At 45.2% G+C, this 141,722-nt stretch overlaps 3 protein-coding genes across 13 annotated transcripts; all 3 read left to right on the forward strand.

Annotated features, from left to right (window-relative positions):
• The first annotated feature begins 11,459 nt into the window (after window positions 1–11,459).
• On the forward strand, window positions 11,460–76,740 carry BLM (BLM RecQ like helicase). 3 transcript variants are annotated; one of them, XM_006192599.3, is made up of 22 exons: window positions 11,460–11,551; window positions 24,689–24,790; window positions 25,705–26,405; window positions 27,922–28,084; window positions 30,955–31,076; window positions 34,498–34,630; window positions 34,933–35,636; window positions 37,396–37,587; window positions 38,900–39,018; window positions 39,903–40,016; window positions 42,427–42,525; window positions 42,730–42,878; window positions 49,906–50,012; window positions 51,598–51,758; window positions 57,166–57,361; window positions 58,557–58,747; window positions 62,785–62,932; window positions 67,117–67,316; window positions 68,076–68,268; window positions 70,837–70,959; window positions 72,900–73,098; window positions 76,408–76,740. In XM_006192599.3, exons 2-22 carry the CDS (start codon window positions 24,693–24,695, stop codon window positions 76,583–76,585), a joined length of 4,290 nt encoding a protein of 1,429 aa, XP_006192661.2. In that variant the 5' UTR covers window positions 11,460–11,551; window positions 24,689–24,692; the 3' UTR covers window positions 76,586–76,740. The 3 variants fall into 3 exon arrangements, with proteins under 3 accessions (XP_006192661.2, XP_014421456.2, XP_032324788.1); XM_014565970.2 differs by lacking the exon at window positions 72,900–73,098; XM_032468897.1 differs by lacking the exon at window positions 37,396–37,587.
• A 19,359-nt stretch (window positions 76,741–96,099) lies between these two features.
• Window positions 96,100–126,452, forward strand: FURIN (furin, paired basic amino acid cleaving enzyme). 7 transcript variants are annotated; one of them, XM_032469292.1, is made up of 18 exons: window positions 96,100–96,214; window positions 107,016–107,056; window positions 118,617–118,954; window positions 119,060–119,158; window positions 119,330–119,428; window positions 119,542–119,637; window positions 119,958–120,086; window positions 120,197–120,273; window positions 120,586–120,674; window positions 121,190–121,362; window positions 121,808–122,020; window positions 122,471–122,571; window positions 122,693–122,796; window positions 122,886–123,003; window positions 123,115–123,294; window positions 123,695–123,819; window positions 123,920–124,030; window positions 124,268–126,452. In XM_032469292.1, exons 3-18 carry the CDS (start codon window positions 118,781–118,783, stop codon window positions 124,858–124,860), a joined length of 2,481 nt encoding a protein of 826 aa, XP_032325183.1. In that variant the 5' UTR covers window positions 96,100–96,214; window positions 107,016–107,056; window positions 118,617–118,780; the 3' UTR covers window positions 124,861–126,452. The 7 variants fall into 7 exon arrangements, with proteins under 7 accessions (XP_032325183.1, XP_032325182.1, XP_032325184.1 ...); XM_032469291.1 differs by lacking the exons at window positions 96,100–96,214; window positions 107,016–107,056 and adding an exon at window positions 111,712–111,833; XM_032469293.1 differs by lacking the exons at window positions 96,100–96,214; window positions 107,016–107,056 and adding an exon at window positions 112,165–112,263.
• A 673-nt stretch (window positions 126,453–127,125) lies between these two features.
• Window positions 127,126–137,419, forward strand: FES (FES proto-oncogene, tyrosine kinase). Of its 3 annotated transcripts, none has more exons than XM_032469297.1 (19): window positions 127,126–127,579; window positions 128,092–128,313; window positions 128,513–128,686; window positions 130,116–130,212; window positions 130,346–130,529; window positions 131,918–132,055; window positions 132,128–132,247; window positions 132,385–132,507; window positions 132,642–132,828; window positions 132,955–133,038; window positions 133,506–133,715; window positions 134,082–134,204; window positions 134,610–134,663; window positions 135,229–135,347; window positions 135,654–135,748; window positions 135,846–135,969; window positions 136,234–136,391; window positions 136,511–136,633; window positions 137,056–137,419. In XM_032469297.1, the coding sequence occupies exons 2-19, from the start codon at window positions 128,101–128,103 to the stop codon at window positions 137,196–137,198; spliced, it is 2,469 nt and encodes an 822-aa protein (XP_032325188.1). In that variant the 5' UTR covers window positions 127,126–127,579; window positions 128,092–128,100; the 3' UTR covers window positions 137,199–137,419. The 3 variants fall into 3 exon arrangements, with proteins under 3 accessions (XP_032325188.1, XP_032325189.1, XP_032325187.1); XM_032469296.1 differs by having other exon boundaries at window positions 127,127–127,610; XM_032469298.1 differs by lacking the exon at window positions 131,918–132,055 and having other exon boundaries at window positions 127,126–127,610.
• Window positions 137,420–141,722: the final 4,303 nt, after the last annotated feature.

The raw sequence follows: 141,722 nt of genomic DNA on the forward strand, positions 1-141,722 counted from the left end.
CCCCCACCCTTGGATCTACTGTTGATGCATGCCATTGACCAAACCCAACCTCCTGATTCACAAACAGGAATAGAGAGTGAATATGGAGAGCCAAACGGAAAACAATCTAGTGTATGACTTCAATTTGGCTTAAAAAAATTAAGAGTATTTTATTTAACAAGACTTCCTGAGGTGGGGAAGCTCCATGGTTGGTATATTCAGGGATGTCATGGAGGACCCAAAATCCTTCCATCTTTCTCCTCTGCCCTTCGCAGACTAGATTATGTCCCAGTCACAAGAAGGCAGCTGCACATTATTTACAGTCACCAAGATATAAAAGTAACCTAGGTGTCCAACAACAGATGAACGGATAAAGAAGATGTGGCATATATACACAATGGAATACTACTCAGGCATAAAAAAGAACAAAATGTTGCCATTTGCAGCAACATGGATGGACTTGGAGGGCATTATGCTAAGTGAAATGAGTCATACAGAGAAAGACAAATACTATATGATATCATTTATATGTGGAATCTAAACATATAATAAACTAGTGAATATGACAAAAAAAGAAGCAGACTCACAGATATAGAGAACAAACTAGTGGTTATAGTGGGAAGAGGAAAGTGGGGAAGGGCAATATAGGGGTAAGGGAGTAAGAGGTACAAACTACTAGGTATAAAATAACCTACAAGGACATATTGTACAACACAGGAAATATAGCCAATATTTTATAATAACTATAAATGGAGTATAAACTTTAAAAATTGTGAATCACTATATTGCGTACCTGTAACTTACATAATATTGTAGAGAAACTATACTTCAATTTAAAGAAAAGGTGGCTGCAGCTCCATGTGCCACACTCAGGCCCCAAAATGATCAGCACAAGAGAATGACTCTGGGTGGGGGCATCTATTTTGGGGAATAAGGAAACTTTTCTCAGAAGTCTCCCCAGAAGATTTCTCCCTATGTTCCATTGGCAGAATCGTATCTATATTGGACCAATCCTCATCTAGGGGAATGGTACCCAATTAAAGAAGATTTGCCCCTAAACCAGGAATAGTGTCAGTTTCCAGGGGACAAGTGATGTATTTAGATGTCTGCACAAAATCAAGATTCTGTTAACAAAAAAGAGGAAAGAAAGGTTGTGTGAAGGCAAACAGAGGTGAGTGCAAAAATGTTAAAACAGATATGAGTATATTGGAATTGGAAGTGAAGATGCTGGGTTTACTTGGAGACAATGTGAAAGGGTAATATGACCAGCCAAGATAAGTAAAATTTAATACTAACATACTTGGACAGTAGACAAGGAGTTGTATTGGCTTTTAGAAGGAGTGCTATACCTGAAGTGGAGTAGCCCCCTCTCCATTTAGAGGACAGTCAAGACAGAAATAGAAGAAGGCTCCAACAAGATAGAAGTCCTAGCTGTAGAACATGGGCTGGAGGCACACCTGGTGTTACCAATTGCAAAGAAAATTATAATAGGCAATAGGGAGTTGTCTCCATCAGTCTTTGTACAACAAAGGTAAACACTGCTTGTTAACGGCAGAAAAGAGTGAAGTGCTTACTAGTAGAATCAAGAATACCTAATGCCAGGGCTGATAGGACTTGTTTAAGGGGAAAAAAGGCTTTTAGTTTTTAAGCTAGGTAATCATTTAACATTATTAGCTTGAATTAGATGCAATTGAGGTTTTATATTTGAAATATAATGTAATATTTACTGTCAGCAAAAGCCAGACATGTCCAAGAAGGTATGCATTTGTGAAACTGCGGTGAGCCCAGGTCCCTTGAGGATGGCTACTTCCCTAGAAGAATATGAGTGTCTCTTTTTTACTGATTTGTTATGTCCAACTAATGAACTTGGGTCAGGCATAATTGTAATTTATTTTAGAGGTTTTGTGGCCCTTGAGGGCACAAGAAAAAAAGGAAGATTAAAAAATCTCATTTGGGGCCTTTTAGTGAGGAGGAGGCCAACAGAAGAATGTTAACATATTGGATGAGAATCGTTTCCAGGAAATGTTATGTTATTTAAATCACTTTTAAGAACTAGTACAGAAGTTTGGGGCTGAAACTGCAGATCAAACATGCACATCTAGATTCATTCCTTCTAAAACTCCCACTAAAACCATAGTAAAGTGATTAAAAAAAAAACTACAATACATCTACAAAGATGAGGGAAACAGAAAAGATAGCAGCAACAAAATTTTGGAAGCTAGACAGCAGAAGAGGAGTGGTGACTTTTAGCAGATCCTAGGAGAGACATACCTGGGCCAGGAGTAGGCAAAGGTGAAAACCAATTCAGTTTATACCACAGAATCCTAAAAAGGCATAGCCACTGACAGAACCAGGTATCTCTGGAACTGGGAGTAAAAAGAGTATGTAAAATAACAAGGATTGGGCAAAAGCAATTTCAAAGCGGTTAGATCCCTAGATCCCCTTACCCACTGCATACCTTCAGGCTTGGTTTCCCATTACTTCACTCATTATGACCATAGTTTCTTTTAATTCTCTGAACACATTTTCTTTGAGATTTTTGAACATGTTGATAATAATTTCCTTAATGTCTTTGCTAAATTCAGCATCTGGACCATCTTGAGGTAGTTTCTACTGACTCTTTGTTATTGTTTTTACTATGGGTCACATTTTTCTGGGGTTGGGTTTTTTTTTTTTTTTTTTTTTTGGTATATGTAGGAATTTTAGGTTGATTACTGGGCAGTACGGAGGATACATTGCAGAGGCTCTAGATTCTGTTATCTGCTTGACTTCTAGCATCTCTTTTATTCTCAACTCTGTAGCAGCCTCTCTCTGGGAAGCCTCTGGTGGTGTTCCCCTACACATGTGCACCCCAGCCCTTAGCCAAGGAACTGTGGGGACCTCCCACATAGATTCCTGCCTCCCACACATGCAGCAACATCCTCTCCAGTGCCATGACCTATAGATCTCAGCTGCTTCAGCAGCTCTGAGCTCTGATCTCTGCCTCTTCAACATAGCAAGGCATATCTACTCTGCTGGGACTCCAGTTTGCTGTGCTATGGTTGGAAAACTGCTCTCCAGCAGAGAGCCAAAACAATTCATAGGTACATCTCATGAGTTCCTTTTCTCTCAAGGATCATTGTCATGCCTTGCCTGTTATCCAGTGCCTAAGAATTGTTGCTCATATCTTCTGTCCAATTTTATGATTGTTAATGGCAGAAAGGCTAATCTGGTACCAAGGATTACATCATAGCTGGAACTCTTACCTAATATACTTTCATTTCTTTCTGTTATCCCTGCACCACCCCCATCCATTTAAGCCAGTTCTGTGCTTATTGGCTCAGGGGAGAGATGAAGTGGTTATGAAAGCAGAAGACAATAGTCCAAAAACAATGGTTCCAAACCCCCAAGCCTATTAAGAAGGTAAGGTTCTAAGGAAACCAGATTTTTTTAAAAACCCTTAAGCAGGGGGAAAGAGGATGAGGAATTGACTTGTAATAGCGCTGATGAAGTAGGTTCAAGAAAGAAAGGGCTGGGGCCCTTTTCCCTGGGCAGCATCCCAGGGAATATGATCCTAGAGATGGCACTACTGTCTAGGGTGTCTAGGCGAGCCATGTCACAGGCACCCTTTCCAAGATTTCTGTGCCCTTGTTTTGCACTGAAGCAGCAGAAAGATTCCCATGGCCCCCAACCTGGGAATGGAAGTTGAGGAGAGTCCACTGACCTGAAGAAGGCATATGCACAGGAGCAAGGTACTTCTGTGTGACTGATGAGGAAAGATGACAAGGACCAACCCCCCTCCATCCCACACCTTGGCACAGTGTGAGCCCCTAGAAGTTAGACACCACCCAGCAGAAAGGAAAGAACCCTCACATTCCTGACACTAATTTGCTGTACTTTAGCAGACAGGGAGCTCAAAACTTAAATTGTTATTTAAAAATAAAGAAAAAACTATTTGTGGCAAACCTGAGTTAGTAAACTGAGACTCCTGCCATATAGTAAAGGGTACCATTATAATGACTTGACAGAGATATTTACATCCATGATCTCATTTAAGCTCATCTCATGAAAGTCTATTACCTCATCTTCCCTCTGATGATTCTTCTGACATGCAGGTGTACCTGCCTGAAAAAAAATTGATAATAAAAATGCACATTTATTCTGTGCCAGACATTATTATGCTAAGGGCCTTACGTTACTTAATCCTCAAACTAAAGCCATGAGACGTGTAACTGTTTACCTCCATCTTACAAATGTTGAAATTGGAATTCAGAGTCGTACAATGAGTGTGGTTTTTAGATTCAAACCCAGTAGAAGCTTTACTTTATGTTACTTGCAATCCGTGAGGGAAAACTAGATCCAGGAGTCTAATAGGAGCATCTGCAATATGATGTACAAAGTGAGTTTACTTACAATTTAAATAAACAAATTCCCTTGCATCTGCTTCAACAAACATTCTAAGATGAAATGAATCATCTTCTTGGCTAAATATTGGGTTTTAGGGAGACATTAAACAAGAACTTTCCAGTTAACGTTGTTCTTTCTATTCCTTTACTACGCTGTAGTTTAGTTTGGATATTTTCTGTTGGCCTGTCTTCAAGTTTACTAATCTCTTGCCTCTGCTGTGTCTAGTCTGCTGCTCAGCCCATCTGAATTCTTTACTTCAGATATTATATCTGTTAATCCTAGAATGTTTATTTGGCTTTTATATATTCTAATTTTCTGCTGAAATTCCAAACTCTGTCACCATTCTGTTCATTGTTCCTACTATTTTCTTTACATATTAAAATGTTTATTTTAAAGTCCTTGACATCAGATCAGATATGTATCTGCTTCTATTGTTTCACTTTTTTCCCTTGATTATCAGTCACATTGTCCTATTGCTGCTATTTTAAATTATCACAAATTGAGAGGTCTAAGACAACAATGATTTATTATCTTACAGTTCAAGAAGTCAGAAGTCCACAATCTGTCTCAGTGGGCTAAAGTCAAGGTGTCAGCAGGGCTGGTTCCTTCTGTAGGCTGTAGGGAAGAATCTTTTTCCTTACCTTTTGCAGCTTCTCAAGGCTACTGCCCTCTTTGGCTTGTGATCCCTTCTTTGCATAACTCCAACCTCTCATTTCCATCCTTATACTACTGACTCTGACCTTCCTGCCCCACCTCTCATAAGGACACTTGTCATTTTATTGGGCCCACCTGGCTAAGCCAGGCTAAGCTCTCCATCTCAGGATCCTTAATCACATCTGCAAAGTCCCTACATTCACAAGTTCCAGGAATTAGGACAGACACATCTTTGGGAGGTCATGGTTCAGTCTACCACACCTTCTTTTCCTATGACTTGTAATTTTTTATCATATGCCAAGTACTGTGTACAAAAGAATCACAGATGCGAATCATATTTTCCCCTGGAGGGTTTACCTATCTGCTGTTAGACAAGGAATCTTAAAGGGATGATGCCTCAGTCTAATCAGGAACTGAGCTGAGTTGGGATGAGTTGCAGCTTCAGTTAAACTCAGTCCATCTGTTTTTAGTTATCTTGAGAGGGAGACCTACTTTGTGTTTGTTGCAGACCTTTGTCCCCAGCAAGACTCCATCTGCCAGACACCAAGAGACTGCAGATTTTACGCTGCCTTTGCAGTCCAGGCCCCTGCCCAGCCCTACCCTGACTCCTGGTCACCACCCCACGCAGTCCACCCCAGCACTCAGCAAACACCTCTTGGAAAAATGAGCCTCACATCTACATTCTAGTGTATAGTGATAGCCGGAGTGGCCTCAATGGGTCAGTATAACCAAGCCCAATTTTCTGCCTCTGCCCAGGCTTCACAAATGACCCAGGGAAAAATGACCAACAATCTCAGCTCACCTGGAATGAGTCTCTTCTTCCTCTGCTTCCAGTGCTCTCTGATGTCTTTTAAAATATGATTTTTGTAATATATCCTTTTCTCCCTCTATTGTTGCAGCAGGAATGAAGACCTACTGATTACTACTACATCCTACCCAGAAGCAGAAGTTCTTTATGGGTAACACTGAATATTCTGGGAAGGACTTTGTAGTTACCACTGGATATCTCAGACAGCTTCCTGCATCTTCCTAGCAAACATAACAAAAGACAGACTATGCATAACTTTAAATTTAATTAAGATCTTTCTCCATCTACCTGGTCTCTTGACTGTGTTCTGTTTACTTTGCTCCTGAGTGGTTAGGAGTGTAAATATACTTATCTTACTAGCACATACTTAGAAAATTCCGTGTATTTGGTATAATAGGATTTGTTCTTCCTAAGACTTATACAATACCACTGCAACCTCTAGTTTTTTTGTATTTTTAAAATTATGTAACTAATACTATGAATAGGTCACAATCTCAAATGTACAAATGTCAAAAGGTACAAAAAGATATATAGAGAAGTCATTTCTGTGACTCCTTCTCCTATCCACCCTGTTTCTGTTCCCCAACAGCTATTCATGATTATTAGTTTCTTTCTTATCAGAAATGCTTGAACTGCCAACTAAAAATTGGCACTTGCCATCTACCTCTGCTCGGATTAGGCCACGAGCTGCTGCAGCCGCTGACCTCCAGCACATCCTGAAAGGCATTCAGGGCAGAGATCAGGAATGAGGCCCTCTGTGCTCTGGGAAAACTGGCAGAACAGGCCTTCAGATAGTTAGATATTTTCAGAAGATTTTATGAGCCCAAATTCTTGCATCTCCTCATATCTAGAAACGCACTAAATTCATTAACGGTGACATCTGCTATTTGAGACTAGCAGCAAGCCTCTGTGGCAAAATGTCTGCTTGACTGCACGTACCCCCTTCACTAAAATCATATATAATACTGAGTTCCCCCTGCCTCTTTGGAACAGTTTCTCAGAGCTTTCTGAGATGCCATCTCGCAGGCCGTAGTCCTCATTTTGCCCCAAATAAAACTTAACCCACAATTCTCACGTTGTGTGATTTTATTTAAGTCGACAAAACACAGATACAAGCAGATACATGTAAACACAATTTTCCCTTCCTTTTCTACACAAACACTGGTATACTATTGCCTACTATTTTGCACTCTGCAATTTTTTTTTCAAGCATGAAATGGAATTTTTCTGCTCTTGTAACTGGAAAGTCCACTGCTGATAGCACCACAGGATCCAGGGCCTCAGATAATCATATCAGCACTGGGCTTCTTTTCCAGCCTTGCCTGCACTCTCCTCTGTGGTGGCTTCACTCCCAGGCTAGCACCCACCCTCTTCCTCATGGTGCTCCCCTCCCAGTCCCAGCTTCAGGATGGATGACATCCTGACAGTTTGGCAGCCCCACCCTCCAGGGAGGGCATGACCCCCACTTTCCCAGTAAATCCTAGCTGAAGCCTTGGGGAGAGCTTTCATTGGTCTAGCTGAACCAATCACCGAGGCCAAGCTGGGGAGATACGCTGATTGGCCAGGCCAAAGTCACATGACCACCTCTGGAGCCCAAGGCTTGAGAAGTCAGTTCCACATTGGCATGAGTCACATGGACTGGGAGTTGGAAAAGGATGGCCTTCCAAAGGGATAGCAAGGTGCTGTGAGCTGAAGATCCTCCACGGGTGAAAACAGCAGATGTCTACTGCCAAAGGTAGTTTTTTTGGCTCTTTCATGCCTGGAAGCTGCGATTTTATGCCTAACACGTGTGTAACTGAGGCCACACATAGCCCCAGCATTGGTTGCTTGGAAAATCCTCTAAGGTGGAGGAGGGCTGCTCTGTGTTTCCTTAGATTCTATTTGATGTCTGCTAACCACAGGGCCAAACTAAAGCCAAAGTTGTTTGCATTGCTCCTGCGAACCTGCTTTTGTGTGCAGGGAAAGTCGTATTATAAATCCTCCAACCAATCCCAGGTTATTCCTACAATCACCTCCTTTATCTAATCCCACATACCATGTCAATACATCCTGTGCCCTAAATCAACTCGGGGCCACGTACCAGACATCTAGGGACAGCCCCAAATCCTGCTGGAATTATTCAAACCAGGAGTTTATCAGGTAAACACTCAACAGGAAAAAGTGGAAAGGGTCAGGGACAGATGAAAGACAGGGGAAAAGGTGGTAGGGCATGGGAGGGAGGTGTTTCCATCAACTAAAGATACAGTTGTTAACTGTTCTAAAAGATTTAATTGAAGAGGGGGAAAAAGTGGGGTGTGGCGAAAAGGGTTCAGATGAGGCTCCTGTCTAGAAGCACTGAGCCTCTCCCCCTCTCTTTCCTCTTACAGCCAGACACAGAAACTAAAACCCACTGGCGTCAGGCACCACATACAGTCTTTGCAAACAAGATCTTCAGTGCATTCACTGTTCTCCAGGAGCACACGTATGGCATTATATTGATGACATCCTCCTCCAAAGAGACATTTAACATACTGTTTTTGGACATATAAGTCCAACATTTTTAAGTCCTTTTTGGATCTGGTGGCAATATATTTCTCACTTAGAAAATTTACTTCCAAATTAAAATCAGCAGGTACTCTCACTTGTGCCCTCAGAAACTCCTTCACTGTAGAGTCTTTGGCAACTTCTTCTTATGTCTCCTAGTGTCTCTAGATCATTTTGATGGCCATAAGTTGCCCAAGAGCTTGTGATGCAAAAAACGATCTCTCTTAGCCTTCTGCTGTACACTACTAAAACAACAAATTATGGGCTACATACTGGGCCCTCCTGGAAACAGAGGCTCTCACAGACCCTGAGACTGTGATCCTCCGTACACAGATACCCATTATGCTTTGGGTCATGGAAACTGCATACCACAAGCTCAGCACAGCTACAGAGTCTTCCCTAAGACAGGATGGAACCAAACCTGGACCTTCTGGCATATTCCACCTTTACAGGGGTGGCTTCCCCTGTCTTCAGTCCCTTGCCAGATGCCATGGTGCTGAAGCAAGTCACGCCTCTCTGAGACTCCTTGGCTCCCTGAGAAGTCCCTTGGGATTAACTGAATGAACAGCAATGCGAATTCCTAGAGGATGCAAATGGCATTGCTAACTATCATTTGTGATGGAGCTCCATGGAATGTTGCTGCTTTCCATCCCTTAACCAGGATGTTCCTCATAAAAGACAGGACCCAAAGGTCAACACACTTGGCCAAACTTTAGGCAGTCACCTGAACACTGGATGCTCTGGCCAACAAATGATCCTACCTTTGCATTTATTATAAACTATTTGGCTATTACCTAAAAACCGTCCCCTCCAACTTAACTTATAGATACCCAAAACATATTAACTACTTAAAAATTTTTTAATTTTTATATCTTTGGGGGGGTAATTTTGCTTACTTATTTATTATTTATTTATTTTTTAATGGAGGTGCTGGGGATCAAACCCAGGACCTCATGCATGCTAGGCACGTGCTCTACCACTGAGTTATACTCTCTTCTCTGATACTCAAAACATAAATCAAAGTCACATGTCTTTACATGTACTAAGGCCTCAAAACAAGGCTTTATCAGGACTCTCTTTATTTCCCTTGGGGTTACAGACATTACTGGTTGTAACCAAAACATACATTTCACTTTTCAAAATTCATAATGCTGAGCTCTTAGAAAAGCATTCATTAGAACTTCATGTCCCTAATAGGACCTAAATAGCCAGTTTAACTGAGAGACCTAATGGTCTAACTCAAAACAACTCCTTTTCAGATTCCAGCCCAGGAAATAAACCTTTAAACGAGTCTCTATGTTTCCCATGGCCTTAACCTGTCTTTACACATTTCCAGTCCTGTCTCTATCCCATAAGGGCTGGAGGCCGGATCGAGGATCATACTCTGTTGGGACCCATGAACCATAGATGTCCCATGGGCCAGGCAACTGCTCACCTGGTTGTGGACCCAACTGAACCTAAATTTCCACCATAAACAAAGCTAAAAATAAGTGCAGCTCTACATGCTCTACATCATTCTGTTGATTATTGGTTGGGGTGCTTTCACAGGTTTACAATCCAGGGACCCAACTCCAAGTAAGCCATTGTTTCAACCAAGTGTGGCAAATGCTAAGACATGCATTAACCTTTGAGTGGTTACCCACTTAAAAAGGATATCCTAAGTCATATATTCAATATGGCATTGCCCTGACCCAGGAGCTCACCACTGGAGATATCATCACCCCAACCCAAGACCTCACCATTACAAATGATTTGTCCTCCTGTGCCAGAGATGACTTCACCTGGACACTGAAACCTCCACCCCAGCAATGCTCACAGACTGCCTCTCCTAAGGCACAAATTGGACACAGGACAATTCTGCTTTCCTTCCTTTGATATTAGATAATCTATTATGTTTCTGAGCTTGCTGTCTGCTCAGTCTGTGACCCTTGCCCTCTGCCAAAACGTACATCCCTAAACTCCCATGCCTAAAGGGAAATCTGGTAGAGGTTATTACTATCTATGCCACTTTAAAATTATTGCGGATTATTACTTTCCCAAGAAGGCACTTGCTTCATGTCAGTTAACCCCCTCACCACTTCGGGAAAGGACCATTCACTCCCTGGTGCTGTCTTCTACTGTGCTTTGTGTCTCCAACTATGACCTCTCCTTCCCGGGGTTACACAAAATACCACTAACATGGTATTGACCCTGGGTTGATTTATGGCAGGGGAAATATGAAACAACATAACTGCCTGACCCAAGAAATACAGCAAGAGATTATTGTCACTCATACTTTTTTTAAAAATTGAAGTATAGTCGATTTACAATGTTGTGTTAATTTCTGACATACAGCATAGTGATTCATTTACTCTGCTTTTACTTTTCCTATAGAGAGTAATTTAACAACGACATATCTTGTTTGCACCATTCGCTTTGGTTTTGTAATGTATAAAAAACGGCAGAGTTCACACACAAAATAGGACAGAAACAGATCTTCAGTTTTTCTTAAAACAGAAATAAATGAAGGAAGGAAGAAAAGAAACTAAGATCTGGCATCACAGGGCCCACAGTCCCGTGCGGGAACAGTCAGCTGGAACCTCAGCATGGGATTTCATTCGGGTACTGCACATGTTCCCGGAGGCATCGGAGTTTGCGACACCTTTCCCTGTCAATGACAACTTCCAGTTGCTCACTTAGAGGAGTATGGGTGGGATAGAGCCCAGCGTCACTAAGTGGGTAGAGAGGAGGGACCGCCAAAGCTTCAGCGACAGATGGTCAGAACCAAAGAGACTGGGACGTAGAGCGCTGGCCTGGCCTGTGGGAACTTGCAAATCTAGGCTCCCCTTTAACTCCGGAGTTTTTAATCCTGCCACAGTCCGGCTCCAGACGCCTGTTTTATTTACAGCCTTTACCCCCACTATGCAACACACCAAAAACAAAGAACTCCCGCCAGCGCCGGAAGCCCGGGGGTGGTCATCGTAGTCACCTGACCTCACTTTTCGGGTTCTGATTGGGCTTTGAGAATACGTGCCCATCTCGCAGCCCATGGGGCGGGGATAGGTGCCACGGCGCGACGGTATTGGTCGGCTTCTGCAGGACGCAGCCAATCAGAATCTGCCGACTTCCGGCGCGAAGTGAGTTGGCGCGCCGCGCGGGAGCTGCGGCGGCGGCGCGGGGAGTTTGGATCTTGGTTCCGCCCGCTGCGAGCCTGTGGGAGAGGTAAGTGCTGGTGCACACTGACTTATTGGCGGTCAGCCTGGCACAGCCGCTCTCCTGGCCCCCCGGCCTGGGGCCAGAGAGGAAGGCCTCGCCGGTTCCTCGCGTTCCCCGTCCGGGTTCAGCTAGGTCCGCTGAGTCCTCTTGTCTGACGAGAGCAGCCAGGGAGGAGAGCAGAGACGCACATGGGTTCTCAGATGGGGAAACAGAACCCCGGGGGCCGGGGGTGAGCTTTGCCAGGTTGTCCCAGGGTGTCCGTGGCAGAGCTGGCCTAGCACCCATTATATTTTTGTTCATGTACTCCAGTGCCTACCCTGGTGTCATGACAGAGCAGTCACTGCCCAGATCTCTGGCACTATCCGCATTTCCCTCACAAGGGAAAACGAGAACTCTGTACTTTCACTGTGGTCTTCCAGTCATGAGCCGGACTTCAGTATTTTGAGTGTCTACTGTGTGCCGAATGCCTTTATCTTACAAGCGTAGCTTCATAATACCCCAGGAAAGGGAAGTGGTTAAGGACTCAGACTGCATCAGGTTGCCTGGGTTGTAAACCTGGCTCTTTCACGTACTAGCTCTGTGACTTTCCACCCATTACTTAAAGTACCCCAGCTTCCTTCTGTCATATGAGGGGAATGACCTAGTCTACGTTCTGGAGTTTTTCTTAGGATTGATCGACTCAATATATGCTTTAATGCTTCAAAGAGTATTTGGTACATAGTAAGGGTTCTGTTATCACCACCCAGAGAAGTAGATAAAATTGTCCTCATTTTAGACATGGAGACTGAAGCACAAAAAAGTTGTCTCTGATGAAAGGGCTTTTGGCAATTAAGTGCTAGAGACAGGATTTAACTGAGAACTGCCTGACTCCAAAACAACTTGCACCACATCGGGATTTCTCCCATATCCCTCACCTGCCCTTAGATTACTCAGAACTTTGGACACCAAATGGCCTGAAATGAAGCAGGTACCTGAAAGCTCCTGGCGCCACCAATGTAGATAAATAGCACTCGTATGTCCCTGTCAAGATTAAAGGGCAGTAATGAGAGAGACTGGATAAGAGATCAAAAATTGAAGAAGTGGGGAGGCAGAGTGTTCTGTGTGAGGAATAATAAATAGAATTAAATTGAACCAACATTTTGTTAGCCAGGGTGCCACTGTCAGTAGCTTATAGTCTACTAGGAGAAAATGAAATTTCTCGATCTTGAGTCCTTTTCAGTGTCAGTCCCCATGATAACCACCTGATACATATTATTTCTAATCCTCCAAGTAACCCCAAGAGGTAGCTATTGCCTTCATTTTTCTGATGAGGAAACCCAGAGTTAAAAATTGAGCAAAACCACAGTGTTAGATGTGGAGTAAAAGAACAGTATGCAGGGAAATTATACACACCCACTTTAGGGTAGTCACTGTTACGACTATGAGGAGGGAGGGAAGAAAAGGAGATAAGGGGAGGGAGTAGGATTTTAAATATGTCTGAAATGTTTTATGCCTTTAAAAGAGAAGTAGGATAGAGTTTAACTTCTTACATTTGGTTGGCGGGTGCATAAGTATCATTCTGTTTTCTGTACTTTTCTGTATGTTTGAAATATTTAAAATTAAAAGAAATATATGCTGTAAAATGAAATGTAAACATTTATGTATTAAATATAGTAATAGTAATTAAACATATTTGTTTTAATATGTAATACATTGTTTTTTATTGAAGTATAGGTTTACAATGTTGTGTTAGTTTCAGGTATACAGCATAGTGATTCAGTATTTTTGCAGATTATATGCCATTAAAAGTTGCTACAAGATAATGGCTATTAATTTTCTTTATTCTACAATATATCTTTGTAGCCTATCTATTTTATACATAATAGTTTGTATCTGTTAATCCCATTCATCTAATTTGTCCCTCCCCCATTCCCCCTCCTCTTTGGTAATCACTAGTTTGTTTTCTATGTCTGAGTCTGTTTCTGTTTTGCATATACATTTGTCTGTATTATTTTTTAGATTCTACATTTAAGTGATACCATATAGTATTTGTCTTTCTCTATCTGATTTATTTCACCAAAAATAATATTCTCTACGTCCATAATGTTGCTGCAAGTGGCAGAATTTCACTCTTTTTTATGACTGAAGTAATATTCCTTTGCATATATGTACCATATCTTTTTAATGCATTCGTCTGTTGGTGGGCACTTGGGTTGCTTCCATGTCATGGCTATTGTAAATAGTGCTGTTATGAATATTGGGATGCATGTACCTCTTTGAATTAATGTTTCTGTTTTTTTGGAGTATATACCCTGGAGTGGAATTGCTGAATCATGTGTCAGTTCTGTTTTAGTTTTTGAGGAACCTCTGTGTTGTTTTCCATAGTGGCTTCACCATTTCCACCAACGGTGTACAAGGGTTCCCTTTTCTCCACTTCCTCTCCAGCATTTGTTTTTTTGTAGAGTTTTTGATGACAGCCGTTTTGACAGATGTGAGTTGATATCTCATTATTGTTTTGATTTGCATTTCTCTAATAACTAGCGATGTTGAGCATCTTTTCATGTGCCTGTTAGCCATCTGTATGTCTTCTTTGGAAAAATGTCTATACGGGTCTTCTGCCCAGTTTTTGATTGGGTTTTTTTTTTGTTTTTCCAGCACCACTTGTTGAAGAGACTCTTTTCTCCATTGTATATTCTTGCCTTCTCTGTTATAGATTAATTGCCCAGAGGTGGGTGGGTTTATTTCTGGGCTCTATTCTGTTCCATGGATCTATGTGTCTGTTTTAGTGCCACTACCATGCTGTTTTGATTACTGTAGGTTTGTAGTATTGTCTGAAGCCTGGGAGAGTAGCAACACCTCCAGCTTTGTTCTTCTTTCTCAAGGTTGCTTTGGCAATTTGGGATCTTTTTTTGATTCCATATGAATTTTAGAATTATTTGTCCAAGTTCTGTGTGAAAAATGTCTTGAGTGTTTTGATAGGGACTATATTAAATCTATAGACTGCTATCTACAGTATTATATATATATATATATTATATATATTACATATTACATAATATATACATATATATATTACATATATATATATTCCTTTTAAGGGAAGAAAGGCTAGAACAAAGAGGTCCAAGGTAATTGCAGAATGTTTGGGGGAGCTAAATGCTAAAAGCCCCATGGGTCTCTATTGCCTGTAGCATGATACATGAGGCGTTTGAGCAGCCTCCTCTACCACCTGCTATTCTACCTCAGTCTTTGCACAAATAGTGCATAGATTACCCTTCACAATCTCTACCCTGTCTGGAAGGTTACAGTTGCCCTTCAAAATCCAATTCAGTGTTCTTTGGAAAGCTTCTCTGTGATTTTCCTGAGTTTTTCCTTGATCTGGGAAGCCATAAGACTTTTAAGAAAATACTTTATTGTAGGATTTAACTCCATTTCATTGTAATTATTTATTGACATATCTATTTTCTGCTAGCCTAGAAGCTCATTGAGGGGAGTAATTATGTCTTGCTCATCTCTGTCCTCCAGGGCCTTGCATGATCCGTAGCACAGGGTGAAAAATACAAGTTGAAATCAGCTAGTGGAAGTTCTTGGAGTTATGACATATGGACTTCATTCTCTAGAATGGCAAGGAACAATTGAGTTTACTTTGTCTAAAATTTCCTGTATCTTAATGAACATTCTCAACATCAAGAAAAATATTACAGTCATAATTCTACCTTTTAATCACTTCAGCTACTTTCATTTTTTCATGAGTCCTTTCCAAATTTTAGCTATGCAGATTTTTTAGATAGCTGTAGCCCTAATGTACTCATAATTTAGTGGATTTTTTTTTCAATTTTCAGTTATTCCATATAACTGCTCAGTCTTAATGGTTGTCATTTATCTTCTAAATTATCACAATATTCCACTGTCCTTCTTTGTTAAATAGGTGTGAAATGTTGCTTCAAGCTATTTTTTTATTAGATATTTTTCTTTGTTTTCACTTTATTCTCCTGTATAAAAGCTTTTACTACTAAAACTAAGTAAGCGAATAATAGAATGACTATTGCCTAAGAAAATGGTTTTTTCCTTATGATTTAAAAAAAATTTTTTTATTTAAGTGTAGTTGATTTACAATGTTAGTTTTTCAGGTGTGCAGCAAAGCGATTCAATAATACATATACATACTTTTTTTTTCCACATTCTTTTTCTTATTTATTTATTTATTTTTTGGTTGTTGTTGGGGGGGAGGTAATTAGGTTTATTTATTTATGTATTTATTTTTAGAATAGGTACTGGGAATTGAACCCAGGACCTCATGCATGCTAAGCATGTGCTCTACCACTTGAGCTATACCCTCCCCCTTTCACATTCTTTTTCATTAAATGTTATTACAAAAAACTGGATGTAGTTCCCTGTGCTGTTCAGTAAGTCCTTGTTGTTTATCTATTTTACATAAAGTAATGTGTATTTGTTAATCCCCAACTCTTAGTTTATCCCTCCCCCATTCTTTCCGCTTTGGTAACCATAGTTTGTTTTCTATGTCTGTGAATCTACTTTTGGTTTGTAAATAAGATTTGTATCTTTTGTTTTTAGATTCCACATGTAAGTGATATCGTTTGGTATTTGTCTTTCTCTGTGTGACTTGCTTCACTTAATATGATAATGTCTAGGTCCATCCATGTTGTTGCATATGGCATTATTTCATTCTTTTTTATAGCTGAGTAATATTCCATTGTATATATCTATACCACGTCTTTATCCAGTTGTCTGTCAATGGACATGCTATTAATTATTAGAAAAGTTGAACATTTTTCCATAAGATTGTTTCATGTGTTTATATTTTAATGAACTGTTTGTACTCCCTGATTATCTGTTCATAGGAACCTGATGTTCTTTATATATTATTAATATTAATCCTTTATTTGTTACCTGTTGCTAATTTTTCTTTTTAAAAAATTATATAAATGTAAGGAAAATTATAAAATTATAATTACACATGTCATCCAAATCAAGAAATATGACATTACTAGTACTCCAGAAGTATGCTTCCCTCATCATCTCCTCCCTACACCAGAGATGATGATTCTCCTGTTTTTTGTGATAATTATCTTATCCTCATAATGTACCCCATGTATGTATCTATAAGTAATATTGCTCAGTTTTGCCTAGTTTTGAACTCTATAAATGGGATGATGGTTTATGTATTCTACTTTGTCTTTCTTGTTTAGTTTAACATTGTGTTTATGAGATTCTTCCATATATTGTAGATATAGGTTTTTCAAATTTTAAAATAAATTTATAACTTTTAATAAAAATGTACTTTATTGCTGTAGAATATTCTATTGTATGATTGTGCCACAGTTTATTCATCTTGCTTTTGATGACATTTGGGTTGGTTTCAGCTTTGGGCTATTAATGCTGCTGTGAATGTCCATGTATACATGTCCTGGTGTTTATGTTCATAAGTTCATATGTAACTAAAACTATTGGGTCAAAGAGTATGTGTACATTTTGCTTTCTGACATAATGCCAAATTATCTTCAAAAGTGGTTGCACTCTTATCAGTGTATTAGTCTTATATTGCTCCCCACATCATTTCTTTTCTTTCTTTTTTTTTTCTGTTTTGTTTTGTCTTTTGTTTTTTCCTTAATGGAGGTGCTGAGAATTGAACCCAGGACCTTGTGCATGCTATGCATGAGCTCTACTGCTGAACTATACCCTTTCCCCTCCACATCCTTTCTAATATTTGATACTATGTTTTTAATTTTTACCTATCTGGTAGATATGTGTATTTTCTTATGGTTTTAATTCCCTAGATTATTAGAGAAGTTGAGCACCTTGTGTTTATGGACTATTTCTTCTTTCTTAAAGTGCCTCTTCAAGTTTTCTGTCTTTTCTATGGAGTTGTCTTTTTCTAAATATTTTGTAGGAGTTATTTTTACATTCCACATAGTAGTTACTTATTTGTTAGTTATATATATATATTGCAAATATCCTCTGCTTTGTGGCTTTAAAAATGGACTTAATATATATTTTTAGTCAATTATTTTTAAACATCTTTTATTGTAAAATATTATGTGTTATTTCATAGAGAAAAGTGCAGAAAACATCTATATATGCTGTGCAGGAGTGAGTTAACATAGTAGGCCTGAAGCTTATCTTCAGAAAGACCTGCATGTAAGATTAGCCTTTGGCTGGTGACTGGAAACTTGGCTTTTGAAACCTTTCTTAAGCTGATACAGTTGTTTTGCCCACCTGGGGCACTAACACTTGCTTTCATTCTGGGAGCCTGAGATTTTGGTGTTAAAGGGTTCCTGTGTGACCTGTCCCTGATAAAAACCCTAGGCTCTGCATCTGTAGAGGGTTTCCTGGGGCAGAAACACTGCGCACATGTAGCTGCACTTTCCTTGAGGGAGAATGTGCTCTCGTGGGAGACAGAGAGCATAGGAAGCCAGCACGTGGACTCCTGCAGACTGGTGTGTCTTTTCCCCTTGCTCATCTGGCAGTGTGTGTTCCTGTAATAAAGCTTAGCCATCAGTAGGACCATATGCCGAGTCCTTAAAGTCCTTCTCTGAGAGAATGGTTTCCAGGGACCCTGGAAACAGCAGATTAATGACATTTATCAAGTCAAACACCCCAGTACCCATGTTCCAGGTAAAAAATAAAAAATTGCTAACACCCTCAGAAGCCTCCTGTATGCCCTGTCTCATTCTCTACCCCAAAAGTAACTATTATCCTGACTTTTGTGCTAATTAGTACCTTTCTTTTCTCTCTATTTAGGCATCTCAGAAGTTTTAGCACTGTCTTAAGCTAGTTGACTCAGAAAAGATTTTTAATTAAAATGTAGTTCAGCTTTACAGTTTTTTAAATTTTTGTTAGTAGCTTTTTGTATCTTGTTTGAGAAATCTCTTGGAGATTATGAAGTTATTCTTTTATATTGTTTTCCAAAAACTTTATTGTTTTGCTCTTTACGTTTAGATCTGCAATACTTTGAAAGTAATTTATATCTGCAGAGTGAAGTAGGGTTTAAATTTAATTTCTTCCCAGGTAGCTCTCCAGTGTCCCAGCACCACTGACTGAAAAGACTCCTTCTCTAGCACCCTGCAGTGCCACTCTCGTCATAAATTAGGTGTCTGTATATGGGCTTGCTTGTGGGTTCTTTATTCTCTTCCACTGGTCCATTTGTCTATCCTTGCATCAGTCTCTCACTGTTTTTAGAGTAAGTCCTTATATGCCTGCCAACAAGTCTTCTCATCTTGTAGTTCTTTAGGAGTTATCTTGGCTATTTTTGAAATTTTGCATCTCCATATAAATTTTACACTTAGCTATTAAGTTCCGTCCTCCAGGGGGAAATAAATTGAATGTTGACTGGAATTGCATGAAGTTATATAGATCAGTTTGGGGGAAATTAGCATCTTGACAGTGTTGTCATCCAGTCAAGATATGGTTCAAATATTTGTTTACTCCTTAATTTCTCTTAATAATTATGATTTTCTGAATAGAATCATGGACAAAGTTTGTTACATTTAGTTTTGGATATTTAAATTTTTATGCCATTGTGAATGGTATGTTTTCTGAAATTTTATTTTCTGTTTATCAGTGGTATAAAAATAAAATTAATTCTTATATATTGACCTCATATCCAGCAGTCTTCCTAAACTCACTGTATTAGTTTTCTGTGACTACTGTAACAAATTACCACAGATTCAGTGGCTTAAAACAACACAGATTTCTTATCTTACAGTTCTGCAGCTCTAAAGTTGAACAGGGCAAAAATCAGGGTGTTGACAAGCCTAAGTTTTTTGTGGAAGCTCTGGAGAAGAATCTGCTTCCTTGCCCTTTTGAGCTTCTGAAGATTCTTTTAGTTGTTCAAAGTACACAGTTGTGTCATTTGTGGATATTGCCGGTCTTGCTTCTTTCTAGTTCTCATACCTTTTATTTACTGCTCTGGCTTAAACTTCCAGTGCACATCATACAGAAGTGATGAGAGTGGGCATGCTTGTACTGTTACTGTTCTAGAAGGAAAAACTTTCTAAATTTCACCTAACTGGAAGTTTGTTTATTTTTTAATTATATATCCCCTCTGTAGGGCTAGGGAGGTTCCCTTTTATCTCTTGTTTGATAAGAGTTTTTATCATGAATGGATTTCATTGTGAATGGATGTTTGATTCTATCATTTCCTTATTCTGCAGCTCTTGAGGAAATCATAGGACTTTTCTTCTTTAATAATTTGGTAAGCTATGTTAATTGATTTTTTTTTTAAGGTTTAACCAACGATATATTCCTGAGAAGATACAACTTGGTCATAGTATATTTTATACATGGCTGGATTTGGTTTGCTAACATATTGTTTGGGACTTTTTACAGCTACATTTATGTGTAAACATTGGCCTGTAATTTTTGACTGTTGAACTGCATTTGTAGAATTCTGTACCAAAAGTATGCTAACCTCATAAAGTGAGTTGGGAGGTTGGGTCTTTCTGTACTTTGGAATCGTTCATAAAGTTGGAATTTTAACTAAATTTTTAATTTAAAAATTGGAATATTTTACTGTCATAAATGCTCAGAAGAATTCACCAGCTCTATGGTCTTAAAGCTTATTCTTTATAGGTAGATTTTTAACCACAGATATTTCTTTAAAATGCCAGAAGGCTCTTAGGCTTTCTGTTTCTTTTTCAAGTGAGTTTTGATAAGTAGATTTTTAAAGAAATTTGTCCAATTCATCTAAATTTTAAATTTTATTATTATTTTAAAATTTTTTATTGCACAAAATTGTTCATAATGACCTATTACTATATTTTAATGTCTATATATTATGTAGTTGAGTTTCTTCTTTTAGCTCTGATACTGATTTATTTGTGCCTTTTCTCTTGTTTTTGATGTCTTTTCACAGAACAAATTTGGTTACTGATCCTCCATAATATACGTTTATCATTTTAGCTTTTGTCTTTATAATTCTTTCTATTCTCATTGTGCTTATTTTGTTTTCATTTTCAGGCTTCAAGAGATACATACTTTATGCTCATACTTTCAGCCTTTTCTAATAATCAAGGCTTACATGTCCTGTTATTTCTTTAGTTGCTATCACAAGTTTTTTATATGTAGACTTTCATTATTCAGTTCGAAAGTGCCTGCTATATTCTAATGCCCACTATATTATCTTATCTATAGTTTTTTTATATTTCTTTATTTCCAAACAAGAGGATTTTCTAGATACCTCTTTTTCTCTCTTTTTTTTTAACTTTGAAAAATTTAAAACCTGTGGAAAAGTTGCAGGATTAGTCAAGCAGTAATGTATCTTCTCAGTTGTACACTTTACATTCATAAAAATAGCTCATATTAAACCTTAAAAATAAAACAGCCAGTTATTTTACTAGCAAAATGAGCTTATTCAAGAATCACAGAGGAATTGCAGTTTGGGACCTACAAACTATGGCAAACTATAGGTAAGTCTGGAGAACAAAGGAGAGCAACCTTACTTTATATGGAAAAAGAGGAAGTTGAGGGGGGGCTACTCTGAACCAAAACCTTTGGAGGAAGGTTCAATCCCCAGTATCTCCATTAAAAAAATAAGAAGAACCCTAATTACCACCCCCAAAAAAGTTTTGAAAAATCAAAGTGAAATAAAGACATTTTCAGATAATCAAAAACCAACAGTTTGCTACCAGCAGACTTTCATTAGATGACATTCTAAAGGAAGTACTTAAAGGAAGTAAAAAAGTGTAAGCCTGGATGGAAGTTCTCAAATGGTAGCTAGACTGAAGGACAAAGAAAGTGGTAAATATTTGGTTAAATCAATGGAAACCTAAACTGTGCAAAACAACAATAATGACGTCCTGTGGGGTTAAAGAATTTAGTTAAAAATATCCAACAGTAACAACCCCTAAGTGAAGGGGAAGGTAAAGAGTGAATGTGTTCCAAGGCCTCTGTATTGCCTGTGAGGGTATAAGGAACTGACTAGCTTTAGACCTTGAGAGAATAAATATGCATGTTTTGCTTTCTAGGGTGACTACTAAAGAACAAAAATAGAGTATGTAACTTAAAATCTAGAAAGGGAAAATTATTTTTTGAAAGCTTCACCTAAAAGAAAGCTATGTAAAAGGAGAGAAAAGAAAAATATAAAGGAAAAATACGACAAGGCAGTAGGTTTAAATACAAAAAAATTGCTAATTATAATAAATGTAAACAGACTAATTAATTGCCTTGGTTAAAAAATTACAAATCTGAATTTTTTAAATATCTTACTACATTTATTAGAGACACATCTAAAACACTAGGTGTATAGAAAGGTTGAGAGTAAGAAGGGTTGAATAACACAAACTTGACAATGCAAAATGTACACATTCTTTTCACATCTCATTTGCTGGATATATTTTTTGTATTCCAGCCCTGGATTGTTATCATTCTTTCATACGTGCTTTTCACTGATTGATTTATTCTTTCTATATATGGGTATGATTTTCTAGTTTATTTTGTTTCATTCAATAAACTTTTTTGCATTGTTGAATCAGCTTTTTATTTATTTATATTATTCTACAATGGCATGATAACTTCCTTCACGTACGTGAGAGAAATTTTTAATCATTTTCCAAATTATACTTGTGGTTTTTGTGATGAGTCTAATTTGGAGGTTTTCTGGGCTCTCATTGCTTTGTTTCTCCTCTTTAGTATTGTGAAACTTCTCACTAGTCTCAATTTATTTATTTTCGATTATTTTCTTCTAATTTTATTTCACTGATCTTTGCTGTTGATGAACAACTTTTTGTGTGTCAGCCAATTTTGTTGATATTTTTTGCTTCTTAGAACTCACCAACTTCTTAAAAAGCATTCTCACTGAAGGATATTGAGTAGGAAAATTGTGTACTTGCTACCATGCTTCAGAATGTGATCCTGACTAGAGGATGCCACTCTGCGAAGAGTAACCAAAAAGCAATGTAGCTTACAAATAGGGAAGGGTGCCCCAGGGTTAAGGTTGACTGTGTGCTAACTATGAATCCATAATGTATCACTACAGCGATGCAATATTTAATCAAATGTTATATACTATTGAGATGGCTAAATATGCATGTCAAATCATGCTATGAAATAATGTTGGAAATCTCTATTAGAATATCATGGCTAGTTTTGATCCAACAATAAATAAGATATGAAAAAGTTATAGAAGGATGGGAACAGTAAAAACTTAGAAGGAATGTGGGGAAAGGTTAAGTAATGGTGCCATGGACAATTTTGTTCTGCTTTGTGTCTTTTTAAGGCTGCAGGGCTGTGTTCCACTGCCTCCATGTCAGCTATCTAATCAGTTTAGGTCGAAATTCTGAGAGGGCAGTAGTGTGACTTCACTCTATCATTTATTCTGTGAAAAACTTCCATATTGGGCAGGACCTTGGAGAGAGCATACTTCAATGAAAGGCTAATGCTTTTAAACTGGATACAAAGTAGGGAGGTGCCTTTGGATGTGCAGGGACTGTGGTCTTAAAATAGTCTACTGGAAAAAAAATCAGGAGTCCTTGAGGAAATGACTGATTCTAAGTCTGGGGCAAAAAATGTGCAAAATAGTCTGGGATGCGTTTTCATTCCAGATTCTAATGAAACTCTCAAAGACTACTAGGTTTATGTCAAAAGGACTGAAGAGTCAACCTGAAAAGGCTCCCACTGGCCAAACTAAGAATCGATATGGATGATAACTGTATTGGATTGAAACATACCTAATGTTTAATCTGTAAGTTTATAATGATACTGAAAAAAAATTGATCACCATTAGAGGTTGTTAGAGAGTGAACTCATTATTTTGAAAACTAATTATTAAAAGGAAAGAATCCAGCATTTATCCTGTCTTTCCTGTGTCAACTGTTCTACTGGGCAACAAAATACTAGATCAGAGAACGTTTCTCTTGATGGAAATATTGCAGCTAATGAGTGAAGAAGGAATGACAGAATTAAAATATCACTGTTTTGGGAAGTCGACTTTCAGGATGGTGAAGTGAGGACCTTGGGATGTGTGTATAGATGAAACAACATTGGATGAGTTGATAATTGTTGACTCTGGGTAATGAACATGTAAGAGTTCATTATACCTTTCTGTCTTCTTTCTTATATTTAGTTTGGTAATAACTTTATTAAGATATAATTCACATACCAATGTGAATTATTCAGTGTTTATTAATTCATTAGCTGTTTTACCTAAAGCATCTTAAAGAAGAAGAGGCAGAAATTATTCCTTCTTCTGGAGAAGGTGGGACAAAATCTGCATTGTAATCATCTTCATCAAACTCAGCACATGATTTCTCAATTGAATGTAATTCTTCCAAGTTTTTCTTTTTTTTCACTATTATCTAAAGTAAACCAGTTGTTAAGCATAGATTATTTTAATAATTAGTGAGTGGAATACGATTTTTGTAAAACTTCCTATTTCCATGAATATCATTTGGAAACGTTAACCTTCCTCCTAAGATGTGTGGCATAAAATAAAAGATCGCTGGTAAAAATAGAATGGGAAAGAGGGTTATAACTCTCAGCTCAAATGAGAATTGTTTACTATCCATATATTCCTGCTATCACAGCTTCCTTTGGCCCCAGTAATTTTAAGAGTGGCTTTCTACTATCCCAGGCAGTAGCTCAGCAGTATCACAATTTGTTACACAAGGGGTATAAATATGCTTGGTGAAAGTATTCTTTCAGGTTGAAACTAGGTAATTATGAAGCACAGTACCTTGCTGGTAAACCGTTGCTCTTATTGTTGGTGCTCTTCCTTCTTTTCCCAATTCTCCCCTTGGGCAGAGAATTCACTTACTCCTTTGTTCTTTGGGTTTTCCATATGCTTTGATCATTTTTCTCCCACCTTACTCATCATTCAGCTTCTGTTTATTCTTCAAGCCTAAGCCAGATCCCATTTTTCTGCAAGCCTTTTCCTAATCAGCCCTTCCCTAATGTCTTTTGTGCTTATTTTAGCATTGGGGGAAAACCAGGTCATTTTGCTATTGAAGTGAGCCTTCAGTTAGTTAAACATCATGTGTTTCAAATGTCACCAGTTGTAAATGTCAAAACAGTTTTTTGACTCCCCCCCCAACCAAAAGAAAGCCTCATTACTCTGGGCACAGTTGGAACAGTGCTCCACCCCCAATAAATACTGTGATTAATGCAAAGCGCGTAACTCCACTGATTTTTTTTTCCTTCACTTTCTAGGATCATGGCTGCTGTTCCTCAGAATAATCTACTGGAGCAACTGGAACGTCATTCAGCCAGAAAACTTAACAATAAATTAAGTCTTTCAAAACCTAAATCTTCGTAAGTATCTTGGTTGGTTTGCTGTCATACAGGCACTAACACAAATGAAATATCTTCTTTTTCAATCCCTTTGATAGTACAGATGAGAAAATGAAGCTCAGAGAGTCAATGATTTTCCCACTTTGCAAATTAATAGTAGAGCATGCTTTAGCAATACCAGTTAGTGAATTGTTCAACACCTTTGCTTGGTTCATGGCCTGTGATATTTGCTCAGTAATTATTCATTGAATGAATGAATAATGCATCTTCTTATAAATTAGGGCAAATAGATATTTTTGATATTTTAATATAATTTTGTATCCTTTTCAGAAACAATTTTTAAGGATACTAGAGCTCTCCAGTTCTGTCCTTTCCTCCAAGCTATACTCCAAACTCCTAATGACACCTAATAATTATAGCCTTTCTTATGCCCTTACCAGGTTCTAAACACTGTTCTGTGTGCTTGACTTTAAAGTCACCATTGATCATCATGTCTCTAAGTCCAGCAGACTCCCAAGACTCTTGCCTCTCTCACTTGTCTCATGTTTCAGCATGGCTAGCAGTTTTTAACTCTTTTCCCCATAAAACTTTTATCAGAGTAGCAATAAGTAGCCACGTTTGGGTGTCTTCTCTTTTTCGCTTATGCAGTCCGCTCCCTCTGGAGAGGCTATGAATTAAGGATCACCAGCCTGAGAAACAAAGTAGTGGGAATGGCCTGAATACTCTCAAGGCTGAATAATTAGCTTTGGAATAGGAAGGATCAGAGAATACAAAGCATAATTTATCTTACACATTTTAAAATCAGAGAGGGATTTGTGGTGCAATGAAGGTAAGTTGTTATATAAATTAGTGCAAAATAATAGAGTTTTGTTTTGTATAGGTGCTGGGTTTGTTAAAATTTATCCATCTAATTCAGCTTTTCAATTATTTTTCAGAGGTTTCACTTTTAAAAAGAAAGTACCTTCAGCCAACGATGTATCTGGAACTAGTGTGTCGGTAGCAAAAACACCTGTGCTGAGTGATAAAGATGTTAATGTTACTGAGGCCTTTTCCTTCAATGAACCTTCACCCTACACCACAAGTCAGCAGACAAGGATCTATGACTTTAAAAATACTTCAGCAGAACAGCAAACTAAGAGAGTTGGTTCAAAACTATTATTACCAGATTTGTCACCGGTTCCGCAGGAAGTTTTATGTGCTACGCAGAACACACTGGTTATAAAGGAATCCTGTGATTCTACTTTCAAGAAATTAGAATTTAGTTCTTCATCAGATTCTTTTACTGCCTTCAATGACTGGGATGATATGGATGACTTTGATACTTCTAGAAATTCAAAAGCATTTGTTACACCACGCAAAAACCACTTCGTAAGAGTAAGCACTGCTCAGAAATCAAAAAAGTCTAAGAGGAACTTTTTAAAGGCACAGCTTGATAAAACAGATACAGTCAAGATTGATTTGATTCCTTCCTCCTCTGAGAGCAAGCAGGTATATTTGACTAAGAAACAGAAGGATGACTCAGAATGGTTAAGGAGTGATGTGATTTGCATTGATGATGGCCCCGATTCTGAAGAGCTTATAAATGAAGATCCTCAGGAAAATCACTCTTTAAAAACTCATTTGGGAGAGGAAAGAGGTAAAAATTATTTCATTGTATTTCAATGTGTTGACAGTATTAGTTTTTTCAGAGCTAGGCATTGGCAACCATAGCAAATATGATTTAGCTTTTGTCCTTAAGATATATAGAGGTGATTATTGAACCATCTCTTGGCCGTGTTCTTGAGGCAGGGCACACTAGTGTGAAATGAAAGATTTTATTCTACTAATGTAATTTTTATATTAACACCAAAGATAGCTCTGTGATTTTACATATGAAGAAATATGTAGAGAATATAATGCTTAGTAAAGTTAAGTCAGACAGAGAAGGACAAATACTATATAATATCACTTATATGTGAATCTAAAAAATAATAAAAATGAATCTATATACAAAACAAACAAGACTTTCAGACATAGAAAACAAACTTATGGTACCCAAAGGGGAGAGGCGGGCAAGGAGGGATAAATTAGGAGTATGGGTTTAACAGATACAAAATACTGTACGTAAAATAGGTAAACAACAAGGATTTGCTGTATAGCATAGGGAATTATACCCGATATCTTATAATATCCTATAATGAAGTATAATCTGCAAAAAAACTGAATCTCTATGCTGTACCCCTTAAACTAACACAATATTGTAAATCAACGGTACTTCAATTAAAAAAAATAAGATTCATAAAAATTAAAATGGCTCTGTAATGGTCTACTGCCTGGTTAGTAGTAGAATTGGGGTGTGAAACTAGAATTCTTTTATGGCTTGCACCACCTAATATTGATGTATAATGTGATCTAATCATATTATTAAAGTATTATAAATTACATTTAAATTGTTTTCTGTTTAGATCTCATAGTTATTAGATGTGTAGAGCTGAGTAGTTGAGATTAGCCATATGTGGAGGTGCCCACCTTATGAAATAGTTGTAAATATGAGACTAAAATTTTTAAACACCAGAATCCCATTAAGGTTACTGTAGGGTGAGAGAGGACTGAAAGGTGATTGATAATAAGTTAAAAAATAAGTCTAATCAAATGGGTTGCTATTTATGAGGAGAAAATTTGGTAAGAGGTAAACTAGAGAGCAACAATTTGAAATTGCATTTTCTCACATATTTGAGAGAGAGAGAGAGACACTGAATCTGGGAGACTTTAATAACTAGGAAGCCTTTGCAGTAAAGTAGAGATACTCTTATCTGTATAAACAACAATGTTTGTACAATTATCAGGCTTAACACTTGTACTTTACCCTTATTTATATATGCGTGAAAAATAGAGAAACGAAAGAGCTGATACTAAGCGTGGGTTTCATAATTTAACTGGAGACAGTCATGAAAATCCTCAAGCAAATCGTCAGCCTCAATCCAGCTTTCATTGGACTTAATCCAGTTGACTCAATCGTCATTGAAGAAACAAGCCAACATTAACGTGTGAAAGGAAGGAGCTCATATCATAAAGAGTGGTGTTAGTGTTGGTGACTTCTGAGTGCTCACACCCTGTTCTTTCTGTCTCATTAATTATTAAAATAACCTATGTTTATCAACTGTTTACTTTAGGTGATTGTGAAAAGGAGAAAAACTCAAAAGAATCGGAATTACATTCAGTTGAGAAATCTTCATGTATTGAGCTTGATGAAGATGATTATGACATAGAGTTTGTTCCACCTTCTCCGGAAGAAGGAATGACTTCTACCTCTTCATCCTCTTTAAAGTGCTCTAGGTAAAATAGTTAATAAATTAATAAACATTATCATTTGTTTCTGGGATAGCTGAAATAATTTAACTTAGTTATGTAGTATCATCTCAAAATTAATTTCTTCTAAATGAAAGCATCCAAAAATCCCTATTTATATACATTTTACTTAATTGTTGACATTCTGAAGCTGTAAAGTTCCGTTATGATTAATTACATGGGACTTCTAAACAGTTTTATGTAGTTGATTTTGACATGTGGCATGTCGTCCTAAAAATATATTTCCAAACTCTTGGACCTGAAATGACCCAAAACTAACACTTTATTTGCAAAGTGACTTATAGTAAGTCATGTGTCCTTTTTTTTTTTTTGTCTCCTTTTTTTTTAATCCAAATAGAATCGACCATTGTATTTGTCATTCACTGAATTTTAGTAAATTAGTGACATGATAGTGGTTAGTTGGTAGTATTTTAAGAAAAATAGAGAGTCCACATGGTTCATTAATAGCTTAAAATATATAGTTAGTCATTGTTACCTCCATCCTCACCCCAATCTAAATCACAGTCCTATTGAGTAGTGGGGTGTATACTGTGCTGTTAACCAGTATTTTGTTCGGAAACAAATCCCTCTGACTTGAAGGAAGGAAGGAAGGCAGGAAGACAGGAAGGGAAGTGTTTGCCTGCATAACCTAGTTTCTCTGGGTTTTTGTTTTAACAGGTGGGTTGACATGTTTAAAGAGGTAGAAAAGGTTGAAGTGTTATTGCTGTTTGACAACAAAACTGAAAAACTATAAGAGCTCCTCTTTCCCACCTTCCAGTAGGATTTCAGACAGAATTGTAGAAAGTGAAAAACAAAGCGGGAGTTCATAGAGTGTTCATCAGCATTCTCGTTTAACAGGTGAAGAGGTTGAGGCCCAGGGAGGAGCAGGGCATTGCCCAGGATGATACAGTTGATGGCAAGTAGGCTAAGATTACAGTGTAGTGTTATTTCCTTGGCCCTGTCCTTCCTTGTTGACTGCCTGGCTTTTTTCTTTGTTTATTAAAATGTGTGTGCATTGCACAGATAACACTATAACCACTCTAACGGGATACTTACTGGTAGTCTCAACAGTTCCAACAAACCAAACATTTTCTTTATCCATGTTAAGTTTTTTTTTTTAATTGAAGTCCAGTTGATTGACAGTACTGTGTTAGTTTCAGGTGTACAACATAGTGATTCAGTTTTTTTTTTTAATACACCATTATATGTTGTTACAAGATACTGAGTATAATTCCCTTTGCTCTACAGTAAATCCTTGTTGTTTACCTATTTTATGTATCATAGTTTGTATTTGTATCCCTTACTCCTAATTTGTCCCTCCCATCTCCCCTAGCCACATTAAGTTTTGTTCTTTCTCTACATGTGTGTGTGACTTTTGCATTGCCATAATCAACATGCAGATATAATTTTTTAATCTACTTTTCTCTCAACATTATTTTTAAAACATTTTCCATATTGCTATATGGTCATTATTTTTATTCTTTTAATGGCTTTATTTATTCTTATAATTTATTGAGTAGTCATACTGTGATTTACTTTGCCTAGATTTCAGCAATTGGAAAATGGTTATTTCCAAGGTTGTTCCCAAGGTAAATTCTCTCTATATTTTCCATTGCAACCTCTTATACATACTTGTATATATTACAAAACTGAAATAGAATTTTCACAGATGATACTTTACATGCACTGCACACTTAAATTTTCTGTTATCTTTTATTTCATTTAAAAGTGCTGGTTGTGAATTCTGAGTTAATTTCAGAGGTGTTGTGGTCACATAATATATAACAGAAAAGAGAGCATGTTTTCGTATCTCCTGTATTCCTAAACCTCTTTAGCTGGCCCTCAGAATCCTCAATCTTTAGACCCCAAATACCTTCACAGCTTTATCTCTAGTTATGCTTTTACAGTAACCCTAAGCTCCGATAGCCTAATGGGATAAACTGACAATCTGGAAAACATTGCTAAAAATATAAGGCCCTTTCTTTAATTATAATGTATTATATCATTTTTAAGAATAATATAAAACATAGTTATTCATCACCCTTTGATTTAGGTAGAAGATTGCATTCCAAAGTCTTGCTGTAGAAAAGTACAGTTGATTCCTGGCTATCAAGTAAACAGAATTATCTTTTTTATCTCTCCTTTATAGTCTGTCACTTTTCCCATATCCCTTGTTCAAGGTTTCCTCAAATCCTGCCTTCTTGGCAAAGCCTTAGCAAGTTCCAGAAAGTAGTATCTTTCTTTGGATTGCCACAGTACCCTCTCTGTAACATTCATTTATTACTAATTTATTCTGTTACTTTTAAAGTATTTTTTGTATCCAGTCAGACTGACCATGTTTATATGCGTTAATTTTTTTTGTATAATCTGTATGAGTTAATTTTATATACAGATACACATATATACATGTTGGCATAATAAGAAAAGTCTGGATAAATGCTTTGGAATCCCCAGAAGAGGTGTTAATAACCACATGCTGAAGAAATCAGGAAACATTTGGGCTGGGCCTATAAGAACAGATGTGACGAGATGGAATGGTGGGTTTTCCAGATAGAAGAACAGAGGCAGAATTCCTAAAGTAGGCAGGGCTCATGTGAAGAATGTGTGTGATACAGTGTGATTGGAGTGTGGGGTCCCTGAAGGGGCATAACTGGAGATCAAATTGAAAGGGTCTTTTGTAGCCAGAAGGTGGAAAACTCTGAGAACAAGCCAAAGAGGTTTTAGAATAGAGAAGATACAACATGTTTCTCTTTTCTATTGTATATTGTCTGACCAGCTGTGGAAAATATTAGAGGAAAAAGTATGCATTTGGTCTAGTCTTTACTATGATCGGTTTTATATTTTTTTTTAATTTGTAGTGTATTAAAGGACCTTGACACCTCTGACAGAAAGGATGGTCTTACCCAATCAGAGGACTTGTCATCACCTGAGAAAGTGACTACGCAGCGGCCTGATCAGGAAACCGGCACAGACTGTGACGGTACAAAAGGGTTTTAGACATAACATGTATTGTAACTACTTACTTTTGAAAACAAAGTAGGATTATATTTTTAACTTGTGACTGTATAGTATTAGATGGTGAATTTATAGTTCCTTTTGCTCTAGTAACCAGCATTTGCTGAAACAGTCTCAGAAACTCATAAATTCGTGTTCCCACAAGATGACTTTCTAAACACATAGCATTTTCGAAATTGATAATGAATTATTTCTCATACTGAACCAAAATTTCTCTTTCCTGTAACTTTAATCCTTGTGAGATAAGTCTAAAGCACCTAAGACCACGTAATATTAGATCTTTCACCTCTTCTTCATAGGTGCTGGTTTCTAGACCTTTCATCCTCCTGGTTCTCCTTGTATGTACTCTGGGTTTGGTGCTTGATATCCATTTAGAGTTTAATACATTTTGTTTGTTTGATTTGTTTCTAATTCATTTTTAAATTTTCTATTAAATATCTAGTATAAATAATCCAGTAGCATTACAAGACTTTGAAAAACAGCTGTCTCCCTTCCCACTCCTGATTTCTGTTTCCCAGAGGCCTTTTCAGTCGAGAGATTTGTGTCCTTCTATTCTGAAATTTGTTCTGGTATTATTCCGTTTTATTTTCTTCTTTTTGTTTTTTCTTTTCTCTTTCACTCTTCCTGGAACGTCTGTCATTTGGCTCTTAGACCTCCATTAATTATCTTTCTATTTTCCGTCTCTTTTCTGCTTTCTGGGAGATTTCCTCAATTTTATCATTAATTTTTTTGTATATAAATTTTTACTGAGGTATAGTCAGTTTACAATATTGTGTCAATTTCTGGTGTACAGCATAATGCTTTGGTCATACATGAACATACATATATTGATTTTCATATTCTTCGCCATAAGTTATTACAAGATATTGGATATATTCCGTGGAATTTTTTTGTATCAGATTAATTTCCAAAGCTCTTTTTTATTCTCTGAATATTTCTGTAATGTTTACTATTCTTGTTTGATGAGTGCTGTACTTACGGTGTGTGTGTAGTGGTCTCTCTGTGCTTGTTTCCTCTGAATTTCTTTTTGTTTTTTGGTCTCTAAATTTATTGTTAGAGGTGTTCCTGAAATACCTGATGTCATAGGCACTCTTCTAAGTGCCTTATAATATTTACTAATGTAATTCTCTTTGATCCTTTAAGGTAGTTTCTGTTATCCTATTTTACAGATAAGGAAACTGAGATACAGGAGAGTTAAATAATACACGTGGTCATAGAGTTAGACTGCAGCAGAGCTAGGATTTGAACCCAGCAGTCCTGGGGCTCTTGAGTTTGCATTGATAATGACTGCACTGTACTGTTTATACATCATTAAGTTTCACTAGTAAATGGTTGGCTAGAACAAGGGGAAGAACAAAGTCCTACAGAATGTCATTAGTGGCCTCCCTCTCAGGTGACATCAAACCATTCATCACCACGTCTTGTTCAACTTGTTACAAATCTGCCTTCAAACCACATTTCTCTCCCTTGTCCACGGGGATGCAAAAGACTCAGTCATACGACTCCAGAAGTTCAAGATCTGAGGCAACAAGAGGAAACTGATGGGACATTGGCTCTAGAGTGATACAGATCTGACATACAAGCCTGCCTCCTCCCACTCCTGGCTGTGTGACTATAGCAAATTAGTTAAGCTTCTCTGGACCTCAGTTTCTTCTGTTAAATGAGGAGAATGCTATCTACCTTGCCCAGTAGTTGGCAGTACCCAGTGCACTGTAGGTCTTCAGTAAATGGTAGCTATTGTTATCTGCCAGTCCTTTCAAAGAAGGAAGCACATTAAGATGGCTGGTTTATTTTTATGAACTCTTGCTAACTCTATAATTGTTTCCTCTCCTTCTTAGAGCTCACAAAGCAGGCATTTGATAACATGTTCTAGAATTTTGCCTTGAATTAGCATTAAGCTCACCAGCCTGTAGCTTTTGGCAGTCCCTTTAGAAGTTTTGAAAATTAGAACAATGTTTGCCTGTCTTCACTCTTCCATCAGCTCTCCTGTTCACTAGATGCCTCACGTATCAGCGAGCTTTTCTTTGCAGGTTTCCTTTGTACTCTGAGGTGTAATCTGTCTAGACAAGGAGACTCGAGCTCCTTCCCAATAGCTGTATCTCTCTCCGGGTCTGCCTTGGTTTTCATTTCCTTTGGACCGTTGTTTATCCTCCTCTTTCCAATCTGATGCCCATTCTTCTTGCAGAGAAAACAGATGTCAGTAGGAGTTCAGCAGGTTCACCTTTTTTACCATTTCATACTTTGTGACCCTGTTTGCATCAGTCACTCATAAAAGTCCTCACCTCCCGGGTCATTCTCACACAGACATCTGTGTTATGTCCCCACCACTACCACAGTCTGTCCTCTCCTCTTCTCCTTCCTGCTGCCCTCAGCTGACTGCCCTCAGCCAGCAGTTTCCCAGTAGCCCTACTCTCTTCTCTTACTGTCTCCTGAGAACATTGCTGCCTTGGCAGCCCACTTGAACTGCTGATTTCTCCTGCATACCGTCGGCCTCGGGGTAGGGAGGCATCTTCCTTGCTTCCCATTACTACCCTGACCCATATTTTTCTTTTTTCTAAAACCTCCCCTCCTTTGACGTTCTATGTTTTAATTATATAGCTGTAATTTTTAAAGGATGAGTGGGCTACCTGGATTCAAATGCCCAGACACTGTTACTGGGAATTTCTCTCTCACACCTGCCTTCTCTCTCCGCTCATCCATCCCATCTCCTTCTCAGTCCCGCATTTCCTTCCATCTCTGTTTTCTGCTTTCCCTTGTGTTGATCTTATTTTCAAGCTGTGCTGTCCTGTGTGGTAGCAGAGATGGCCACCAGCAATCTGTCCAGCTTGTTGAAGGGAGAGTCCTCTTTTCCAGTCGTTCAAAAAACTCTCAGACCTAATTCTCATTGAGCTGCCTTATATCAGATGCTGACTGGGGGTGTGGGGATGGGGCTGGGGCTGAGAGTGGTCTCTAAAAAAAAAGTCTTAAGTGCTGTGCTGTTACCATTGAAAAGAAACATGGATGGCTGACAGACCAGAACAAAAGGAGGGTTCCTGCCTGTCCAACCTTTTACAATATACTTTGTGTGGGCATGGTGAGATTTACAGCCGAAGTTAGTAAAAATCATAGTAAATTGATAAACGTCAGTATCTTACAATGACCTTGGTTACCCTATGAGAAAGAATAAGAATTAACATGAAATTAAATGATAACGTAGTTATGAGTGCTCATGATATAGAATAGAGAGAATCTGATTTCAAATTTTTTCATAGGCAGATAATGGGAGAATATATGGTTGTTTGTAATCTTGTTTTTAAACTACTTCAAGTTTTACATGCATGGCTTTCAATATTTTAAGTCTTTTCTTATTGTCAAGGAAAAATATTAACAACGTAATTGCCTTATAGCTAGACAGATAAGTTTACAGCAGCAGCTTATTCGTGTGATGGACCACATCTGTAAATTAGTTGATACTATTCCTGATGACGAGCTGAAAGCTTTGGATTGTGGGAACGAACTGCTCCAGCAGCGGGACGTAAGGTATCTTGATTTTTCTCCCTGTGGAATATATCTGGTTGCATTTCCACCACCACTCTAAGTCGCAAACCTATTGGGCAATGTTTCCAGGTGTTCTGGCTGGAAATTGAATGGGATCATTATCACCATGTCTTAAATTTATTTCCTTTTTCAAACGGTTCCTTTAGCATTTGTATTCAGATTTTTGAGATTGGAAATGAGGATAGATTTTGCCACAATTTGGCATGAAAACTAAAGATAAATGTATGTGGCCTACCATAGCAGACTACTCATATTTGATTTGGTGTTCTGTGCTCTCTCTCCAGAAGGAAACTCCTAGCTGAAGCAGATTTTAATATAAGTGATGCCAGTATTTTTGGCTCAGAGTGGAGATGCAGGCCTGAGTCACTTGGTAACCCCGTGGAGGACCAGGCATCTGTTTCCTCACCTTATGCATTTCTGAAGGGTGATTCTTGTCCTACAGGGAATTCTGTTAAGGCGTTAACTTTACCACACCTTCCCTCAAATTCCATTTCTGCTGGGGAATGTTTGCAGACTACTACCCCGGGAAAGACAGGATTCTCAGCCACCACCAAGAATCTCTTTGAAAGACCGTTATTCAATTCCCATTTACAGAAGTCCTTTGTAAGTAGCAACTGGGCTGAAACACCAAGGATAGAAAAAAGAAATGAAAGTTCTTATTTCCCAGGAAATGTTCTCACAAGCACTGCTGTGAAAGATCAGAATAAACACACTACCTCAATAAATGACTTGGAAAGAGAAATCCAGGCTTCCTGTGATATTGATAATTTTGACATAGATGACTTTGATGATGATGATGATGACTGGGAAAATATGATGCATAATTTAGCAGCCAGCAAATCTTCCACAGCTGCCTATCAACCTATTAAGGAAGGTCGGCCAGTTAAATCAGTATCAGAAAGAATTTCTTCAGCCAAGACAAACTGTCTTCCAGTGGCATCTGCTGCTCAAAATAAAAACCTCTCAGAGTCAATTCAGAGTTACACTGGTAAGTTTAAAATAAATTGAATGCTTATATTTTATTTGAAAACAAAACTGCCCAAAATAGGAATTGTGTAAGGAAAACCATAGCAAATCATCATTGCCTGAAAACGACATTGTTTCTATGCAAATTTCTGCTGATAATATGAATTACAAATCACATTTTCAAAAGCAAGTTGCTCTTTTGTCTCTGTAGCAGCTGTAGTTTTATAAAATGTGTAATTATAACCTATTGTAGTAAAGCTTTAAAGTCATTCCAAATGTGCTTTGCCTTTAAATTAACATTTTTTAGTTCCTAAAACAATAAAGCTCATGAGGGCTAGGTTTTTTAAATGATTGGAGGTGGGGGGGTAAAAGCAAAGCTGAATTTATATGTTTAAAACGTAATTGTGTGTATTTTCAGAATTCTGGATTGATGAGAACTGATCAGTTTATAAAAGGAGAGAAACGTGTTTAATGTCTAAAAATATTAAAATTTAGGGCAGCCTAGGAGAGGTATGAAGTCAGAATTTTTTTAAATCAGTCAAATTATTCCTTTTGCTCTAGAATCATTTTAATTCATTCAACAAGTACTTGTTGGGTGCCCACTCTGTGCCATGTTCTGTGCACAGATCCCGGGAATAGGTGAACTCCTACCCTCTTGGAACTCACAGTTCAGTAAGAGAAGGTTTTGGCAGAGTGAAGTTAGCTGTTGTAAAGGCTGCCGAGAAAAGCCGAAATTAATTTGAAAGCCTTACATCAACCCTATAAAGTTATCACAAATTGTTTTCTTAACTGAAACAAGTTTATACGTATAAGGTTTTGTAAAGTACAGCTCTCCCTATTTTTGCCACTGATGGCTTAATTCCACGGAGATTGTTCTTACAGTTGCACTGTTGACCTTTAAAATAACCATTAATGGATATATTTTTGTACCATGTTTGAATGTGTCATGCTTGGTGTTCACAATTAGCTTTGAGGCAGTTGAGTGTTGGGGTTGGAGTGGCTGCCGGCGCTGGCGTGAGCACCTCTTGTTCCCTGCGCTGAGCCAGAGCTGTGACCACGAGGGTGCGGGACGGGGGCGGAAGTGAGAGACATTATTGAAGAAGGATCAGAGGAAGCTGGGATGCCTGTGAGGTTTCAGACTCGGTGACTGGGAAGACCCTGACACCATTGACAGAAATAAGGGAGTCAGGAGGCAGAGGCAGATTTGAAGAAAAGCCGAGGAGGGTTATTTTAAGGCTTGTTGAGCTTAAAAGTGTTGGGAAGTCATTCAGGTAGAAATGTCTTGCAGGCACTTGAAAGTGCAGGCAGGACTGGAACTTAGGAGGGTGTCAGTTCTTATCTTAAGAGATCTAGGCAGTTCTTTGCACATCAGTGATATTTAAGATCATAGGATCAGAAAAATTCCAAAAAAGAATGTCTGAAGAGCCCAATCCCAAGTGTCTGAAAGATTCCCAAATTTAAGGGACAGGTGGAGGAAGTGGAACCAGGAAAGGGACTTTAAAGTGAGTAGAAAACCACGTTTGTCTTAAAGATCAGGAGAGAAAAGGGGGAGAATAAATAGTAGTAGTAGGTGCTGCAAAAAAAAAAAATCAAGGAAAAACTTGAATCTGAGCCTCAGGAAAAGGGTGGTGGCTTTTGACACTTGGTGGCGAGGAAACCCTGGTAAACAGTTAAAGAAGGGAAATGAACACCAGTGATTTTGCAGGGCAAAGGGTAAAAAAGCTAAAACTGACTTATTACAATAATGCCCTGATTTCTCTTAACATTGATTATTTTCTTAGACAAGTTGGAGCAAAATTTAGCATCCAGAAATCTGAAACACAAGCAATTCCAGAGTCTTAATTTTCCTCATACAAAAGAAATGATGAAGATTTTTCATAAAAAATTTGGCCTACATAATTTTAGAACTAATCAGCTAGAGGCGATCAATGCTGCACTGCTTGGTGAAGACTGTTTTATCTTAATGCCCACTGGTATGTATTTTTAGACATGAATTGGCAGGAATCCATTGGCAGATGTTAAATGAAAGCCCTTTAATAGAAATAAAAAGAACACCTACACAGTATTTCTATCATTTAGGGACCTCTAAACCTCCCGTGCCATAGTTTAGAACATGTATTACCTCGTATCCTCTGTTCCAGTTGTTGACATGATAACATTTATAGCCCTTTTAAGATTTTCAACTCAAAGCTCATTGTGCTGAATTGATCTAGGATTTTCCTTTGGGAATTTTTCTTTTTTCTAGTCTAAATTAACCTGGAACAGGAACCAAAAAATGACTGTCAGAGACCACAACCATTTCTGGCAGTTTACTTGGCACAACCTAGTGTTGCATGGTGGTTAAGATCATCAGCTCTGGAGTGATGGCCTGGACTGAAAGTACAGCTCTGACACTTATTAACAGGATGGCATTGAGCAAGACTTCATTCCCTGAACCCCAGGCTCCTGTGTGTTCGGTGGGGATAATGATGAAGTGCCCACTTCACGAGTGTCGTGAGGATTCAGTGAAAGGCGTTGAGCGTAGTTCTTTCTTGGCCCCAGTTGTGGAAGAGCTCCAGGACTTTCCATTGTGTATTAAAGCTTATAGCAGCTGCTCAATGATTTGTAGTCATCCAAGTAAGAGTATTAAGTAAGTCGTGAGGATAAGAAGCATGGGGAGTTTGGAGTTTCACTACTTAACGTGTTGTCTTCCCTCTGCCTTTTATTTACCTTGTTGTGACCTTTAGCAGTTAGTTATTGCCATCATCATTAAATAATGTTGACTGGGCATCTGAATTTTTCCAGACTGATTTTAAATTTTAGCCAGTGTTGGTCTGTTTAATTGGCAGCACTACCTATTTCATTAACCTGTTGTTCAGTCTGTGTCTTCTGTTTCGACTCCCATTTAATACTCCAAAACTAAAGCTGGAAGGGACCCTGGCCTGATCTAGTCCAGTGGTTTCAGGGCTTTCTGTGATCCTTTACGGTTTCGAGGCACCATTTTTCAGGGTCCTTCTCAAGTAGACTTTTAAAGTAATTCTGTTGCATTTAAGTTTCCTGCCCTGATTCTTGCTTTTGCTATCGTATGTACCTATGTAAGATGTCCTAAAAGATAATTTTTACATATTTAAATTGCCTAAATATTTTGGCTCAAATATGGCACATTTTGGCACCATGGGAAATATCACTCAGTGTCCTATTTGTTAATTACTTTAAGTATTATATGTGATTTACATTGTAACTCTTGCCTCCATCCTCTCAAGACAGAACCTGACAGATTTTTTTTTTTTCTGTCATTTCTTTTAGGAGGTGGGAAAAGTTTGTGTTACCAGCTCCCTGCCTGCGTTTCTCCTGGGGTCACTATTGTCATTTCTCCCTTGAGATCACTTATAGTAGATCAAGTCCAAAAGCTGACTTCCTTGGATGTAAGTTAAAATGAAACACTACCAATTATTTTTTTTTAAATACTAAAAAAAAAAATATATTTCAGTACTCTGGGTAAACTTTTTCATTAAATAGTTCATGAATTATAAGAATAAAGCACTGAAGTTATGTTGTATTTTTAAGTACAAGTCTGAAAATTCTGATGTAGATAACCTTTTGGAGTTCAATCTAATTTCATTGTAGATGAATATATTTTAGTAAGAACTTTTAACCTATATTTTGTGGATGTAAATTTTTTTTCTAATATAAAAGGATTTCTTTTTTTTTTTTAACTACTATCAGATTGGCTTAGTTCTCACTCCCTTAATATTTAAAAATGCATACACATGTGCACGCCCACACACGTGTTCTTTTCCTCCTGACTAAATGCACTCTACTAAATCCTGCATATTGTGATCAAACAGAGCTGTTTTCTGGGTTATGAGCCCCCGTCCCTCAATAAGACCACTGGTTTGATCTTTCTCCCAAAGGACATCTTAGTACAGTGAAGGTAGCTCTTCAATCATTCATGACGTTATGGTCCTTTCAGTGTCTTTATGCATTAAAACCCTGAAAAGACATTTATCTGAAAAAAAAAATATAGCCATACATTAGGACTGTTTGCTGAATTCATATTTATCTTAGTTACAAGTATGACAAGCTAAGGAAGTAAAGAAAAGAGAAAAAAGAAAAGAAAGTAAACGATGGGAAGAGTATTTTGACATATTAAATGAAACATGTACTGATTATTATTTTATGTTGAGATTCTCTTTCCTTTGACAGATTTGACATTTGACTTATAAAATATTTATAAAACCTAAGGGTAAATGTAAACGAGTCAGATTATATGTGTAAAATTTTAATTGTTTATTGCTCTTACACTTAGATTCCAGCTACATATCTGACAGGTGATAAGACCGACTCAGAAGCAACAAGTATTTACCTTCAATTATCAAAAAAAGACCCAATTATAAAACTTCTATATGTTACTCCAGAGAAGGTTTGTATTTATATAATTATTTTAAAATATGATTTTAAAGCTGTTTTTTAAAAAAAAAACAAACAAAAAAACCGAGTTCTCCCTACTGAGTAGGGGAAAACCCAGTCTTTCCCTTCTGTGTTTCTCTCCTTTACTATTCACATAGAATGTTTCACTCTAGTCCACAAATGTGTGGAGGTTTTTCCTTATATCACATGATTCTCTGTGACAACAGCTGGGTATCTTACAATTTAATTCAGTTCTGACACTGTCTACCCAGAGACAGTGTCAGATCCCACAGGCTAAGAGCTCAGTCCCATGCAGTTGTTACCACTCTGCTCCAGGTGCCAGTCCACAGGTTACCCACAGCTTCTGTCCAGCTTGGCTGCAAATCGGAGATTCCCATGACCTCATCCCCCTTGAAATCAGTTACTTACTACAGCAGCTCACAGAACTCAGAGAGACACTTAAAGGATATGATAAAGGACCCAGATGAACAGCCAGATGAAGAATCGCACAGGCTAGTTCTGGGAGGGTCCTGAGCACAGGAGCTTCTGTCCCTGTGGAGTTGAGGTGGGTCACCTTCCTGATATGGATATGTTTGACAACCTGGAAGCTCTCCAAACCCCATTCTTTTGGGATTTTGTGGAGGCTTCCTCACATAGGCATGAACAATTACTAATTCCGTTTCTAGACCGTCTGCCCTGACTGGAGGATGGAGGTAGGACTGAAAATTCCAAGCTTCTAATCATAGCTTGGTCTTTCTGGTGACCAACCCCAACCCAGGAGCCCACTCAGAGTTGCCTCTGTAGAAAAAAGATGCTCCTAGTACTCTTATCACTTAAGAATTTATGAGGGTTTCAGGAGCCCTGTGCTAGGAACTGGGAAACTAGTATATTTTTTCTATTATCTCATAAAAGCCCTCTAGAATACATATGTTTTTAAATTTTTGACATAATTTCTGATGTACAAGTATAGTGCAAGAATTCTGTATAACTTTCACCTGGAAACCCCAAATGATAACATAGTACTGTAATTGCTGTATCATTCTTTCTCTCTGTTTTTCCATTAAACATTTGAGAGTAAGTTGCAGACATGATACCCTTTTAACCCTAAATACTTCCCTGTACATTTCCTAAAAACAAGGAATTCTCTTCATAACCTCAGTACAGTTCATCAAAATTAGAACATGTTCATTGATACAATACTATTACTTAATCTGTAAACCTTTTTCCAATTTCACTAGTTGTCCCAATGATATCCTATGTAGCAAAAGAAAATCCTAGATTATGCACTGCATTCAGTTGTTGTCTCTTTAAACAGTTTCTCTCTGTCTTTCATGATTGTGACAGTTTTGAAGAGTGAAAGCCAATTGTTTTGAGGACTGTCCCTCAATTTGAGTTTATGTTTCCTCTTGATAAGATTTATGTTACTCATTTTGTTGAAAATATCAACGAATGTGGTAATACGATCTCAGTGTGTCCTGTCAGGAGGCATCTGATGTCCTTTCATCCCGTTACTGGTGGTGGTAGTTAACTTTGATCGCTTGGCTAAGGTGATGTCTGCCAGATTTCTCCACTGAAATTACTTTTTAAAAAAATTATTAATTACAAAAATAAATGTAATTTTTTTTTGGTAATTGTAGGTATCCTGTTGTGGAATACTCTGAGACTATGTAAATATCCTCTTATACTCATCAGACTTTTACCCAAGAGTTTTATCATCCATTGATGATTTCCCATCAATTACTATAATAATGGATGCCAAGTGATGATTTTTCTTTTCTTTTTTTTTTTTTTTTTTTTTTTTTTGGCATTCTGCTGTAAGGATGAGCTTTCCTTTTCACCCACATATTTATTTATATCAATATGAAATAATGGATTCTTAATGTATTCAGTAGGTTATAATTACCATTATGTATTTTGATGTTCTAATTATACTAGATTTGGTTAGTGGGAAAGCTCCACCAAATTGGCTTCTGTGTCTCTTTGACATGTCTTTTAAGACAAGGATGCCAGATATGGTCATTGCTACTGGAATGTCATTGCTTCCAAGCCCAGTTATGGGCAGAGCTACGAAATAGAAATAAAATGTATATATATATTTCCCCCAAACAACATGCGAGCGTGTAACACACATCTGTAACCCTGTTACCAATATAAACGTGTGGTGGCCCCAGATACATTGAGGCAGAAAAAATGTTTTAGACCCACTGACCTAATACATAACCATTTGCTAAAAGTGGGTGAAGATTCTGAAATGTCTCATTTGCTATTTTCTATTCTTCTAATTCTCTTCTTTGATTGAAATCAGAAGCAGTTTTATGTGGGGGTTTTAATACAGCTTAAGTTGTAATGGAATTTAAAGGCAGCCAAATCCTTAAGGTGATATGTTTAAATGTTTTAAAATGTCTAATGCATTTCTGGTCTAGGTCTGTGCAAGTAACAGACTGATCTCTACTCTGGAGAATCTGTATGAGAGGAAACTCTTGGCCCGTTTTGTTATTGATGAAGCACATTGTGTCAGTCAGGTAAATACTGTTTTCTGTATCCTGAAATGCCTAAATATATACTACCAACCGTGTATACATTTTCAGAACTGAAGAGGAAAACATATTGAGTGAATTATTCTGCTATTTCACTGAAGAATAAGGTGGTTCTTAATATAATGAGTAGTGTTTGCTTTTTATAAGTAAGATCCAAATAGTCTGAAAAGCATTTTTTTTTCCAACTAGTGGGGACATGATTTTCGTCAAGATTACAAAAGAATGAGCATGCTTCGCCAGAAGTTTCCCTCTGTTCCAGTGATGGCTCTTACTGCCACAGCTAATCCCAGGGTACAGAAGGACATCCTCACTCAGCTGAAGATTCTTAGACCTCAGGTGTAAGTTGTTGAAAGTTATTAATTTTAAAACCCTGGGGCAGTGGTTCCTGGATGGCTGCACAGTAGAATCATCTATGGAACTTTAAAAATCCCAATGCCCAGATTGCATCCAGTGCCAGTTAGATCAGAATTTGAGGGCTGGGAGGCAATATGTTTTTTAAAATCCCCGAATGGTTCTAATGTGCAGCAAAATGGTGGGACCCAGAGCCCTAGGGCTTTTTCTTCGCTTACTGAAATTAAAACTCTATCCTAGTACCTATTTTGAAAGTAGGGATAAAGTGCGTGGCGAACCTGTTAAACCCTGGGATAGTCTCAGTGATAAATTGACTTTTTATTTATCTAATTTTGGTTCCCATATATCCTAGAGTATACATGATAAAGTGAACAGATGACCCTGCTCTGTCATTTTTCTCTGATGTCCCAATTATATCTACAATGTTGAAAACAGTCCAGAAACTATGTATAACAGCTTTTTTTTACTTGATTTCATCTCAACAGCAAAGTGCTTCTTGTTGCCACCAGATCTATAATTATTCAGTAACAAAAAAACCACTATAAAAAATATCCTCACATTTATAGGTTGTACTGAATTATTTTGTGTCTCTACATGACTTTGTAGAGACAGGTACATTCTCTGACAGGTTCATCCACTTAGCAAATATTTACTTAACAGCTGTTGTCTACCAAAGTTAAAATATTTTTTCCTTCTAATTTATTAGTACTTTGAGATTGAGGAATGTCTGAAGGAATAATGACTAATGTATTTGGGAGAATTTTTAAAGCTTTGTTCATTTAGAAATAAAGAGGGTAAGGTGGCTCTGTAAATATTGTAGTCAGTAAAAACAACAAAAGCATCTTGGGGGGTTATGAGAAGAACCACGAAACCATGAAAGTGCCACGTGAAGGGTGTGAGGGGGTTACGAGGTGGAGCTGCAAAGACCTTTGCAGGTTAAACTGGCATTCTCAAGCCCAAGAATTTGGGAGTCCTCAGAATTTTGTGCATGTAAACACAAAATTTGGAATACAGGATTTTAATTTAATCTCACTTGCAGAGGAGTGTTTGTATAAAATTTGGGGGTGGGGATACTTTGCTTCCATAAATGACATACATTACATTGTATTTAAGGTGTCTTAATTATAGTTTAGGTTCTAGTGAAGAACTCACATGCTAGAAATTTGCTTCTACAAGTATTGTATTGATCTCTAAAAGTTTTTTTTTTAATTAGGCAATGTTTTTAGCTTTTTTCCATTAACTTATGCCAGATGCAATCTACTGTTCTTTTAGACCAGTAATATTAATTGCCAAATGCCCATAGTTAAATGATACAAATTTAGTTCACCTTTTGAATAACTTTTTGTAAGTAGAGAATTAGTTACTTTGCTCTGAGTGAACATTGCACATACATGTTTAGAGGCAGATACTTTTAATGTTGTTTCTTAGTAATGTGAGGGGGAGATCTGCCTGGAAAGTAATAGACTGTACCTTTCCGAAGTCTAGCATGTGGTGCCCTGTGCATACTTAGCACTCAGAATGAATAAGTGAAACTTATGGAGGAATTTTGATATATGTGGGTAAAATATGAAAATTTGGGCAGATCTGTTGACTTCTTAATAAATTTGGTACTTCTATTTTTGGGAGAATTTAAATCCCTGAGTGGAAGTAAAAGATTTTAACAAACACTCTTCTGTTATATTTTTTCCTGATCTTTTCTTCCAGTAGGCCCCTCATTCAAATAAAATTTCCCAGCCGCTGCTGTGTCCTGACCCTGGTGAAGGCAGGTACCCCGAGGGTTGAGGCCATGGCCTTCATGCTACTCTCCAGTTGCCAGTCAGTGATAATATTCTCCCCCTTTGGGAAATAGGAAGATGGAAATAAATAAAATGAATTGATTTTATTTATTCTTTTTCATAGGGCCTTAAAATACGAACTGAGAAAATGAAGAGGCAGACATTTAGGCAACAATAATACTATAATATAACAACAGTAGCTGACACTTAACATGTTTAACCTATACAGTGTGCCAAACACTACTCTTGGCGTTTTATGTGTAATAACTCATTTATCCACGCAAAAGTCTCACGTGGTCAACTCTCCTATATCCTGCACTTCATGGAGGCGCAGAGAAATTAAATAACTTGAACAAGACCATACACCCAGCAAGTGTTGGAGTGAGGGCTTAAACCTGAACAATCTAGTTTTAGAACCCTTTAAATACAATACAAAATTGCAGAATGAAGTAAGTGGTGATTAGAGATGTAAATTATGACTGCAGAATCTCAGGATTAACTGTAACCCAAAGTAACAACTAACTTGATGAGGAGGGGTCAGATAGGGTTTTATAAAGGAAGGAGGCTTCATAAGAAGAATGTTCTTTTTAAAATTTTAAACAGCTGTCTTGAGATATAATTTGCATACCTTTAAATTCACCTATTTAAAATATATAATTCTGTGGGGGTTTTTTTTTCTCATTTATTTGCAGGGCTGTGCAACCCCACCACTATCTAATTTTAGAACATGTCTCCCTTAAAAGAAACTATATCCATTAGCAGTCAATTCCCACTGTTCCTATCTCCCCAGCCCTAGGCAGTCACTAATCTACTTTATGTCTCAGGAGATTTTTGCCTATTCTGGACATTTCATATAAATAGAATCATACAATATGTGACCTTTTGTGACTGGCCTCTTCCACTTAACGTAACATTTTCAAGGTTCATCCATGTTGTAGCGCACATTGGTACTTCATCTTTTTTTATTGTGTGGATATTCTATGTTTTATTTGTCCATTTGTCATGTATTATTTGTCATGGATATTTGAGTTGTTTCCATTTTGGGCTATTATTACTAATGCTTCTATGAGCATTTGTGTACAAGTTGTCTTGTGGATGTGTGGACGTATGTTTTTATTTCTCTTGGTCATATAGTTAGTGGAATTGTTAAGTCATTGGTAACTCTTTGTTTAACCTTTTGAAGAACTGCCAGACTGTTTTCCAAAGGAGCTGCACCATTTCACTTTACCTGCAATAATACGGGTATAAGGGTTACAATTTCTTCACATCCACACTAACAGTTGTTACTGTATCTTTTTTATTATATCTATCCTAGTGGGTATGAAGAGCTAGATGAATGGCATTTTAACCAGTGAAGAAAAAATTCAGGGCTGAAGTTTCTGGCATGAAATTATACAGGTCAGACCCAAGGAATGGTGGATAACCCATTGGATAAGTAGAGAAGTATAAAGAGATGACCCTAAAAGGTGACTTGAGGCCAGATCTGGAGGGTCTTGCAAATCTTGATGGTAAAGGGTTTGGACTTCCTTTTGTGGGCATTCTGACCTGGGAAGTGGCTTTATCTGAACTATGCAGAATGATAACCCTGACAGTGGAACAGAAGATGGAGCGGAGGAATAAGAGATTAAAGACAGGGTGGCCCTTTAGGAACCCTGTTGCAGCCATGTAAGAGAGAGGATGATGGTAGCAACAGCAGAAGAGAGAGGAGGGGACAGAGTCAAGTGAGAAAGCAGAGTTGAAACAGCAAGACTGGACAATTGATGGGAACAGGAAGTTGGTGTAGTGGAGGTTTCTACTACTTTCCGGCACAAGTGACATCCCTTTGACCATAACTGGAAATGCAGGAGGGGAGAAGGTTAGGGGAAGGGAGGTGGGGGAATGGATAATGAATTTGATTTTAGATGTGTGGTGTTCGGGATGTTTAAGGGATAAATAGAGATGGCCAAGACAACAGTCTTCATACTTTCTTAGTGACATATACCTCTTAAGAGAATTTTGGAAAATTGTACCACTTTTCTGTTTTTAACCTGACACCTAAAATTTTTTAAAGTAAGTTTAAATAAAGAGAATGTGGTTTATTGTAAATAACATTTTTAAAAAGAATTGTTACTTAGCTCTTTTTAATGTATCCAATAGAATAAAAATATAACAGCAATTCTGCAGTCCTTTTTTTTTTTAAGGTTTTTTGCGGGGGGCTGGGGAGGTGTAATTAGGTTTATTTATTTTTTTAGTGGAGGCACTGGGGATTGAACCCAGGACCTTGTGCATGCTAAGCATGCGCTCTACCACTTGAGCTATACCCTCCCTATAATAGCAATTCTGGACCTACTATCACCCACTTACGAAAGACATTAAAATTTTCTAACGTTTAACAGATATTTTTAAATTTCCCTTTTTCTCTTTGAACGCATATTTCTCTTTCAGTTTGCCCACAGATCTTTATCTTAAGGGTGATATATTTTTATGTATGAAGTTTTGTTGCTTACTCTATTTCTTTTTATCTTATCTATTTACCTATTTCTGTTTATTTACTCCATTTACTTCAAGAAAAATATGTATATAAATTTAAAACTGTTTTCTTAATTTCCTATACCAACATTTCTTCCTAACTGAATTATTATGCTCATTAGTAGTACATGACTTACTGGAATAGCTTAAATATATTTTTAAAGATAGTTTTTAAACATAAATTTTGATTGGTAATATGTAGCTTAATGAGATAGAACTTTTTTCCAATTAGCTTATATATTTCTGAGTAAATCAAGTCAGTTCATATTTCTTATTTTTATAGGTGTATTTTATAGCATTGAGAATTGTTGCTCTCATAAACACATAGATGGAAACAGAAAGCATTTTATTGTAGTATTAACACTCAATTATTTGAATTCCTTCTGACGTATATGCCAAGATTACATAATGATTTGTCATCAAGAATTATTTTTAATGATCAGTCAGCTGGCATCTCAATTAGGTCCTCCAGATTTTGTGGATAGCAAAGAATTGGAAACCATCTGACTGGCAAAATAAGTCAGATCATTAGTTACTTCACTTTACTTTTTCTGGGAAATGTATCCTAAAAAATGCTTTTCTAAAATTTTTCTAATGACTATTAAATACTCTTGTTATTACTTAAATGAATCTTGTATCCAGTATATTTGGAAGAGTTGGGGAAATAAAAATACTATTAGTTTCAATACACCTTTCCTAATATATTTTGGTGTATTTTTGTTTGGGGGTGGAGGGGGCAGTAATTAGATTTATTTATTTATTTATTTAATAGAGGTACTGGGGATTGAAGCCAGGACCTCATGCATGCTAGGCATGCACTCTTCCACTGAGCTATATCCTCACCCTTTGACCTATTTTTTTATTATGTGATATACTTTTAAATTATAGTTTTGTCCAAAGTTGTGGCTGCCAATTAGCTCTTTCGAACAATGAGACATGACTACCTTATAACCTAATTGGCAAAGCCAGTTTTCATGGCCAAACCAATCAGCCAAACTTGACTTATTTTCTTGCATATTAAAACAGATATTCTGACTTTGTTTTTCAATTCACATAAACCATTTAGTGCACATGCCCATGACAGTTCCTCAGTTCCAAAAGCAACAAAAGCTGAGTACAAATTGATTCCATTTCCTGAAACGTCACTTAAAATGACATGAGTTTGACACCCAGGACCTAATATTTACTATTTTAATGGCAACATCTGTCCTCCCTTAGTGAAGATACATAGGAATCCAAAGCTTTTTTTAAAAAGAAAATCTTTGTTGAGATATAATTGACACACCATAAAATTTGCCCACTTAAAATAGGATACAATTTAGTGCTTTTTTTTTGGTATTTTCACAGCGTTGTGCAGCCATCCCCCGAATCTAAGTTTAGAACATTTTCATCACCCCGAAAGGAAACCTGATGCTCCTTAGCAGTCACTCCCCATTCTCTCCTACTCGTTTGTGTCCATCTTCTTTCACTTAGCATAATGTTTTCAGGAGTCATCTGTGTTGCAGTGACATGGCTACTTCATTCCTTCGTATGGCTTGAATAATCTTCCGTTGACTGGGCATTCCACATTTTACTTATCCATTCCATCAGTTGATGTGAACTCTCTCTACTGGATTTAGATACTAAGGCAGAAAGCCAGTGATTTTACTCCCCATCTTTCCTCCCTCTGATCTCCACCTCTGAATATAGGCAACCTCCTTACCACAGGTTATTGTACTTTATAGTCTCTGTTTCATTCCATCCACCCAGGCACCGACATGTCTTTATGTCCTAACCTTAACTCCTTAAAGAGAGATGGTGTTCTCCCTCCTTCCTCTGGAGATGTTGGAACCTGGGGCAGTCGGAGGTTGTCCGCATGGCCGAGGACCCTGTAACAATTCCCTCACCTTTCTTTAGTTTTTAAAAGCTTTGATGAAGCAATTTTGGTAGAATAGTAATGGCAGAAGCCGGAATGGAAGTGATAAGAGTTGAAACTGGATGTATGGTTAGTTGGTTGGGGGCATTTGGAGGGAAAGAATAAGGTGGGCTGCCAGCTGCAGGGGAATGTAGGGTCAAGGGCAGCTTTTGTGGGTTTTAGGATTGGAGGGTCCTAGAACACAGGTGGAGCAAACAGGAAGAATTCACGGAAGAGACTGAGACGCAAGAAAGGAGATGGTGGAGACGAAGAGCTCACTAAAGTGTGAGGAAGTGGGAGACCTGGAGCAAGAGGCCAGAGAAAGAGTAGCACTTCTGTCTAGAGTCAGCCACGATTGCTTTGGGGCACAGGGCCAAAGTACGGTGACCCAGGATCTGTAGGCTGGCGCTTCTGTGGCCCTGCACCCAGCTCTCCACGTTCACAAAATTTGGGAACATTAGTGGCTTAAAGTTGTGTGTATTTTCTCTGTGATTTTCTTAATCTTTTAAATAATATTTTAGCCATCTGTGTTTTTAAATCTACCTCATCTTGGAGACTAGGCTCCTGTCTTTTCTACATGTTTTTCTCCTCTGCAATCCTTCCGATTCTTTGTATCTAGTCCCATAGACATTCCCTCCTTATCACCATTCTTTTCGTTTTAATCCTTAACCTAACTTCCATTTGTTTTTTGTTATGTAAGCTGCCGGTGGCTGTGTTCAGTGTAAGACAACTTGATGATTAAGTTTGCATTGTGAAAATTCAGCATTTAATTTTCAAAGGTGGCTAACACTATGTTTTCTCAAAATAACAAAATTTTCTGTCTGGGACTTCTTTTAGGTTTAGCATGAGCTTCAACAGACATAATCTAAAATACTATGTGTTACCCAAAAAGCCTAAAAAGGTGGCATTTGATTGCTTAGAATGGATCAGAAAGCATCACCCACGTAAGTACAGCCATGTGATGAAGTATGTCTAGAAGTAATAAATAAATATCTTTTTAGTACCACAATTGACTATAAAATTGCGTATTAAACATTTCTCATGATAGCACTAACTTGCTATTTATAGAGCAGCATATTGCAACTCTCTCAATTCTGGAAATTATAAATCTCATTTGGTTTGATAATCATAAACCCTAACAAAAAATACATTAAATACTCCCTCCTATACACCTATATTATAATTCCTGGTTCCAGTGTCTTTCCTCTGGCTTCTATTGGTGTATGAATTAAACAGCTCTTTGTTTTAGTGCCTTCTCCGAAGTGTGTCTGCCTTTGAGTTATATTAACTAGAATAAGATTTTGAAATACCTGGTGGTTTTCCATGTAACTTCTTTTCTACTTTTCCATGGAGAATTTTTTTGTTAAACATCTTTCAATTTTTAAAAATTACTGTACATATTTATTTGAATAAATCAAATAATACAGAAACAGACCAAGAAAAAGTCAGTATTTTCCTTTTCCAGTCCCCCTCTTCTACGCAGCTAATATAATAGTTTTGTATGTGTATGTATATCTTTGGCTCTGCCACAGAGAAATGATTTGTTCTTTGTTTTTTGTTGTTTTGTTGTTGTTGTTGTTGTTGTTTGGGGGGCATAGTTGGGTTTATTTATTTTTGATGGAGGTACTGGGTACTGAACCCAGGACCTTTGCATGCTAAGCATGGGCTCTACCACTGAGCTACACCCTCCCTGCTGATTTTTTCTTTACCTTTTATTTTCTGATTTTAGGAATAACATACATACAAACAGCAATAAATATAATGTAGTAAAGAAAATTTAGAAAGCAACAACAAAAAAAGAAAGAAGCAAAAGACAAACCTCACTTCAAGACAAATTACTGTTATCATTTTGGTTTATTTCCTTCCAATAATGTTTATATGCATTTTTCTTTCCATTAGGGTACTATATATACACTGTTTCTACCCTTAACCTGTATTATGTCTTGAACATTTTCTTAGGTCTTTTTTTAAAACCTAGAAAACACTTAATAGTTGCAGTATGTTTTATTTCATAATTTCCTTTCTTAATTATTGTCCTTGGTTGGCCATTAAAATTTTTCTAATTTTTAAAATTATAAATAAAACTTCTTACATAAGTCCTTGGACCATTTTATTTCTTAGATTTGTTTCCTAGAAGGAAACTGAGTCAAAAGATGGGAGCATCTCTAAGGCTCTTGATACATATTGTCATGTGCTTTCTGCAAAGTTTGTGTAAGAGTGCCTTCCGATTTTATAGCCAGTGTGATATAGAGCCCAGGGTTCCTCCAGGCGAATGACATCTAAGGAGTCATTTGGAGGGACAGGATTAAAGGTCAAATCTTGTCATTTCCAGTGCACGGGATTTCGTGCATGAATTATTCTACCTATGTGATTCTTCTCTGCTATAAGAAAACTATGGAGGTCTATTTATGATTCAGATAATATTTCTAAGAACATAATGTAAATTGTGTTGTTAGTTATGTTAAAAGTCCTCATTTCTCAAAAATAAAAAAGTCCTCATTTCTCAATACTGTTTTGGTTTCTTGGCAGATGACTCAGGGATAATTTACTGCCTCTCCAGGCGAGAATGTGACACAATGGCTGACACATTACAGAAAGATGGGCTCGCCGCTCTGGCATATCATGCTGGCCTCAGTGACTCTGCCCGAGATGAGGTGCAGCACAAGTGGATTAATCAGGATGGCTGCCAGGTAACATTGTTTAAAATAAACAAGTAAAGGAAACAATCTTTTATAGTCTATAAGCCACCTTGCACGTGTAGGATGAAAACTGTTTTTACTTCTTCAAGGTAGTAAATATCAAAATAAGACAAATTTAAAAACAGATCTTTTTGAGACTTATAAAGCTGCTTTTTCTTTCTTAAATCAAAAAAAAAATTTATTGAGACATAATTCACGTATCATAAAATTTACCCTTCCAAAGTTTACGAGTCAGTGGTTTTTAGTATATTCACAAGGATTATGCAACCATCACCGCTGTCTAATTCCAGAACATTTCATCATCCCAGAAAGAAACCCCATATCCATCAGCAGTCACTCCCTACTCCACCAGCCCTCTAATCCTTGACAACCACTAATCTACTATTACTCATCTATCTCTATAGAATTTCCTATTCTGCAGTTTTTGTAAATAAAATCATACAGTATGTGTTCTTATGTGACTGACCCCTCTTACTTAGCATAATATTTTCAACATTCATCTACATTGTAGCATGTATCAATACTTCATCTCTTTTTATGGCTGGATAATATTCCATTGTATGGATGTACTACTGTTTGTTATCCATTCATCAGTTGGTAGACATTTGGGTTGTATCCACTTTCTGACTATTGTGAATAATGTGTGAACATCTCTGTACAGGTTTTCGTGTGAACATATGTTTTCAGTTCTCATGGGTTGATACCTAGGAGTGGAGTTGCTTAGTCATGTGGAACCTCTATGTTTAACTTTTTGAGGAACTGCCAAATTGTTTTCCAAAGCAGGTATGAAATTTTACATTCCTGCCAACAAGGTATGAGGTTCCAGTGTCTCTACCTCCTCTCCAACACTCATTATTATCTTTTTTACTATATCCATCCTAGTGGATGTAAAGTGGTAGGTATCTCATTGTGATTTTGGTTTACATTCCCTAGTAACTAATGGTGTCGAGCATCTGTTTCTGAGATGACAAATTTGTCACCCAAGTGGATCAGGAAGGAAGCTGAAAACACTTTAGTCATCCCATGCTGTGGCAAATACCAGCCCTGGATAGATCTCTCTACATACAAGGATGAATTTGAGAAGAATGTCTATTAATGTTTTTGTAGCCTGGAAGTTTCAGCTCACAAAAGAAGAAATCTTTACCCTGAAGATTCAGAAGAAAAATATCTCTCAAAATTATTTTCTAAGTGAAAACAAAAGAAAATCTTAGAAGATATCGACTTAGTATCCTCAGAAGGATTTAGGAAAACTTGATATATATGAACTGGAAACAGTTTGCCCTAAGAAGATCAGAGGCTGAGATGAAGGGAGAAATAATTCAGTTTATCCAAACAAGCAAATGCAAGAAAAACAAAACAAATAGAACTCTGTATCAAGACACAAATGACTCAGCTCAGTGCAGACATTTGAATCAGTGATGTAGTGAATAACTTAAGAATGTGAAGGGAAAACAACAGATGATAATTGAAGGGGAAAGAAAATATTTCTTGGCAATAGGGAGTTGTGGTTCAGCCTAAGAATAATAATAAATGCACCCAAGAAAGAAGTCAGGATGGTTGAAATAGAGTAGCCAAATGTATTCTAAATAAATACGTAACAAATATATAACAGATTTAAGAGTTGTGTCAAAATCCCTAGGGAAAAACTTACATGTAGACATAGTTCAGAGCACTTTGTTTGATTTACGAAGTTAGAAGAAATTTTACGAGACAGAAACAGACTCACAGACATAGAAAATATACTTATGGTTACCAGGGAAGGAGGAGGTGGGAAGGTATAAATTGGGAGTTTGAGATTTGCAGATTTTAACTACTATATATATAAAATAGATAAACAACAAGTTTCTTCTGTATAGCACAAGAAACTATATTCAATATCTTGAAAGTACCTATAATAAAAAAGAATATGAAAACAAACATATGTATGTATATGTATGACTGAAACTTATGCTGTACACCAGAAATTGACACATTGTAAATTGACTATACTTCAATAAAAAATAAAAATAAAAACAAAGTTAGAAGAAATTATATGGGCCCTTTCTCTCTCCCTCTTCGGAGACAGGCCTGCACTCTCTCTATGGAGGGTGTACCTACTTCTGCTCTATAATCTATGCAACCAACCCCCACACGTCATGGCCTTTCTCCTGCCTTTTGATGTATCTCTCTAAATAAATCTACCTTTCCTCAAAAAAAAAGAAGAAGAAGAAGAAATTATATGCATGAAAATACAGAAATAGGTTACTCTGCAAAGAACAAAAAACAGACATGCCTGAGATGGTTTCACTAAATTAAAAAAGCAGAAGTGGACTGTCCTCAGAATCAGAAGAGAGGAGGCTGGGACTGAAGCTTTGCATACCCTGCTCATTGTCATTTGAAAACAATAGAAAGGCTTTTTACAGAATGTAAAAGTTCAGAAAATACTGGTTTATCTTCACTGAAGTAATTATAGATGACATTCTTCCCAAATTTATATTTAACTAATCAAAATTCTAGTGTTTTTTTCTTTTGATAAACTTTTTCAAAAGTTTGCCTAGAAGAATATTCAAGTGAAAATAACTAAAAGAATTTGGCAAGAAAGTAGTAACACATGAACACTGGCTTTGCAATACTTATAGACAGATCAGTGAAACAGATATCCAGAAATAGACTGAGAAACGTAAAAACAATCTATAATTAGGAAGGTGTTTAAAATCAGTCATGGGGTGGGGAGGGTGTGGCTCAGTGGTAGAGTGCATGCTTAGCATGCACAAGGTCCTGGGTTCAATCTCCACTACCTCCATTAAAATAAATAAGTAAATAAATAAACTAATCCCCTCCCCCAAAACAAAAAATAAATAACTAAAAAATTTTTAAATGAGTAAATGAAATCAATCAGGAAGGGAAGACTATTCAGCTAGTGGTTTGGTTATCTGATGGGGATAATTGCTCTGGATCCTTATTAAAATTAATTACAAGTAAAATAAAGGAACTGATATGTTTAAACTCTGAGTGGAAGAGCACCTAAGCTTAAAAATAGCCCCAAAAGATTAAAATTCAACTATACTGTTTTAAAAGTTAAATGAAGAATAAACTCGGAAAAAAACGCAGCCCAAAAGGAGGTAATTACTGGAAATGATTAAAAACCTAAAGAACTAAACACTTCTATGTTTGTAAACAAAAATTAAAGACAGCAGCAAATAGGAACTATATCTTCAGCAAATGAAACATAATGAGTTTATAAAAATTTGATAAGAAAAATATGGATCTCAAATAGTAAATTACCCTAGGCTATTGAGACTATTGGAAAGGAGGACCTAAAAAAGGCTAAATACAAATTTTTAAGTGCAGTTTTGCTAATAATCAAAGGAGTTAAAATTTAAAACTGAGAGGTCATTTTTACCTCTTGTGTTAGCAAACTTATTAACTGTTAGGGACAGTGTTGTAAGAGGCAATTTCCTTGGTACTTAGAGCTTTTCTGGAAAACAATATGGCAGACTATATTTAAAAGCCTCAAATCTGAAATGTGGGTGTGGAATTTTCATCAGTGTTATTTTTAATAGTAAACAGCCTAAATGTCCTGAGAGCATGATTGGGTACCTTATGGTACATTCCTGCCATTAAAAATGGCTTATGAAGGATTTTTTTAATGATACGACAATGTTCGAATGTTAATGATGGATAAAAGTAGGGAAAACTATAATTCAAAAATGTGTAATCCCAACCAGAAAATAGACAAGAAAAATTGTCTTAAAATTGAATAGAAAATAAGAAAAAAAGAAGAAAGTCAATTTTTAAAAATTCTTTATCTCTTTATATGTAAGTATTCTATAATATACATCTATATATATATATATTTATATATAAAATACTTTGGTCAAATATATAGTTTTTTTAAATTGGTGAGCTTTTTAAAAAAAAATCTAATCGTTTCTGCTCTCAGAGCAGCTAATCCTCAGTCAAGATAAAATCATATAACTAACTGCATAGCCTTGATCTTACTAGATTCATGATACAGAATAAAACTTGTTTTTCTTCACAAAGAAATGATTGTACTCTGAAGTTTTGAAAGCAACACAGAAATAAAGAAGGAGGTAACAACTCAACAAATCCAGTTTTCCCAGTCACAAGAAATACAGACGTTTAGAAATTGGTGTCATCGTCACCCTGTTAGCCTACAGGTTGCCTCGCAGCCATGTGCTCACCCGACCTTGGGAAATGCACCGAAACTTCTTGGAAAACTGTGAGCCTGTGGGCTAGCACACCTCTCTCTGCAGCCTCTCCACCTGCTCACCCCCCTCTAGAGGCTACAGTAGACTTTCTCTTTCCAAGGAGATTTGCCTTTGATCACAGTGCCATGAATTTGGATGACTAACCTAGAGTGCAGGCCACCAGCGTTTCCAGCATTGATGAGGGCACCCACCCGCCGTCCGTGTACTCCGTAGCATGCAGTTCCTGTCTCTGGTACTCACAGTTACTGATAGCATGTCATTAGCCCCAGTCGGCCTGCCAGAGAGTCCAGTTGCTTTTGAAATATTATTCTTGAAGTAGCAATTCTTTTTTTTTAAGTGCTAAAAAAAGACTTGCAGCTTTATTTGTATAATGTAATTTTGCCTGGAGATAACAGTATTTTTGTCTGGATTAAATAGGTCCTGAATTTACAACTGAAATGGATAGTCTTGAAAATGACTTTAGACTAAAAACTGATATACCAAGCTCCTGAAATTTAACTCTCACCTTGCATCACTGAGTAATTTGCATAGGCCAAGAGCCCTGTTTTGCAGCCTTTTTTTTTTCTAGAATAAGCAGCTCTCAAACTTGCCCACATGGGTTCCAATAAAAATTTCACAAATTTTGATTGTGAAATCAGCTGATGATTAAAAGGAGCTGGTGTATGATCAGCTGCTACCACTGAGGAAAACGAATGGTAAGACCTGGAGCAGGCAAGAACGCCGTTGTTCCTGAATCATCGAATAAGCTAGCAGCAGTGACCTCTGAAAGCTCAAACCCTGGGAACACCCGGAGCTCCTGAGCAACACACTTCTTGGGGCATCGTGGATCCCATGGCTATGTGAGCAACAACCCCCACACCTCCGGATCCAGAACATAAGAGAGCGACACATCTAGAGATGACTGCTCTTAATTCTGGCTCCCTTACGTGATAACACCAAATCATACAAGCCAGTGACTGCCACACCGAGCTTCTCTTTACCTTCTTGGGTCTGAGAAGAATTGTAAATTATCAATGTGAAAATCTCATATTAGTCATGCTAACCAATGGAACCAAGTTAAGATATTAGATCGTTGTATAGCGTACACTTTAAAGTAAAATAGAGGATAAAGCTTTTAGAAGCATCTATTATTAAAATGTTCCTTTAAATGCATTTGTAAGTCTAATAGGCTTTTGCTTTTACATCAGGTTATCTGTGCAACAGTTGCATTTGGAATGGGAATTGACAAACCCGATGTGCGATTTGTGATCCATGCATCCCTCCCTAAATCGGTAGAGGGTTACTACCAAGAATCTGGCCGAGCTGGAAGAGATGGCGAAATCTCTCACTGCCTGCTCTTCTATACCTATCACGATGTGACCAGACTGAAGAGGCTTATACTGAGTAAGATGAGCTTGGTTATGGAGACTCTCTGTCCTCCTCCGTCCTGTGATTGTCATCCACTCCTGCAACTGTAGTGCTTTTGGTCCAGTTTTCCTCAAACAGTCCAGAAGACTTAGATGGATATGGAAGTTTTATTTTAGTTCATTTTTGTGCTGGAAGTATTGTATGCTTGTTCTGTAAGACTCAAATGATACAGGCATGTATAAGCAGAAAAATCTCCAGACAGAGCAGAGCCCTGATGGAGCCCAGGTTCATCTGACTCCAAAGTCCATGTCCCTTGTACTGTACCAAGATGATTCTCAGTGAAAAAAAATGAAACTTTTCAACTTAGTGTGTCCATTTGTGTTTTTAAACAGAACCTGTATTAAGTTAGGTACAGACAATTTAGTAAGTGTTTAAATCCTAAACACTTAGCAGCCATTTGAAAAAAATAATGCTGATAAACCAGAAAAAAAAATTTTTTTTAATTTTAACTATCCAGAGTTGCTTACAAATGAAAATATGTTCATGTTGTTCTCAAACCTTGGGATCAGATTAGACACTACTGCCTTCATTTCCTGTTTCATGTTGAATTTTGGGAGGTACTTGTTTTTATCAAAGCAACTGCCAGAAATTCAGCTTCAGGAAGATGTCATTAGAAGGAAAGTAGCACATCATGAGTTACCTCAAACTAGTAGTTTGTGTAGTGCTCAACAGATGCCAGGTATTAACTGTGTTTCCCTTAAATTTCAAACACCCTGCTGGCACCCCTGTGAGTTCATTGCAGCACCTGACCCCGCCCCCCCAGGGGTCCTTGGCATACAGTTTGAGAACCACTAGCTTAACCACTTTGATCCAAATACTCAGGGAGATGCACAGTGCACTGCCATAGTTCCATGCTCTGCTTGTTTTGGATGATGGGTTCAGTACATGCAAATCTGATAAATACAGTTAATAAAATTCAGATTTTTATCATTGGTAATAGAATTGCAGAATATTCTCAGCTACTCCTGACAACATACATTTATTCCTATACAACTAAAATCTTAAAGATGAACAAAAATATTCAGTTAACTATAATACAGAACAGTGTCATGTTAATAATTTTATTTTATTTAATTTTTAAAGTTACATGAATCTATTCTAAATACTTCTGTGATATTCTGTTTTTTTTACTCTAATAAGTATGTTTTGCTGTATTCTTCATCTCTTTTAGTGGAAAAAGATGGAAACCATCATACAAAAGAGACTCACTTCAATAATTTGTACAGTATGGTGCATTACTGTGAAAATATAACAGAATGCAGGAGAATACAGCTTTTGGCTTACTTTGGCGAAAATGAATTTAATCCTAATTTTTGTAAGAAATACCCAGATGTTTCTTGTGATAATTGCTGTAAAACAAAGGTAAAATAAGAAAGTTTCAAATTCTTTGTAATAAGGAAATTGCCAAGATTTTTTTTTTTCTTCTCTTAACTTAGAAGCGTGAGGCACAAGTAAGATTGCAGTAAGTGGGCCCGAAGCGCTTTAACAGGGGAAAGGTGGCTTCCTCCTCATATTATTTGAGAATAGAAACATTTTAATAGTAATTCTGTGGATATCCTTAGAATTAGAAGCCTGTAAAAAAATACTATACTGGACCTATTTAAAATGCTGATGTTTTATAAGTGCACTGGGGATTATAGGATATCTTAGAAAAAGCAATCTGGAAATATCCAAAAAGATCCAACATGGGCAGGTAGAATATTTTACATTCAACTCTAATTTTATTTAAAGATCTCATTCTCAAAAGGGTTATAACTAGTGTACTATATGTTTGAACTCATTTACTCTATAAATTGGTTTTTTAAAAACTATAAAGGGTAATGGCAGTAACTCCTGGATGAGTTCGCTATCATCTGTCCTAAAAATAACGTTGGGAGGTTGTTAAATTCCATCATCAGATACTTTATTGTACCTACCATGGTAATTCTGTGTTTTAATGTCTACGGTACTTCACAGTTTACAGAGTATTCTCACATTTGACATATTATTTGGAACTTCTGTGCAAGGAGCCAGGGATTCACAGATGAACATGGCGTGGGGCAGCCCATGGGCTGGAGGGGAGGCAGACATACGTGTATGCATGTCATCGTGATGCCGTGCGTTAAGAGCAGTTACCAAGATAGGCAGCACTAGCCAGAGCAGAGGGCAATTTATTCCCTCTCAGGGTGGAATCTGGGGTTCACGGCCATCTCCAGCCACCACACCCTACCCTGTAGACATCGCTAATCAGTTAACTCATTCAACAAATATTTGTGAGTGCCTGCTCTGTGACAGACTGTTCTAGGAGTTTGGGATACATCACTGAACAAAATACAGAGATCCCTGCTCTTGAAGAACTTACCTTCTAGCAGAAGGAGGCTGAATAAAGACATATCCATTGTAAGTGCATGTAAAGGGTGGGGAACTGTAGTGAAAAGTACAGCAGTGTGACAAGTCAGGAATGATGAATGGGATGCAGGATGCAGTGGCCCAGGAAAGTCTTACTGCAGAGATGAGACCTGAGGAAAAGCTTGAAGATAAGAGTTAGCTGAGCAGCTCTCCAGATACAGGCTTTCTTGGCCGAAGCCCAGACCAAAGGCCCTGAGGGCAGACACGCCTATGCGTTTGCTGGGTGGTGAGGGAGCTCACTTGCCTGCACCGGACTAAGTCAGGCAGGGGAGAGGTGCTGCAGGCCAGAGCGGTACCCAGAGAGCTGAGTAACTGGAAGAGTAGAGCGACCCTCGGCTGACACATTCAGGGAAGACTGCACGGCAAGAGAGACCAGGAGTTCGGTTTGGGGCATATTGAGGTTATGTATGTCTTTTAGATTCAGGAATTCAGAAAAGAGGCTGGTGATACAGGTAAATTTGGGAGTGGTTGGCATATAGTTGTCTTTAAAGTCACAAAAGCAGATAAAATCTTCAGGGGTATAAGTTTAGACAGAAGAGGAGAAAACCAAAGACTGAGTCTTGGGACTTGAAGAAGTTAAGGAGAAGAGAAAGAACCAGGAAAGGAGACGAGGAAAGAGAACAGGTGAGACAGGAGGAAAACCAAATGCAGAAGTGTCTCAGGGAGAAGGGAGTGCTACTAGTCACATGCTGCTGCCCAGCCAAGTACCATAAGGACTGAGAAGCCACCACTGGATTTATCACCGCAAAAATCATGGGACTTGGACTTGACCAGCTTCAGTGGAGTGGGGCAAAATTAGAGGCAGTGAACATAGAGAATTCTCAAATTTTGCTTCAAGGATGAACAGAGACATGAACCAGTAGGCGCCAGGAGAAGTGGAGTCAAGAAAAGCCAGGGGAGATGGCATATTTGTATGCTGGTGGGGATGTTCCTATAGAGGATGGAAGTTGCTGTGTAAGGAGACAGAAGAATTGTGAAGCAGTGTCCGTGAGTAAGCGAGCGGGGGCGGGGGCTGGTGTGGAAGTACAAAGACTGGCTTGAGACAGGAACTCGGATTGTTCATCTATAATAGCAGGAGGAGAGGAGAAGATGTGGGGCAGATGGTGCTGGTGATGCAGTGGAGGAAGTTTGTGAAAGCTCTCCTGATTGTTTCAGTTTCCTCAACAAAGTAGGAAGCAAGGTTGTCAGCTAACAGGACAAGAGAGGATGGAGGAGAAGGGAGAAAGTGTGAAATCGCCACTAAGACAGGAGTCAGCTAACTTTATCTTTAAGGACCAGAGAATAAATATTTGGGGCTTTGTGGCAGCATCTGTCACAATTACTCCGCTCTGCTATTTTAGCCCAAAGGAAGATGTGAATAATAAATACATTGATTTTCCATGGTTGTTTTCCAGTAAAATTTGATTTATGAAAATGGGCATTCAGCTCATGGGCCATAGTTTGCTGACACCTATACTAACAGAACTCAGGAGTGACAGACCAAGGGTGTGTCATGATTACCTGGCAGCATTAAGGGTTTGCATAACCACGTGAAGTTTATGACCAGGTATTGAAAGTGAACATGGTCAGCATGGTTGTATGTTTCTCCAGCCACTTTCGGCTACAGAGATATGGGCATGCAGTGGTAGAGAATTAGATCTAACGTGTTTTATCAAGCAGTGTGACCTAAGGGCAAGGGAGTTGAAGGTCTATGAAAGGTAGTGTTATAATGATTGGCTCTGGAATTGAAGCTGAATTAGGAGAATGAATATCTGAGGATGAGGATCAATGGATAAGTTGTCCCAGTGGATTGTTGGAGTCAGAACATTGGATGGCATGAGCTGGAAAGGTAGGAGGTGGTGGTCAGAGAATGAAGAGGTTGCCGTTAACTAATGAGGCTAAGGTGGTGGATTTGACAGTGGGCGTGAGTGGCTGACATGTGAGGGACAGGATCACCAGAGCACAGGAGATCGAGTTGCCAAAAGGCTAGGTGTGGGAGGATCATCTCTGTGCACTGAGTCACCAAGAATTTTTTTTAACTTTTTTTTATTGAGTAATAGTCATTTTACAGTGTGAGTCACCAAGAATTAAGGCAGGAATGATGTTGGAGAGAGTGGTGGGGCACTGTTTCATGGTGAAGCTAGATAGAGCCTCAGAATCACTACCAGTTAGTTGTTAGTACAGGACACCAGTCCTGTTTGTCTTTGGGTTGTTGGAATGTGGTGGATGAGCAAGGATTGGAAGGTAGAGGAACTGCATATACAGAGGCGCAGAAGCACAATGCAGCTTTCGAGCAGTGCTGGTGCTTAGTATTGCTAAGTTAGAGAACTGGGGTAGATGATAGCAAAAGTTCACGTAGCAGTGGGGGCTTTAAAAGGGAAGCAGAGTTCGGAGACAACTGAGGGAAATGAGAAAAGGGAACTGAGTAGAGATAATAAAATGGATTGACTAGCACCAAACACCCAGAAGAGATCAGAACTCACATATTTGCAGTGGACAATGTTTTTCATCCCAAAAGTCACCATCCAGTAAGAGGTGAGTGAAGAGGTCTGAAGGGTTTTTTTTTTTTTTAAAGAAAGAGTATTTCTTGGGGGAGGGTATAGCTCAAATGGTAGAGCACATGCTTAGCATGCATAAGGTCCTAGGTTCAATCCCCAGTACCTCCTTTAAAAATAAATAAACCTAATAACCTCCCCCCACCATAATAAAACAATTCAATAATACAATAATAAATAAATAAATAGTTTTTTTGGAAAAGATTATTTCTACCCACAGGGTGCTCTCAGATAACTGAAAGACAAGATGTATATCTGTGAAGCAGTAATGAAATAGATATAGTAGATTGCCAATTATTCAAACAAGGTTAATGTAAGAATTTAGAAAAGAATGAACAATTGAAACTTCCTTGGTTTTGGTCTTGATTTTAGTCTGGAAATGGTTTGTTGTGGGACTATTACAGTTAGTATTAAGCTCTAGCAATCTAGGTATCATTATCTTAATTATAGTAAAAGGTAATCACTTTTTATTCATAGGATTATAAGACAAGAGATGTGACTGATGATGTAAAAAACATTGTAAGATTTGTTCAAGAACATAGTTCATCACAAGGAACAAGAAATATAAAATACGTAGGCCCTTCTGGGAGATTTACTATGAATATGCTGGTGGACATTTTCTTGGGTAAGTCATCTGTTTCATTGTTTGAGTTACATCAATTAAAATTGAACATCTAAAGAATTCATTACAAGTTCATAGAAAAAATTTCTTTTGTCTATTTTCTTATTGAATTTGAGGGCTTTAGAATAAAGTCTTTCTGAGTAACAAAAAATAAGTTTTTAAGAATTATATCAATTCTTTTTATAGAATTTATATAAGTCACTAAGATGAGTTTTCACAAACAAAAAAGAAAATAGTAAAGCTTACATTCCAAGTGAATGGAATGTAACTTCTCTGGAGAATTACCCATTGACTGACTTCTAGTTCAAGATGGCAACCTGAGCATAAGTATCTGTCTTCTTTTTTTTGCTTGAGGCCCTATTAAAATAACAGTAAGGAAATAAAATGATTAAATCCATAACAGCATAAAGAACCAGAAAGAGACCATCATCAGATTAGAGGTTTTTAAAATCTTTTAAGAAATGGATGGGAAAAATACTGATAAGTGGGATGAAATGCTGTAAATTATATGCAAAATAAATGTAGGAGAAAGTCATAACAGAGGAAGGGCTATCAGCCAGGCAGAACCCCATTATCACCAGGCCTCAGACTTGAAGTTGAGGGTTCTAGGGAGTGGAAGTGAAAGCAGAGAAGCCAAAAATAGGAGGGCACAGTTAAAAGAAAGTCTGCTCACAGAAGAACTGTGTGGAATACCAGCCTGCAGTTGATCCTGGAACAAAGATAAACAGCTTGAGGAGTAGAAAGACATTCTGAGTTGAGGGCCGAAGTCCCTGAGTAGCATTTGGGGACCAACCAGCCCACTAACCCTAAAGCAAACCTGATAACTAGATGTCCTCATTCAGAGGAAGAATTTGGGGGAGACGTAAAAATAATAGGATAACCACCCAAAAAGTTTAATAACCTGGTCCCTAAAGATTAAATGTAAATGGACGATCAAGAGAAAGACCAAATAAGTAGTGTGTTTGACCCTGGGGATGGAGATCCTTTAGAAAATAGGCAATGACTTTGGGGAGAAGGGAGGGGAAACACCTAATTAGTATCTTCACACAGACTTTAGTAACAATAGCATGGTATGGAAGAGAAAGAAAGAATGAGAAAAGAGTTGTTAAAAGTTTTAAGTGATTGACAAAGTAAATTTTGTGGAAAAGCTGGAAGATAAAGCCAAGGAAATCTTCTAAGACCTGATCAAAAAGATATATGGAAAATATCAGAGAGAAAATGTAGATCAGTTCTTAGGAGATAGAAAATCTGACAAATTTTGAAATAAAAAATAGAGGGAATTAACAAACTAATGATAAAATTTTCCAGAATGAAAGAGAAAAAAACCTGAGTAAAATGCCCACAGAATGCCAAATAAGATGCTTTATAAGGTGAGATTTAAGAATACCAAGGGTAAAGAGATATTGGGGAGGAAAAACTCTGTTATATTTAGTTGCTGAGGGCAGATTAGCAAAAGACAGATTTAATCAGCTATGTATGGAAAAATGTGACTCAAAGGGGCAGTTAGAATTTGGAGTTTATATACCCTTTTAATAGGGGGAGGGTGGAGAAAGGCACTTAAGGGAAAACAAGTGACTTTTTGGAAGGATAAACTGGCCCTTAGGAGAAAGATGGGAGGAGAATGGTAGTTTTTTGACAGTGTCTGTGTGGATGTGGTGTGGGGACCTCTCATCTCCAGTGATAAGAGTCAGTCTCTCTTGTTGCTTCTGGGGAAGGGATTTTTGACAATTGAGTTCTTTTGGGAGTCTCTGCTTTTTTGGCAGATGGATTTCAGAAACTCGAATGCCTTCTGCTCAAAATAATTTTTATGTCACCCTGGCATATTCTGGATCCCTTCAGAGATAATCCAGAAAGCTTTGGAAAGAAAAAACAAACCAAAACCTAACACATCAGATTAATATCAGCAGCCCTGGAGACTAGAAGGCAAAGAAAATGATATGATGTACACCGTAAACAGAAGAGCTGACCCGTGGGTCCAGTGAGAAGAAATCCCAGAGTCACAACAGGTCCAGTAAGCAGTCTGTACAAAGTGTAACAGAAAGTTGGGAAAAATAAGTCCCAAGCAATATAAAGAACAAGAAATTAATTTTTTTATTGATGACAGTAAAGAACACAAACGTTAACTTCTCAACAACAGAAAGAGAAAGGCACTTAGAAACTCTAGGGGAGAGATACAAGAGAGCCAAGGTCGAACATAAAGGAAATGGGTGCACGATTCTGAGTAACTGATGAAACGTGCAAAAAATAATCTATTTGTCTGGATACAGTAAACATCCTCCTTAGAGTTGCGCAGGAGTCTTGCGTTCTAAGTAGGTCTCGTCATAATATAAACACTGTTGATTAGCTATATAATACAGTCAACGAATAGACTTAAACATGATTGGAGAACAGTACAGGATGTAAATGTTCATCTTGATGATGTAAAAAATAAAAGTACAATAAATAAAAGTAAAAGAAGGGGAATATATGGACAGCTTGGGGTGCTGATAACTTCCTACATAGTGGGAAGGGAGAGTGGTCAGAAGTTCTGTCTAAAATTACAAAAATAATCAATAGATGAACCAATATTATAAAACTAGCAAAATTTGGGACAAGGTAAAGTGAAGAGGATGGTGTAAATGAGTTAAAGCTTCATCTTCCATAGTGAGGGGTCAGGAAATAAATGTCACGGGGTGACTCTGGCCAGTGGAACGACAGCAGGAGTTAGGGGTCCACGTGCAGGCTACCACAGAAGAGCTGAAAACAAGCTATTTAAAAAGTGATTGCCGTGGAGAAGAGTGAGACTGGGGAGGGCACAGGTGGAACAGAGGAATGTCGCTTTTAATTATTAACCCTCCTGTACTGTATTTTTTCCCCCATGTCATGTATTACTTTAATTAAAAATCTATAAAGCAATTAAAAATTAATCCCCTAGATTGGAGTAGGAAGATGGTTTGCTCAGTTTCTCAGCTGTTTCTTCTGGATCTGCACATTCCTCAGGATAGAGCAGCCTTGTGTTTGCTCTCAATCATGTATTTATCATATTGTATGTGTAATTTCTATCATTTTTATATAACAAGATATAAGCATTTTCTTAATTTTTAATTCTAAAGTAGTTTTTAATTTCTATTTTATTATACTGATGAAATATATTTAAATAGTCTTATTTTAGGACATATTTTTCTATTATCAATAATGGTGCAAATAGCCTTTTACATACACCTTCGACTGCATCTCTGGTTGTACCTTTCATGTAGGTTCCTTGAAAGATTGCTAAATCAAACATTTTTCTGACACATTTTTCAGTTCCTCCTTAGTTCTTTTATGTTTTCAAGAAAATTGTTTATGTTTCATCCAGCTTTCTTAGTTATCCTCTGCACTAGTGTTGGTCCACATCACACAGCCCACCATTACCAGTGCAGTAGTCGTGGCCCTGGAATGTGATACTTCGGGGGTACAAATCACTTGAAGAAGGAAAAACTTGAATAGTTCAGCATCTGTGACCAGAAGCCATCTGAAATGTATAATAATGTAGTTATTTGGAACTCTTAAAATAGAGCTAAAGCTTTACAGAGTAACTCTTAATTCTGATTATAATTGGTGTCACCAGCCTTCTTAAGTAGATTGTTATAATAAAATTGTGTTTACGATGAAAACACTAGTAATTTTTGCAGCTTGAACGTGAAACCAAGACTGAGGGGCTCTCAGCCAGCAGGAGGAGGAGGGAAATGTCCAGTCTTCTGGAGTGTTACGCTCTTGTTTTGGAATTTGTATAAACATTGATCATCGATAATTTTTGTAACTAGATCAGTAATACATGCTATATATCCTAATATAGCACAGGGATATGAAGCTATTAAAATTTATATAAACTTTTTTCTTTGATTTGTTTGCTCTGATGTAATTTTGTAAGCTGTAAATGCAACATCCTAAAATGATAAACTTAATTTTGCTGCTGTTTTTGGTCAATGCATGTTATTAAAAGATGAGGAAAAGTACATACCACTATAGAAATTTCAGAGCTCTTACTAAATGTTCTCATTTGATGGAAATGAGTGGCTGTTAGTACCATGGATTTTCCTGAGGAATAGATTGTCTGTTCCATGTATCTAGCTAGACCTATCCATAAATGACTTTTTTTAGCCTCTTCTATTAGAGTTATGATATCCCTACCTTTACTAATCTAAGTTCTTGTACCTTCCTACCAGGGAGTAAGAGTGCAAAAATTCAGACAGGGATATTTGGAAAGGGATCTACTTATTCACGACACAATGCCGAAAGACTTTTTAAAAAGCTGATACTTGACAAGATTTTGGATGAAGACTTATTTATCAATGCCAATGATCAACCAATTGCCTATGTGATGCCTGGAAATAAAGCCCAAACTGTACTAAATGGGCACTTAAAGGTATGGCATTCTAAATCTTTATTATCTCGCAATGAGTGGACAGAAATAGTTTACTGCAAATTAAAGTGTCTTTTGCAAAGTTTATGGATACTGAATTTATACATACTATGCTATATGACCATATTCTGTTCTTCTTAATTTGGAAAGAGATCTTAAAATTGAACCCAAGTAATGTAATACCTGTCAAAATGAATTGAATGAGTTATCAGATCACTAATCATCATCTATTCATTAAATAAGCCTTTATCAAGAACCTTTTCAAACAATAAGTTCATACTGTATAGCACAGGGAACTATATTCAGTATCTTATCACCTATGGTAAAAGAGAATATGAAAACGAATATATATGTGTTCATGTATGACTGAAGCATTGTGCTGTACACCAGAAACTGACACAACATAGTAAATTGACTATACTTCAACAAAAATATATATATACCAAAAAAAAAAAAAAAAAAAGAAAGTGCCAGGCACTGGAGATAGACGATATACAGCCCCTGTTCCCAAGGGGCTTACTATCTACTTGGCATAATAGGATTTTTTTTGTTTTGGTGGGAGGTTATTAGGGTTTATTTACTTTGTAACGGAGGTACTTGGGATTGAACCCAGGACCTCGTGCATGCTAGGCATGCACTCTATCACTGAGCTATGCCCTCCCCTGAAAAAAATTTTTAAATGTGGTTAAGCGTTAAATAAAGCCTCGTTTGGATACAAGCATGCACACCCCCACTCCTATGCTTTCTTTTTCTCTCCCAAAGGTAGACTTTATGGAAACGGAAAATTCCAGCAGTGTGAAAAAACAAAAAGCTTTAGTGGCCAAGGTATCTCAGAGGGAAGAGATGGTTAAGAAATGTCTTGGAGAACTTACAGAAGTCTGCAAATCTCTGGGGAAAGTTTTCGGTGTGCATTACTTTAACATTTTTAACACTGTCACGCTTAAGAAGCTTGCAGGTATGTGTGAGTCTCCCTGTTGTGCGGCATAAATTAATAGGCCCAAAGTTAATCTTTCTGAGGAACTTTTAAAACCAATGCATAAGTAGATCTCGGTCTTTTTCATCTCTGAATTGAAAGCTCAGAGAAACAGTTTAAACTTATCCTTGAGATAAAATATATTCTTTAAGATACACACAGTACTGTGTTATTCAGACATACGGTATAATTTTAATTTTCTACCTCAGTCTAGCGCTGCCTTTTAGGATATGGGTAACTGTAATCCCTAACAGCAGGTGTCACCTAATGATTTTGTGTGCATTGTTTGCCTGCCTTAGGACGTTTAACTGTGTTGTGTATACACATCTTTGCAATGTGGAGCTAAGTTCCTTAGGAAAAATATTATGTTCTAAGTATTTTGTGATAAATGCCTGCTGACCTGAGTTACTTCCTTGGCCCCAGATATCTCAGCCCGGAATTCTAATAGTAAAGTCCCTGGAAAATAAGCTGGTCACATAGTTGACTGACTAGTAGACGTCACCTTCCATGCTGTTCTTTCAGAAAAGCTCATAATCATCACCTTCTCCCTCCTCCATTCCCCTTCCTGCCACCACAGGTCTTTACAGTATTTCATCAACTCTAAGACGCCATCCATTTTAAGACACTGTTACCTTATAGACTGTTGAGAAAGGAAAAAATTCTGCTAATTAAGCTATGACACAGTGCTTTTATTGAAAGAAAAATTGTTTTTTACTTTATTTAGATTTTTATCACATTTAACTCTGTATATATAGAAAATGCATATAATGAAAGCAAACTGATTTAGGTGCTAGTAAAAATTCACATTCAAAGCCTGACTCTTCTGAATCATTTTTTGACTCAATTGTCCACGTCTTTGTTTTCCCTCGTGTGATCAGGAATGTCAGTGGTGCAGCCTTTTCTGCGTGTTCCATTATTTTCTTCGTGTCCCACTATTTTAATCAAAACTCCTGTCTCCCATTCTGATTTGACAGTGATGTTTTCTTGATGGTACCAGAAAGTGCCCATGGAAGGGTACACATCTCTCAGTAGCACAAATGTAACAGTGCTGCATCCACTTGGGGTGTCTTGTTTTTTGGGGCATACCCAGCACTTGGTTGTTGCTTGCAAGAAACTATGAAATTGTCCTCTCCTCCAGGACAAATACTTACTTTATTATGCCAAATTTATTCTCCATTTTACACATTTCTAAGCTTTTCTGCATTCACTAGCACTTTTTCCATATTGATCGCAGTCTAGTCTTTCTGAAGACACTTCATGTGACAGTTAAACTCAGCACGTGAGGAACCAGCACGGCAGTAGCACTGTGGACTTGCCGGCAGTACTAATTTCTCACGTGCACAGGCAGTGACGACCACTATACACCTGCCATTTGGCCGTCAGCACATCTTGACCTCAGGAATGCCACAACACGAAAAAGTGTGTATCTTAGAATCAGTGAAATGCAGTATTTTGTGTCTAGGCTGTTAGTGTAATTTCCTAACTAGTCTCCTCAACTCCAGATATGAACATGGTATATACATTTTAATCTTCCAAGTACTCTGGTATAACACCACCAGCTCTCCAGATAAAGGACAAATGTCCTCAGGGACCTGCATGTCTACTTGTCTCTCCTCTTCCTCTAAACCTCTCCATAAACCTTCTGGTCTATCCCACAGCTCTGTTCTTTTCCTCTAAACACAAAAATGATGTGAGAATCACAGATTTGAAAGCCACCCTTTGCTCAAGTCAAATATGGGGATTATTACTCCCTCATTCCCCACAGCCAGTGAGTCGATCAGTCATGCCGACCCAGCCTCCAAAACATGTCCGAGTCTCTTCTCTTTGTCCCTGCCGCTCCCTGCAAGTTCACCACACCTTCGCTTGCTCCTGCAGTGCCTTCCGCCAGGCTTCGGTTCCAGCTCTTTCCTTTATAATCTGTTGTCCGTACAGCACCCAGAGTGATCTTTAAAATGACTGGCTTGTCTAGCTGTAAGACTGATGTGCCTTCTCTGTGCAGAGGACTCTCACCGGCCTACTTGTTAAGGTCTGAAGACTTGCCTCCCCCCACATGCAGAAAGACTGGATCAAGAACAGGTTTGGGGTTGGGGGAAGAAAGGATTCAGTTGTGGCCAAGTCTGGAGTGCAGGGGAGAAGTCAGAGCTGGAAATACGAACGTGGGCATTCCCTGCAAACAGAAGGATCACCATTCTTCCAGCTCGACAAGTCATCATTGTGAGAACAGTAGGCCAGAGCTGAGTCTGGTTAACCCTGGGGCGCCCTGCACAGGCACCCCGACTCCGCTTCTCCCCGCATGTCCTCTGCTCTCTCTCGTTCTCTGCCCTGGCTTCATGCACCTTTGCTGCTGGAGCTGGATGATGGGCTCCTGCCCTCTGGGCCTCTCTGTGCCTCTGTTGGCACCAACTGCCTTTTAGAAAATTGGCCCATGTACCAAGTGCTCTGCAGTTAGTTGGCACTTAACACACATGTGCTGAATGGGTGAATGAGCATAAATTCAGTGGGTTTTCTATGGGTGGTAATTTAAATTTCTAATTTTATGCCCATGCACAGAATCTTTATCTTCCGATCCTGAGGTTTTGCTTCAAATTGATGGTGTTACTGAAGACAAACTGGAAAAATATGGTGCAGAAGTGATTCCAATATTGCAGAAATACTCTCAGTGGACATTGCCAGGTTCAGTATACAGCCAAATATTTGTTTTCTGAAAGCCTGTTTTAACGTTAGGTGATGCATCTCACTGGATTAGAATTATTTGCTTTTTGGGTTGTGTTAAGGCTTCTACACCTTGTCATACTGGCGTCCAGTGCTCGGAGCAGACCCAGTGGTGTGCCAGGCTCCTCCTTCAGGACATTGGTGCTTAGGCTCCTCTTGGGGATGCCATTTACTGAATTTGCCAGTAAGACTCACAGGAGGACTTTTGGGCCCAGGAGTTGCTAGTTCTGTTATGGCAAGTGCCTGAGGAACCTGGAGTCCTGGGTGCAGATTGCAGATCTGCCACCATCTCCATATGATCCCTATCCAGCCACAAGTAACCTCTTTGTGCTTCAGTTTCCTTATCTGAGGAAGGAACATGTTATCTGACAAAAATGTCTAAAGATAAAGATTAAGAGTGGAGTTTAAATGTTTTGGAAAAATGAACATGTAATTGGAACGCTAGAGAATCTTATTGTTATTAGCCATTGAAAGAGTCCACCCAAGTGAGTGCATCGTTAGTGGATGTTCCCAAAGGTTACGGGAGGCCTGTCATGTGGCACCTCTAATTACAAAGCTCGTCACTGAGCTGCAGCACACGTGGACGGGGGGCAAATCAAGCACAAAGATGTTATTGCGGGAGACGTGACAAGTGCAAGAGCCTTGTGCCCTCCTCCAGCGGTTGCCATGCAGACCAGCCAGGGGGATATTCTCCTGTTTCTATACGGGACGCTGGGAGGGGGCCTTCTCAAGGCTGAGGGAGATGGTAGCAGGATGAGAAGTGAGTAAGTGTACATTTCAGATTCCCTCTCTCCGTGATCGTTTTTTATCCATTGACAAAATGCTTCAGAGTCAGGTTTTTGTTAATTCCTCTGTATGGTAATTATTCCATAAAAGCCTTGACCTCTTAGTGGGAACTTAACACTTGTTTAGTATAGTAACTTGTTTGGAAGGGGATTTTGCCCACGTAAGACAGGGCTGCTTTCGTGAAACAGCCCAGGGTGTGGTCATGATCGCTCCCACTTTTTGAGGGAGAGACACTGAGCCAAGAGCTTTGCCTATTTTGTGTCAGTCAGTCCTCATAACACCCATTTTAAAAGTAAAAATGGGTGAGGCCTTTTTATTTCCCCGAAGTCCCACAGCGGGGATAGCAGCACTCTTCACCCGAGCTGCACTCCCCCCAAGCCTCCCGCCACATGCCCTTCCTGCCAAGCAGGAGGGGAACCAGACCAGCCAGGAAATGTCTTCAGAAAATGAAGACCTCATCACTGTTGACATAGGAAGATTTCATGCTTTGGGGGGGCCTCGCATTGCAAGTATCTATGAAAACTATCCTCTTCTTTGCAGACGTATGCTTTCCTAGTTTCTTGCATAGTATGTGAAATGTTCACAACCATTATGCAAAGTGTAAAATGTGGTCTAGAATTTTCTGACACTCATTTACTAAGTAAACCATCATTCAAAGATGAGGTGCAGAACATAGTTATGTTTTCCTTATATTGGGCTTATTTTTTGAGCACGTGTAAAATGATAAATAAAATTGTCTATTATTTAGCACTGTAAACTTTTCAAAGAGCTTAACAGGTTAACTGCCCAAACAATAACAGGGGCGCAGGCTCCAGAGTGTCAGCTAATAAATCTGACATCTCTGGTTAAGTTAAAGAGCATCACACATTTTCTTAATGAATTCTGATCCCCATTCTTTAAAAACAAATTGCCATTGACCACTTTGGGGCTTTGTGAAATAAAAAAAAGAAGTGCTCAGTTCTTGTGGAATTGTTGACTGCACGTGGCAGGATTCACCAGGAAGTAGCTAGGTAGCAGCTGAACTGCTCCCCTGTATCGAATATCCCCTGAAAGACGGTAACAACACTTGGACGAGCACAGCAGCACTGGTAAATGTCTGCATTGTCCATTTGTAGCTGACAGTTCCCCCCAGAGAAGCCCCTCCAGCAGCAGAGGCACTGGGAGAAACGCCCCTGAGGAGTGGGACAAGGATGCGCCTGTATCTTCCCACTACTTTGCAAATAAACCCAAAAATGAAAGAAAGAGGAAAAGGATGCCAGCCTCCCAAAGGTCTAAGAGGAGGAAAACTGGTTTCGGGGTTTCCAAGACAAAAGGGTAAGTTCTGCCACCTTTTCTGCATCGTAGGGTAGATGGGAGAAGGGCACAGAAGTACCACTGCGCTGGTTGGCTTTGAAGCATTTATTAAAATAAGCCATTGTTAAATGTTGCCTCTGCAGTTCATGGAGTGAGGATTAAGGTTTGATCCAAAACAAAAACATTTGTTTCAGATTTTTAAAATATCTACTCCTAAGTGTGATTATCACCAAAGCTTTCTAGTTTGCAAAAACGTCTCTAATTTTGACCTTACCTTAGGGGAAAAAGAACTTTTTTTGGACAGTTAAGAGACTTAAGAGACTTTTCCACCTAAAATGCTGTAAATCATATAAACAAAGGGGTTTGTTTCCTCATCGCTCTTATGATTCCATCAGCACTTGCCACACTGCTTCTATTGCCACAGAATCTGCAGGGCCTCCACGTGGAAGCCCCGCACACCCCCTGCCGTTCAGTAACACCTGGGAGAGCCAGCCTCCCAAGCTTTGCAGGGTAGCAGAGAAGAGGCCACAACAGGAGACCCAAAAGGTCATTCGAGCCCCGCCATCTTCCATTTCCCCCATCGGCCCGGCCTCCAGGCTGGGACATGTCTGCTTTGGGGTGCTATCGGCTCATCAGGTCCTGATGATGAGCTGGGCAGTGTTCTTACTTCGTAATTGCACTGCTCCTGCAGCCCCTTCTTCCTGTCTCCTGCAAGGACATCCTCTGCCCTCGCCTGGCAGGTAAGACCTAGCAGGACCGTGACCATCCTGTCAGTCTGGAGAATGTGGCCCCAGGTATCTGCATATCGTAGCAAATGCTTATAGGAGAAGGGAAGCAGGTCCTCAGTAAACTTGAGCAAGCTGTTGTGTTTTTCTTTTGCAGTTTTTCTACCTCTTCCTTCTGGGTAATAAAAACCAAAAACTGAGTAGGGGAAGAGAAAGGAAATCAAATGTTACCAAACTGTCATTTTCTTGTTAAGTCCATAAACAAACATCTTATATGTGCTAATCCTTCTGTCAGGGTACAGAAATTAAAGGCATTAGGAAATACTAGTTTAATTTTGTGGGTTTTAATTTAAACTTTTTTTAAAAAACCAGTTCACCCATTTATCCTACACACCATCCCAACCCTGCCTCTTGCAACCACCAATCTATTCTCTGTATCTGTGAACTTGATTTAAGTGTGTGTGTGTGTGTGTGTGTATGTATATATATATATATTTAGATTCCACATATAATAGAGATCATACAGTATTTGTCTTTCTGTGTATGACTTATTTCACTTACCATAATGCCCTCAGGTTCCATCCACATTGTCGCAAATGGCAAGATTTCACTCATTTTTACAGCTAAATAATAATTTTTGTGGTTTTTAGTGTGCAAGTGACCAGCAGATACTCTTCAGTGGGGACATTTCTTATGTTTTTCATTTATTCCCCCATTTTGAGAAATATTCATCTCCTCAGGAGTTCAGGCAGAGTAGGAGACCTTAAAAGGCCTCTAGTCCACTGTGATGAGGAAGCTGAGGCCTGGCCTGGGGAGAGCTTGTGAGCCTGGTCCCAGGCTCCCAGGTGGGACTGGACACTGGCTCACCCACGCCTGCCCGGAGCACTTTCACGGCTACACATCATCCAGGAAGATTCCTGAAAAAACGATCAAATCATATCTCAGTGTTCCTTGCCATTGGCTCCCGTATTCAATTTTCACAGCTTTTGTTTACAAGAGGGAAGCACTTTGCCCTGTGGCCTAGAGCCTAATCTAGTAAGTGGTAAAACTCACACTTGTCCAATAGCCAGTACCAGTTCTTTTGCTGGTTGTTAATTAGCCAGTGTATTTATGTGGGATTCCTTCCTAATCCCTACTGGCCAAAATCAGTAAACTGCGTCACTTTGCTGCACCGTGCAGCAGCCTGTGTCTGTGCTGCATTCTCCTGGGCTCCACGGAACCACTCTGCAGGGTGGTTTCCCGCGTGTCCAGGCCGCTCACCTGGCCGAGCGTCTCTGCGCAGCCAGAGTAAATGTGGCTCTCTGCCAGCGCCCTTACCTCTCCACCCTCGCCTCAGAGCTTTACATCTTCAGAATAACACACAATGAACCAGTTGTGTTCTGGGCTCTGAGTGGGAGTAAAATGGATGGCTCTGGTGAAATGGAGGCTGCTGTTGGCAGATTCATTCTGTAAATCAACATAAACAGCAGGTTTTCGCTTGGGGCTTAATTTCTCAGCAGGAAATCAGCATAGGGAAATTTAAGGCTGCTTGTCTGTGGGTTTAGCAGATCTTTGCCTGTTCTGCAGGAAAACTGCCCTCGAGCAAGAGTTTTAGAATGTTGAAAAACCACTCTTCACCCACCCCCACCAAAATGTCATTACCAGACTGGTGGCCCTGATACCCTGGCCCCTAAACTCAGAGATGGGAGGCCACTGGCATGCCCTGATGCCAGGGAATATTAACACTGGGCAGGAATTCAGCCTGGTTACAAAACGGTGGGAAATATTCTTTTAGGGAAAGGCTTCTATAGAGAATGTTGCCTGCTGTTTTCCTTTATCCTTGTAAACATGCTGGCCCTATGATTTTTCTTTTCTTTTTTTTTTTTTTTTTTTTACAGTTTATTTAAGGGGAGGAAAAAAGCTGTTATCTTCAGATCAGAGAGGGAAGAGAGGTGCTGGAAGGACTTTGTAATAGGCTGTGGCAGGGACTTCTCGGCAGCGAGTGGGAGGTGAGAGCGGGACAGGCGAGCAAGCCGCTGGCATTGAGGCCCTGATGGAGATGTGCCAGCCCCGAGCTACTCTGGGGCCCCCGGGGAACCACATCTGCAGCTTCCCCCTGGGCGGGCCGGCCTGGAGGAGGCTTGCTCTGCTCCGCCCCATCTCCACCCACCCACAAAGCTACCTCCTCTGGACTATGCCAGCACAGTAATTCCACTGTGTCTATTGTCTGGGCGTTGGGGCCTTAACAAGGTATTCTTACTTCCTTTCTGTGGTCAGAGTAGAGGGGAATGTGGATCTCAGCTCTGTTGTCTGGAGGGAGGGGTGGAAGGGAGAGGTCTGATTATAGGCTGTGAGAGGGTGGACAGAAGGCACAGGAGGTCGGTCCCAAGTCACAGAATCCTTGACGTTGTAGGAAGACAAATTTAGGACAAATTTGTGTAAAAGGAAGCTGTCTATTCCTTAAATTGTAAAGGAAACTTACCTCACCCAGGGCCTTTATAGGCAGAAAATGCAGACACCAAGGAAAAACATGGATAATACAGCTCCGTGCCGGTCAAGAGAAAGAAGACTGTTCACTTCGGGTTTTATTTGACATTTTAATTTTCTTTTCTTTGTCACATTTTAGGGGGTCCAGCACATGCAGAAGAATATCTTCTAAAACTAAATCCTCCAACATATTTGGACCCAGTTCAGCTTTGCATGGTTCTCAAGCGGCATCAGGAGCCAATAGAAAATTGGGGATTATGGCTCCACCAAAGCCTATAAATAGACCGTTTCTTAAGCCTTCATATGCATTTGTATAACAACCAGATCTCAATGTACATAGATCTTTCTTGTTTGTCAGCATCTGACCATCTGTGAATATAAAGCTGTTAGTTGTGTTATACCATTTGTAATTTTTACCCATATCTATTAATATTTAAATAAATGCTTGGGGTGACAGTTCTTATTTTTAAAATAAATCTTTTCTTTTAAATAAGCATGATTTGCTGCCACTGCAAGCGTTGTGGCCGGTGTTTCTCAGAACGCCTGAAGCAGCAGCTGAATCATCTCAGTCAGACAAATTCTAAGCACAACATGAAACACAGAAGCCAAAGGAAAAGACACGCATAGGGCAGTGTGAAAGTGTAAAACCTTTTGTAGAAAATGACCTAAACAAAATTAAAAGATAAATGACAGAGAAAAAAGGGGAAAAAAAAACCTGACAAAAGATTAATATCCATAATATACAAAGAGTACCTATAAATTATTAACAAAAAAATTGCCCAGTAGAAAAATGAACAAAGGATGTGAATAGGCTGTTCTCAGAAGAGGAAATGCAAACGACCCACAAATATGTGAAAAATGCTAAACCTCCCTCATTAAAAATAAGAATTAGAACAACAAGATGCCATTTTTCTGCCTGTCAAATTGTCGGCACTGGATGATATCCCAGATCTGGGGTCAACAGAGAAGGGTCAGACATTCTCTTGTGAGAATATTTTGAATGCTGGTGTCGTCTGTTAGTATCAGGGAAGCCTTACTTTTCAAGATCCTCCATTAATAGGCTGATAGGCCAGAAAGTCTTACATTGGGATTTTGGCACCTCTTTTCAGAGTTCCAGTACCCTGTGTTTGGAGCCATCTTTTCTTAGCTGGGACGTACCCTTGGTGACTCACCTGTTTGGTGTCCCGCTTCTCTCCTTGACCTCCATCAAGAGGGTTGAGCTGAGGAGGCCCTGCCTGGGCCAAAGGTGTTGAAGACAGAGTTGACTGGAAGGCTTGTGGGCTCAGCCTGGAGACTCTGCAGGGGGAGGCCCTGGACCCACCCCGGGGCCCGTCCTCGGAGCAGCACGCCTCAACCACCACCTGGGGCTTTGGCTCCTTTGTTTAATGGAGGAGACCGGCCAGACAGGAGTCTGCTGAGGGCTGCTGTGCACTGTTACCTCAAGACACCTTCCAGAGCTGACATTTTCAGAAACCACCTTTCCAATGAGCCCCAGTTTGTAGTCAAAACCTCAGGGGAGGTTCGTCAGAGAGGAAATGGAGGACGAATTAGCCAGTATTCAAGGCTACTGGGATAATGTCCCTGGCAGGAGGTCATACCCTTCCACCTGCAGCATCTCTGGCTTTGGGCAGGGATGCTGCAGACATTGGGTCACTTCCCAGCTCTGACCTGATTCATTCATTCCTTTACTGAGTGCCTCTTCCGCTCAGATACTGGAAACAGCTCCCCTCAAGATTGCCCACTCTGCCTGCAGGGGTTCCCAGGGCAATGGGGAAGACCGATGAAGGCAGTGCATGGGAGCCCCGGGGTGGAGTGCAGAGGCTGTGAGCAGGGCTAGCACCACCCACGGCCCCTTCACCTGCCTGTCACTGAACATGACCTCCCTGCAGGATCCTGAGGCCTGAAGACCTTGGACTAGCCCAGGGTCAAGTGGCAAAGGCCAACCCCACACCCACCTCTAAAAATTCTGGGTCTGAACAATCTCTGTTCAGTGTCTCAGTCCCTAGGAGCAGACACAGAAAATGTAAGCAGCCTCCTTCAATTCAACCTCCAGCCACCTTCCAGGACCCTCAGAGAGTACAGTCGTGTCCACACGGGGCAGTCTCAGGAGGGCAGAAGCACACAAATGTTCCCTGAACCAAAACCGGGGAACTCAGGCAGCCAAAGACAGAGGCCAGGCCTGGGGCTCTCCCACCCTCCCCATCAGCCCTCTGGAGGACGCAGGAAGAATTGGAATCTGGCTCTCCAGCTGTATACATACCTTCCCTGGTCCCTCTCCCACCACGAAAACACTGCAGAGAGCCAACAGGTCCTTGCTTACCTCCAGGGACTGGGAACCCACTACCTCACTGTACTGGAAGAGAACAAACATGGAGAGCCCACTCTAGGCCAAGGGCTGTTCAGACATTTTCACATAATTCACATAATTTAATCCCTCCAACAGCCCTGGGAGGCAGGCTCATGATATTAACCTCTTTTATGCAGAAACCGGAATTCAGAGGTTATGTAATTGCCCAAATCCACACAGCTGGGAAATGGTAGTAAGTAGGGTAACACACATCTTGGTTTGCCCTGAAGAGTCCCAGTTTGCATCTGCTGCCCTGGTGTAATAATTAAGGCAGCTCCCTTTCATTCTTGAAAGTGCTCCAGTTTAGATGATAAATTCTAAGGAATCCAGGTCTGTGCTCTTTCCCTGGACAATCCAGCCTCCTCTCCCAACCCTGTTTTTCCATCCAAAGCCCAGGGGCCACCTGCTCAAAATTTCAAGCCTCTGAGGCAGGCTCCAGGGACAGAAGCTGCAGAATTATCAGCCAGCGCAGCTGAGCTGTGGTTTTTCTCCAGAAGAGGAAGTGGAGGCTGTGGTCCAGGCCCTTCTTGCACTTGTTAAGAAACTGCTTCTCCTCCTACAACTTGGAGCTACTTGGAACCCCCAAAGCCCACCCTAGGCTTAGGAGGCTCCCAAAGTCCCTGCCCGGTTCTCCTGCTGAGCAGCTGCCCTGGGTTGGCAGCAGCCGTGAATCTCACACAGCCCTGGGCTCCCTCCCTGGCAGAGACCCCTGGGCAGAGGCATGATGACCTATGGACCCTTAGCGGGGACCAGGTGGAATACCCAGCAGCCACTGCTTCCTCGAGGCAGCAGCCACATCCCCCACATGGCCTCACAGACAGGATTTGGAGAAGCAGGCTGGTGGGACGTGCTCAGGAGACCCAAGACCTGCCTGGCCCCTGCTATGTGCTCCACTCCATGGACAGAGGAGGCAAGAGCTCCACCAGGACTGCTAGGACAAGCACCCCTGGCCGTTGTAAAGCTCCTGCTTTCCAAAACGCACTCGGTCTCCCGTTCTTCCCACGCCCAGAAAGGCTTTACTCAGCCAGACTCGTGTTCCCTTCGGCAAAAGAGGAAGGAGGAAGGGAGGGAACACAATCCCACAGAGGCTGGAGTGGGCTGCTGGGCCCTTGTTCTGTTTACTGGGCAGAGGGTCAGAGGACAGGACAAGAGGGGAGACAGAAGCCTGAACTTGAGTCCACAGAACCCTGGGGAGGGGAGGCATTTCCCAAGCAGGGATGAGGGCCTAAGGCTGGGTCCCTGCTGCCCTCAGGTGTGGAGGATGGGGGGTTGATGTCATCACAGCTCAACTACATGGTTCCACCATCCCACAGAGGCTTCAGTGACCATCAAGTGACTCCAGTAGCCCCTGGGTCCGCTCAGGATGCAGGAGCTCACCCTAGGGGACCTTCTGTCCCTGAGTGTGCCGCATGCACACACAGGCCTCGGGCATCAGCCTGTCCTGGCCCCAAGTATTCAGTCCTTGCCAGGAGCCTCGAGCCCCCATGGGGGTCAGGCCCTGGCCCCTGCCCAGCTCGCTCAGAGCAGAGCAGAGCACATAGGTCCCTGCCTCCTGCAGGGAAGTCTCCCTCTCCCTCCACGGGGCAGAACGTGGAGCAGGGCACCGCGGGGGCGGTGACTGGGCACTGCTCTCAAGAAGGGTCTGAAACCCCAGCCTGGAAGGGGGCTCGTCTGAGAAACGTGACCTGTGGCCAGAGTCCTGCTCGCACCCAGCCACCCACCCCCCAGGGCCTCCTTCCTAGCGAGGGGCCCAGAGCCCCTCGTGACCTGGGGAGTAGGTAACCCCACTAACCTCAAGACGGAAGCGTGAACGTCTGTGGCGGCCGTGGTTTAACAGCTAGTGTCAGCAAGCAGTCCGCCCACGCGAGCCCCACGAGACCCACCGCCTGCAGGCTGCACGTGCGCTGCGACGGGTGACCGCCATTTACCTGTCACCGCTGGTCCCGGCATCCAGTTGAGTGGCCCTGCTGCCTTGGTACTCACTGGGTGACCTTTGCAAGCTCCATGACCTTTCTGAGCCTCAACTCATCTGCACAATAAACGTAGCAGCCGGCCCTTGCCTCTGAGACGGTTGTGGGCACCGTATGGTTGGATGTCTGCAAACATTTGCTGGTCCAAACACAGAAATCCAGGCATGGCCCTGGCCCTCAGCGAGGTCACAGTCAGTGAGGGAAGCTGCAAACATTCACCTCGGCAGAAGGAGAAGAGAAACAGTGTTGGGGTATCAGGGTGTGGCAGGAGCCCCCGGGGAGAGCTAATCCCATCTAGGGGGCACAGGAGGTGAAGTTCAAGCCCTGGTGAATGAATAGGAATTCAGAACAAGAGAAGCAGAGCCCACAGAGGTCAAGAATGGAGATGTGATGGAGCCTGGCCTGTGAGGGGACCTCCTTGGGCTCAGGAAGAGCTGACAGAGGTGGAAAAGCCAGCCAAGATGGTCCTGGCTGAGGAGCAGGGACCTGTCCCAGGGAAGGCTCTGAAGCAGGAGAGACGTGATCCGATTAGAGTGTTAGAAAAAGTGCTCTGACCACAGGGTCAGAAAAGGATTGGAGCAGGTGAGACTGAATGCCAGCAGACAGGCAGGAGTCCCTTGCTTGTCCAGCAAGAGAATTAGCAGCTTTCAGGGTAGCAAGTGACAGGAGAGGACAACTTCCACTGGCCAAGGAGGGGAAATGGGGCAGGGACAGGGGCTGTAGACATGCTTTAAAGACATCCCAGAGAAATGGCGTTCCTGCATAAGTGATACCAACAGTCCCTACCCCTTTCAGGCACGAGGACACTCTGTTACCTGAGGGGTCAACTTGGGGGCCTCTGGTCCAGGCTCCATTTCAGCCCCTGAGGCCCAGGATCTCCTGCAGTGCACATGGTGTGCGTGTGTGTGCAAAAGTGAGTGTTCTGTCCAGCCCATGATGCCTCCCTCCTCCATGCTTCGCAAATAAGTCCTCAAAGGCCACATCAACCCCCTCCCCCTCAAAAAAGCCAACTCTGTGCTAATTTATTTTTTATATTTAAGAGCATGTGATGAATGCTCTGCTTATTGACCTAGAAAGTCATCCACAGCATATTTTTGAGGAGCTGATCAGAGTCCTATGGCATCACTGTAAATCCCTGCCACCCCTCCGTCCAGCCTGGAACCCAGGTCCACAAGGCTGGAGGGTGGGCCCTGCCATAAGGCACAGTGTGCTCAGCAGTTGTATGTCCTGTAAATGACATCTTCTTTTTTTTTTTTTAAACAGGTTACTGAACAACATGGCTAGTAAAGATTTTATTTGTCACTTTACCTGTGTGTGTGTGTGTATGTGTGTGTTGAGAGAGAGTTGCTCATCAAAATATTAACAGTGGTGGGATTGAGATAATTTTTACTTTTCTAAATTGCTTGACTTTTTACAAAAAGCTCCGTATCATTTTTATCATCAGAATAAAGCAAGGGACAGCCACTCTACCACCTTCAGGTTCAGCTTTGCTCTGGAGGGCTATGGAGTTGGAACCCCCCAGCTAGGAATAGGCTGTAGGGCCACGAGCAAGCACCCCCTCCCAGGGCCAGGCCAGGGCCAGGACCAAGCAAGGCCAGCCGGCGTCAATGGAGTTTAACTTGCTCAGGGTGCAGGAGGCTGGAGTGATCGCGTGGCCCCTAGACTGGGGATCCCTAGGTCCAGCCAACCCCACTGGGGGCTGCCCTGCCTATCCCTGAGCAGAAAGTCACACTTCTCCACCTGGCCACCCTCCTCACTTCAAGAGGCAAGGGCCCTGAACTGGGTCACCTGCCTAGGTGACCATAGGGAGCACAGCAGGAACTCCAGCTCAAGGACAGGGTGCTACATAGGGGAAGGCAGAGAGGGATGCCAGCCAGCCTGCAAGGACCCCCGCCCGACAAGTCCCGCCACTCCCTCCACAGTCCTTAGCTTGGGTCTGTGCTTTGCCCCACAGCGGGGTTCTGGCCAGGAGGACCCGGCGCACGGCAGGTGCCTAATAACATTTGTTGGATGGGTGGAGGAAGAGGCCACTGTGAAGGCATCTGCCTAGACCGCCCTCCCCATGAGAGGATAAGACAGGAGGCTGGGGCCAGGGGCTTGAGGCCTGCTGGAGCTTAGAATCTTGCAGCCCAGTTGGCACTGCCAGACCTGTGGAGCAGGGCGGCAGACGGCCTACTGGAGGCTCCTCCCTCACCGCTTCTGCTGGCTTCACCAAGACGAGTGAAAGCTGCCTTCCAGTTGGCCTCAGTATTCACTTAGATTTCCTATTTTACGTGTGACTGATGTTTTGGTTATTAGTGTTTTATTCATTCTCAGAAAGCTAGTCAATTTCCCCATGTATTGATTTGGAGACGTCTTGTTTACCGTGGGCTAAGATTAGTACCACTGGTACACTAACCACTGGTGAGTGTCCAGCTCCCTATTCTGGCCTTGGTATCTGGAGTTCGCTCACGTGGGGAGGACCAAGATGTGCGGAAGTCTTGGAATTCAAACTTCAGTCACTGCTGCCTATGCAGAGCTTCAGATCCCAGCTGAGAAGGCAGCAGCCTAGGGCGGTGGTTCTCAAAGCTTCAGCATCACTGGAGGGCTAGTTAAAACAATTTCTGATCCAGATCCGGGCTGGGGCCTGAGGGTCTGCACCTCTAACAAGCTCCCTAGTGACGCTGAGGCTGCCAGCCACCCTGGGCCCACTGGCCTCGGGCAGGGGAAAGGGCACCAGGGGTCAGCCCACAGGGTGAACTCGAACCTCAGCTGTTGGGAATTTAGCTTTGGGCAAAGCATCCTTATCTTTGTTTCCCCGCAATGTTGGCCAGGCAGGTGGGTGGGTCGGAACCATCCAGAGGCTGTTTAGAAATATACAAGTGGAACAGCCTTGCTCAGGGAGAGCCACTTTCAGGAGGGGGTCTCACAGGTCTAGCCGCCTTAAAGAGACTCGGCAACCGGGAAGCTGAAGCAGGAGCGCCGTTTCCCGCAGGCACTTTGCAAAGGGCACTAGAGGCAAAGGAAACCTTAAAGGCGGTGGAAAGAGTGTAAGCTGACATTTCCCAGGCCTTGCCAGCCTGGGGGAGTCAAATGGGGTCACATTACCACCCAAATTTGCCTGAGGAAGGAGTTCTGTCTCCCTGCCACGCCAGGCAAATGCCACTTCGTGATACAGTCTGTCAGCTCTCGAGATAGGGGCCCATGTGCTACAGAGGCTTTCCAGAAAACCGTCATTCCAGCGTCCACTTAGAGCCGGCTCTCTTTGCCTCGACCCTGCAGCATCTAAAGTCAAGTCTCAGAACAGGATGGGGCCAGGTGCCCACCCACCCCCAGCTCAGAGTTTATCACCAGTTCACAGGAAGGAAGACTATCAAATGGCTCTGGAGTCAGAGTGCTTGAGGTTAAAGGTCAATTGGGTCAATTTATTGTGTGACCTTGAGTAAGTTACTTAACTTCCTGAGCCTCAGACTGATCATAATAGCATAACCCTATGGGACTGACTGTTACAAGGACTTAACGAGATGATGCCTGGCACTCACTGACCATGAATTATTGTTACTGTAGAGTAGGCCCAGTCTGTGTGTGTGTTGTCTGTTGTATAGATATGTGCAGAAGTTGACTGGCAAATAAACTGGACGTAGTTCTCACTCAGTGGGCTCAGCCATTCTCAACCTGATCCTTTTATGAAATTGCCCACTTAAAAAAGAAGCCTCCAGGGATGGTTACATCCAGTTCTCCAAGCATCATAAGCATCCAGATTCTGGGTTCTGAAGATTGGCAGAGAGCATCTCCTAACATAGGAGGTATCAATCCAGACTCTAGGAACCCCTGGAAGTTCCAGGGATAGATGTCTGAGGGCATATAAACCCCTACATTATATTACTATTTTTATATGTCTGTGCAGTTTTCTGGGAAAAGTCTGGCCACGACTTTCATCAGACGGTCAAAGGGGCCAGCACCCCTGAAAGGTTAAGAGACCCTTCCTCAGAGAGGCTGAAGAAGGCCACAAAACGTTCCCTGGACAGTACAGCCCCACCCAGGAACACAAGGGGCTCTCTGAAACGAAGACTCGCTACAAAGATGGGAGGAGCTCAGCTCTGCACCACCTCCCCTGAGAGCCAGGCCTTCTCCAAAGTGAGGAGAGGACTCAACACTGTAAGGTGGTGAGAGCAAATTAGGAAGTGTAAAACCCTAGGTAAAAATGCCTGAAAACAATTAGTGCTAATGACAAGCTGCCCTCAATCTCTAGGGAGAAAAGCCTTGGGGAAGAGTGAGTGGAGATGCCCCATCACAGACCAAGTAAGCCACGTGTTCAGCAGGGTGTGGAGAGGTGTCCATGTTGCAGCTCAGACTAGAATAGCCGAAGGAGTTGCAGAATGGGGTGAGTCCAGGCTCTGGGGCATCTCAGCTGCAGGAGCCCTGAGCTTTCCTTGGCCTTGCTTCCTCATCTGAAAAACAAGACCCTGTGGGACAGACGTGGCCACATGACCTGTCTCCTCTGGGAGGTTGCTGTCAAGAGCCCAGAAGCCCGTCGATGCGGGGATGTGTTCACGGTTGGCTTCAGCAGCCGCTGGGGCCTGGGCGGCCTGAGTTTGACTCCTGAGTTGTCCACTCCTCCCTGGGTGCTCCTGGAGCTCATGGGGTCAGGATGACCCTGGCACAGCGTCACTTCCTGTACTTTCCAGAGTGGCGCAGCCACATTGTGATTCACACACACCCTGGGACACACTCGGAGGCGCCGTCAGCCCCGCTGTGTTGGTGAGTGCAGTGCAAATACAGGGCCAGGCTGGCCACAGAAGGGACTCCAGAACACATGGGGTGGGAGAATTTAGCAGGGAAAGATCAGAAATGCCCAGAGGGACATTAAATTGCAGCTTTATTATGGTGAACAAAGAGATGCCTTTTCCCCATCTCCTTACAAAAATACTCCAATGAAGTATTGCTTGTTTCCTGGTGGAATGGAACTGTTTTGAGCTCAGTAGCCCCAATACAGAGGGCCTGTGCTTCTGCAGGAACCAACTATCACCACAGGCTGAGAGGGTCCTATCATTCCCTGAGGGCCCAGGAGTCCCCTCAGGCTGCCTGATGTCACCAGGTCGGTGGGGCAGGAGGAGAACAGGCCAGGGGCAGACACTCTGAGCGGCTCTGCCCAGCTGCCCTGAGGGTCCTGGCCCGTCCTCTCCAGGGAGGGTCAAGTTGTACTGCCCTGTCGTGGCCCCAACTGCTCCAGCAGCCCCTTCCCGGGGAAGAAGGGAGACCCTCCCAGAGAGGCCTGACCCCACCCCTCCCCAGTGCTGACCCCACTTCTTCTGAGGCAGCTTCCTCACCAGGCCCTGGGCTCCTAACACAGCCGCGGAGCTGTGAGTGAATGGGGTGTGGCAGGTTCGAGGGGAGGTGGGGTCACTCCTCCTGAGTGGGTTAGGACAGCCAGTTTCCCTCCTGGCCAGAGTTCCCCAGGGCAAGGGCCACAACCATATCCTCTCTGCCAGATGGGAAGGGGGCTCCAGCCACAGGCAAAAACCTTCCAGCCCATGGAGGTGGGCTACCCCCATCCCCAGGGCCCAGATCTGAGGTTGGCACTGCCAATTCTTCAAATTTATCTCTTCCAACCTTCAAACATGTTGCTGACTTGCTGTGTGACCTTGGGCAATCACTTCCCCTCTCTGGGCCTCTGAGGCTGCACCAAAAGAATGAATGATCCAATTTGTTTACCCATGAGGACATTCCAAAACTGTGAAGTGTTCTTTGCCATGTGATTTTACATAATCAGAGCCACATTCTTTTAAATTGACAAAAATGCAAATGGCCCTGGTAGATGACCCATCAGTCCTCAACCCTGGCCTGTACACCCACATCACTTGGGGTGGGGAGGGTGGAATCAGAGCCTCTGGGCCTCTGGGTAGGCAGGACCTGGAGAATTGCATTTGTAGGGGCCTACCTAGGAGAGGCATTGAGACTTTAGAAGGCAGAGTGAGGGGAGAACACAGACTCTCCTGCCCCAAAACCTGACAAAATGAGTAACAATGACAAATTGTTTATGAAGAGAATGGGCCAACATGTGAAGAAGACAACCTCCACTGCAACGGCCTCCAGGGCCCTCCGCCCTCACGGACCCCGGGCTGCCTGGGATGTGGAGGAGTACCCACACCTGGTGGGGCAGAGGGGGCCCGGGCGCAGGGCATGGAAGGGATGGCAGAAAACAGAAGACCCGTGCCCCCAGCAATGTTGGGGGGGGGTCCTCCCCCACCCCTGCACATTTGGGCACCAGAAAAGCAGTCTTTCTCGGGGACTGTCCTTCTCTGGGACTGCAGCCTGGTTCCTGTGTGAGAACGAGTAGAGGGTCTGCAGGAGATGCTCAAGTCAACTGAGCAAGATGAAAAGAACTCGCAAGGCCACCCCGCCAACTGCCAGGCAGGGGAAGGAAATCACGAGGGCACGGCTGGTAGGGGATGAGGCCAAGGATCAAAGGCAGCTTCCCTGAAACTAATAGCTTGAGGAGAGAGAAAAGTTAATGAGAATATGAATCGAAGATAAAAAGAGCACAAAGGAGAGATGATTGAAAAATAGCACTGGGGGGGAGGGTCTGGCTTAAGTGGTAGAGCACATGCTCAGCATGCATGAGGTCCTGGGTTCAATCCCCAGTACCTCCTCTAAAAATAAGCAAATAAATCTGATTACCTCCCCCTTCAACAACAAAAAAGAAAATTAAAAATAAACAAACTTTTAATCCCCCTTCAACAACAAAAAAGAAAATTAAAAATAAACAAACTTTTAAAAAATATAGCATTGAGAAATGCAAAAAGAGCTTGAAGATGGGAGGCTGCACACGGACCTTCACACATCTAAACACAGAGTTACAATGCAGGGCTCTCTCCTGAAAAGCAAATTCATAGCACGGAGAGAAACTTGAACTAACCACAACGAATTCAGAGAAAGAGGACACATAAATTCAAAGAGTTAGAAGACAATCCTCATGGAACCCAGACCTTCCAACCTAAGATGATTTGAGTCCCTGAAGTCGATTATCCCACAACTAAAGTAAAAGAATGTTTAGAGAAACTCTTCCTAGGAGGAGGGTAGAGCTCAGCGGGAAAGCACATGCTTAGCATGCAAGAGGTCCTGGCTTCAAATCCCCAGTACCTCCATTAAAATAAATAAGTAAGTAAATAACTTAATTACCTCCCTCGCAAAGAAATTGTTTTTAAACAGAGAAACTCTCCTTGAAACGAAGGGGGAACCGACTGCACAGATTAAGAGGGCACGAGAGGGATTCAGACTGATGGACATCTGGAACACAACCCTTCAGGCACCCAGGAGGAAGCACCAAATCAACAATAAGGGGGAGAAGAAAAGCAATCTGGCCTTGCGAGAGGAAAATCAAAATGGAGTCGGTGTCTCTAAGGGAGCTCTCTAAAATGGAGCCTGGAGGCCACCGAGGAAGTATGACTTCTGTACACCTCAGCCCACATGGAATCTGACCTTTTGAGCACTTACCATCTTAACACAGACATCTAGGACATCTACCCAATGTTTCAGAAACTCCAGATGCTTACTGGACCCTTATCGAAAATAACTCATGACAGCCTATCCCTTAAAGGCAAATGTTCCCTTTCTTGTGTCAGCATACAACCTCATGCCTTTTGCCTTAACAAGCCCCTGACTCTTTCTCTTCCCTGAAGTCTCTTTTGGTTTTACCCAAGTCTGTGTCTCCTGATTTACAATTCTTAAGACCCCAGGGAGGGAGGGTATAGCTCAGTGGTACAGTGCATGCTTAGCATGCACGAGATCCTGGGTTCAATCCCTAGTGCCTTCATTAAAAAATAGTAATAATACACAAAGAAGTATATTTCTTTGTGTAGGAGGTGACTCTCATTGTCAATTTTTCCTGAACTTAACTCATAGCTAGAATGTACTCCGATTTGAATAGTTTGAAATATAATGTAACCAACACAGGATAATACTTTCATTTTTTTATTGATTTAGTTAATCAGGCAGTTTTTATGATATCCATTTCCTTTTGGTTGCATTATCATCTGTTTCAATCATTTTTTATATTGGAAGCAATTATGAAGATTAATTTTTATTCAAACTTCTTAGATTTTAAATAAACAATATGATATATTAAAAAAATAGTAATAATAAACCTAATTACCTGCCCCCCCCAAAAAAAAGAATTTAAGAAGTTACAATTCTTAAGACCCCGAATAAACTCTTTTCCTATTTGTAGCCTTTTTGGTCGACGGCCTCAAAATTTTCCACAGCAACATTCAAGACCAGAAGACAAGGGAGCTGAGTGCTCAAAGTGGTATGAAAAGGGGGAAATCAAGAATATTTCACCCAGCGAGGTTGTCCAGATTCATAGACAACACAGAAAAGGTCGGGGAAAATAGCACTTTTAGGCCTTTTTTGGAAGGAAAAAAAAACTACTCAGCAATGAAAACGAAAAGTGTCTGCGTTTTCAAAGGTAAAATCATGACTCTCATATGATATAAACTGAACACATGTCAGAATTTTTGTTTAACTCATGAAGTCATTAGGGAACAGCAATATTTCCCAACTGGTTCAAAAGAAAATTGGAACAACATACACATATATCATCAGACAAGAAATACCGAAATGAATTTACAGATATGTGCAAAACTGATCAGTTGCCACAGGTAACAATCGATTACATTCCACTGGACAAAATCTATTTGCATTTCGGATGGACAAGACTCATTTGCATTGCTATAGGTTTCCTACAAGTTAGATTTGCTCAAAGACATGGATGAAAGGCACAAGTCCCTAAGTACTGGACACCCACCGGTCTTTGGTGGTGGTGATGGTGGTCCATTTCAAAGTCTTTCACAATTTTTCCTGATACAGTGGAGAGAGAACTCCAAACACAAAACTCAGGGACACAATGTTCTTAAAAAAATGGAACAGAATATATTTACGTACAGGACTAAGACAAAATACCAGGAGAACTATGGTTGCCGAACAGGGTATAATTATTATAAACCTTGACAAAGTGAAAATATTAGCATCAAAATCAGGAGCTTTGGAGCGTGGGGAGGGAGGATGCAGAGGAAGTGATCACTTTTTTCATCACAAGAAAAACTGAGCCTGCCCGAAGTGAAGGGTTTATTCTTCTTCCCCAAGACTCCAATCTCTTAATGAGTTTCATAATCTTTTTCTTTACTGTTAGAGAAATTCGTTATAAACCAATATCTCTGTGGAAAGTAAAAATTTATTTAAGATTCAGCAATTTCTTCATTTTCTTTCTGCTAAACTCAATTAAAATTAAATACTTTAAGCTTAAATATAGCAGGTGTGGTACAATCTCATGTTTTAAAATTATTTCCATCTATTTACTTTTCTCTCTACCTATACCTCTTTGTCTGTTCAAAGTTCTCTGTGTATAGAGGACAGTCACCAAATGTTAACAGGGGTGGTGGGCTTTAATAAGCATCTACTCTGTGCCAGGAAGTTCTAGGTGCTGGGAATACAGGGAACAGAACAAATAAAAATCCTGCGCTCAGAAGCGGGGATGGGATAGCTTAGTGGTAGAGCACCTGTTTAGCATGCAGGAGGTTCAGACCCCAGTACCTCCATTAAAATTAGTAAGTAAATAAATGAACCTAATTACCACCCCACCCCCGAAAAAGGAAAAAAAAGAAACCAAAAGGAAATGAAGAAAAAAGCCCATGCTCGGGAAGCCGGCATTCTAATGGAGGGAATTATTGCTTCCTTCTTTGTACTTTTCTGTGTTACTTGTTTTGTCTAAGAGTGAGTATGTATCATTTTTAGAAAAACAATGGTTATTACCTTCACACACACCTCAGATGATTCTTCTGAACAGCCAGAGTTGAGAAATACTACATTTTAAGCTGTATGAGTCATTAACACTTTACTGTAAATAAGGTTTTTAGGAAGACAACCCAAGGACCAGTGTTTTGGCAGATCCCAACCCCAGCAGCTGAATCCTGGAAAAAGTGGGAGAGGAGCTGGTCCCAGGGTCTTCGGCCCCTCTCCACTGGAAGAACCAACGAGCTTGTTTTCTGAGCCTCCAGCCAGAGTTTCCTGTCCCTGTCCCTGTCCTAGGCTCCTAAGCCTGTGACACAGATACTCATTCTAGTGGGCACTGGACCCAGGCAGCCTTGAGAAGTGTCTGGGACATACATGGCCACGGCTGTCCTCCCTAGGAGGTGCCCAAGCCCATCTGACTTCACTACCCTCACCTCCCACTCCCACCTCTTGAGTGGAAGCCCTGACCCCACCGTCTTCATTCACACCCTAACTCCAGCCACACTACCTGAGTTCCCCTTTCCCATCCCATCCAGCCTTTGCACATGCTTTTCCCTCCATGAATCCCTTTCCTGCCCTTCTTCCCTCACCACCAGATCCCAAGGCCCCTCCTCTGGAAGCCTCCCTGACCCCTCTCAACCCCACAGTGTTGTGGGCTGCCCCTGGCTGTGGGCTGTGAGCCCCCCATTGGCCAGTCTGGCTCTGCTCAGCCCTGTGGCCCCGGGGGAGCCAGAGCCTGGTGTCAAAGAGACAGCAAGACACGTGGGTGAGACTGGGCCCTGGTCTCTTACCAGTGGGGTGATCTCAGCCAGGTCCCTTGTCCTCTCTGACTTTCCCTCATCTGAAAAATAAGGACATGGTAAAGTCTTCCTCATGGGATCCTTGAGAGGAATAAAAAAGATAATCTGCATTTTTATTTTAAGGTTTGTTAAAAGAATAACAATGAGATATGAGCTTAAAGGAGGAGGGGAGGGTGAAAGGGGAAATCATTAAGTCAGTAAGGGGAGAAAAGCAATAAAGAGTCTAACTGGAAACAAGGGCCTCCAGACCCAGTGGGAACTTCCTCCTCAGACCCCTCACCTCTCACAGCGCAGCCCCCGCGCCCACTCAGAGCCCTGGGGAGCCTCACCCAACCGTGTCCACCAGCTCCTGCAGAATTTCCCTCGAATCATTTTCTCTCTTCACACAGCGAGCTCACTGAGCAAATACAGCTCCAGGGCAAGCCCCCAGCACAGGTGGGTGAACTGAGGTCACCCCCACCCCGACGGTGCTGGGTGAATCTCCGGGCAGGCAGGGGGCGGGGGTGAAGGCTGGGACTGTCACCCTGTGTCGCCTGATGTGCCTCCTCCTCCCTCAGGAAATAGTGGCATGAACTCTTCCCCTCAGTCTGCTGGGGGGGGGGGGTGCTGGGGAGCTGGCTCAGCACCCCCAACACGCACACAGAGCGCGTGACAGGCCAGGCCAGAGCCCATGGCTCACCCGCCAGTCTGACCCCAGTCTGGCCTCTGGGCTGCACTCCCACAGTTCCCAGTGGACAAAATTTAAGTCACATTCACCCTTATTAGACACCTATTCTGTGTATTAGGTGCTCATTTCAGCAGCAAGGTGGGCAAAATGTCCCCATTTCATGGATGAGAAGACTGAGGCAAAGAGAACTGAATGGGTTGCTGAAGGACACACGGCTGGGATTGGCAGGCTCTGACATCTTCCACCTCACTTCTGCCCAGCCCCAGGGCCTAGCAGGGACAGAGCAGCGCAATGCAGGGGTGCTGAGTGAGGCTGCAGGGGAGAGGGGGCTCTGAGGGACACAGGCGCCTTGGCTAAGACGTTTGTGGCCACTCTGAGGGATGGGCACAGAGCCTACATGGGGGCACAAGAGCTGCCCCTCCTCTCTCAGCCCCATCCAAGAAACCTCATTCTTTTTCCCTTACAGCCCTGCACTGAAGGGACGCCCAGAATCCCGGATCCCCTCCCTCACTGTTGGACATGCAGGTTATTTCTAGTCTTGCTAAGACAAGCAGAGCTGTGATGACTCCCCTTGTCTTACATCCCTCTAGTGCCTGTGTGTGTGTGTGTGTGTGTGTGTGTGTGTGTGTGTGTCTAGGATAACTACTCCAAGGGCTCTGGCAGGCCCCATAGACAGGACGCTGGGCCTCACGCCAGGAGGGCACAGTTTCCAGGAGGGCCCCTCACCTGGGACAGACCCAAGCTCACTCCAGAGCCAGCCAGTCCCCAAGAATCAGCCAGTCTCCAAGGACTCTCAGAAAGACTACATTGGAACAAAAATGGCCTTTCCTTACGCCAGAGATTTATTTGTTTGGTCGGTTGGGTTTTTTTGGCCAGAGGGCAATGCTGGGCTCCAGCCCTGGGTGCACAAGGTACAAAGCTGGTCTGGGCAGATTGTTATGCAAATCAAACTAGGAAGCAGAGCTCAGGGAGCAAAGGGGTTCCTGCTGGGCCACCTGCCAGGAAAAAAGGGGACTAGCAGTCCCACCCCTCAGAAGGCCTCCAGAGGGGTTCAGGGAGTGGCCCACCCAGTCCCAGGGAAACTGGTCTCAGCTCCATCCCCTGTGTTCCTAGGAGTCCCTCCAGAGCACCTGTGTGAGCTCAGAATCCAGTCTGGGCGGATCCTGAGACAGAATGGCCGTTTCCTTCCCCTTTGCTAGCTCTGCCCCTCAGCTGCCTACATGGCGTCCCCTAGTGATGTGGGAACGTCCAGTGGGGTCTCCCCTGTGCCCACAGCCCTGACCCTTCCGCATGGTAGTGAGCTCTGTGCTAGCAGAGTGGGTCAGGTTCATCGGCGCTGGCCTGGCGCCCAGCACCATGTCGTAGATGCCCAGGCTGCGTCCCACCGAAGACCCTGACAGTGCCACCCAGGCAGGTAGCGGGAACAAAGCCATGCCTGGCCCACGGCCCCCAAGCAGGGCCAGTCCTCGGTCCTTGGTCCTTGAGGATGACACAAGCACTCCGGCCAGAGTTACCAGCAACAAGCCCACAAGAGGGAGAAGGAAGAGAAATGAAGAGTCCTCCCCCCAGACCTGAGGCCACTGGGGGTGAGGCAGGAGGAGCCAAGCCAGTTTCCCTCAAATGGTGCACGTATCATATAACGATCCTAGACGGAGAGTCCAGCTTCTCTCGCCTTCTTTTGTGCGCTTTAGGAATTTTTAGCTAATTAACTTAAGGGCTCTTGTGCCTAGGATTGGTGATTCAACAAGCATTTGAGGAATCTGCCTGGTTTCAGACACAAGGCTTCACGTGTGCCCACTCACTCCTGTTTTTGGTGAGTTTTGCCTATGTTTGTGTGCAGAGCGGGCTCATTGAACAAAGCAGCCGAGCCCGTGGTCTTCTCCCCAACCACCGGTGAGGAAAGACTGCTTAACCGCAGTGTCAGAGATGCGATGGACCCCACTGCAGAAGTGCGCTCTGCTTCCCTGCAGACACACTGATCAGGAGGCACCAGCGAGCCTAGCAGTCCCTCGTTTCTGTGCACATCGATGCCTGTCACTAGTGTGTTTTCATTTTACTCCAGCTGCCTCCACCCTTCATGAGTGGGGGCTGAAAAGCCAGCCTCCTTCAGTGGCTCCTGATGCTGTCTGCTCAGCTGAGGATGGGGTCAGGCCGCCTGCTGCTCAATGCCAAGTGCTAAGAGCAAGCCTCTGGGCCTTTGCCCACATGTCCCTCTGCCCGGGGAGCCACTTGCTACCATTCTTTTAAAAAGAGGTAAAATCATGACTGTCACACATATATAAAAATGATCATGTGTTAAAGAGTTTATTATACCCCTCAATTGATGAGGGAACTGGGAGATGTAACCAGATCAAAAGAGAATGTGAAGAACAGACACATTTCTTGATGGGAATATGGAAACGAATGAGGAAACAGAGACAAAACTGAGCAGGGGAAGTCAGTCTGTTCTAAAGGTCAGTGCAGAATCTGCAGGATAGACAAGAATTAGTTTGCATTACTATCGGTTACCTATGCTTTGCAGGGTTGTAAAATAGCCTTCATAGAATGGAACCCGATAATCCCAGGGGTGTCCTGAAAATTTGAGTTAATGCAGAGATTTTCCACTGATGTACAAAGATTTGCCTACACCCCTGGCCACCAAAGTCCTTCACCCGGCCTGCTGAGGTCACGCCTCCCCCAGGACCTCAGAGACAATGTAGGGGCTCCAAGATGGGGTAGGGGGCGGGGTAGGTGCCATCCACTCAGCTCCCCTGGTCCCTTGAACTTCTGATCACACAGTTCTGTCTCCTCCATCAGACTCATGAGATTCTTAAAACAGAAGTCGCGTCTTCTCTCTCATTGCACCTGTGAGAACTCAAGAGACATCTGTTGAATGAATGAATGAGAGAACACAAGAATGAGACACTAAAGGACCTGTAATGAAGGGCAGCAGTGCCTCCTGAAAATGCACACGTTTCCAGCTTGATCTCACCAAGGGCGTCTCAGAAATAAGGCTCTCAGAGCAAACAAGCTTGGAAATGCTGGGTTAAACATAAACAGGTTCTTCGTTTTTTCCCTTTTAATCGCAGCACGTCTAAGAGCCTTTGATATATCAGAGTGCCCTATGAATCTCTCCAGGAGGAGATTGCCATGTTCCAGCATTTTCCATGCTTATCTGATGGTAAGGCAAATTTTTTTTTTGATGGAGCAAAGGCGAGGGTTCTGGAGAATTTACACTGAGAAACACCAATTTAATCCAACCGGCCTGATGTACTTCATAACATATAAGTGATTATCACCTGCGGAGCACTCTGGCTCCAGCATTAGTGTTCCCATGGTCTTGGGCAAGTTAATGTCGCTGCGCCTTGATTTTTTTTCTCTATAAAATGGGGCTAAAAACAGAACTCGCCTCAAAGTTGCTGGGGGGTGGGGGATTAAATGAGTTAGTGTGAGGAAGACACTTAGTGTAGAGCCTGGTGCAGGATGTACTCAATAAATGTGAACCATGTCATTATTAGTTATAAAAACATGAAGGATCATTATTGACTGTATTTTTGCATCATCTCACTTGATCCTCACAAGCTTGAGGTCAGATGAGGAAGACAAGGCAGATGAGGGTAGAACACTTAGGAGCTGAAGTCACTGGCCCAGGGCCTTGCAGCCTAAGTGGCCAGCATTCTTGGACCAGGCATGAGGCCCTAAGAACAAGCGTAGCTCAGGGCTTGGCATGGAGTAGCTGCTTAATAAAGACTGGTTTCGCCTCTTCCGCTCTCCTCCCTCCTCCCTTCTTCCCTTCCCCCTTCCTGCCAAGAGTCATGCTGGGCCCCAGTCTGAAGGTCACTCCTGGCCAGGGTTACGGTGGTGGGATGGGTGGAGCTGCCGGCCAAGGGCTCCCAGATGCATGAGCAGGCGCTCAACCACTGAGCCCCCCCAGGGCTTTACTCTTAACACAGAGAAAGGGCTTAAAATCGATCTTGATTCAATGAATGAATGAGCGATGCCTGCGCACTGGGGCTTGAGTGGGCTGGCCAGGCCACCGGAGCCGCCCGCAGGATCAACACAGACCCACGCAAGGCCCCGCCCGGCCAGAATCCCTGCCCCAGCTGAAGGCCTGCTCGGAGAAATGACTCAGCTGGAGTGCTCAGATGCAATTTTCCACGTCCACCAGACAAAAGGTGTTTTTATAACAGCTGGGGATGACGAGGCAGCAGTAAGCTGTAAACAGCAAAAACTGCCCCGGTCTGAGGCCCCACCCACAAGCAGGGCCTCCGAGGCTGGAAGCTTCTCCACTGCGGCGGCGCCTCCTTCACGTCCAGTGAGACCAACAGCTCCTTCCTTCATCTGGCAAACAGCACAGAGCTCCCCTAAAATGACATGGAGACTCATCCAGGCCACTTCCTAAACTGAGGAGGGAGGTGAGTAACAAAGCGGGACCTGCAGCCTCAGGGGCCTGCTCTGTCTCCCCAGGTGCCTTGGGCCTCCTTGGGACTGGAAGCCTGCCATGGGCCAGTGTCCTGCAGCCAAGAATCTGGGGGGCCCTGCGCTGAGCCAGGGTCGGGGTGGGGAGGTACCAGCGCACGGGCAGGGAAGATGTCCCTCCCCCCCAACAATGACGGTCCTGCTTGGGGGAAATGACACACATGTGCTGAAACAACTGATGGTGTGAGACAAGGAAGGTGGTGCTTAATCCTCTGGAAGGGCTGCAGGAAGTAGGGCAGCACCCCCACCCCCACTCACTCCCCCATCTGCACCCCCTCATTCATTCATCCAGACAGTCATTTATTGGGCACTTTCTAAAAGTCCACCTGTCACCTTCACCCCAGCTTTCCTATCTCAGCAAATGGCACCACCAGCTACTTTGGCCAACAACCAAGGAGTCATCTTTGGTCCCCAATTTTTCTGATACGTCAGGAAACCCCATCCACTTTACTTCCACGACATATCCAACGTCAGCCCACTTCTTGGCCAAGCTGCTCACCTCTGGCTTGGACGCTGCAGCAGCCACCAGCTGGACTCCTGACCCTTTGGCCTTGTCCTCTAAAGTCCATCCTCCCCTCATCAGAGTGACCTCGTTGCAGCATCACTCCGGCTCAACCATTTCCTGTCTTCAAGTCCTTCATCGGGTCCTACCAAATGTTAAAACTTTTTAAGGAAATTAAGCAGACTAGCTTTGGCATCAGGCTATAAAGAGATGAAATGAACAGAAGAAGGGCCCAGAGGCGGAGCTGTGCATGAACGAGAACTTGCTACATGACAGAGAGGCATCACCAACCAGTGGGGAAACGACAGACTCTTTTATAAATGGTGTTGGGACAAGTGGTGGTCCAGATGGAAAAAGTAAAATTAGATCCCAACTAACACCACACACACAACTCCAGGTGGATTCAAGGCTTACATGTGAATAGCAAAATTTTTAACACACTTAGAAGAAAATCTAGAATATTTTTATGACTTCAGGGTAAAGAATGATTTATTTTTTAAATAAACCTTTTGCTAATTACAATATGCATTTTTAAAGTGCACATTTTACATGTACAACTCCATAAAAATCTCACAAAGTGAACCCGGCGCTGTACCCTGCACCCACGCCAAGAAATAGGATGCCGCCAGCAACTCGGAAAGTCTCCTCGTGCTTCTTGGGGGAAGAATATCTTAGGTGCAAAAAGCATCAGCTGTAAAGGAAAATATAATGAGTCTGATGACATTAACATTCCCATCTTCAGTTCAACAAAAAATGCCATAAACAAGATTAAAAGATATGCCACAATCTGGAAGAGATATTTGCGATACATACGACCAGCAGATTAGTTTCCAGAATATATAAAGGACTTCTGCAAATCAAGAAGAAAGACAACCAACCCAACAGAAAATTCAGCAGAAGTTGTGAACAAATACCTCCTAGGAAAAGAAATCCATATGGCCAATAATCATATGAGCAAAGAGGCTCTACCTTGCTGGTATCAGAGAAAGGTAAATTAAGACAACGATGAGATATTATGTCTCACCCACCAAATTCACAAAAATTTAAAAAAAAAAAAAAAAAAAAAAAGGATGCTGCCAAATGTGGACCCCATGGCTGGTGGAGGAATAGATTGATAAGGCCATTTGGCAGGAGCATGATGTGGCATCTTGCCAGGTTGAAGGCAAGCATATCCATGACCCAGCCCTTCCTCCTCTGGGTACAGACTCTACAGAAGCTCTCATGTGAGTGCCCCGGGAGGGAAACTGGAAACATCATCAAAGCATGAGACAGTCATGCAGTGGAAATAGCCTGGCAATTAAAGGAAGCAAAATAAAAGTGAATTATCAATGAGATACAGCAAGCAGGACATGTATGCAAGGCAAGATGTGAGAGATGGGAGCAAAACCAGAGTCTTTGGGAGGAGAGAGAGCCTGCCTGAAGGGGCTGACCCTGAGGGGCTGAGACATAGGCTAGGCCTGGAGCACTGGGGAGAATTTATGCACAAAGAAATAGGAGAAACAACCTTTTGTTGTTGTTGTTGGTCTTTTTCACTCATTTTGCAAGTAATAAAGGTAAGCCCCAAGAAGGGAAATGACTGGCCATGTTGGTGACCAAGCTGAGATAGTAACTGGGCCTCCCCTGCAATTCTGTGCCCTTTCTATTGCCCTCCCACCCCTGCCCCTCCTCCTAGTCCTATAGCCCCTCCTCGCAAAGACCTGGACCAGTGCAGTAGCCTTCTCCTTGGCCTCCCTGCCTCTTGTTCTCCAATCTGCACAAGGACCGAGAGGCTTTCTTAACCTTGGCCTCCCTGCCTCTTGTTCTCCAATCTGCACAAGGACCGAGAGGCTTTCTTAACCCAGCACCATCATCACACGGCTCCCCTACTCAGAAGCATCCTCAGCTCCCCACAGCTCCTGGCTCTAAGTGCATACTCTTAGTAGTCTCCTGCAAGGGAGTGAAACAACTGTTACTAGGTCACAGATTCTGGGCAGGACTCAGAGGGGACAGCTTCTGTCTACTCCATCACATTTGGGGCCTCAGCTGGAAGACCTGAAAGCAGAGGGCTGGAACCCTGAAGGCCCCTGCACTCCCACGGGGTGAGCAATGCTGGAGATTGACAGCTGGGCACTGGCTGGAACTTCTATGTCCTGGAACTTTGCTGTGTCCAGGACTTCCTTACAACATGGCAGATGGGGTCAAAGGTCGAGAGAGGGAGGCCTTATCACTTTTATGACCTAGCCTTGGAGGCCACACTGCATCATTGCTGCCATGTTTTCTTCATCAAAGCAGCCACAAAGTTCTGCTCACATTCAAGGAGAGGGGAAATGGACTCCACCCACTGTTGGGGAGCAGCAAGGTTTTAGAAAACCATATGGGACCAAAAATATTTCTGTGGCCTGTCTTAAGACAGTTGACACAGGGAAATATTAGCACATAGAGCTGACATGTGTGGGGCAGCTTCACAGCAGGCCTTGAGGGGGAGCCTCTCAGTATGTGCAGAGTGGAGAACAATAGGCAGGGAGGCCAATAGGCAGGTTACAGGTCCAGGCCTTCGGTGGAGGAGCCATGAGGGCTGGGAGGAGGGGACAGGGAGGGGGCAATAGGAAGGGCACAGAATTGCAGGGGGGACCCAGTTACCTTCTCAGCTTGGTCACCAGTGTGGCAAGTAATTTCCCTTCTTGGGGCTTACCTGTAAAATGAGTGAGATGAAAAACAAACAAAAGAAGGAGATCTTCTATAAAAAAAAAGAAGGAGGTCTCATTCCTGTTGTGGACCTTTTGAGAATCTGATGAAAGGAATGAACCCTCTTCTCAGGAAGAAAGATGTACTCAGGCACATACGTGTAAACTGGGCTGAGCCTTCTGGAGTGCTCAGAGTCAGCCTCGCTCAGTGGCTAAGATGGAGCCTCTGGACCCAGAATGTCTGGATGTGAATCCTGCCTCTACTCCTCACCAGGAAAGAGAACTTGGGCAAGTGACTCTCTGCCTCTGTTTCCCCACCTGTAGGAGTTAGGAATGCATTTGGCTGCAGGTACCCGAGGACCCCGATACTCATTGGCTTTGGCAAAATGGCGGCTCTGTTTCTCTCACCTGGAAAAGCCCAGTGTGCATGGTTGCTGATGTTGTTTGGGGAACTCAGACAGAGGATTTTTGTCCCTTCTCTTAGAAAGTCTCCTCACCCTGAAGACCTGCCCTTGAGCTCATTGCCCGAGGTGGAGTCACGTAAGTTGCCCACCTGAGCAAGGGTGAGGGGTGCAGCATTAGCTGCGTGGTTCTCAACCAGGGCCAGAGTCACAGCTTGACAGGATGTGTGGAAATGTGTGGGACATTTCAGATTGTCACCGTGATTGGGAGTCTGGTGGGAGGAGAGGGTTGCTGCAATGCATGGACCAGTTTTACATAAGGAATCCCCCCACCAAATGTCTAAAGTGTCCCTTTTCAAAGAACTCCAAAGCTCTTCTGGTCTCTCTAATGGAGGTGATAAAGAAAGGAGGGAATGTGGGCAGGTCAGCCAGCCCATGGCACCTGCCACCATGTGTACCGCACAGGATGCTGCCAGGGGCATGGATGAGTGCTCAGGTCAAGGCACAAGCAAATGTTGGGGTCCCCTGAGGGCCCAAAGGCTGCAAATGAGGCCCTCCGAGACCATAGCACCTGGGGCCCTGCCAGGCCTCATAGCCAAGAGGAGACACTGCACAGAACCAACCATAGGACCTGGAGGTGGACACACGTGGGGACACAGAGCATCTCTGCTAATGCTCTGATTTTACACGGAGCATCTTGCGTCTCTTTGAAGCCTGCCTGGCCCTCAAGGCCACCAGAACGTCCTGCCACATCCCACCGTCTGTCCCCAAAGGGACCCTGATTCAGCAGTAAACGCAGCCAGGCAGGTAAAAGGAAGTGGGGGAAACGTCACTGCTGCTTGTCACCACGTCCGTCCGCCTGGCCCAGTTCCCGGCAGGGAGGGAGGCAGCAGTCCCCAAGTGGGCGTGGGCCAAAGCCACAGGCCTGCCAGCCAGCCAGCAAGATGCCTGGCAGGACATGTGCCACCTTCAGGATGGGGGTATGGAGAGGTCTGGGGAGGAGGCCTGTGGCCCCTTCCCCTCGCCACTACCCGCCAGGCCTGAAGGACAGAGAACCGGATCTCCCGGGGTGGACCTGTCCCCACCCCAGCCTGAGGGTCACCACCCTGCAGAGCAGGTCAGGAAGTTGGCCCTCTGCTCACAGCTGGAGCCCAAACCATAGGCTTTGTGTACCTTTGTTTAAAGGTAGTGGGTTTTGTTGTCACTATTCCGATGACAAAAGCAAATCCTATTCGTGCTTATTGTCCAAAAGTTTGAAAAGCATAGAGAAGAAAATATAAATCCAGCCTCCAGCCAGTCACCTAAGACAACCATTCTCAGCCTGTTGGTATGTTTCCTTCTAGTTTTCTTCAGTGTGTGTGTATATAAACTTCAGCTTACATACCATTTTATAACCAGCTCCTTTTAAATTTTTAATTATTTTTGTTTTAAAATGCTATGGATCAGTCGATGCCAACACTTCTTCCTCCCACCCAGTGCTACCAATGTCTCCTTCCCTGGGATCGCCTGTGTGATATGGGTGGGCACACAGGGCAGTGGTCCCAGGAATGGCCCTTAGGAAGCCAGAGGTGGGCATCCCTTGCCATACCCTGTCTCCAAGCAGATTTGATGATTTACCCACCAAGTCCCCACTAACCAGGGAATTCCCTCCATAAATGGGAGGGGGCCTCTGTCCATGGTTCCTCCCACTAACGCACAAAGGGGGCCATAGGACATGGGCACCAGGAGCCGCTGTTTCAGAACTTTTGGGCCGCTCCTCATCCCCCTTGTCCTTCCCTCAAATTCAGGAGAAGTCGATTTTCTCACCCTCCAGGTTTGGCCAAGGTATTTCAGTTCTGGTGACTACAGAGCCAGTGTAAGAGGCAGTTTCCCGCAGAAAGCTGCGGGTCACAGGCTGGGCTCTTTGAGCTGGAAAATCCTCAGGTAATTCTAGTTGCCCTCCCTGACCACCTGTTGTGTGCAAGCACATGCCAAGCATTTTATAGAATTAGTTCATCCCACTCCTGTGACATCTCAGCAGGGGAGGTAGCATTAAACCCGTTTAATGAATGAAGAAACTGAGGCTCAGCAATGTTAAGCCACAGGTGAGCTTCCTTATTGATGCAGCAGGCATCTGAGGCCAAGAGAGAGGAGATGACCTGCCCAGAATGGGAACCATCCTAAAGCAAGTATTGTCCCTTGGACTGGGACTGGCCGCCCCTGTCTGAGGGTACTGAGGAGTTTGCCTTGGACACAGGCCGGAGACTAAGGCTCAAGTGGACATATTGGGCCCCCAGCCATGTTCCAGGCACTGGGCCTCCCTGACATCTGCCCGCTGCTGCCCCGCTGACTCATGGAGCCCAGAAAGTCCAAATTTTATAAGGTCAACCCAACCACCCAGAGACTTCACCTCCTGCACTTGTTGACAAGAGGGGCTGTAACGTCTTCTTCCACTGGGCATGTGGACGTGGGGACACACACATGTGCTCTGTCTCCCAGACCAACTGAGCAGTCACAGGCAAATGCTTCTGGGCCAGAAGTAGGAAGACTAGAGCTGCAGACCCTCCTTCCCCACTAATGCCCCACGTGACCCTAGCCAGGTCTCACTCCCTCCCTGAGCCTCAGTCTCCTCATCTGAGGAATCCGAACCCTGTGATTCCCAAGGGGCAGGGATGGTAAAGACAGATTTCTTTTGCCCCTCACTCAGGAATGGCTCTTCCACCAACAGTAGCCATTAATCTCACCTCATGTGTGAATTCTGATAGATTAGCAGTGGCCATCTAGAATGCAGTGGCAAGAAAGAGTTCACAGCTGTGTGGTGACGGATTAGCAATGTCTGCCATGGATTAGGACAAAGAAGTGGTGGCGTGTGTGCTGTGTGTTTACCGTAACTGTGATCCCTAAGTGTCTGTCCCAAGTGAACCCGCAAGGAGTTCCCCAAACAAACCCCATAGGTGAGGTGGCCCAATAACCCCATTTCTGTGAAGACCGAGTCCTTGGAGAAATTATGCAGCTGTAGAGGGGATTTTGCATTGGTTCATGCTTCCCATAGCCACTTCCTGTCCCAGATAACCTGCTCCAGTGCCTGCACTGGGTTTATCTGTGAGGTCACTGCTACCTTGTGGTCTCCGACTCTGAGGACTCCCGTCATGGAGACCAGTGCTCATAGGCTGCCTACTTTCCTGACAGTGCCCTGCTTCTAAATGCCCCCATTACCAAAACTCACACCCCCTCAAGACCCATTCTCAGCCAACATGCAAATTCAGACCTGATTTATGTGGCTCAGATGGCAGAACACCTGACTCTCCCCAGAGCGCATGCTAAAAGCAGAAACTTAAGTCTAGTGGTGGGATTCCAGACATTGTGGCAGGTGGATGGGGACACATCTGAGGATGTAGGGACAGTCTGACATTCCTCAAATCAGTGAGTGACTTCACCCCACCTTTGTCACTGCTTGCTGAACCCGAGCAGGTGTCTGCTGTATTTCCTCCTGGGACAGTCTTGTTTGGCTCTGACAGATGATTCCACTCCACCCTGTTTCCCAAGTCTTCTGGGTTGTAGGGCTCCACACCCAGTGCTGAGGGCCAAGGGAAAAGCCCTGTGCTGGTCAGTGGCTTTAAATGGCCAAGAACAACTTGGGCAGTTGTAAGCAGATAGGATAGGGGGTCCCCAGAGAAACAGAACCAGGCATAGCTTTCTTGACATAAAAGAAGCCATTTTTGGCCTAAGCCATTTTGTGATCTAAGCCTGGCCACAATGTTTGCCCTGGAACAGGTCTTGGTAATTAATGATCTTCAAGGAAGTGAAGGAAAGCTGAAACAAAGGAAAAGGAGTCAAGAAACAATAGTTTAGCAATAAAAGGGTCCTAGTCCCTCCTCAAGGGATATACATCACACTCTGTCTGATACACATCTTTGAGTTCTGCAGGAATTAAGGCCCCCACCCAGGTAAAGGATAGTAATTACATGCTGAGACCCCAGCCTGGTCAGAACCTGAGGAATGATGATGTTGACCTTTTCTGACCCTCATGAATTCAATCAACTAAAGTTTGGACTCTGTTGACCTTTGGCCCAATTCTATGTTGAATTAGTCTCTGCTCAAGCCCCTTCATGAATACGCATATATCAACCAACCCCCTTCATGAATATGCATGTTCCCTTAGCTTAAAGCTTCCTTAATTTTGCTGTTTGAGGAGACGCTGCTTTGGGAAAGATCCCCAGTGTTCTCTTTACTTGCTGCAAGTAATAAATCCTTCCTTCTCTGGCTCTTTGGCTTGGTTGTGTCTTTTGGCTCAACACCCACCAAGAAGCAAACCCAGTTTTCGGGTAAAACAATGGGGAGCCTTTTATAGGATCCTAGAATTTTCCTGAGAGAAGGAGTCCCACCTTCATCCACTACACACGGCCCTTCCACAACCCCTCACCAAATGAATGCTCAGTTTCCACTTAAATTCCTCTAGAGATGAGGCGCTCAATTGGAAGGGACAGAAATTCTAGGTATCTTCATCTTTGTGCTTTGAGGTAGGTTCAAGTTTTTCTACAGTGAAATCATTCACTCAACAAGTATTTTTGGAGCACCAACTATGTGCCAGGCACCACTGTAGCCATTGGGGATACAGCAGTGAGCAAAACAAACAGAGAGAGCTGACATTCTAGTGGAAGAAGAAAGTCAACAAGCAAACAAATAAGGAGACTATAGAGTGTGTCCAATGGTGAAAAGTGCTGTGAAGCAACGGAGGAGGGTGGGGAGTGCTGCATTTGCATTTTCACATACTGGAGGCCCTGAAAGTGACAAAGTCCTGAGAGATGAGTGAGCACATGGATGTCATGGAAGAGAGGTCAAGACAGGTAATAGCCAGTGCAAAGGCCCTGAGGCAGGAATGCTGTTGGAGGGATAGAGAAGCATCAGGGAGGCCTTATGCTGGAGCCAAATGAGCGAGGGGGAGGACTGTGGGAGATGAGATGAGATCAGGAAAGCACAGGGTAGGGTGGATGGTGTTTACATATGCGTAGCTCTTGTAATGCAAGAAGCCAAAGTTTTTAAACAGGAAAGGGTTAGATTCCAGCAGAAGGGCAAACCCAGATGAAAAGAATACCCAAGTCTAACCATGGTGAGCCAAGCAAAGACCACACCAGGAACGATGTGATGGGACCAGCTTTTCTGGAACTCTATCAGTGTCTGGCATATCATCTGAGCCAAAGGGACAGGATAAGTTAGCAATTTAGTTTTTACAATCAGTTGTATTGCTCTAGGAAAATAGAAACCAAATTACTAAATTACTACGCCATGTGGAAGGCTTAACAGGAGGGGCTGCGGGGGGTGAAGGGGAAGGGTGTTAGTGTTCCTGAGCCTGGATCTGAGGAAGGGTAAGGAGGGAGGCACAGAATGGTGCCCTCCTCTCCTCCCTTGGGCCTGTGTACACCCCCTGGGACCCTTGCCAGGGGAGGGTCTCTGGCAGGCAGTGGGAGTACCCAGGCATGGAAGGCCCAGGCATTTGTCATGTACATCCTAGAGCAAGTCAGCTCCAGTAGCCTGGTGGGCCCCAGGTGTCCTGGTCCTTGAGAGCCAAACCCCTACCCTGGGGATGCCATTCACAAGGATGGCAGCCAGCTCCCAATAGGACTCTACTGGTTTACTGTCTTCTTGGTTGAACTGTTAATATGCCCATTGCCCAGGAAGCAGATGAAGGTCAGACATGCTACGTGACTTGGTAACCACACGGGCTGAGGCGTCACTCCAGGCCTCTCTGACCGCCCAGTCTCTCCTGGATTTGGAGCTACAGGCTGAGGTCTCAATAGGGAACAAGAGTAGGCTCAGGAAAGGGGACGAGCAAACCTGACAGGAGAGGGGTCAGGAGAGATAGTGAGGCTGGGTGGGAGCTGAGGGAGGTGGAAGGCCACGGGGAGGAGAAGGCTACAGAGTCCACGCTTTCAACCTGAGCACGGCCCAGGCCCAGCCCAGCCCAGCCAGCCAGCGACTGTGTAAAGAATGTTCAGAACTTTCAGTCCTTTGTCAGAACCTGACAAAGTGTCATTGTTATAGTCACCAGTCATGGACATAGATTCTTTTCTTCTAAATGTCATTTTTGGCGTGTGTGTGTGTGTGTGTGTTCACTTTGATACTGAGAGAGGAGGCAGGGTCACATTACAGACTCAGCACACTTTCAGACAGGATTCAGGGAGAAGGTCCCAGGGAGTCCAGGCCCCTGTGGGGGGCTGTGACCCATGCAATCCCTTTTCACCCTCTGCCTCAGGCCCCACGCATCCTGCCTGGCCCAGCCCAGCAGCACCTAGCCAAGGTGAGCAGTTGTGGCCAGGACTTGATGGCAAAGAGCGTAGTAAGTTTCCTGTCCCAGCTACCAGCCCTTGTAGTGATCACTGGGTTAGTCTGACCCAGGATTCAAATTCTGATTGTAACTTTTCGAGCACCTGTGACTCGGAACAAGTTATTTAATTGCTTTAAGACTAAATAAATGTTCTCATCTGTAAAATGGGTAGTGCTTACTTTATAGAGTTGTTTGGAGGATTACATAAGACCCTGCATGTAAAGCACTTAGCACAATGCCAGCTCATAGCAAATACTCAGTAAATGTTAGCCATTATGATTATTTTCATCATCATTACTGTCGGCACGACCACCTTACAATCTACTGTTGACACAGGATTTCACTGCCCAAGTTTGCATTTGTGTTTATGATGGTGTTGGCATCAAACAGTCCTTTTTAATTGCTGCTGGCTAACAAGAAAAGAACAGAGGCGGATTTAATGCGTAAATGATGCGTTGAAGCCAAGTGCAGGCCAAATGATGTAATAGCCCACTGTGCAAACAGAGGTACTGCGGTAATTCAAGTAGAAAAAAGTAGTGGGAGAACTGAGTCATTCCCCAGCACACGGCAGCATCCATAGGCATGTCAAACTCAAAAGGAGATCTGCTCTCATTGGTCAGTCCCATATCGTTGCAAGTGGCAATTTTGTCTCAGCCAAACAACATCATCCTTCCCATTAAACTAATGTTGTCACTTTGAATCGTATTGGGTTTGTGGTTTTATTTTTATTGTGTAAACTTCTCCAGAATGTATTGCTAAGTAAAAAAAAACAAAAAATTAATATGCTACCTTTTGATAAAAAGAGGGAAGTATAAGAAAAGAGATAATTGTGTGTGTACATATAACTTTTATTCTTCTTTCTTGCAGAAAGAAACACTGGAAGGATAAATCCAATCTAATAAAAACTGGTAAGTGTGGAAGGGGTCTGCACAGAAGGGGCTGAGGTAGGAACAAGATTGCTTTACGTGTATTTTTCTATATAGTTTTGAATCATTTTGGATTGCTGGTTGCATGAGAACTATAAGGAGTATGCCCATCTATCAAAATTCATCAAATTGTACATGTGAAATATGTGTAGTTTACTGTGCAGGAATCATACCACAATAAGGGTGTTTTTAAAAAAGTGGAGTATGCCTAATACAACAAAAATAACTTACCTTAATCAGTACTGGGGAGGCTGCAGGGGTCCCTTCCCCATAAAGGGAATGCACAAGACTCAGATTAGAGACGTACTGACAGGGATAAAGAGCCCTATTGCTTCCCAGGAGAACGATCTTCCTAGAATACTATCTGGAAAACATTTCTTCTCTCTAAAAACAAGACAGTCAGGAAGATTGGCCCTGCCGGGCCTCTATGCAGAGAGAACTTAGCAGCACAACGATGTGGCCAGTGTTGGGAGACAGTACAGCCACCTATCTCCCTGTAGCCAGACCCCTTAAAGAGCACTGCCCACTCCTGTGTCTGAGACAGGTTCTGGAGCACCCAGGCCCCAAGCAGGCATCAGGGTGTAGGGTGGCAGCTGCCAGTGAGACCCCACCAGCTTCAATCAGCCTGGTCCTTCTGCCCCAGGGGGCTGTCCACACTTGCTGCACGTCATGATGTGAACATGTTGGGAAGCACTGCCTCAGAGGACTGTCCACTGACCTCCGACCTCAAAGGCAAGAGGTCAAAGGAGCGGGCAGCTTGCAAAATGGTTACATGGCACCTCATGGGCCACCCAGGAACCAGGCCACACCAAAGGCTTCTCTGAACACAGCGGTAGTGCGAGGCTAGCAGGTCTCCTCCTAGGGAAACAACAACCTAAAAGCACCAAGGAAGAGTCCCAGGGTGAGGGCAGAGATTTCATCCATGAACGCCTGTGTTTGGGCCAATGAGGAGGAGTTAGAGACGCTTCCATGGCCAGCCCACTGGAAGAGCCTTCCTGCCTCAGACTGAAGGGTTCATTTAATCATAGTAGCCACCGTGGCTGACCTGGCCCTGTGCTGAGTGAACACTTCACAGGTATCACCTGATGGACTGGGTAGTTTTTACCCCAGTTTACAGATGAGGAAACTGGGGCCTTGAGAGGTTAAGTAATTTGCCCAGGGATGGGGGGCTGGATTTGAGCCTAGGGCTGGACTGCTAACTGGCACCCTCTGTGGTGGAAGGGCAGCCCCACAGTTCTGTAGTGCACACATTACATAAACACCCACATGTATGGCGAGGAGAGTACAGGTAAACAAGCCTTGTCCAAGAAAAAGTCAAAGGTGAATCACAGCAGAGCTACCCACAGCACGGTGCCTCAGGAATCGGCGTCTGATTCAGCTCTAGTTCACTCTCTTCTAGTGGCAGAAAGCTAAGTGGTTTGTGTGTATGCTCCCCAGGTTCAAATCTTGGATCCTCCTCGTCCTAACTGTGATCCGAACAGGTTCTCTAGGCCTCAGGGTCCTCGTCTGTAAAATGGGAATAACAATGGTGTCATGCCGGCCCAGGAATGCTTTGAAAAATAGAGGCAATCGGAGGAAAGCACTTAGCAGGGTGCCTAACAGGGAAAGAGCTTTCTGAGAGTTTGAGCTTTAATTCAAGGGCCTCCCTTGCTGCCAAGTCTGCAGCTAAAGATGCTGATAGCAGTGTGATTTAGGGAGAAACACCTGAAACCACCCAAGCAGTTGGGCAGTGGGGGCCTGGGCCTGGCCGTCCTGGCCAGCTTTCAGCCTGAGGAAGCTCGGGCCTTCCCAGCGTAGGCAGTGGCAGGGCTTCTGTCCACCCTTCCCAGGCCTGTTCAGGAGCCCACAAACCTGCTTCCTGGGTTATGAATGTCACCCAACTTCCCCAGGCCACACCCCTCACCCCTCGTGTAACAGGGAGGGCCACAGATGGCACCTCCTGCATAGAGCTCTTGTGGGGCTCCAACTCTTACCCTCCACGTGTTGTCTCTCCCCACAGTAGTCAGAAGGGCCCTTGAAAGGGGCAAAGTAGTAAAATTCCCCCCAAACTGCCCATTGTTGCGGGAGTTCAATTCCACGTCCTGACCGGCCTGCCACATGCTGCGTGGTCTAGCCCTGCTGACCCCTCTCATCCCATCTCTTCCCACTGTCACCCTCTCCCATGGCACTCTGGGAAGTGCCTGCTCTCCGAGGGCAGGAGCTCACACAGCAGGCCCATGTCCCATGGTTTCCTCTGCCTGCTGCTTTGGACGCCTTCTCTCCAGACCTTCACATCTTTGTCCCTTGCTGGAGCCTTGGCTCAAATATCACCTCCTCAGAGAGACCTTCCCTGACTTCCCCAGGGACTACAGCACCACCCTTTGCTATTTTTGTTTCTGAGTTCATAGGATGAGCTGAACTTCTCTTATAAACTTATTTACTTATTTACTTGCTGTCTGCCTCCCTTACCACTGGAGCCCTGGAGCAAGGCCTGCACCCAGCAGGTGCTCAGTGAATATTTGAGGAAGGAATGAATGAAGCCCCTAGTGCACAATCAACCCTCCACAAACAGAGATTTTTATTGTCACAGAACATTCGCTTTGCACAGCCTCTCCTGGCTCCCCTGCCTCACTCAGGGCTCCTGAGAACCTCAGTGGAAGTCCCTATTAACTAAAAAGCACTTGAACTGTCAGTGAGAGGCATTGTTGGCCGCCCACAGCTCTCCCTCCTGGGCTTCTCAGCACCCCTCCCTGCCGAGTGCACAGCCCTGGGCACGGGCAGTGCTGGCAACTTTCCCATGCAGCCGGCTCCTATAAAGGCTCTCTGCTCCCCAGGTGTACCAGCCCCACTGAGGGATAGTACTTGCCCTCCTCCAGGTATTAACTGGCTTTTCCCCCAGCAATGTTTGTTTTAGGGATTAAAGGTAGTGGAGGAGCCTGTAATTTCCAGATTCATCTGTTCCCTTCCTGGCAGCCAGCACTAAATTTGTTATTTTATTTTCCCAAGCCCCTGATAATACCATTCCAGACACGTTGGTTTGATAGCATCACCCAAAGGGAAAACTCTCCAGTGCTTCCTCTAAGCCAGCAGACAGGCTCTCGCTGGCTTCACGGAAGGACACCTGAGCTGAATGTTCTCAGCATCCCTTTCTGCCTTCCCTGGGTCAGCCTTGAGGTACCTGATCCTTTTCTCCTTTTTTTCTGTTTTCTTTTTACGTTCTACAGTGCCCCCCCCCCGCCCCCATTTATCTGGCACAGTCAAGAAATGGCTACTTCACGTTAGTAAATTTTCAAAATAATTCCTTTCAAGCACTAAAACTTTGAACAATGAAATACATTTTAAAAAGAGCTTTATTGACGTATAATTGACACACTACAAACTGCACCTATTTAAAGTGTACAGCTTAATCCGTTTTTACGTTCGTGTATACCCATGGAATCATCGCCACAATCAGAATAATGAACATATCCATCACTCCCCAAAGTTTCCTCCCGCCCCGCCCGTCCCTGCCCCTCTTCCCCCAGCAACCACGGATCTGCTTTCTAAATACATATTTAATGCAAAGCTGTCTCATCCACTTCCTCACCTAAGTAAACAGAGTGTGATCAGCGTGATTGTTCCTCTCCTCGATGCAGCATTATCGTTAGCATTCCTGAGAGCCATGTCCTCAGATGTCGTGGAGATACATAAGATTGCTTGCCCTGAACACTAAATGGCCCCATTGTTGCGCTGCCCTGCCTGGCAGTTTGGGGTTTGGGAGTTTTCTCCCTTGCTGCCAGCTGTCTGGGTGCAAAGTTCTGAGTAGACAACTCCTGCTGCCTCGAACCCTGGCATGCCAACCCACGCCACTCCCATCCCTCACTCTGGACCAGTGGTTCTCGGCCAGGGGCAATTTTGCCTCCCAGGGAACATATGGAAATGTCTGGGGATATTTTTGGTTGTCATAACGGGGGTGAGGGTGCTATTGGCCCCTAGTTCTTAGAAATCAGGGATGTTGCTTAACATCCTACCATGTATAGGACTGTTCCCACAAAAAAAGAATCATCTGCCCTAAGATGTCAGTAGTGCCAAGGTTGAGAAATTCTGGTCCGGATTACAAAACTAATTGGAAAACTCAACAAGACATGTTAATTGAGTGTTTTACTTTTCTGGATCAAGAGGGAGAAGGAAGGGCAGAGCTTGTTGGAGCTACAAGGCCAGAAGGGAGGGCACAGCTTCAGGAAGATCCTGGCGTTTCTCAGGTACCTCTGTCTAACTCTACCAGAGGAACTCGCTGCCTTCCTGAGGACAAGCTCTAGGGGACTCAGCTTGAGGCTCCAGGGCCCAGCATTCAGCAGGTGCTTAATGAATGCCTGCCAGACTAGACTGTACCCAAAGCACCTATTAGGTGTCCAATTGTGAGTAGCACTGGCTGGGCATTGAAGGTAAAGCAGAAGACACAAAGCAGGCAGAAGGGAACCATTAAACTGACCAGTGACTTGGGGATGTGGGAGCCAGCAGGTAAGAGGTTAAGTGCAGATGTAGCCCAGTAATTGGGAAAATGAGAAGGGCTGGCTGTGCCGGGATCCTGTCCCAGCGTGACCAGATGCATCACCAACCGACTTCTAGCTCCTCCCCCCACCCACAGACACCCTGTTTGCCTGTCCTATAAAGGAGGTTTTCCCAAAGTGGTTTAGCCAGAACTGGAAGGGCCCTGCCCCATGATGGGCTAGGAGGAGCCTGACTGTTGCCCCAGCAGCGTTCAGGATGGACCCCAGGTGTTCTGGAGCGAGATGGTGAAGTATGGGCATGCTTTGTTCAGTTTTGCATGACTAAAAGTTTAATTATCTTATTCTAAAAGTTATTGTAGAAATTACTGAAAATGCAAGTAAGCAAAAAGAAGACAACAAAAAGCTCTCAAATCCCACCCTTTTAGGGAAAACACCAATTAAATTTTGTTGTCTGGCCATCTATGCATGTATGGATGTGGTGTAGACATTTTGATTAAAACCAGGTGTGGGTGCTTCGGCTGAAGGCTTTGTTGGAGGTGCCTGAGGGTGGGGAAGAGATTTGGAGAGAAGGGGACAATGGGAGTTCCTGGGGTGAGGGTGACTGGCTGGATTTTACCATAGGACTACCATTGCCCAGGAGCCTCCCAGATTAGCTCCAAATCCAAGGATCAAGAAAGGCCTGGCTGGCTGGACCCTTCCTTTGGGATCCCTGCTGGGAAGGTGGGTCCTTCCTCCCTCAGGCCTTACCCATCAGGCCCTGCTCCTCTTCACAGGTCATCCTCCACCCTGTCTCTAGGCTTCTGTCACCTAGGGTCCCCTGTCCAATTAACTGTAAAACTGATCATGTGATCCAGAGGCTCTGGGGCTTCCTAGGGTACCAAGTGGGGGGGGGGGTGCCGGCTCCACAGGCGGTTTAGCTCCCTCTGGCCTTAGAGCCTCAGATAAATGGGGAGTGATAAACGGAACAAAACCTGCCCACAGGACTTGTTCCAGGAGATAAGGGAAGAAGCTGGCTAGCAGTCACCAGCTGTGGCAAGCTTGGATTCTCTCCTGAGGGCCCATTCTCAAGGAGAGTGGCTTCCACATTCTTTTTTTAACAACAGGATTGTTGTAAAATACAAGTGTATGTGAAATCCTAACCCAGGAGCAGGACTAAGGTGAAGATGCTCTGGGCAAAGGCAGGACAGGTGCTCACTCGCTCAATCCTCTCCTCTCTCCTCCCCTCAGTGATGCACTTCTGAGCAACACAGTTTAACAAATTCTCCTCGTGCCAAAGGCAGGATTGGAGGGGCAGGCTGTCGGGAAGAAACTGGAAAGCTCCAGTTCCTCTGCCAGGATGGCAGCCGTCTGAGACAGGGCTAGCCCCTCCTCCTCAGCCCCACTGTGGCTCCCCTGGGGCCAGCCTCCAGGATGGGTGGGGCACTCAGACAGGATTGCTTTCTTTCCAGGCTGACCTTTCTGTAGGTCAGAGGACAAGTGGGAAAGGCACTGGGGGACTGAGAGGCTAGGTGGGGCGAGCACTGTCCCTATTTCCCCTCAATGAGGTTCTCTTGCTCACAGACTGAGGAAGAACCGTGACTCACTTCCTGCCTCAATCTGACTGAAGTATTGTTCTCCCAATGTGGCTGGTGCTGCTGCTGGAGGCTACCCCAGGGTGGCCCCTAGGAATCTGCTTCTTTGGGGGCCGGTGGTGGTTCCCACTCTGAGATAGGGCCAACTGGACTTACCTCTCAGCTCAACTTTCAGAACCCCACATTCTTCCTCAAATTTCCAGTTTTTGCATGGGTGCCCAAATGGTAACTTAACCCATTAAATGAACATTATCTCCATTTTACAGAGGGATAAATTGAGGCTCTGAGAATGAAATAATGCTGCAGGGATTTGAACCCAGGTTTGTTGGTTGATTTATTACCTACTTACCTAAGGAATATTACCTAAACTTTCAGGACCTCAGTTTTCTCCTCTGTACAGTGTAGATAGCGATACATAAGAGGTGCCTGAAGGAAAATTATACCCACCTTATGGGGTTAGTGGTGAGAACAAAATAAGTTCACACAGGGAAAGAGCTGAGAACAAAGGGCTCCTGGCTCAGAGTACGTGCTCAGCGGTGATCATTTTTGTTATTATCCCCAAACCTGTGCTGAGGAGGCCACAAGGTAATACTGTGCTTCCAGGATATCTCACAGGGAACAGGAAAGGATGGGCAGGGACTGGTCTGCAACCTTGGAGTAACCCAGCCTGGGGAGCTCCTGGCCATACTGCCCCTCTTTTCTTCCTCAGCTCAAGCATTGGTGGCCTCAGCCAAGAAGCACAGACGTTTTCTAGGGCAAGGACCCAGGGAGAGAGAAAAGTCGGCTGGTATATTGCAAGTAGTCTGGATTTAGGCTCTGCCGAAGCCCCAGATCGACCTCCTCCAGGATCTGAGACCTGCTAGTTGTGGCACCCTGGGCAAATTATTTGAACTTTGTGTGCCTCAGTTTCCTTATCTGTAAAATGGGATTAATAATGTCAGCCTGGGAGGATTATGTAGATTAAATAATATACATAAGGAGGAGATAATATAAAGTGACTGGCCTGGTGCCTGGCAGGCGGTTGGAGTTAAAAAAAAAAAGTTAAAAAAAAATTAAAGGGGGATGGGCTACTTGTTCCGCTTATTCACCTGTCTTTATAGATGCAGACAAAATCGTGAGTCCTCTTAATAGGCCACGAGGACTTGCCCAGCCGCGGAGAAGTCTGACCTCCGGTGGGGTACCCCAGGTGCGTCATCCCAGGGCACTTAACCCGGTGGTGCCCAAGCTCGTGGCTCAGAAGTGGGGAAGTGGGGGAAGGAAAGAGCCAGCTCCCCCCAGAATCCGGCCGAGACTGGGCTCAGAGCGACGCCGCGAGCCCTCCCCAAGTTCCGAGTTCGGGTCTCCGCGGCCGCCGGCCCAGGGAGCTCGCGGCGCGAAGAGCCGAGCCCGGGGGCGGGGGCGCGGGCATCGGGGCCTGGGGGACGCGCCGAGCCGCCGCCAGGGCTTTGGGATCGCCGGCCCCACTTCCTCCCCGCCCGACCAAGAGCCGGAGGCAGCAGGCGCCCCGGAAGGCCGCAGGGCCGCCGCTCCGGGACCGGCGCTCGTTGTCTGCGGTGCTCCCGCCCGAACGCAGCCCGGGCCCGGGCAGCATGGGCGACGCGGCGGGCCAGGGCCGCGGGACGGCGGCAGCGGCCGGGGTGCGCGGAGGTGGTGCCGCCAGGGGGAGGGGCGCGGCGGCGGCGGCGGAGGAGGAGGAGCCCGGGCCGCCGCAGCGGCTGACAGCGGCCGGAGTAAACAAGCCGCGCCGCCGCGGCCCGGCCGCTGCCCCCGCCCGCGCCGGAGCCGGAGCCGAGGCGGAGCCCTGCCCTGGTCGCCGGCTCGGCTGAGGCCGCGCCGCCGCGCCTCCCCGCCTCCGCGCGGTGACGCTGCTGCCGGGCGCGGGGACCGCGCCGAGCCCAGGCCCCCGCCGCCGGGCTCTCCGCTCGGCCAAGGGGCGCCCGAGCCGCCGCGACGCTCGCCTGTAAAAGTTTCCCCGCCCGAGCTCCCTAGGGTAAGCGGCGAGGGCGCGGGGCCCGAGGAAGGCAGAGCGTCGGGAGCCGGGCCGGAGGGGAGCCGGCCGTACCGGGCCGCTCTGCCGGAGGAGCGGGCTCCGCGGCACGGGCGCCCTGGCGGGGGATGGTCGGGGGCGCTGGAGCCGAGGCAGCCCTGACACGGGCCTCTCGGGCCCGGCTGCCCGCCCGGCTTTCGAAACTGCCCTCGGGGCCGGCCCCGAAGGTGGAGCTGTGGGGAGCAGGAAGGGCGACCCGCAGCCCACCTGAGCGCGCCGGGCCCGGCTCGGCCCCCGGCCTCTATCGGTGCCGGTACTTTTCCGCTTGGGGCCGGGGCGAGCCCTCTGACCTCAGGAAGCGCCTGCCGGGGCCCCCGCTGGGGGCGGGATGGGGAGAGAATTCCAGAGGCGCTGGGTGCTCCCGCCTCCCCGCGGTCCTTCGGGGGCCGCCGCCGGCTCGCCCACTCCGCGGCCGGGGAGGGCCTGTGCTCCCGCCGGGGGAGGGGAGGAGCGGCTGTTCCGCGTGGCGGAGGGGATTATTCACCCCCGGGGCCTCGCCCCCGTCCGCACACCTGGGCGGCGAGAGACTCAGGTGACGGATCCGCGGGCGCTGGGAGGCTGGCTCAGGACGGTTCTGGGGCTGCCTCCCGCGGAGGCCTGGCCGAGGCCCCTGCTGCCCCCGTGGGGTGGCTGGACTGAGGGGCGGCCTGCTTGCCAGACAGGTCTTACAGCAGTCACTTGTCAGGTCAGTACCTGCTTTCCATCCATTCCCTACCCTTTGCCCCTGGGGATGCAGACCTTCCTCCACCGGAGGGTGTTGGAGTTCTTTCTGCCTTGGGAAGTGCTAGGGTGATGTGGCCTAGCGAGGGCTGGGCAGCTGCTGTCCAGGTATGGACACAGCATGGGAGAGTAGCCAAGCCTGACCTGTCTCAACCGTAGCCGCCCAAGTTTTACTATTTACTATATTGGACTTCTATGTAAGATTTGATTTTTAGAAAGTGATTCTGTGACTTAAAAGAAAAAAGTTTGAAAACCTCTGGTCTAGCAGTTTTTACTACCAAGGAAACTTGAGGCCCAGAGAGAGGAAGTTACTTGTTTAAGATCACTCAGCAAATGAGTAGTTGAGTGGGGACTGGAATTCAGAATTTCAGCAGAGCCTTCAATGCCGGTTACGGGACCTGACTTGGTGTCTCTTTGCTGGAGAGAGTTGATCAGTTTTCCCAGGCAGCCCTGTCCACGTCAGACCCCCAGTGCCTGGGAAACAGCAGCCAGATGGGGGTAGTTTCAGTTTGGGTGCCTCAGAGGGGCTGTGTCCTGTGTCGGGAGATTCCTGGGGCTGGAGAAGCGGGCTTTGATAAAAGCCAGGAAGACCACCCACAGCTCTCCCTGTGGCCACAGCCTGGAGCTGAGTCCCATGTGAGAGGGCATCACAGGAGGCTAGAGATACAGCAAGCCTCTGGGTTTGAGCTAAACTAGGACTCAGAGGGTGAGTCAGAGTCTGGGATGGGGGTGGGGAGAATCCCATTCATTCATTGTTCTCAGTGCCTGCTCTTTTGGGAGGTGGTCCTCCTTCCCTCCAGGATGCTGAGGCAGAACTATCTGGGGGCTTCAGGCTCTGTGGAAGCCATATCCACTGCTCACCATGGCTGGTGATGCTGGGCAGAGGAAGGCTGGTCCTTTCTTGGGGGATTGTTTGGTTGGGCCTGAAGCCTGCTTTCTTTTTGTGTGCTGCGAGGTGATAGCTGATTGTCTTTAATGCCAAGCAGCTGCAGCTCCATCCACAATGTGCCGGAACCTGGGCTGGAATCAGATGAACCCAGTCTTGATTTGGGAGCTACGTGGCTCACAGCTCTGTCATCAGGAGGTGGCCTGCTTGGCATCTGGACCAGGCAGCTATTGTGGGAAGAAGAGTAGAAGAGGCTTTGTTGCTATCAGGTTCTGCCTGATAGGGCCCCACATCCTCAGTTAAATGAGAGTCTTGGGGTCTCTTCATACCCTCGGGCCAGATATCTGGCTGCCCAGCCATTGCTCAGACCAGCTTTCTGGAACTTGGTCGCCCAAAGCATCATGGGGCTGTAGCTTCTGGCCTGTCCGGGAACCCTGTGGACTCTGCCCATCAGGGTGAGGAGGAGCTGCATTGTGGATGCCTCCTGCCATCAGCTGTCAGGTTATTTTGGTGTAAACTGAAAATACTCCAAGAACTGTGTGTTGAGTCTCTCCAGTCTGCAGGGTGGGACCACAGCAGGAACAGGCAGGGAGGCTGGTTGTGGCTGAGGGCAGCCCCTAGGGTTCCCAGTGGTGAGCTGCCTGCCCATCTCCCCAGGGCCTGGGTGAGCCAGGGAGCTTTGTTTTGCCATCCAGCAGAGTGGCCTCCTTTGGGACCGGACCCTAGGAGTGGTGGGTGCATCCCAGGCCCTGTGGGCAGTGCTCTGCTCAACAAGCTTGGCACTGAGGTGGGATACCTCTTGTAGCCCCACTAGGACCTTCCCCAGCTCCTCCCCACCCCAAGGGGCTTGGCTTCTGGCTAGCCAGGGGCCCTATGTGGGGACAGTTATGTGGCCCCAGGCAGAGAGGTCCAGCTGTCTGTTTGCTGAAGGAGGAAAAACAACATGGGGACTATTGATTCAGCCTCACCTTGGTGCTCCTGGCTCAGCAGCCAGTGTTTGCCCTGGCTGCCCGGGCTCAGATTACGCAAGGCTGGTGGGCGTGGAGCAACCGAGGGGCTGCCGCAGGCCTGCAGGCCAGGGCTGGGTGGCCCCAGCGTTTCCCAGGAAACAGCGTAAAAAGGACCCTGACTTTGCTGATGGTCGCCTGTTTGGGCCATAGAGGGAAGGTGAAGCCACTGCGATCCCCCATGCTCAGGCCCCAAAGCCCCCATCCCACCTTAGATTGCCCACTCTTTCTTACCAGGGACTGTGGGTCTTTGCAGATAACTCCCTACTGGGTCTGCTTTGCTGAACCAGGAAACTCTAGTGAGCTGTGTAGGTGCTACTCATTAAAAAACGAAAAAGCCAACATTGTAATCCTTTATAATATTTTATAGACCTGGGTAATTAGGAAAATATACAATGGCATAAAGAAGAAAACAATTACTCATAATTCTCACCATCTTGAGAGAACCATTGTTAACATGTTAGCATGTGTCCCTCCAGATTTTGCTCTGTGGTTATATATAAGCATACACATATAAATAGTTTTTCAAAAACCAAGAGGGATCGTGTGTATCTATTGCTTTATAACCCATCTTTTTGACTTTGATTCTGGCAAGCATCTATTCAGTTCTTGCTTCTGGTTTTGAGTGACTCAAACCTTGTTACTTTTCATCTTGCTCCTGGATTCTTGTGTGTGGAGGGTCCATCTGTCCACCTACCTGACTGCCCTCGAGGGGCCGGATTTTCACCCCTCTCCCCCAGTGCCCCTTTCAGTCCTGGATTGGGCCTTGGAGGGGAAGGCATCTTTAGTGCGTGGCTGGGAAGAGACTGACTCTCCCCCTTTTCCTTGCTTGTTCCTCTCAGAGCCGGCAGCCCTCGTCCTCCCCGCACAGCCCTGCCTGTCCCGGCCCCATGCCCCCGCCAGCCAGCCCCGGGCCACAGGCAGTGAGCAGGTACACGACAGCCGAGGCCCTGTGACCAGGCCAAGGAGACGGGGGCTCCGGGGTCCCGGCCACCTGTCCCCCCCCATGGAGCTGAGGCCCTGGTTGCTATGGGTGGTAGCAGCAGGAGCCTTGGTCCTGCTGGTGGCCGATGCCCGTGGCCAGAAGGTCTTCACTAATACCTGGGCCGTGCGCATTCCTGGAGGCCCAGCCGTGGCTGACAGTGTGGCACGCAAGCATGGCTTCCTCAATCTGGGCCAGGTAGGTGTTCTTCCCTCCTGCTGGACTAGGCTTAGGACATGGTCGGGGGTGGGGCCGGTGAGGGCAGGGCACCGGGAGCAGGAGCTCTGGGGCTTGTCTTCTCAGGGGCATCTGGGTAGGAAGCGTGTTCTGGCCAGGGATGAGAGCCGTGTTTTGTCCTGCCCTTGGGCTTCTAACTCAGTGGACCAGCATATCCCAGGGAGGGTGAGCCCCCTTGGTCCCTGTGCCTCTTGCTAGGTCCTGGGCAGGGAGCAGGTGCCCACCACCCTCTGCCGTTGTGAGCCTCCCCTCGCAGCCGGTTGTCCACCCCCATCCCCCGCCTCTCCAGGGACTGACAGATGGAAAGCCCAGCTCAGTCTCCCTGCTCTGTTGCAGATCTTCGGCGACTATTACCACTTCTGGCATCGAGCAGTGACAAAGCGGTCCCTATCACCTCACCACCCGCGGCACAGCCGGCTGCAGCGGGAGCCTCGAGTGAGTGCAGCCCCAGCCCCTCCTGCTGCTGCCCTTCCCTTTCTGTTTTCAGGAGGCCTCACTCTCCCTCCCCGCTCCTCCACCCACACCATCTCTCCCTCACTCCCTCACAGGTAGAGTGGCTGGAGCAGCAGGTGGCAAAGCGACGGACCAAACGGGACATATACCAGGAGCCCACGGACCCCAAGTTTCCCCAGCAGTGGTACCTGGTACGTTGTCTCCCCAGCTGTATTTATCCATCCACGGAGGGGTCCTGCTGGTGGATGAGGCTGACTTTGAGGCTTCCACTCAGTCTTCATCTGTCTGCTGAGTAATCTTTCTCTAGCCCATTCTTCTAAGCCTGAGGAGTACCCTTCCAGAGTCCTTTGTAATTCCGTGGAGCCCAGACAACCAGTGGTGGCATTTCAGGAGCAGGGGCGGGTGGAGAAGGAGTTTTTGGGGGTGACAAAGGGATTCTTCAGGGTTCCTGTAACCTCCCCCCACAGCCACATCTCATAAGTGCGGGTGATGGGGGTGGGTGTCTCTGCAGTCTGGCATCACCCAGCGGGACCTGAACGTGAAGGACGCCTGGGCCCAGGGCTACACGGGGCGTGGCATTGTGGTCTCCATTCTGGATGATGGCATTGAGAAGAACCACCCGGACTTGGCAGGCAATTATGTGAGGAGATGGGGGAGGGAGGCAGCGATCCCTGGCGAGGGGCATCTAGGGATGTTCCTGTTCTGTCAGTGTGGTCAGGCTGTCCCTGATGATGGGCACATCTTTTCTAGGATCCTGGGGCCAGCTTCGATGTCAACGACCAGGACCCTGACCCCCAGCCCCGGTACACACAGATGAATGACAACAGGTAAAAATTGGCAAGTCCTTGGCCTCTGCTTCCCTTCTTTCTTCCACTGAGGCAGCAGGGCTCAGTCTGTGTTAAGGCATGCCCAGCCCGAGAGACTGAAGTCTTTTCCACAGTCCCGGTCTGACTGGAACTCTGAGGGAGGGTTTGATGAGAGCGGAGGTGGCCATAGGCTGAGTGGAGTGTGTAGAGGGGGAACTGTGCACAGACATGGGACAGCCGTCAAGGATGGAGCGGTGTGTGACCTTTCCTGCTCCTCAGGCTGCATCTGCCATTCTCTATCCACTGCTAATGCTGTGCTCTTGGCCCTGACAGGCATGGCACGCGGTGTGCGGGTGAGGTGGCCGCAGTGGCCAACAACGGTGTCTGTGGCGTTGGCGTGGCCTACAATGCCCGCATTGGAGGTGCGTGTGGGCTTTGGCCTCCCTGTCTTTGGGAGGACCCTTCGGGTGGGATTCTCCTCTGCTCACTTCCCATCCAGCCAGTGTCTGTCACTTTTCCCCTCTGGATCCTTGGACCACATGGATCTTCTTTGGAGGATTCTTAGCAACTCAAAGAGCTGAACCACCCGTGCTGGTGGCCCTGTGCTGCATGGTGGAGGGAGTGTTTCTGAACAGGCGTCTCCCTAAATCTTCACCACCCACTCTGAGTCCTTACATGGCAGGCCTTGACCACCATGGTCCTTTGGGACCCCAGAGACACATCCTAGTCTGGAAGGTGTGGTTGAGGGCTGAGGTGCTCTCTTTTCCCCTGCCCGGGTCTTGTCTTTGAGAGGCAGAGGCAGCAGCCGGCTGAGGAGTTAAGGGGCTTACAGTTTCCAAGCACCAGCCTCTGGGTGCAGGGCTGGGTGTGCTCCAGGGGCTGCCCCTGGCAGCTGGACCCACGCAGCATCCCTCTCCCCGCCCCCCTCTGCGGCCAGGGGTGCGCATGCTGGATGGTGAAGTGACAGATGCAGTGGAGGCACGCTCACTGGGACTGAACCCCAACCACATCCACATCTACAGTGCCAGCTGGGGCCCCGAGGATGATGGCAAGACCGTGGATGGGCCAGCCCGTCTTGCTGAAGAGGCCTTCTTCCGGGGGGTCAGCCAGGTGAGGTGGGGGTCCTGGCCCAGCCCTGGACACCAGGCCCAGCCTCTGAGGGGCAAGCTGGGCGGCACTATCTTTTCCCTACTTTCTTCTTTGTGTTTTTCTGTACCTGTTTACTTAGTCTTGTGTTTAATTTTAATTTTACACGGAGCGTGTTTATTAAAATGTTAAGGGATTAGAAGGACAGAAAAAGAATAAAGTAAATAAAAATTGCCCATAATTCCACTGTCTGGAATCACCACTGAGCGTTTGGGTGGTGGTCTGGGTCAATTTTTTTTATGCAAAAACATAAGGTACATCAGGGATCTCACAGGGGAATGGGGGTGGGGGTGGATAGAGGGTCCCCGGAGAATGAGGCTCCAGCCTTCCCAGTCTCCAGCAGTGTCTTCCTGCCAGGCCTCCCCCAAGTCCTGTTCTCTTGAGTGACCCCAGCCCATTGTGTCCACAGGGCCGTGGGGGGCTGGGATCCATCTTTGTCTGGGCCTCAGGAAATGGGGGTCGGGAGCACGACAGCTGCAACTGCGACGGCTACACCAACAGCATCTACACGCTGTCCATCAGCAGCGCCACGCAGTTCGGCAACGTGCCCTGGTACAGTGAGGCCTGCTCGTCCACACTGGCCACGACCTATAGCAGTGGCAACCAGAACGAGAAGCAGATTGTGAGTCTTTTCCCAGGCAGAGGCTGGGAAATGGGGCTGCCTGCTGGCTCTGCCCAGGGCTCTCTTTCCAACCCCATCTGCCTCCCACCTGCGTGTGGCTGGGTGGTAGTGGCTAAGGCATCATGGAACGGGAGTTGGGGGGCTCTCTCAGACCCTTGGGGGCTATGGAGCTATTGCTGAAGCCCCTGAGAAGTGTATACTCTCCCTAAAAACATACATTGCTCTTAATGATCTCCAGCCTCTAGTTCAACCCCCTTGTTCCTTGGGAAGCAGGCCCGGAAAGGGCCCGGCATTGGCCTGTCCACAGCAAGTTAGCAAGGCAGAAGCTGGGACCAAAGTGTCTTGGCCCTGGCTCCCCATTTATGGTGCTCAGGGCCTGTGGGCAGAGGGAGGGCAGGTAGGTGGCCTCTGGGGCCTTTTACCCTCACAGGCCCAATATCATTCTGGTAGGTGACCACTGATCTGCGGCAGAAGTGTACAGAGTCTCACACAGGCACCTCAGCCTCAGCCCCCTTGGCAGCCGGCATCATCGCTCTCACTCTGGAGGCCAAGTAAGTGGTAGGGCTGAGGGGCAACCCTGTCCCCCACTAGCGCCCTCTGCTGGACAGCCCTGGGTCTCCAGCCTTCTCCAAAGAGATTGAGCCCTCAAGCCTCTCCATTGCTCCTTTGCAGTAAGAACCTCACCTGGCGGGACATGCAGCACCTGGTGGTACAGACCTCAAAGCCAGCCCATCTCAATGCTAACGACTGGGCCACCAATGGTGTAGGCCGCAAAGGTGAGGACAGGGTGGCCAGTGGGCTGGATGGGCAGTTGGTGGGGGGCACTCTGTGCCTCCTAGCTGACTCTGCCTTCCCTGCCCTACAGTGAGCCATTCGTATGGCTACGGGTTGTTGGATGCAGGTGCCATGGTGGCCCTGGCCCAGAACTGGACGACAGTGGCCCCCCAGCGGAAGTGCATCATCGACATCCTCACTGAGCCCAAGTGAGGGCTGGACCCTGGCTGGGAGGGGGCAAGTGGGACCCAAGGGTCGCAGGGGTGCCCACTGGTCCCCCTGGGCCAGGCTGATAGACCATAATGCTGCTGTCTGCACAGGGACATTGGGAAGAGACTGGAGGTGCGGAAGACCGTGACCGCCTGCCTGGGGGAGCCCAGCCATATCACACAGCTGGAGCACGCTCAGGCGCGGCTCACCCTGTCCTACAATCGCCGCGGTGACCTGGCCATCCACCTGGTCAGCCCCATGGGCACCCGCTCCACCCTGCTGGCCGCCAGGTGCTTACCCTCCCCACTGCCTAGCTCGTCCTCTCTCTTACCCTACCTGCACTCATTCATTCATTCACTCACACAGTCCTGACGGTCACCAAATACTTCTTCATGGGGGCACTGGTGGCGTTTTGGGAGAGACGATTTTGTCCTACAGGACTGTCCCATGTTGCAGGAATCTCTGATTCTGCTATTAAATGCCACGTCTGTGTGCCTTCCCATGTGTAATGCCCTTGCACATTTCCAGAATCTTCTGGTTCAGAACATGTGGCCTCTTGGGAAACAGAGCCAGCAGGCAATTCCGTCCCAGCACTGGGGGAGGGTGTGTGGTCCGTGTGTTGTGGGCTCAGTGTCCCCTGGCTGGGGTCTCCCAGAGGCCTCAGGCAGCTGTGTGTCCTTTCCTTTCCAGGCCACATGACTACTCTGCAGATGGGTTTAATGACTGGGCTTTCATGACAACCCATTCCTGGGATGAGGACCCCTCTGGCGAGTGGGTCCTAGAGATTGAAAACACCAGCGAAGCCAACAACTACGGTACTGGGGGCGCTTGAGGGCTGGGGAACAAGGAGAGCTGGCGGGGTCTGGGGTGCCAGGCATGGTCCCAGTGCCCTCTAACTCTTATCCCCCACAATAGGGACGCTGACCAAATTCACCCTCGTGCTGTACGGCACGGCCTCTGAGGGGCTGCCCACACCTCCCGAGAGCATCGGCTGCAAGACCCTCACGTCCGGCCAGGCCTGTGTGGGTCAGTCATGGATGCTTTTGGGGTTTGGGGGCCCAAGGCTGAGGGGACAGAGGGTGCTCGTCCTAAAGGAGGAAAAAGGGTGTGAAGAGACCCTGGGGCCCTTGAGATGACCACAGTTCTCCGGCGAGGAGCTCCTAGGGCCACCAGTGACTGTGCTTGGGGCTGAGGTCCACAAACTCGTGGCTCGATGGTCAGGGGGAGGTTAACTGATGTCCACCCTCTCTCCTGTGCTGGCAGTGTGCGAGGAAGGCTTCTCCCTGCACCAGAAGAGCTGTGTTCAGCACTGCCCTCCAGGCTTCGCTCCCCAAGTCCTCGACACACATTATAGCACTGAGAACGACGTGGAGACCATCCGGGCCAGCGTCTGTGCTCCCTGCCACGCCTCGTGTGCCACATGCCAGGGGCCAGCTCCCACAGACTGCCTCAGCTGCCCCAGCCACGCCTCCCTGGACCCTGTGGAGCAGACGTGCTCCCGGCAAAGCCAGAGCAGCCGCGAGTCGCCACAGCAGCAGCCACCCCGGCCACCACCCCTGGAGGTGGAAACAGAGCCGCGGCTGCGGGCGGGGCTGCTGCCCTCGCACCTGCCCGAGCTGGTGGCCGGCCTCAGCTGCGCCTTCATCGTGCTGGTCTTCGTCACTGTCTTCCTGGTCCTGCAGCTGCGCTCGGGCTTCAGCTTCCGAGGGGTGAAAGTGTACACCATGGACCGTGGCCTCATCTCCTACAAGGGGCTGCCGCCCGAAGCCTGGCAGGAGGAGTGCCCATCCGACTCAGAAGAGGACGAGGGCCGGGGCGAGAGGACCGCCTTTATCAAAGACCAGAGCGCCCTTTGACGAGCGCCTACTGCCCGCCCCTTCGAGCCCATCCCCTCCTTGGGCACTTTTTAATTCACCAAAGTATTTTTTTATCTTGGGACTGGGTTTGGACCCCAGCTGGGAGGCAAGAGGGGCAGAGGTGGCTTCCCATCTTGGGCCACCTGACTGCCTGGGGTGGGACCGAAGGACCAGCTACGGGGGCAGGGGAGGACCTCTCCCCACTGTTAGCACCCCTCCATGCGGAGAAAGGAGTGAAACCTTTAGGGCAGCTTTCCAAGGTCCAGGCCCCAGCCAGAGGTCCCTGCAGAGTGAAGAGGGGCAGCCCTTCCCTCACGAGATTCCTGACCTGGGCTGCAGCTCTTGCCCTCCCCTGTCCCTCTAAAGCAATAATGGTCCCCATCCAGGCAGCAGGGAGGCTGGCCTAGTGGGTATTTGAAGCAGGAGGCCACCTCTCCAAGGGCTTTTGCATCCCTGACCCTGTCCCCAACCTCTCTGGTGAGCCTTGGGCGGAAGCAGTGAGTGTAGGAAGGGACCAAGGCAAGGCAGGTACTTCCAGGGTGCGCACGTGTACACATGTGTGTCCCTTTGCCCATCTCCACTACAGCTGGCTGCCTGCTGAGTGAGGCTGGCCCGGCCCCATGCTGGTGTCCTGACCACCCTCCCCTCTCTGGCACCCTCCCCTCCCGCTAGGGCCCAAGTCCCTGTTTTCTGAGCCCGGGGCTACCTGGGCTGTTGGCACTCACAGTCCCGGAGCCCCTGGGTGGGTGGTGGGGAGGGACGGTGGCCCAGCCGGCCTCTCCCGCCTCCCACCCGATGCTGCTTTCCCCTGTGGGGATCTCAGGGGCTGTTTGAGGATATATTTTCACTTTGTGATTATTTCACTTTAGATGCTGGTGGGTTTTTTGTTTTTTGGGTTTTGTGGTTTTTTTTTGTTTTTTTTTTTTTTTTTTGTATTTTTAATGGGGGTAGCAGCTGGACCATCACCTTCCCACACCCACTGTCCGCCCTGCTGTTCCCCCGCTGTCCTGGCCCTGTGGTGTGGGGGGCTGCAACGTGTTGCTGAGTGAGGAGTAGGTAAGCCCCACATCCTGAGGCAGGCCAGGCCAGGCGGGCCCCAGGAAAGGAAGATCATGGTGGGAGGGGCAGGCTGTCATCCGTTTCAGATGGGGCTCGTTGTGCCAAGGGCTCATGGGTCACTGGTTCTCCAAATGCCAGGGGTGGGCAGGCGGTGGTGTCGAGCCCCCTCTAACACTGTGCCCTGGTGGAGAAAGCACTGACCCATCCTGCCCCCCAAGTCCCTCTCTTCTGACGTGCCTTTCACACCCCTCCCATTAGGACAATCAGTCCCTTCCCATTTGGGAGCCCCCTTTTCTTTCTCTCCCCCAGCCCCTCTTGGCACCCAGCCACCTGCCCAGGGGTGCCCCCTCCTCTCCTATCCCCCCTACCCTTGTGGCCAGCCCAGCTGGTTTTGTAGGATACTGGGTTGGTGCACAGTGATTTTTTTTTCCCTTGTAATTTAAACAGGCCCAGCATTGTTGGTTCTATTTAATGGACACGAGATAATGTTAGAGGTTTTAAAGTGATTAAACGTGCAGACTATGCAAACCAGGCCTGGTCTCCAGTGTGATGATAACTGTTCTTCCCAGAATCCTGGGGCTGCATCTGGGATGGGATGGGGTGGGGGTAGGTAGGGGTTGGGGGCAAGTTACATGCCCACATGATGTCCTGCCTGCCTCTAGGTGCCCAAAGTCCATCTCCCGAGGGGTTTAGGGCCTCCTTCAGGTGAGATGTGGAAGGGGACAGCAGCTGGAAACAAGTCCTGGGGTGGGACAAGTAAACCCCAAGGGTGGGACTAGCTAAGCACTTCCACCCCCACAGGCCTGAACTCCAGAGGGGTGGAGAGTAATGGCCTGTGTCCAGTTGCTCAGGGCTTCCCTTGGCTGAAGTGGCCCGGCCACCAGCTATAAGGTTGAGGCCTTTAGTGGGGCCTAACTGAAGCAAGATGACTTTTGCTGGGGAAAGCCTGAGTCCCACTCTCAAAATGCCACACTTCCCCACTCCCCAGCCCAGGCCCCTGCCTGCCCCAGGTTTCCCTTGGGACCAGAAGCCCCTGCCTGGCAGTAAGGGAATGATGCCAATTCCACCAGGATCTGTGCCTGAGAAGCAGGCCTCTCTGGGATATTTACTTGGAAATTTTATTCAAATGGAGACTGGCGCCTGAGCTCTCCTTGGGGAATCCAGTGGGTGGGGAAGCCCTGGACTAGGCTTCCCCCTTCCTCTTCTGGGACAGCCCTGGCCTGCTGCTAGGACTGCCTGCCTGCCCCCAGGCCCTGGACCCCAGGCTTCTGGGCCCCATGCAAACCTGCAGCCCCGCCCTGTGCCAGGCGCCGACCGCGCACCCGCACCCGTGGGCCCCTTCCCTGTGTTCTCCGGCGCTGTCCGGGCCCTGGGGAGTGCTGGGCGCAGGCTGCTCTCTTCTGGGCCATTCTTTCCTGGCCCCCTCCTCCCTTCCGTTTCCGCGGCTGGCCATAAGGCCGGCTGGAGGCAGCAGGCCGGCGCTGGGCAGGGGGGCGGACAGGCGTCAGGGGCTCCCGCCCGCCCCTTCCCCTCTGCCGGCCCGCCCCGGGGCCTGGGCCAACTGAAACCACAGGAGGAGGAAGCGCGGAATCAGGAACTGGCCGGGCGGTGCAGGGCCTGAGTCTGAGTCTGTCCTCGGTGGCCCCAGGAACAGCTGCGGGTAACTCCTGCCCCAGGCCCAGGAGGCCGTGGTAGGAGCAGGGGGCAGCGGGCAGGGGGGCTGGGCAGGCAGTCTGAGAGTCGGACACGGGCCTGGTGGGGCAGGGTCCGTGGAAGGGCAGGGGCGGTTGTGGTGGCGGGGCTGTGGCTGCCGGGGGCACCAGCAGGGGCTGGCTTGGCCCTGCCAAGGGCCCTCTGCGCACTGTGCCTCTGCCGTGGGTGCTGGGTGCTGGGTGGAAGGGCCCAGGGAGGGAGGCTCTGGGAGGTTTCTGTTCCAGGGCTGGGAAGGGGACTCCTGGCATCAGGGACGCAGGAAACAATGAGGGCCTTCCCAGGCCAGGCCGCATTTTGTACCTATGGCTATATTTCAACAGGACAGGACCCCACCTCCTGCCTGTCTGTAGCTCCTCATGGCTCCTCTTGGCCCGAAAGCCCCTCGCCTCCCTGTCCCACCGCTCCATTTCCAACTACTGCTTTGCCCCCAGTGGTGGCCTCTCCTCTCTCTCTCTCCAGGACTACACTATGGGCTTTTCTTCAGCGCTATGCAGCCCACAGGGCCACGGGGCAGTGCAGCAGATGCAGGAGGCTGAGCTTCGGCTCCTGGAGGGCATGAGGAAGTGGATGGCCCAGCGCGTCAAGAGTGACAGGGAATATGCAGGGCTTCTGCACCACATGTCACTACAGGACAGTGGGGGCCAGAGCCGAGGCATCAGCTTCCATAGCCCCATCAGCCAGGTGGGATTCTACGGACCCTAGACCTCCTCACCTTCTTCCCACCCTTGACCAAAGAGTTCCTCTGTGTGCCAGGCATGGGTATATCTGCCTGCCCCTTCCTTTCCCGGAGCCCACTGGGGAGGGTTGGAGATTCGGCAGGCCCATGCTTGAGAGCCATCGTCGCGCATTCCCCATCTCACCCGTCTCGTGTGTGCTGTAGTCGTGGGCAGAGATCACCAGCCAGACGGAGGGCCTGAGCCGGGTGCTGAGGCAGCACGCGGAAGATCTGAACTCAGGGCCCCTGAGCAAGCTGAGCCTGCTGATCCGGGAGCGGCAGCAGCTGCGCAAGACCTACAGCGAGCAGTGGCAGCAGCTGCAGCAGGAACTCACCAAGGTGGGTGGGTGGCACTGGGGTTTCACCTGGTCATTTCTGCCTACTTTTTGAGCCTAAACGCGCTGGTTTTGCACAAGAGCCCCTGGATTCTCTGGGGAAGTGGAAGTATCTGACCACAGGCTTGACCCAAGGCCTGCTCCAGCCCTGCCGCAGCTTCCTTCCCGCCTCCTCCCCCACCTCAGGCTGGCCTTTCTGTGCATTTTCTGTCTCCTAACTGTGTGCCTGCGCTGAGTGCTGGGAGTACAAGGATGAGTGATCCAGCCATCGCCTGGGAGGAATGCAGGGTCTGTGACCCACCTCCCGCATTGCACCCGATGGGGTCTGAGAGATAGTGAGAGGAATGAGGGCTACTCTGCCTGCCCTTAGTCCAGGTTGGCTCCTCCCAGGGCCCTAGAGACACCATGAGGCAGCAGCATGGCCCTCTGACTCAGATGTTAAGGACCAGGGCTGCGAAGTGGACCTGCTTGGCATTTGAATCCTTCCCAGCTTCTCAGTCTAGAGACTGTGTGATTGGAGCTATTTATGTGGCTGTTTTAGCCTCCTTATTCGATGTGCTGGGCTGCTGCCTGCACCACACCCCTTCTACCAGCCCCAAACCTAGCCTTTCCATGGACCCACAGCGGCCCCTGGTGGTCAGTCTTGACCCCTTCCACTCTCTCCTCAGAAGATCATGTAATTCAGGGGGTCTGCTTGTTTTTGTAGGCAGTTACTGGAACACAGCCTTGCCCGTATATGTTCATATTATCCATGGTTACTAAAGAGCTACAATGGCAGAGCTGAATAGTTTCAACAGAGACCGCATGGCCTACAAGCCTAAAATGTTTACCATCTGGCCCTTAAGAAAAAGGCTGATCTAGTCTATGCATTTAGCTCAGCTACAGATGGAGAAGCTGAGGTTCAGAGGAGAGGAGTGGAGCTTGCCCAAAGTATGCCAGTGCACAAACAGGGATCTGGGATGAGAACTCTGGTGTTAACCATCTATGGTTCCTGCCACCAGGAACGGAATTTGCGGGACTCAGCGCAAAATGAAAATGTGGGGCCCCTTGTCATAAAATTAAGAATTTCAAGATGGAATCAATAGAGCATTAAACCAATCACAGAGCCCTTCTGAGTGTGGAGTTATGTGCCACAACTGCACAGGCTGCACACACACCTGCCACCAGATACTACTCTAGGCCAAGGAGGGACAGTTGTAGCCTGCCCAGTCCACCTCTCTGCCTCCCTCAGGGACCTGCCCTTAACCCAACTCCTCTGACCTTAACCTCAACGGCAGAGGCTAGATCCCAGAGGTCTCCAGGCTCTTCTTGAAGGATGGACCTGGATGTGCTGCCTGCCTGGACTGTAGGACCTGTTTAGGGCTTCACCTTGAGCAGGAATCTCCCATGCCCTGGGGACCTACTGTCCCACTTGGTTTCTTCTCTCTCTCCAGACCCACAGCCAGGACATTGAGAAGCTGAAGAACCAGTACCGAGCCCTGGCACGGGACAGCGCCCAGGCCAGGCGCAAGTACCAGGAGGCCAGCAAAGGTCTGGGGCTGCCCTCCCTCCCTGGCAGGGCGGGAATCCCAAGCCAGCTCAGACCAGTCCCCAGGTACTCAGGGAGGGGACGCTGCCTAGGCCTCTGTGCTGTCACCCACACCCCCTTGCCCCCACCTGTCAGACAAGGACCGTGACAAGGCCAAGGACAAGTATGTTCGCAGCCTATGGAAGCTCTTCGCTCACCATAACCGCTACGTGCTGGGCGTGCGGGCCGCACAGCTGCACCACCAGCACCACCACCAGCTCATGCTGCCTGGCCTGCTCCAGTCCCTGCAGGACCTGCACCAGGAGATGGCCTGCATCCTGTAAGCCCACAGCCCCGCCCCACCCCCATCACAGCCCTGAAGCCCTGCCCCTGTGCCCAGAGGCAGGGTCCAGAAAACCCAGCCCTGTCAAAGTGATAGTCACATAATCAGGTGCCAGTCTACTTACATCCAAATTACATCATTCCAGGGCTGTTACTGCAGGGTTTTATTGTATTTATTGAACACTGTTCTAGCCTCTGTGATACAGCAGGGAATGTAGACAAAAATATCTGCCCTTTAGACTGTTCATTTGTGAAGAAAGAAAAGGAAATCGATAAAATACAGGTGATAGGTGCTATGGAAAAAATAAAACAAGGAAAGAGAACGAGGAGACGGGGGACAGGGCAGGAGGTTACTGTTTGAAATGGAGTGGTCTAGGAAAGCCTCAGAAGTATGGGAGTGGGCCAGGGGGATATTTGGAAAAAGGCCATTCAAGGAAAAGGGACCAGCAGGCTCACAGGCCCCGACATGGGACAGTGCCTGAAATCCAGGAACAACAAGGAAGCCAGTGTAGCCTATGCAGAGTGAGGGAAGGGCAGAGTCGGACACAAGGCTGGAGGAGTCCAGGGAAGACAGAGGGTCCAGCAGGACTTGGGCTCTGTGTGGACCAGAAGAGTGACGTGATCTGAACTGTCTTAAGTATGGGTGCTGTGCTGAGAATAGACGTCAGGAGGCAAGGAGAGGACCAGGGAGACCAGAAAAGAAGCTCCTGCAGTGATCCAGACCACAGACCATGGCCACTGGATAGGGCGGTAACAATGGAGGGCAGAAGTGGTCAGGTCCTGGGTGTACTTTGAAGGCAGAGCCAGTGGAGTTTCCTCATGGATTGGAAGCAGGGTGTGAAATAGAGCAGTCAAGGATAACTCCAGGAATTTGGCCCCGAGCACCAGGAGATGGTGTCTCTGTGGAGAAGGTTATGCAAGAAACAGGTTCAGGAAACAAGAACAGGAGTTTCTTTTTTAGCTGGGGGAGTTTGGGTGTCTAAGAGATGTCCAACAGGACGGTTTGAGTAGGTGGATGGTTACATGAGACTGGAGCTCTGAGAGGCGCTGGGACTGGAGTTATAAATGTGGGTCAGCAGCACATCCATGGCTTATGTGTGTATCAGAACCCCGGAGTCCCAGCTGTTGGGCTGACTGTCCGGAGTAGGCATGTTTGTAGCTCACATTTACCGAGCACTTCCTCGCACCACACACTGCACATAGGCTCTTATTGGGTCCTTACAACTCCCAGGAGATGCCAAGTAATTTGCCTGTAGTCATTTGGCTGGTAAATGATGGGTGTGGGGTCAACCCCAGGGTGGATCCAAACCCAGTTACATGAGCCCCAAGCTTCCCAGCCATGCCCAGCCTGAGGCCCTGCTGACTGGGGTTCCTGTCTGGGGGCAGGAAGGAGATCCTGCAGGAATACCTGGAGATTAGCAGCCTAGTGCAGGACGAGGTGGTGGCCATTCACCGGGAGATGGCTGCAGCGGCTGCCCGCATCCAGCCTGAGGCTGAGTACCAAGGCTTCCTGCAACAGTATGGGTAAGCCCCTCCTTGCAGCTCTCGAGGGCCAGGGCTGCTGGCCTGTTCACTGACGGGCACTGTTCCCCGCAGGTCCACACCTGACGTCCCACCCTGTGTCACCTTTGATGAGTCGCTGCTTGAGGAGACTGAGCTGCTGGAGCCCGGGGAGCTGCAGCTGAACGAGCTGACTGTGGAGAGCGTGCAGCACACGTGTGTGGTGGCTTGGCTTAGGGCCTGGGGGTGGATGCTGTCTATACAGAGCTGTGGCCAGCCCACCAGGCTTGTTTGGCTCTGCAGGGATGCATCTGAGGGGCACGGCTCTAATACTGCCCTTCCTCTGGGCACAGGCTGACCTCAGTGACAGATGAACTGGCTGTGGCCACTGAGACGGTGCTCAGCCGCCGGGAGACAGTCACTCAGCTGCAGCACGAGCTCTGCAACGAGGAGCAGAATATCCACCCCCGGGAGCGGTGAGTGGGGCCCACCTACAGCAGCCTCCTGGCCCTCCCTTCCATCCCTCTGGCCTGCCTGACCCACTGCCAGCCACTAGCAGCAGGCTGAGCCCCTCTCTCTCCCTGACCCTTCCACCTGCCCCTGCCTGCAGGGTGCAGCTTCTGGGCAAGAAGCAGGTGTTGCACGAGGCGCTGCAGGGGCTGCAGGTAGCACTGTGCAGCCAAGCCAAGCTGCAGGCCCAGCAGGAGCTGCTGCAGGCCAAGCTGGAGCAGCTGGGCCCCGGCGAGCCCCAGCCCGTGCTGCTCCTGCAGGATGACCGCCATTCCACCTCATCCTCGGTGAGCCGCCCACCCACTGCCCACGCTGCCAGCCATGCCCGCCAGCCCGCCCCAGACCGCGCTCCTCATTTTCGCCCTCCCCCTCCCCAAGCCTGGCCACCCGCTGACGTCTGTCCCTGGCCTCAGGAGCAGGAGCGAGAAGGGGGAAGGACGCCCACCCTGGAGATCCTTAAGAGCCACATCTCAGGAATCTTCCGCCCCAAGTTCTCGGTGAGTGGAGCCCAGCCTGGGCCGGCACCACTGCCTTTCTTTAAGGGGTGGACCAGGCCAGGGGCCTCAGAGATGTACCCTGGGTTGCCCTAGAAAGGTGGCTATTCTCATGCCACCTCTCTTTACTGAGGAGTCCCCTCTTCCCTGGGATTCAAGAAGAGACCTGCAGCCTTGTTACCCTGTGGCTCTCCCTGCTCCAGGAGTGGGTGAGGGCCTGGTGGAAAAAGCAAAAGCTTGGTTTGGGATCAGCCAGCCTGGGCTCCCCATCCCAGCTCTGCCTGGAGCAAACCTGAGCAAGTTTATCCCTGGCTTCAAGGGTTATGGATGGCTCTGTGTGGTACTCGGATGGTTTGTGAGGGGCAGAGACAGACAGATAGATATTCCCCAATTGGCCCTGGCTGGCCTGGTGGCCTCCCATGACGAGCTGGCTGACTGACCCCTCCTTGCTCCCCACTTCCCCTTTCCAGCTACCCCCACCACTGCAGCTCGTTCCAGAAGTGCAGAAGCCCCTGCATGAGCAGCTGTGGTACCATGGGGCCATCCCGCGGGCAGAGGTGGCTGAGCTGCTGACCCACTCCGGGGACTTCCTGGTCCGGGAGAGCCAGGGCAAGCAGGAGTACGTGCTGTCTGTGCTGTGGGACGGCCAGCCCCGACACTTCATCATCCAGTCTGCTGATGTGAGTGGGGCCTGGACCCAAGTCTTCCCCTTCCCATCCTTCCCCTCCCCTCCACCTCATCAGGGAATAACCTTGAAAAGGTATGAAGGAGCTACCTTGTCTCAGACGCCTCCCTGGCAGAGCTGAAAGAGGCCACAGAGACTACCCAGTCCCTGCACTGAAACAGAGGCTTAAGCCTTCAGCGTGTGTTCACCCGTAGGATGGGAGAGCAGACTTGTCATGCGCCATCAGGTTCTGCCTCTGCCACAGGTCTCTGCCTCGTGTCCCAGGCAGTCCCTTTCTCCCTGCTGCTTTTCCTCTCCCTTCCCAGGGCTCAGGCCCCTTCAGCAGTGGAGGCTGTTGACCCCAGGTCCCCCTGTCCCACAGAACCTGTACCGACTAGAAGGAGACGGCTTTCCCAGCATCCCCTTGCTCATCGACCATCTGCTGCGCTCCCAACAGCCCCTCACCAAGAAGAGCGGTATTGTCCTGAATAGGGCCGTGCCCAAGGTGAGCCTGCGCCCCGCCCAGCCCCTGCCTCCTGCTTGGGGGTGCAGGTTCAAGCCCACATAGAATCAGAGGAAGAGCTTGCCAGGCCCCAGTATAGATACAGGGTGCAAAGGGACTCCTCACTCCCCAGGGGGCCAGCCTCCCTCTAGTTTGGAATGTCCAGGCCACTTCTGTTCCCTGGGCCACACGCACCAGGCTGGTGCTCCCCGACTTAGTGTCCTTGCCTGGCCCCGGAGTCACCTGAGTGTGATCCTGATGTGATCTAATCCCCATTTTACAGACCAACAAACCAAGGCACCAAGAAATGAAAGACATAGCATTGGTGGGGGGTGTTCAGTCCTTCATAGGGCCCAGCATGCCCTCCTTTCATTGACTTCTTACCCCTCCCACTCCTTCCTCCCCCAGGACAAGTGGGCACTAAGCCATGAGGACCTGGTGTTGGGTGAGCAAATTGGGCGGGTGAGTTGAGTGCGCTCTTCCAGCCTCCTGGCTGCCTGCTTTTCCCTCCCCCAGCACCACTGCCTTTCCAGCCCTCAGGCAGAGTCACAACAAGGCCTCATCTACAGAGAGTACTTCGGCCTCCCTGCCTCCTTCTGATTCTCAACGTGTACCTCTGACTCCCCGTCCAGCCACTCTCCCAAAAGTACCCGTCCCGAGAACTCCCCAGAGATGGCTCTGCCACTAGCACCCACCCCCCAGCCTCCTCAGGGAGGGGAGACACACTCTGTTCATGTGAGCTATAAAATACCTGCTCAGGAAAGAAGTCACTTTTCTAAAAATCAAATGCTTTTCCAATGCAAGTGAAAGTGATTTTTGGATTTTCCTTGTCACTTCTCAGTGAACGTGGCAAATCAGAGGTAATTGTCTCTGTCTATCCCCGTGTGTACACTCGGTCCTCTGACTGGAGAGCTGGGATGATTAGGTCTAAGCGTCAGGGGTGGGTGGGGACAAGCTAGGCTGTGCCCTGAGTAGAGAAGAGGACCACGGTCTGCAGAAGACAGGTGGGAACCCAAGACCATTTCAGGGGAATTTTGGCGAAGTATTCAGCGGACGCCTGCGAGCGGACAACACCCTGGTGGCAGTGAAATCTTGTCGAGAGACACTCCCGCCTGACCTCAAGGCCAAGTTTCTGCAGGAAGCAAGGTGGGTGATCAAAATAACCATCACCATAGGTTCCCCATGTGAAGGGTTCCTCTGCGCATGGTGTGACACCAAGTACTTAATCCTCATGGCCCCCATAGTGTGGAGGGGAAGGGGCTCAGGGACCCACCCAAAGTCACACATCCAGGTCTGTTGGCCTCAGAGGCCAAGCTCTTCTCTTCTGCTGTCCTTCTCCCATTCTCCCTCGGGCTGCCTGGGCTTCCTTGGGGCTCCCAGGGCTGAGGAGGTGAGTGTACAAGACCCCAAGGCAGGAGCCTAAGCAGCAGTGCCCCCCCCGCCCCCCACCAGGATCCTGAAGCAGTACAGCCACCCCAACATCGTGCGTCTCATTGGCGTCTGCACCCAGAAACAGCCCATCTACATTGTCATGGAGCTTGTGCAGGGTGAGCAGAGACAGCTGATCTCCAAGGGTGGGGCTCTCAGCCCAGCCAGATCTGCCCCCATTCCCAGAAGTCTCAACCAGTTTCCCCCCACCCCCAGGGGGAGACTTCCTGACCTTCCTGCGGACAGAGGGAGCCCGCCTGCGGGTGAAGACTCTGCTGCAGATGGTTGGGGACGCAGCTGCGGGCATGGAGTACCTGGAGAGCAAGTGCTGCATCCACCGGTGAGGGCGAGGGCGTGGCAACCTCATGCAACCCCTGCCAGTCCCACAGCCAGCCCCCGCCCCGACACAGGCAGTGCTGTCACCCCACACTCCCCTCCCCAGCAGGCACCAGCTCCAGAGGTGGAGCTTCCCTCCCTGACGGACCAGGAGTCCCAGGGGCAGGGAGCAGCTTTGGTTCATGGCTGTGTCTTGAGCGCCCAGGCCAGGCAGGTGACAGGTGCTCATGGATGTTGGCTGAATGAGCCCCCGTCCTGCTTCGCCCAGAGACCTGGCTGCTCGGAACTGCCTGGTGACAGAGAAGAATGTCCTGAAGATCAGTGACTTTGGGATGTCCCGGGAGGAAGCCGATGGGATCTACGCAGCCTCGGGGGGCCTCAGACAAGTCCCTGTGAAGTGGACGGCACCCGAGGCGCTTAACTACGGTACCTGGGCCTTTTCCACTCTGGCTGCAGGGCCCGATGCTGGGCGTGGGTCCTGACCCCTGGCCCTCTCTGGCCAGCAGACGCGGGCAGCCCACTCACACTGCCTTACCTCCTGGCAGGCCGCTACTCCTCCGAGAGTGATGTGTGGAGCTTTGGCATCTTACTCTGGGAGACCTTCAGCCTGGGAGCCTCCCCCTATCCCAACCTCAGCAATCAGCAGACTCGGGAGTTTGTGGAGAAAGGTAAGGGAACCCTGCGGTGTGACAGCAGCCTCCAAGCCAAGCCCTCTTCTAGTGTGCCAGCTGGACTCTTCCAGATACCCTAATCTTCTAACCTTCCCAGTGGAGCAGAATAAGAATAATCAGGTGGCTACCAAAACAGGAGTGACCCCTTGTTATGTGCCAAGCCATACACTATTCCATTTACTCTTTACAGCATGTGAGGTAGGTCCCTTTTACAGAAGGAAACACTGAGGTTTGCAGAAGCCACACAACTAGCACACGGTGGCCTGAGATTAGAACCTCTGTGTTTTTGGTGAAGAAAAATGTGTCCTTATGAACGGTGTGCCTTAAGCAGCTCCCGTTGCTCAAGGTATGCCCTCAGGGGCTGCCAGAGGCCCTCAGACCCCCTCCTCATGCCCAGTGTGCTGTGCCTGTCCTCACAGGGGGCCGCCTGCCCTGCCCGGAGCTGTGCCCCGATGCTGTGTTCAGACTCATGGAGCAGTGCTGGGCCTACGAGCCCAGGCAGCGGCCCAGTTTCAGCACCATCTACCAGGAACTGCAGAGCATCCGAAAGCGGCATCGGTGAGGCTGGGGCCCCACTTCTCAAGCCAGTGGCCTCTGCAGGCAGGATTGTACCTCCTCACCAGCTCCAGCTCACACCACTGGACAGCTCTTCATTGTCCTGGACTCCAGCCACCGGTATCCATGCTGCCAGCAGGGATGCAGCACCGTGTCTGCTGTGCATCCCTGCTCCTGCCAGGGCTTCCTCCCCCAGGCAGAAATAATAAAACCACTTGTGCCCATTAAGTCCTCTTGGCATGTGCACTCCTCTGGAGGGCAGGTCTTAGAAGGAGTAGAGGCTCTGTAGCATGGCCTTGAGGGAGGAGGAGGACCAGCAGTGGTCACAGGGCAGAACTAACAAGGTTTGGTAGTTGCTGGATGTGAGACGTGCACGGGGAGGAAGTGGGGAGATCAGGATGATATACAGGCTTCTGACCAGATGGTGGTGTTATTCCTGGAAAAGGATCATAGGCAAAGCAGCAGAGCTGCAGGAAGGATGGGGAGTTTGGAGAAACTGCATCTGACGGGCCTATGGGGATGTGTGACCCATAAGTCAGGAAGCCCAGATGTAAAGTAAAGGCTGGCAACTGAGGTTTGAAAGTCACTAGCTTATAAATATTAGAGACACTATGTATGTGTATAGCAGTCACATGAGATTCAGGAGGGAAGAGAAAAGTGTTAGGGGAAGTTAAAGTTCCACTCAAAGAAGACGAGAGTGGCTGCAGAGAAAGAAAACACTTTCCATCTCTCAAGACAAGTTTACTGAGCCGTGGGGTAGCAGAGCAGGGAGCCCTCAACTCACCTCCTTCCCTAAGTTCCCCCCTCCCAAATCTACAGAGTTATTTGAAACTTTTCTAGCTAGTGAAGATCAGGAAGACAAAGATGTATGAACAAACTGAAAAACAGAAACTGGGAAAGATTTACAGCACCAAAGAACAAAGCAGGCAGAAATTTGAGGTGGAATGGCCACCCCTCAAGAAAGTTCAGGAAATAGTTAACATATATTTTCAAAGAGCTAAAAGGCCTAAAACTTGTTTAAACAAAAGGAAATCAAGATAGAGTGTGATGTGATGCAGTGAAAATACTGAGAATTCACAGTGGAGCCCCATCAGAAGTGGTAAAAAGCAGAACTGAAGAACTTCTGCTTCTGATAGGATGTGGTAGGTCTCCTCAGGCCCCCACACCCATTGCAACAGCTAGGAGGAAACGTAAGGTGAAGATAGTAATTTTTAAAGAGTGGCAAGTGGTAGGAGAAATATAGACCATATGAACTATAGTTTCAAGGAGGAGAAAGTCTGTCCAAGTTGACCTGGTGATGGGTGGGTAGTTTTTTCCCTGAGACATTTGCTGATCTGGGACATCTCTGATGATCAGAATTGCCCCAAGCAGAGACTCTATTGGGGGAAAAAGAAATGGACAGTTTCTGGTGCTTACAATGACTATGCTATGGACTGGCACCTGGAGGAACTCGAAATGCAAAGCCAGCTTTCCACCATGGAACATTTGCTGTGTTCTAGAGCCATGTGGGCAACTAGGAAGAAGCTGGGTTGGAAAGGCAGGTGTTTAGAGGGAAGGGGCCTGAAAAGAACAAATAACTAGTTTCCCTCTCAAGATACTGGCTAGATTTTAAACACCAATGAAATGGGCATTACCCAGTAAGTGTTTGTCATTAAAGGGAAGTGGTACATCCAAGGGCAGAGTAAAGCAGGCATTAATGGAATCTCCTATCTGCATGAAAGGGTGCTCAGGCACCAGATGTGGCTATCCCCAGGGGCAGAGTCTGTGCCAGCACCTTGGGGTCCTCAGGGTCCTCAGTATACTGAGATGCCTGAGGACCCAGGCCTGGCTCATGGACAGATGTAGAGCATTAACAGCCAGTGGAGTGTCCTGAACTTCTGCAGCTATGCAACCACAGAGAACACCGGTTACCACTTTGCACGGAAAAGGGAACAACACACAATGGGCAGCGCTGCTGGCTATGTGCTTGCCCTGGAAAACATGGCACAAAGTCAATTCCCAACACACCTTGTTACATTATGGCTACTTGTGGGCAGCAGCCAATGGGCTAGCAGTCTAGAGTCTAGCAGCAGGACAGCTGCATAATCAAGTCCCCACTCCTGTAGGAAAAGCATGATGGCAACAGATTATATGTGACACTTGTCCCCTGTTCACAACCCATGGGGATCGTGATGGTTACTTTATATATCACCTTGGCTGAGTCATGGTGCTGAGATATGTGGTCAGATATGATTCTGGATTGTTTCTGTGGAGGTGTTTTTGGTTAAGATTAAGATTTAAATTGGTGGACTTTGAGTAAAGCAAAGTATAGAGTTCCCTCTATAATGTGGGTGGGCCTTATCCAATCAGCTGAAAGCCTGAGCAAGAGGGAATTCGGCAGCAGACGGCCTTTGGACTTGAACTGCAGCATCAGCTCTTCTCTGGGTCTACAGCAGGCTGGTCTACCCTCTAGATTTTGGACTTGCCAGCCCCCATTACTGTGTGAGGCTCTTCCTTAAAATAAATCTATATCTATCTATGTAGTTCTACCTACATCTATTTATCTCCAATTCGTTCTTCTCTGTAGAATCCTAATACAGGGATGTCCGTGGAAAAGGACCCTTTGACCATGAACATCAGTGAAACCAACAAGCTGTCAGAACCACTGCCACCTGGGTACACTGTCACACAGGACATGGCAGCTCATCTGTAATCCAGGGCCAGGCTAATTAACGTGCCTGGATTACTAGCTACACAGTGGAGTGGCAGAGGGAGCTCTGGAGCACAAAGTCTGGGGCACTGAACCTGGTTGGTCCTAACAAATTATTATGTGTCCTCTACTTTCCCCTTGAGGGTACCGCTGGGCATTGCATCGATGCAGTAGATGGCTTTTTCTGGGTACAACACAGCAATTCCTGTCCGCACAGTGCATGTGGGCCATAACATTCAAGGACTCCTAAATGGACTATGTTGCATCTTTGGGTTCTTCAAACACATCCAGTCGGGCAACAGCACTGCCTTTACAACCAAGAGTACTCAGGGGGCATTTGCTGGACATTTTGTGCCCTGTGTCACCAATAGGTGGCAGGTGCCAACAAAAGATGGAATGTACTTTTAAAGAAGGAACTAAAACAGATAAGTGAACAACCGAAGCTCAGCTCTCAGTGGACCCCACACTCGAACAAGATGGCGTGGATTCAAAATGTGGCCATTCCAGGGAAGGATGCTTCTCATTTGGACAGAGTGTTTAACTATGAGGTTGGGAGGGAGAGAAGAGGCCCCAGTCGGCTATAAGAGACTCAAACAACATATTTAGTCCTTCTTACTCTTCTTTTCACCCTCTTAGGCCTACCTCCAAGAAACAGGCTATTGGAGCTATGGTGGCAAAGAGGAGCCAGAGGGTGGAAAATTCTAACCCGATGCTTCTTCTACTGCCCTGGATATACTTACGGACATCAGGCTTGTACTTGTCTGCCAAACACCAACCAGTCTAAACTATGTAGTGTAAGTGGTGATAGACAATCGTACTGCCTCAGGCTTCATGCTGGTCAGTCAAGGCAGCAAATATGCAGTTGCCAACATGTCTTGCTGCACTTAGGTTAATGAACCAGGAAAAGTGGAGTGCTCTATCTCTCAGGTCATAAACAGGGTGGCTCTCAGGTTGATCCCCAGTGGTATCTGGGACAGAGTGGTTTGGCTCCAGATAAGGAGACTGGCTGTGGTCTGTCCTGCAACTGGGCCTGATCATCCTGCTGGGAGGCATAGTTATGGTCATGCTCATCTGATGTTGTCTAAGATAGAAAAGATTTGGTCCAAGCTCCCATCAGTAAAATGAATCAGACTATCTAAGGGGTGACATGCTCCTGGAAAGAATTCTTAGCTGGATGCATGGAAGATTGGGGTGGTGGGAAGTAGAGTTTTCAGAAACAGCTCTGACACAGTGCCCTGACCACCTTGCCTGGGCGCAAGGCTTGACCACAGTCCAACCCAAGTCTTGGCAGAACACACTATGATCCCTGTTGGAACAAGGGGAGAAGCAGCCTGGTGAGAAGCCACCCTCTTCTGAGGGAAATGCCACAAGGCCCTTTCTCCTCCCTCTTCCGAGTTTCAGTTGAGTGCAGGCCTTTCCACCTTGCTCCTCCTCCTTCCATTTAGAGTGTAGCTGCAGGCCATAAAATTGTCTGATTGTAGTTGAGTCGGCACCTCAGCCACAGAGAGACCTACCACCATGCTGCCTGTCATCTGGTCCCTCTGGTTCAGTGTTGGCCTGTGACTAGGGAAAGCTGCCACACCATGCTGGTCTTGCTTTTGCTGTCTGTGTGAGTAATAGCTGTCTGGATCTATTGGGGCTTGTCATCTCCTTGCTGGCTGGGTCTCATGGAAGTGTAGTAGGCACACCTAGCAGCTGCATAGTGTTCCTGGTCGCCCTGTTAGCTACCATGCTGCACTTAGGGCCTGCTTAAACTCTTGATAGAGGGGAAACTTTTAGAGCGATGGGAAAGTCTCATGTTTTCATCTGAGCGGTGATTACAGTTGTATATACATTTATTAA

Source organism: Camelus ferus, chromosome 27, assembly GCF_009834535.1.
Source record: "Camelus ferus isolate YT-003-E chromosome 27, BCGSAC_Cfer_1.0, whole genome shotgun sequence".
NCBI lineage: Eukaryota > Metazoa > Chordata > Mammalia > Artiodactyla > Camelidae > Camelus > Camelus ferus.

Coding starts and splice junctions, on each gene's coding strand:
- BLM (XM_006192599.3), top strand. CDS start 24,693: ATGGCTGCTGTTCCTCAGAATAATCTACTGGAGCAACTGGAACGTCAT. Junction 26,406..27,921: donor TCATTTGGGAGAGGAAAGAG/GTAAAAATTATT, acceptor TGTTTACTTTAG/GTGATTGTGAAAAGGAGAAA. Junction 70,960..72,899: donor CTCTCAGTGGACATTGCCAG/GTTCAGTATACA, acceptor GTCCATTTGTAG/CTGACAGTTCCCCCCAGAGA.
- FURIN (XM_032469292.1), top strand. CDS start 118,781: ATGGAGCTGAGGCCCTGGTTGCTATGGGTGGTAGCAGCAGGAGCCTTG. Junction 120,087..120,196: donor CGGACTTGGCAGGCAATTAT/GTGAGGAGATGG, acceptor CATCTTTTCTAG/GATCCTGGGGCCAGCTTCGA. Junction 121,363..121,807: donor TCTTCCGGGGGGTCAGCCAG/GTGAGGTGGGGG, acceptor TTGTGTCCACAG/GGCCGTGGGGGGCTGGGATC.
- FES (XM_032469297.1), top strand. CDS start 128,101: ATGGGCTTTTCTTCAGCGCTATGCAGCCCACAGGGCCACGGGGCAGTG. Junction 130,213..130,345: donor GTACCAGGAGGCCAGCAAAG/GTCTGGGGCTGC, acceptor CCCACCTGTCAG/ACAAGGACCGTGACAAGGCC. Junction 136,634..137,055: donor TCGGGAGTTTGTGGAGAAAG/GTAAGGGAACCC, acceptor CTGTCCTCACAG/GGGGCCGCCTGCCCTGCCCG.